The 131,343-nt window shown below is 45.0% G+C and overlaps 3 protein-coding genes across 3 annotated transcripts; 1 reads left to right on the top strand and 2 right to left on the bottom strand.

The window, feature by feature from the left end:
• Positions 1–15,927: 15,927 nt before the first annotated feature.
• Positions 15,928–62,184, top strand: LAMB3 (laminin subunit beta 3). The gene is made up of 22 exons (XM_065403780.1): positions 15,928–15,976; positions 16,831–16,985; positions 35,564–35,678; positions 37,002–37,075; positions 37,759–37,950; positions 39,279–39,342; positions 39,858–40,051; positions 41,273–41,393; positions 42,392–42,580; positions 42,698–42,853; positions 44,114–44,310; positions 47,031–47,142; positions 47,534–47,906; positions 48,613–48,773; positions 50,486–50,694; positions 52,609–52,812; positions 53,673–53,817; positions 56,474–56,681; positions 58,496–58,637; positions 59,123–59,299; positions 60,284–60,437; positions 62,051–62,184. Exons 1-22 carry the CDS (start codon positions 15,928–15,930, stop codon positions 62,182–62,184), a joined length of 3,525 nt encoding a protein of 1,174 aa, XP_065259852.1.
• A 2,715-nt stretch (positions 62,185–64,899) lies between these two features.
• On the bottom strand, positions 64,900–87,409 carry CAMK1G (calcium/calmodulin dependent protein kinase IG). Its single transcript, XM_065403273.1, has 11 exons — positions 87,318–87,409; positions 74,773–74,901; positions 73,227–73,301; positions 71,467–71,605; positions 70,011–70,134; positions 68,602–68,677; positions 67,984–68,096; positions 67,371–67,449; positions 66,886–66,973; positions 65,556–65,971; positions 64,900–64,990 (listed from the first exon to the last, which is right to left on the bottom strand). Exons 1-11 carry the CDS (start codon positions 87,407–87,409, stop codon positions 64,900–64,902), a joined length of 1,422 nt encoding a protein of 473 aa, XP_065259345.1.
• A 23,353-nt stretch (positions 87,410–110,762) lies between these two features.
• On the bottom strand, positions 110,763–111,716 carry LOC135877017 (olfactory receptor class A-like protein 1). The gene has a single exon (XM_065402342.1). It carries the CDS (start codon positions 111,714–111,716, stop codon positions 110,763–110,765), a length of 954 nt encoding a protein of 317 aa, XP_065258414.1.
• Between the last annotated feature and the right edge of the window lie 19,627 nt (positions 111,717–131,343).

The raw sequence follows: 131,343 nt of genomic DNA, 5'->3' as shown, positions 1-131,343 counted from the left end.
TTCGGGCGGTCGGCAGGGGAGGAGTGGGCTGGTTGATGTGTTTGCTTTATGGCGGGCGAGGGTGCAGGGGTGATCGTGCCTAGGGCTGGGGCAGCGGCAGACTCATAAACCCCCTTCGGGGGAAGGATGTGTGAAATGCACAAGGTTTGGAATCTGCCCAGATCTCTCCTAAACTGCGGCAAAAAGCACTGTAATGTCCCTCCCTGCTCTTGGGGAAAGTCAGCAACAGTGTGGCTTTAAAGGGGGAATATTGCCCTTGGAAGGTAACCTAGTGTTTCAGAAAAGTGTAATTTACAGCAGTGGTTCTCAAACTTTTGTACTGGTGACCCCTTTCACATAGCAAGCCTCTGAGGGTGACCCACCTTATAAATTAAAAACACTTTTTTATATATTTAACACCATTATAAATGCTGGAGGCAAAGTGGGGTTTGGGGTGGAGGCTGACAGCTCCCAGCCCCCCATGTAAGAACCTCAGGACCCCCTGAGCGGTCCCAAACCCAGTTTGAGAACCCCTGATTTATAGTATGTACGTAGGAGCTTGGGGAATGCATTGATCTCTCTCTCTTTGGTACCTTATAGTTGAAATTGCACAGCCCAGGGATACAGCGAAACATGAGCAGGAAAAGAGGCAGCAAAAAACTAGCAGCTGAATACTGATCATGTTGAATGACTAAATGGATTGTCTCAGTTACAACATGGGCTAAATGCTGCATATCACAAAATATTCCGTCAACCTTCTCAGAGTGGATTAACCACACAGAATCCCAATGGAAAACACCCTTCTGTCCAAGTAGGAAGCATCTCCACTACAGCCGCTGTAGTCGGTGTAGTGTAGACATACCCTCCCTCTCTCTGCTGCATTCCACCCACCCCACTTGCTGAATGTGATTTCTTGCCTTCAGTTCTCCTATCCTGAAACCAAAAGAAAGCCAGCTGCATGCAATCTTTTCTATTGAAACGAGTGTGAAAGTAAAGTACAGTATGTTATGTTCATGGGAAGCATGACACAGTCTGTAGCACTATGACATTTCCTCTGCTGCCTGCTCCGTAAGAGCATTGCATCATCAGCGTAAAGCAGACTACATCCCCCACTGGGCCAGTGAATGCTGAGCAGTGTGCAGAACAATTCCTTGTCTGAAAGAGCCTTACGCAGCTGGATGGACTGCTGGTCTGAATACCTGCTCAAGCCAAGAGCAGGCAGCGGGAGCTATGCCTGCTGAGCCCTCAGAACTGCTTGGGAAATTTGGGCAGAATTCTCCTCTCAGATCCAGAGTGTAGTGTTGAATGTGGATACAGGTAGTCTGTTCTCGCTCCCCATGTGTGGATCTGCCAGGGAGAACAGCATATCAGAGTCAAGATTGACTGTGTGGAGCTAAGAGGGAAATTTTGTCCGGTTGATTATAGTGGAAAGAGAAGTGAAGTTCCATTAAGAAAATAGCGTAATGTACTGCTGGGTCAAAGAGATTGTTCTAGCAGAGCCACTGGGTGGGGGCGTGGGTGTGGATCCCACTTTGTAAACTGTGACTCTGTGTGTGCCCAGACGCAATGGTACAGTACAGGGCCAGACCCTGTTAAAGTTGTTCTGAACTACTCTGGTTGTACGAAGCAGCCAAAAAGGCAGTGTTAGCCAGTTGGGGGGCTCCTCCTTCCCTCCTCAGACCTTCCGGTATAGGGCTGGAGGGAGCATGGTCTTGGGGCTGCAGGCAGCCAGTGCAACTTGGAGTAGCCGTGAGGATCCTTGGGACAACACTGTGGGACAAAGTGATTGGGGGGGAAGAGCATAAAGGTGGCTTGTCCCCCTACCTACACCCCTGACCTGCATGAGGCACTAAATAGCCAGTCTCAAGGATCTGGGTCATGGTGTAAATATACAGCGGTTAACATGTGCAGATAAGTCCTTGTTACTGAAATCTGGGACTTTATTTCTGGCCCAGAGTTTCATTCAGTATGTGAGCGAGGGCTAGTCAGTGAGTCACTCACACGCTTTCCCCACACATCCTGCACGTAGCAGAAGCACTATAGTTTCTTCACCATTGTAACACTCTCCTCCCCCTTCCAAGGACTGCTGGTGCTGCTTGCTGGGAACAGGTTACGGTCAGTCAGGGAAAGGACCCTTGAAAGATGATATTGAAACTGCTCTGTTATTTTATGCACAGATTCCCCAAGTGCATTTGAAACTGAATTGCTGGATTTTTTGCAAAGGTTGCTAAAGAACCAGCTGGTTCTCTTTGGTCTCTTTGGTTGCTCTTTTTACATTCTTTACCTTTTCCTCCAACTTGGCAACAAATTTTACAGCTGGTCACTATATTTAAGGCATTTTTTTCCTCCTTCAGTACATTGAAAAGTGAGCATTACAGAGAAAAATGCTGAGGAGACAGCAAATAGAGAAAGTTCAGGGGCATTGTAATTATTACCAGATTGTTTGTTAACTGCTGTACAGCCACTGTCTGACAGGACAGGACTGTACTGGCTCCTTAAGGAATAAAGTCTGATCTGAAAGGGAGAGCTGGTCATAGCTTTTTGTATGAGTTCCTTGAGGAAATGCCTGTGCCTTTTTGGGGTTGTACAGAGCCTAGCACATTGTAGGTGTAACAAGAAACTAATCAACTGTATTGGCAAGCCCAAGAGTTCAAAAACTATGGGCTGGTCTTCACTACCCGCCCGGATCGGCGGTAGAAAATCGATCTCTCGGGGATCGATTTATCGCGTCTCGTCGGGACGCGATAATCGATCCCCGAATCGACGCACGTACTCCACCAGCCCAGGTAGGAGTAAGTGCCGTCGACGGGGGAGCCGCGGCGGTCGATTTGCCGCCGTCCTCACAGCGGGGTAAGTCGGATCAGATACGTCGAATTTAGCTACGCTATTCGCGTAGCTGAATTTGCGTATCTGAAATCGACCCCCCCCCCCATAGTGTAGATGTAGCCTAAGAGTCAGGCTCCCCGAAACCATGAGATTTAAAAAAAAAAAAAATTTCCCCCCTTGCCTTCTGATTTTTGAGCATTTAGGGTTTGTTCTTCAGCTTTTCTCTGCAGCCACTTTAGTTTTTAAAAAGAAAGCTGAGAATGAGATTTTCACATAAAGCTTCAGCCCCTGGAGTCACACAGTTAAGAAAAATAAATGAATATCATGAGATTCGTGATCAAATCCTGTGAGTTGGCAACAATCCCACAGTGCATCACTCCCAGAAATTGCATCTATTTAACAAAATAGTTTTTTACATCACATTAGTTAAGTCAATGCAACCTCACTGTGTGGATATGTTTAAATTGGATTAAGAGTGGCTACTGTTAATTATCTTAATGTTAAATTAAACTAATTTTAGCCACTCTTAATTTTATTTGAGTGTCCAACCAAAGGCATTTATACAGGTTTAACTGAGGCCTTCTCAGCACAGGAAAGTTGCACCAGTTCAACTTGAATCAGTTTGCAAACCCCTGTGTGGTTGCTCTTATTTTGGCTTAAGTGGGTTATTTTTCTTTAAATGAAACCTGTTACCAATCAGCTTAAACTGGTGCAAACCTCTGTGTGGACACTCTTATTTCAGTTTAAGAGCCGCTTCTTTTGGTTTATCTTAACTGTATTTGGTTTAAATTCACACCTTAGGTTATGCCAGTGCCACTTTCCTGGATGGACAAGCCCTAAATCAGTTCAGGGCATCGCTACACTACAGCTGCTACAGTACTCTGGTAGCGTAGCTGTGCTGTCATAATGCTGTAGTGTAGAGGCTTCCTACATCAATGCAAGGTGTTTTTCCATAGCTGTAGTTCATGAGTTAATCCACCTCTCCGAGAGGCAGTAGCTAGGTCAATGGAAGAATTCTTACATCAACCTAGCCATGTCTACACCAAGGGTTAGGTCAACCTAGCTACAGTGCTCAAGACGCAACATTTTTCTCAGCCCTGAGCAATGTTTCTTAGGCTGATCTAATTTCTAAGTGTAGACCAGACCTTTAGAAACCAGTTAGTTAAATTGGTGCAGTTTTGGTGTGCAGACTGGGCTTGAGAAGGAGTGTCATGCAGAGGGTTAATGTCTACGATTAATGTTAATGCCTGAAGATTAAAGCTGCTGTGGGCATGAAATTTAACAGGGTGTTAATTTGGTGGCAGGAAGAACATCAAAAGGAGTGAACAGCAAGGGGAATTGGGAAGATGATTATTATGGACATAAAGAACGAGGAGTACTTGTGGCACCTTAGAGACTCGCAAATTTATTTGAGCATAAGCTTTCGTGGGCTACATCCCACTTCATCAGATGCATAGAATGGAACATATAGTATCATATGCATCTGATGAAGTGGGCTGTTGCCCACAAAAGCTTATGCTCAAATAAATTTGTTAGTCTCTAAGGTGCCACAAATACTCCTCGTTCTTTTTGCGGATACAGACTAACACGGCTGCTACTCTGAAACCCGTCATTATGGACATAGGCACAGTGTGAATTCTGAGCTCTGTGACATAGGAGGATGGACTGATCTCCTCTCTTCTGTAAAGATTTGGGAATTGCTGAGCAGCCAGTCTGAAGGGAAAGATTTGTCAAACCAAGTCTGTAGAACTCTGGATGAGAGAAAATAAGTATAATGGAAAAGGGGGGAAATCCTAGTGCTAAGAAACCAAGCTGCAAAACATAACAAGCAAAGAACAACACAGTTAACTCTCTTTACAGGATGCCTTAATACCCTGCTGCAAATGGAGTTAAATAAATAGGAATCATGTGCTTTTTAGTTAAATTTTTTTAGAGCTAGCAATATCTGGGGGCCAGACACACTGATATAACTGTTACAGAGAATATGGATAAATCCGTCTTAACTAAAGTGCAAGATGCATAATTAGCTAAAGGGTTTTCAAGGAAAATAAGGCTGAGAGATAGCGATAGTTCCCTAGGAAAAAGAATCCATGTACATTGGCCCCGGGAAAACAATTAATCTGAAACTAAATAAATGCAACCTGGGCCAGACTGTCTAATCCTGTTAGCTACGGGCAAGGAATGTGGGGGGTTGGAAGTTAGCTAAAATGTTGAGGATTTGTCTTAGTGGGATTGCACGTAGCAAATGTGATGACAAGCAAGTGGTGTTTTTCCATTAGACATGATCAAGTCTAGAGCAGCAACAACAACAACAAAAAACTGGTGTGCTTAAGGCACAACAAAATCCAGCCTTGTGTCCCAGAGCTGCATAGACTCTACAGGGCCAGCAGGAAAAAACACGTCTTGGTCAGAAGAGTGAGCAGCTGCATCTCAAAGTTGTGTTGAATAAGAAGGGAAACATTTTACAATTTCAGACTACCCACTCTTTTAAAAAATGTCAGACCTTTATTGTCCACAGGACAGGACAGCGCATAGTTCTATGCAAATAAGACTATTTTCTTATTTGGTCATGTGCACCTCAACTTTGTGATTTGTGTACAGGATGGGAGTGCATAATAGCTAATCAGCTGATGGCATTAGTCATTTGCTATTAAGATTTCAGTTTTCATTTCAGTCAAATAAATATTGCAATTACGAGGCTGTAGTAAGTGACAGGAAAGGATTTGTCACGTGCAGGTATTGTAGATTAACGTAGCTTGAGAGCAGAGCCAAGGAAGCTAGAGCAAACCTCCTCATTTCCTTTCCCTTTATCTAAGTTTTGATAAAGAACACAGGCACCATAGCATCAATATCTAGGCATTTGTGCATCTGTATACAGCACACTCCATCGGAACATCTCAAAACCTTCCCAAACAGTGATGAATGAAAGCTCACCACCCCTGATTATCCCCATTTTACAAATGTGGAAACTGAGGCTCAGAGAGGTGAAGTGACTTACCCAATGAGGGGTAACAGAAGCAGAGAGGGGAAGTGACTTGACTAAAGCTACACACCAAGTAAGTGGCAGAGCTAGGAACAGAAGCTTCAAGGTATGGCTGCACTGTGAGAAAAGATCCAGGGCACAGCTGTGATTGGCCTGGGTCAGCTGACTTGGGCTTATGGGGCTCAGGCTGCTTGGCTATAAAATTGCAATGTAGACGTTCAGACTCAGGGTTCTGAAACCCCCCGAGGGGGAGCATCTCAGAGCCTGGGCTCGAGCCTGAGCCTGAACAGGTACACACTGATATTGTATAGCCCCCGCAACCCGAGCCCACGTCAGCTGCCCCCGGCTCAGATTCAGGGCTGCAGGATTTTTTTAATCACAGAGTCCCAGTCTAGTGCCCTACCCCATCTCTACCTCTACATCCTCCTTATGAGTGCTCGCTTCAACCCTTCAGACCAGTTTGGATCACCTAAGCGTGCAATTTGCTCTCTCCCTTCTCTTGCCAAAGTTGGACCTATCACCCTGTCACTCCGTCCCAGAGAGGAAAATGCCGGAGCCCTTATCGGCGACCTTTGCGATCAAAGACCCGTGTGGCGAGGAAAGTGTCCTTGTGTTATCTTTATTGCTGCAGTAAAGCCCACAGGTGCATTGTGTCGCTCATGCCTGCAGACACATCAGCAGGGATGGAGCACCAGGAACATAGGTCTGGCTGCTGATCTGTTGTTTCATTAATGATCCTGAGTCGTAAAGTTATATTGACCATCAAGGCTTGTGCTGAGCTCCTTGCGCTGATCTTTAGTGACCCTTTATGTTTGTAAACATTCCACAGCTTGTAGTATAGCCCTAGCGATGTTGCTTTGGTATCATTAGTGGTCCAGCCGTCAGCACTGGTAAAGGGACATGAACAAGTACGTAGGATGCAGAGGCGTAGCGAGCGCCCTCCGTACCCTCCAACTGGAGGGGGCCCCGCAAGGAAGGGGGCCCCTAAAAGTGGCAAAATAAATACCGCATTCCAGTTTCTGCATTGTAAGGGGCCCCGCCCGGACATATGTTCGGAGGGGGCCACCGTTCGGAGGGGGCACGTTCTTTGTTGCTACGGCCCTGGTAGGATGTCATGTGCTTGTCTACGCCTGTAGTCACACCATATTGCACTGTGATCCTATCAGGGCTCTCAGGCTAGCACTGTGTCAGGCCTTGGATGGGAAACTCTGAGTGCTGCAGGAAGTGAAGGTGTTGGCCCCTCTGTGCAGTAGCAGATGTTGGAGTGAACTGTCAGACGGCCACGCCCTCAGTTTCTGCTCTGTTTAAGCACTGGCTTAATTAAAAGTGTGATGTTGCATCGATTTAGTTAAACAGGTGCAACTTTGCGCTGAAGGCTCTTACATCCGTGAAAGCTAACTTAACACAAGCCAGGTTTAAACTCATGGAAGCTTGTCCGCACACAAAGATGCACCTTTTAACTAAATCAGGGTTTCTCAAACTTTTGTACTGGTGACCCCTTTCACATAGCAAGCCACTGAGTGCGACCCCCCCCTTATAAATTAAAAACATATTTAACACTATTATAAATGTTGAAGGCAAAGTGGGGTTTGGGATGGAGGCTGACAGCTCGCGACCCCCCCATGTAATAACCTCACGACCCCCTTAGGGGTCCCGACCCCCAGTTTGAGAACCCCTGAACTAAATCGATACAGCCTCCCACCTTGAGTTAAACTGGTACAGCTTTATCAACAAGACCAGAAAGAGACAAATCGGGTTGGCATGTGTGTATTGGAAATCCAGCCCTGCTTATTTAACAGTTGGAGGGAAATTCTCAACTGCGATTCAGTGAAATGCTGTTTTTGCACAAGTATCTTGCATCTCATTTTCAAGAGAAGCCCAGCCCAGTCAGACATAGGGAAATGCCCACTTTCTGCCAGATAGCGAAATTTCCCCAAATATTGCACAGCACTATTTTCATCCTTGTCTTGCTAAAGCAGAAGGGCCTATTGCCACATCTCCCAGTTCCACATGTCCCATATACGGGCAAGGGTCAGCTGCATTTGGACTTTGTCTCTAATAAACACGTGTTCAGGTAGGTAAATGATTTGATGGCTCCCCGCTTGGAGTAGAAGTTACATAATAAAGGCAATAGGGTCTGGAAAATGTAGTTGCTGGGACTGGTAGGGAAGCCAGGTAGCAGGCTAAGGCACGTGGTCTGTGGTTCTGAGAGTGGCAACGGGTGCAAAAAGAATGAAGCAAATCACCTTTTGCATAGATGGGATCAGAAGCGTTGCACAGACAAGGCCCAGATTTCCAAAGTGGCTGCCTGAATTGCATGTGTAAAACCCACATTTGTGTGTACAAATCAGCATTTAGAAGTGGAAAATGGGTAATTGTCAACCATACTGCTGTTCGCAATTGCAATTTCAGTTGGGCTCCTGGGCTGTTTGGCAGGCAGAACTCGTCTCTGGTTCCCCTCATTTGTTCTCTGTAACCCTCCCATGAAGTGCTGTGTTGGGCCAGCCGTTCCTTGTGGATGGGGAAAATCAGGATGTGGTTCTCAAGGGATGTTCATTAATGCCACTCCTGAGTTATTCAGTAGTGGAACTTTTGCCTCTTGCCTTCCTCAAAGACTGATCCTCAAACTGCAGTGGATCAAAAAATACCACTTTAGTTTTCTCAGAAAACTTAGGAAAAATCAACAAACAAACCGAAAACAAACAGAAAACCTTAAAGTCTATGAGTCTATGAGTATGAGTCTATGAGAAATTCAGAGAAGCTTTAAAAGAATTACATATGTACAATAAAAAAAGGAAACAAGCAAAACTAAAAATGTTAAGTTTTTGAGAAAACCTGAAAATGTTTATCAGCAATTTTAACTGAAGAATCAATCAAGAAACTGATTTTGTCAAGAAATTGAAAAATTTCAAAGTGAAAATTATCTGTGAAAATTTTCATTTTGGTCAAACAGCAATTTTTTGTCAAAGACAAAAATATTTCAACAGAAAAATTGCAACCAGCTCTACTCCATGCCCTTATCCATCAAATCTGACTGGCGGTATACATGTTATGCTGCTACTGGACTGCGACGAAACATTTTGAACATAGATTATAAACTATTGACTATATACACCAGCTGTTTGGGAAAGAGGGAGAAAACTCACCTTTTTTCCTACAAAAAGTCTTTTCCCATTTTTTGTTTTAAATTTAAAAATTTGAAAAAGTCCACCCAGCTTTATTATACACACTACAAACTAACTTGAATTTTTATTGAAAGTAACACATATTACAGACACATTTTAATTTGTTCCTTTAGCTACATGCTAGACAAAGTGTAGTGAATAGTATTTTGCTGACTGCCTAGTTAATTTAAAATTGTCTATTAATGTTAGAGAAGGTATCAGGAAGCTTGAAAGGGTATGAAAATGGGAAAAAAATGGGTCCAAAAAGTTACCTAAACATTTGAAATTGCTTTTAGGGGAAGGTTTGGGTGTGGACTGGGCCAGAACTGGTTTAATCTGCGTCCCAAGTTGAGCTGGTTAAAAAGGATATTTCATGAAAAATTTAAAAAGAAATGGAAATGTTTCATTTTGTTTAATTCTTTTTAAAAGGTTGAAAAATCTTAGTTTTTTGAAAATTGTAAAAAGTGGGGTTTTGATTTTAGATTTAACTAAATATTCTTTTGATTTTAGAACTTAAACTTCAATGGAAATTTTTCCAGTAGCTCTAGTCCCCAGCTTGTTTTCTCTCTAGGGAGGTCTAGCTATTGTAATTTACCTGCATTGCAAAATAGTCCATTCCCAGCCATTTGGGCAATTCAGTTGCATGGATCAGTTGACTAATATCTAGTAATCTGATTTCCCCTTGACCAGTTAGTCAAATGGTGGTTCCTTCTGAGCCATTGCTAACTGGGAGGGGTGGATCATTTCAGAGCTTGTCTGCCCAAAGCAATAAATAAACAGGCCTGATATGCTTCCTGTTTGAGGCTATTTATCAATATGACTCACACTGCATTCAGATCCTAAGCAAAGGCATTGGCCTACATAACCAGGTGCGGCACAGCTCTCTGGAATGAACTCCTGGATAACGGAAAAGAGACTAAAATTAGAGCAGGTCAAACATTTTCTGCCAAATCTTTTGTTTCAACGGAAAATCGATTTTTTTTTTTACATGGATATTTTCACAGAAACCATCAATTTTTGTTGAGATTTATTGGGTTTTCATTAGAAAACCAGGATAATCTGGCACTGAAAACCCAAGAAATGCTAAAGAAAATTTGACAAAAAATGAAAATTTTGGTTTTCATCAAAATTTTTTGCAGGGGAAAAAAAAATAGTTTCCTGACCAGCTCTATTTAAAATGAGAAGAAGAAACAGAGGGAAGTGGATTGGATGGGGAGGGAACATTTTTCATGTTAGCACCTCAGCTTTGATACCAGTATCTTAGGCTAGGTCTACACTACCCGCCTGAATCGGCGGGTAGAAATCGATCTCTTGGGGATTGACTTATCGCGTCTCGTCAGGACGCGACAATCGATCCCCGAATCGACGCGCTTACTCCACCAGCGGAGGTGGGAGTAAGCGCCGTCGACTGGGAGCCGCGGCAGTCGATTTTGCCGCCGTCCTCACAACAGGGTAAGTCGGATCTGATACGTCGAATTCAGCTACGCTATTCGCGTAGCTGAATTTGCGTATCTTAAATCGACCCCCCCCTGTAGTGTAGATGTAGCCTGAAACTGCCATGTCACAGCATCTCCCACCCCTGCTGCCAGGGATTCTAACTTTGCCAATAAACATCCAGCTCTAGATTTAATCACAGAATTTGGGCTTGTGGCACTTACATCTGTTTCCTTTCACCTGGGCTGGGCAGGACGCAGTGATATCGTGTGGCCAGTACGCAATGTACTGCAGAGAGTGTTAATTGAAGAAGAGCTTTGTCTGTGTCTCTTAGAAGTGTGAGTGATCCTTCCACCCCTCGCTCCATCAGTTGTCTCTGTTGGGAGGTTAGTTCCTAGCAGGGCCGTAGCAACAAAGAACGTGGCCCCCTCCGAACGGTGGCCCCCTCCGAACATATGTCCAGGCGGGGCCCCTTACAATGCAGAAACTGGAATGCGGTATTTATTTTGCCACTTTTAGGGGCCCCCTTCCTTGCGGGGCCCCCTCCAGTCGGAGGGTACGGAGGGCGCTCGCTACGCCTCTGGTTCCTAGCCAACGGGCTGTGGAGCATTTATGTTCAAGCCACTTTGGCCCTTTCCACATTGCAGTTGAACCCAAACTAGCAGCGTCTTTATTGGTTGTTGCTAGTGTAGCATGGATGGAGTCTTTTAAAATCTATGTCCCATTGGCAGCAACGTGAACATGGATGCTCTGTCTGTACCCAGCTGCTGCTCAGTGGGCAGCCTCTCAAGATGGAGAACTCTTCCAGTTCCAAAGTGCTGCCTCTGAGGTGGAATATGGAAGCTGTCTGGCTTCTCGCAGCAACACTACCCCACAGATTAGGGCAGGAAGTGGAGACTCTCCGATCCAAATGAAACTTCACTGGGAGTTTAGGGAGGCAAAATTGAAGTCCTAGGTCAATCCAGCTAGGACAACAAGCTTATGGGAAAAGTGCCATAAGATCGTTAGTGGCCATGAGTACTTAGTGCCTTGGTGTTGCACCCCACAGAGGGCACTGTCAGCAGCCTAGCACCACCCTGGGGCACCGTGTCTGTGCTGATTAAGAGGACAGAGCACTAGCTGTTGAATCACCAAAACCACTTCCTGACGCGACTCATTTTTTTTATTGAAGGTCAGTTATCTGGGGGTTGACTGGGCCCAACCCTCCTTAGCTTGCAGGAGCTGAAGGGACCTTAGCATGTGGGAATGCAGCTGTAGACAATTAAAAAAAAACATTTAAAACTTGTCCGGCATTGTGTCCCTCCAATCCCCTCCTATGTCCATGGATGCTCCCTCTTAATAAATAAATAAATAAATAAATAAAAATTGCACGACTGTGCTGCAATTCTATCTGTTTTAGGTACTTATATGGTCCCCCAGTCTTTAATATATTTTATTCCCTGCTATTTAATATTACAGTATTTGCAGTGTTGTGGGAGGAGGGTTGGCCCCTGGATATGAGAAAGACAAGGCAGGTGAGGTAGTATCTTTATATAGGACCAACTCTGTTGGTGAGAGAGCCAAGATTTCGAGCTACAATGCTTGTCTCTTTCACCAACAGCGGCTAGTCCAAAAAAGGGTATTACATCACCCACCTTATCTCACTAGTATTTAGCAGGCAGGCCTGTTATTCCCCTTTTACAGACGAGGGCACAGAGAGTAAGCGACTTCTTCCACATCGCTCACGTCTGCGGTAGAGCGAGGAGTTGAACTCTGTTCTCCTGACTCCCAGGTTGGATCTCTCATCCCTGGACCAGCCTACACCAGAAGCCCTAGTTCTGTTACAGTGGCTGTTGTTATTCTACCTTCCTGAAATCAGGCGATTCCTCACGTTTGCTCCTGCTTCAGCCAGCAGAGCCTGACTAACCAGGTGCTTGTTTACGTCCTGTCTGTGCTCTCCTGGGGCAGAAGGTGGAGAGTGGAATAAACCATTTTGGATAGACTTTGAGCTGCTTTGTGGGTCTGTCTACGTTTCTCTGCTCCACCCCGTCTGTGCCACAGAATTGCAACACTCTGCCTTTTATGGTAGGCTGGGATTCCGCATCCCCTTATCAGGCTGTGAATCACCATGGTATGTGGCATCTAATGCTCAGGATCCCCGGATGTAATGGGGAGAGCACGCAGGACACTTGGATCCTTTTCGAGCAGTGCTGTCCAAGCTGTCTAGTGTGCTGCCACCGAGGTGACCAATTTAGCTTTTGAAGGGGCCGTTAGAGGCAATCCCTAGGAAAATGAGTACAAGACTTAGATTGCAAGCTCCTTGAGGCAGCGACTGTCTTTTTGTTCTGTGTTTGTACCGTGCTTAGCACAATGGGATTCGGGTGCTATGATAACAAAAATAATAATAACTTCTGTCGTGATTCACATGGGGTATTAAGGCCCGGATCCAGCTCCCACCAAAACAGATCAGAACAGGCCCTAAGTACTTCACATCAGTGGTGCTCAGACATTTGTAGTTCCCTGGCGTCTCAAATGTTAATGAATTTATTTTCAGAACCTCTCTGTGATAGACTATTAGCCCCATTCCACAGATGGGAAACTGAGGCAAAAGAAGATTCAGTGACTTGCCCCAGGTCACGCGGGCAGTGTGTGGCAGAGGTAGGCGTTGAACCCACCTCTCTCAAGTACAGTGCCTTGACCACTAGAGCACCCTTTGATATATGGGCTAGGCATTCAGAATGGGGGGCATTGCATTTTGTCCCAGGCACAGGCAGCCGGATGGTCTCTTGCCTGCAGCAGGATTGGCTCTGTCATATGCAGGGGTTGTCCGGGGCAGCGACAGGTTTGGGGTCAGATCGGATCCAGACTTCCTCAAGGTTTGCAGCGTTCAGCTCTAGGGTTTGGACCCATCTCTGATTTCTAAGCCTCTCTTTGGTCTGTTAGTCAGTGTTGGTCCTGAAGGATACGGTACAGCTTTTATTTAGGTACCAATGCTCTGAAGTCCCATTTTAGCTTGGTTGTGGGGGCATTTATCACCAGAGATACAGGGACCCAGTTGGTACTTTGCGTTGTCAGGTCACTGTTATCATCTGGGGCCTGCTGAAAGGTGTTATATGAGTGCAAAGTGTTGTTATTACCATGGGTGGATTTGCTTGGGAGGGTTTGGATCTGGAGTTTGGGGTTTGGTCCCACAGCTAGGCTGCTCCACATGCAGTGTCCACAAAGCCACCAGTGTTCAGACGCTGAGTTTACATCTGTGAGGGGATGTTTAGTCGCTTGGTTTCGACATGCTGTGAGCTGCTGGCTGATGCTATGCTGGATTAAGATTCCAGAGTGAAAAATGTGATATTACACCATTATTAATCGGCCTATGAACAGCCCATCCAATGCAGGCACGCCCAGGCTGCTGCCTGCCAACACAGCGTACTTGGCACACCTAAATCTCTGAGCTAAGGTTTCAGATGTGGTAGCCTTAGGGGACAGATTATTTTTGAACCTTCATTGTTCTCTCTACATTAAGGGCCAGCTCCTCTGCCTGAGCAAATTGGCATATCCCCAGCGAAGCCAATGGAGCTATTCCAGCACACACCAGCTGAGGATCTAAGAGTCAAAATAATTTTTTAACAGCCAGTGTTCTGGTGCAACAGCTTTAACAGCAGGAGACCAGATATTTATTGGGGTGGTTGTTTCAGTGAGGTTAAGGGCCTCATCTGGGTGCCATTGATATTCATGGGGCTTGGATCTCACCCTAAAAGGAAGGAGTGAGAACAGAGAATTGCATGGCTTTGGGGGATTGGCAAACGAACACACAGCTTTCTGCCTCTCTGCATCTGCTCAAATGCAGCACGCAGAGGCAGTGCCTGAAAGCCACTACTCTCCAAGCAGCAGGCTAGCCTCTTGTGTGCAATGAGTTGGTGGGTCTCAATCCAACTCCGAGTGACTTAGTATTTGCGTAACACTGGGCAGTTTTATCAGAGCAGCTCAGAACTAAATGAGGCCTTCAGTGCTATCATGTAAATGAGATCAGAATTGGATCCAAAACAGGGAAGGATGTGGTTGAGGGACTTGACTGGGTTTTGGGAGATCTGGGTTTTAATCCTGGCGCATTAGATGCTGCGCTCCTTTGGAAATCTGGCCACTTATTTAGGTGGCTAAATGGGAACTGAGCTCCTTTGAAAACATGGCCCTTAATTTCTCTGTGCCTCAACTCCTCATCTGTAAAATGGGGCTGATAACGATGATGATCCCCAAACTCTTGTCAGGATATGTGCCCTTCAGGTAAACATCCGAGCTGCTCAGAATCAGTCTGGATTATAATGATCTACATGAACATTAGCTGTGAAACTGTCTCACTGTCCTCAGATGTTCCTAAAGCTGAAGTGTATATTCATAGATCTGAGTCCACTTGCTGGCTAATTGTAGGTTTTTTCACGTGCATTACAGTGCAGAAGGACCTTCTGTCTCAGGCTGTCTGGGGAGTGTGTAATGAGTTACACAGTAAATGGGTGTGTACGTCTGAAGAGTCCTGAATCACCTCCCTTTATCATTGCCGCACCCTCGCCACAGGAACTTCCTTCCTCAGGTGAGGCTGCATTTAAAAGCAGAGAGTGAAAGGAGACAGCCCATCAGGACTCAGGTGAGAATTCATATCAGCTGCTCAATAACAGGGGAAGAGGAAAGAAAAGTCTAGCCCCTGAGCCAGGTATGTACAGCACTGCCCAGGAGACAGGGACAAGCAGTGAGCCCTGCCAGTGCTGTGTGTTGCACAGGGAAAATGGCAGCACAGGGAGGGATTTCTTGTCGAGATCGGAGGGCTGGCAGGCGTTTCCTGCAGGCAGCGAGAACATTGATATGATTAAGTTACACAAATGGAAAGTGTTTGTATAGTGCATGTACTTTGCTGTACTTTTTAAACTTTGCAAAACCTGTAAAAGACTTTGAACCTGAGCTGGAATAAAGCCTGAAAAAGAAGGGATAAAGGGTGGGACTGCAAACATAACTACACTGTAGGCAGGTGAAGAAGTGGCCTGGCTGGAGTATATTCATTTGTTAAAATGTGTCTACTTGCTGTGTATTTGGGCCCTGATTTTCAGAGGTGTTGTGCACAAACAACTCTCATTATAGTCCCTGAGACTGTGGGTTCTTGGCACCTCTGAAAAAGCAGGCTGTTAGGCATGAAAGCAGAATCCTAGCAGAGTAAATTGTTCTGTTTATACCTATTGGTCACTTTAGAGAATAAAATAAAGATGCAAAGATACAGCCAGTTACTTCATCGAAGAGCTTTTTATCATTCATGAGCAGGTATTTATACTAAAAGGTTAAAAACAAAAGTAGGGGCCTGTCCATTTGTTTTAAAGGTTAAATATACACTCTGGACAATCCAAAGCGCTGATTCTCCTCTCTCACTTGCGCTTGTTGAACTCTGTTGAAGTCAAGGAAGTTATCTTGTCGTAAAACGGGAAGGGAGGGTGATAAAAGGATGGTGATTTGTGCTTTAGCTTGTTGTTTTCTGAACCGTTTCATTCATGCTGCAAATTCTGTCTCAGGTGAGTCCTCAGAGGCATGGAATCTCCCCCCCGGCCCACTGTATGGACATGCTTCATTCTCCTGGGTAAGCTTTACCATCCTATCTGTGCCTCTAAAGGGGCCTTGAGGAGACCCCATGTAATATCTGCCCTTGTTTAGTAGTGGTTTTGCTGTGCTTTACTGAAAGTGGCCAGGATATTTGGGTGGGGGATGAGCCACATTGCCCTTAGCTCCTGTAAAAACTGTTGTTCAGTCAAGTTGGTTGTAAACGCTGCCTACATTTCCCGCAGAGTTAATTAGTACATCGGGTGATCCATGGGGTCCTCTGTGAGAAATGATTTTAGTCTTTCACAAGCAGCTAGAACAGCTAGAATCTGAGATTCACGAGATGCTTCTAGGTTATGAACTATGTATTTGCTGTTATTACTTGCATTGCCTTAGCACCTAGGAGCTCTGGTCATGGCCCCAGAACCCCAGGGTGCAAGGTGCTGTGCAAACACAGAACGAAAAGACGGTCCTGTCCCAAAGAGTTAGCGATAACAGGTGGATACAGCTCAAGCACAAGGAAACAACGAGACTCCATTGGTCAGCATGACAGGCAGTGGTCTCAGCACACCAGCCGCCTAACCGACATCACGTTTTTTGGAGACATCTTGGCAGAGGAGAGCTCTAAGGAGGGATTGTTACTAAGGCCCACTTATTTAAAACCCATTTTCCTTATGTGCAACTCAGGAAGAAAATGAGTTTGCTTTTCACCACTTGTGCTGAGTGTTTTCATCTTGCCTTTACACTCAGCTTGGGCTCATGTAGTTCACCCATTCATTCCTCTCCCTTACCTCAGAGGATGCCAATTAGCCAGGTTAGTTACTGCCACCAGCAATGGTGATTTTGTGGCGTAGCATAGAACATTATTAAAGGCTTGTTCTTGTATTGTTTTAGCATTGCCACTGCTCTTGGATGCACAGGGCTCCTGTTCCCACGGGGCCTGCTACCCACCTGCGGGAGACCTGCTGATAGGACGAATCCATCACTTAAAAGCCTCGTCGACATGTGGCCTTGTGAAGCCCGAGACCTACTGCACATCATATGAGGAAGTACGTTCAACTCAGATATCTCTGCCTTCACAGACATCACCTAGGGAAGCTAATTATACTCCTGTTTTCCCCCCTCTGAGCGATGCTGCTTTTTGTCTGGCTTAGATACTTACATGGTACCTGAGCATCTCAGAATCTTTAACGTATTTATCCTCCCAGGCAGGGCAGTGCTAATATCCCTGTTTTACAGCTGGGAAGCTGAGGCACGGGGAGACTGTGAATTGCCCAAAGTCACACAGGGAGTCTGGCAGAACTGAGAGTTGAGCACAGGTTTCCCAAGTCCAAGGCCACTGTTCTAATCCTGCCTCTAGGTGATTGCCATTGGAAAGTTCTGAGCAGCTGACAGGTGCCGGGAAAGAGGGTTTTTCATAACAGGGTGAAGCACAGTTCAGCTGGCACCAAGAGGCATCCTGAACTAGACAGTATTTTATTTCATGGGCACGTTAAAAATGGTACAGAGAGGCCAGTTCCCCAACCATCCGGACAAACGCTGGGATAATAAACCCAGAATAACTCTAGCTGCTAACTGTAGCTGACAGCACAGGATGTGACATTTCCCCAGTATAAGTCAGAGCTGAGTCAGACCTTTCAACCATTTAAGTCTGATCTACACACAGTCTCTGTACTGGTATAACTTCAGTTTGGAGTGTGTTGTTTTTACTGATATGTTCTGTACACCCCTAGGATAGATGTAGCTATCCCGGTGAAAGGGTGTCTTATATGTATATATCTTACTCCCCTTCCTGTATGGTAACTATACCAGGATAAGTACTTTTATATGGGTATAACTGTGTCCAAAATAGGGGCGTTGTGCCGAGTTGGCTATGCAGTATATTTGTAGCGGTACAGCTTGTGTATGTAGACAAGGCCTGGTACGGCGGGTTGGATTTGGTATAAGGTACATTTGAACTTCTGGATTTGTTAGAACCCAAAAGCTCAAAGTGAAATTCAAAGTAGAAATTGTCCTAAGAAGCAACATTTTCAGCTTGAAACTATGGAAAACCATTGAGTTTCCTTGGGGTTTCACATGGAACTGAATCAGCTCAGACTTACTCAAAGATTGTCAGCTCTCTATCCTAGGTCATCTCAAAGATATCTCCCTAGGCTCAGCTGAAACTCAACCATGATGGGCCAAAGAACTTCACTAACCTAGCCTAAGTTTGGTTTTTAAATCTCCCAAACCAAGTGAGTTACTGGTTTCTTTGTGGGGTTAATTTCCTTAGCATGGCCATTTCCTAGATCCTTGTAGTGATTTCTAATCTCAATAACTGCCACCAATGGAAGCGCAGATAGGAACAGGTTTAGTGCTGGAGTGGAAGTTGGGGTCCGTGAAAGAAGGTGTGGCTCATAAAGGAGGGATGCTTGGGAGGTAATGATGGACCTTTATTGGCCAGTATTTTGCACAGTAATTTTACAGCTCCGCTGAGTCAGATTTATACTGGAAAATGACAGGAAACGCATGGGTGTTACTTGTTAGCAACCATGTTCGTGTGTGCAAAGATCTACACACTTCTGTAGCTGTTTGAAATTATCCAACTACTTGCCATAGTTTGGACATCATAGAACCTGGATCTGAACGCCTCTTGTCTATAATCTAGCCTAATCTCTGACCTGAACACTTGTATCCGGTGCAGTATCAAAAACTTTAGACAGATCTTTTTGCTGGGCTGATGGGTTTTTTGTGTGTGTCCTGATACCTTTACACCGAATTGCTTTGCTGCTGTGAATGAAGCAGACTTCTTTACTTAAAAAACCTGACTGTCTGTCACCTTGACTCTTGGACAATACAAATAGTGCATTTTTTTTTCTGGTTTTGTCCTAGACAGGGTTTATTTTTCCCAATTCCCATTAATACACAGTGGCTGCATTGTGCACCAGTCCGGGTTATTTACTATAAATGTCATATTCTCAGCTGTGCCATTGCTGACTGCAGGCTGGTTCCACAATATTAGGGTGAAGCCCCATACAAGCCTCCTACCCCTGTGCTCTTCTCATGGCATTTGGGGGCCCAGAGGGAACAGGAAGTATCTAAAATCTTATGTGAGATCTGACAGACCCGGAAAGTCCAGAATGAGCATCTAAGCTATGGATGCTCATGTGACCAAACCCAACCTCTATTTGACAGATGCAGGTGGGTGTCTGAGGCTCATCCTGCGTGGAGGCTCTGAGGGCCAGATAGCTGGGCAGACAGTCCCAACATGAGGCACTTGTAAAAGGGACGTTTTATTTGGGGAGGAATGGGGCAGCAGTTAGCTGTGGGCATTTCTGCCTGGACTGTATCTCTGACAATGATGTTACTGTGGAAGAGACAGCATGGGCTCATGGTGCATCTCCTCGTGTAACTGAGGCCACTGAATTAAAGTAAGCAGGGATGGGTGAGGCCTTGGGGATTCAAGGTTTTGCAAAGATTGCAGATTTTATTGTCATGAGATTTAATCCCCTGGTTTTAATAAATGAGGGGGAAATGTTCAAAAGCACAAATGAGAGTTAGGTGCCCAACTCTCATTGGATGTCAATGGCACCTAACTGCCTTTATGCCTTTGAAACCTCCCCCTGAATAAATAGTGTGTTCTTTTAGCTAAAGAAAAGCCTGTCCTTTCCTCTAGGGAATAAGGAACTTCCGAAAGCTAAGCTAATTGGGCCCAAATTGGTGATCTGCATATGGTAGATATAATGGGCTTAATCTCTCACTTAAACCAGCGTAACAACATTGACTTACCTAGGGACGTGGTACATTTTCCATTGCCTGCAGTTTTTAAGCCTTTTTGAAAGATATGCTGTAGTTCAAACAGCAGTTATGGTCTTGATGCAGAGATTATTGGGTGAGATTCTCTTCAGACTAGATAATCCTAGTGGCCATCTATGAATCTATTATTTGAATCCCTATGTTCCCTCATCCCACCTGGTTTAAAAGAGAGCAGAATCAGGCCCGCTGTACAATAATAATAATCCGAACAATACAGTTCTCTGCTGTCTGTAACTGCAGCTCAAACTGAGCCAGTCCTAGGGCCCTATTCTGTGAAGCCCTGATTGGCCTCAGCTCCTGTGGAAATATAGAGATGGCCAGGACGCACCCAGCCCCACGCAGGATCAAGCCCTTGATTTGGGATAACCGAGATGGAGGTAGTTTAGAGGAGAGTCTATCTGTTTTGTGTCTGTGATTCTGTTTCCCTGGCATCTGCACATGCTTGATCCTTTCCCTTACTGAACGGATAGGCTCATTGTCACCTAAAATACACTCCTGCTCCTCTTTCCCAACTGCAGTGACCAATGAGTGTTATGAATTATTCAGCTTTTGCTAGAAGGACCACTCCCCATGCACTCCTCATTCCCTAATCTTTCCCCTCTTGAAATGCCTCGAGTCAGAGCATCCTGAGCTAAGATGAATCTATGCAGTGAATTCCCCCCTAGTACAAAAGCTTGTTTTATTTATTCCCATTTTATTCCCTTGCACGCTCTTTAGACAACTGTGCTACGTGGCTTGTTCCGTGCCAAATACCGGCAGATTTAGAGTCCATTTTGCAACCTCAGCAGTGGTCATGTAATGAGGGGTTACTCTCATTCTGTCTCCCGTGTTGCTCCCTCCCCTTCGCCGGCCTTCTGGCCGGTGTGTACTGTCTGATTTTGGTGCCAGTGTGAATTGTCCCAAAGTGCGCTCTTTTGCAATCCCAGTTGGTCTCTTGATGCTGGCGTCATCCCAAGCCCCTGGTCCATGGTCTGCTTCCAGTGCTCTGAGTGTGATTCCCTCTAACCTTTATACTTCATACCCACTGGCTGCTAGTTAGGGCCTGAAACTCAGGCATAGAGCAAAGACCAGGAGGGATGATGCCATATATAGCAAAGAAGGGTGAGAGAGGAGGGAAATCTGACAAAACAAAGAGTTTGTTGGAAAAATACTTAGAATTTGGGAGAGTTTAGTCAGCAGAGGAAGTAAAAGCGAGAGAGAATGAATTAAAACAAATCATTGTTAAGGGAAGGTTGGTGCTGCTGAAAGGAGACCAGGGCGTGATGCAGTAGCCATTGATGTCAGCGGGAAGAATCCTATTGACTTCCTTGGAATTTGGATTAGGCCCCTATATCGTTTGTTTATTTAAATATCCAGCATAGTATTTCACGGGGGGAAAGGGTGTGTTCTTGACGCGTGTTAGCTAACATGTGGTAACTAATATGAGGTAAACTCCTGGTGAAGACAGCAGTTCGTATTTTAACTTGTGTCAGCAAATCGTGGTAAAGACTAAGGGAGAGCCGAGGATTTGCCTCGAGCTGCCAACGTGTCCAAACTACAAGTTGCCTTGTCTTCACTAGGAAAAAAGGTGTGTTCTTACCGTATGTCCGCTAAAACAAAGTAAAATCCTAGTGGAGATAAGAGGTCTCTCTCTAACACCCTCTCCCCCCTCCCAACCCCACTTAGATGCCTCCCCCCTCACCTGGGACACCACTTCTATGAGTGATGCAGAGAGGGCAATGTCCATGGTACATTCATTCCTTGGCCTGCGTGCACAGAGCCAGTTCCGATTCAAACACCTGGTGGGAATTGTGGCCCCATTGAAATCCATGGGAGTTTTGTCATTGATTACAATAGGGCCCGGATTTCACCCCTATTGATGAGGGCCCTCATCCAGCCATGTGACTAAACACATGAATAGTCCCATTGACCTCAACAGGCTTAAGAACATAAGAACATCCATACTGGGTCAGACCCAAGGTCCATCTAGCCCAGTATCCTGTCTGCCGACAGTGGCCAGTGCCAGGTGCCCCAGAGGGAATGAACAGAACAGGTAATCATCAAGTGATCCATCACCTGTCACCCATTCCCAGCTTCTGGCAAACAGAGGCTAGGGACACCATCCCTGCCCATCCTGGCGAATAGCCATTGATGGACCTATCCTCCTTGAACTTACCTAGTTCTTTTTTGAACCCTCTTATAGTCTTGGCCTTCACAGCATCCTCTGGCAAAGAGTTCCACAGATTGACTCTGCATTGTCACGGGGTGGTCCCCTGAGGGGCCTTTCTAGCCTTGGCAACTCACCACAACAAAGCCAGGTCTCCTTCCCCACCACTGTATTTTATTGTATTCTTACTACAGGTGTGTGGGTGTTTGTGTGGGGGGGCTGCTGGGTTCTCTATGTATGTTTACAGTCCCTAGCCAGCTTCCCCACTTGCTTTTGGGAAAGGGAACAGAACTGGCAGCATCTAGCCTGCCTGGCCTCCTTCAGCCTTTGATCAGGCTCCTTTCTCTGCTCTCAGCACCTCCTTCCTGTTTGCTTATATAGTCCTAGCTGCTGGGGATGCTTCCATGTAATTAGCCCCGAGTAGTATCTGCACTCAGCTAATTGGCCGTCTGCCGACTGCCTGTTGTTCAGTCGACGCCTGGTTCATGTAATTGGGGGGGGGTGGGGTGGATTTGAGTGACGGGGGCTCAGTTAGCCCCTGAGTCGGCACCCTGTTACAAGGCTTTAGATCCTTTCCCAGAGTCACGTATTCCTGTGAAGACTGGCTGAGCAAAAATGGCTAGCTTGGCTCAACAGCATGGGTTGATGATATATTTGCCCTATGTCTGCTGTGTCTTCAGTTCTCTCCCTTTCTGGTCACAGAACCTACATACCGTATGAAGTCCAAAATCTCAATTCCCCTCCCACGTCCCCCTACCCTCCCCCCCCCCAAACCCTTTATTTATATTTGTTATTTGTATTTGGTGGCAGCAAGAGGCTCAGTCAAATCAGGGCCCCATAGTGAGAGAGAGTCCTTGCCCCAAAGAGCTTGCTGTCTAAATAAACAGGACAGGCAAAGTGTCACATAAAGGAAGTAGCACCTGAGACACAGAGAGATTGTGATGTGTCTCAGGTCTGTGGTAACACAGTGAGTCAATGGCAGAGGTAGACGTTGAACTCAGACCTTTCTGACGCCCTTTCTGAGTTATAACACAAATAGCAGGTAGGTACCTAATTCACAGTGATTTTTAATGGGAGTTAGGTGCCTAGCTAGTTTTTTGTTTTTGTCTTTGAAAATCTCCCCCTTAATCATGAGATCACCTGTTCTTGAGAGCCTGGGGCAATGCTGTGGGCACCTTGCTGCTTCCTTTGATATGAAAGCAGAGGCAAAGATGGTGGGGCACTGAGCTAGCGGTGCTCCTCTTGGAATCTTTGGAACTTTCCTGCATGGCTACAGAGTATGTTAGACATAAAAGCATAGCCTGGGTTTAGAAATAGCTGTGAGTTTGCTGTTCGCTCTGTGTTCGTTGGTTACTGAAGCACTCCAAGTTCCTTGCACATCATTGCAAAAATCTTTTGAAATGTACACAAAGTCTGATAGAAACAAATTACGCTTCCACATCTGTGAGGTGCTGCTCGGGGTCTCAGCTTTGCATGGTGAGGCAGTTAATCTGTGAGGATTACAGGTGACCCTGCCACCCTAACTTTCTCAAGAGGTTTATCATATGAAAGACCTTGAATATTAAAACCTTGTTTGCATAAGGTCAAGGATAGTTCCTTCATTATCTTGCTGGGCAGTCAATGCATAACAGCCACGAAGAGTGAGAAGACATCTTTATCGTACTGAGATACGGAGTGATAACAGGACTGTGTAACATGGGCATGGCAGGTGAGGAGGTGTGAAGTGATAGATACACCTAATCCCCAAAATGCAGGGCCAGGGGACTGTAATACAGGGGAGAATCCTTGAATGACAAATGAGAGCTATACATTGGCAATCTGGTGAGGTGCTGCTGCACCTCGTCCATCAGTCTTTGGTTTATTCATAGAACCCATCATGTTAGTATCTAAGCACTGAAACATGTTGGCTACTGCCAAATAGACAGAAGAATATCAGTAAAAGGGAATGTACCAATGATTCCCAAACTGGTCATCTTGTTGTTACCATCTGATGGCTGCTCAAGTATGCAGGCTATCTGAATTGAGTGTAGATCTCAGTACAATTTCTGTATCACAGAAACCCCAATTGGCCAAGGACTGAATGGAATGTAGAAAGTACACTCCTCTGTCTCACCCCACCAGCTCACTTCCCAGAGGCCACCAAACAGCCATCTGATGGTACGATAGTCCTTGGACAACTTAGAACCAGCAACCTCATGGGGAAAGACTCAGCATCCCTTTCCCAGTCCCATGAGTCACCAAGCTTCTTTTCATTTGTGACCCAAAGCAGGATTAAACTCAGCTTTTCTCTGGGGAAAGGCTAGTTCTAAGGCATTGCTTTGTAATGCCTTGGACATAGAAGGTGTCTATATCCATAACTGAATTCTTATTTCTGTCCTTCTGACGGTAGAAGCCTAGCATTGTGGGATTGGTTTGCCAGAAAACATTGATATGGGAATTGCAGTGGCTAACCTTTTCTTATTCTTCCACTGATTCACACTGTCTTTGCTTCAGTCCTACAAAGATACATCTCAACCTGTATGGGTCACACAATGGGAAAACCCATTCCTATTGGTTTTCCCTGTTCTCTGTTTATGCCAACTTTAGCTGAGCTGAGCTGCAGAAACGCTAACCATTACATATGCTTCTAGACAGCACAGCACCCTGCTTTATGAACAAATTACAGCAGAGTACCATACATCAGCTTAACACCCTAACAACAGGCTTTTTTGTGTGTGGATAAACAGCACCGTATGGTTCCTCCAGATTGTTGTACTAGCAGATTGTAAATCATGTCTTGCTGAGGGGACTGAACTGACTCTAAGCAAGCAAAACAGGCAGGGCCGGTGCAACCCATTAGGCGACCTAGGCGGTCGCCTAGGGCACTAACATTTGGGGGGCGGCGACCACGGTGGCCGGCTCTTCGGCCGCCCCGGTTGTCGGCGGTATTTCGGGGGCGGGACCTTCTGCCGCCTCTGTCGGGGGCGGCATTTCAGGGGCGGGACCTTCCGCCGCCAAGGGCGGCGAAAAAGCTGGCGGCACTCCTGAAAACAGGTGCCCACACGTTTGCTTTTCAGAAAGGCTAATGAACTGAGTGTCGCCTAACTAGACCCAGGCACTTCTATGAGATAGCTACCTATGAGATACCTGTCCAGCAGGTGCCCCTAGCAGCTTGCAGGGTATTTTATCTTTGATTCCAGTCATGCAATGTCTACCTGCTGACCTCCAACAGAGAGCAGGAAAGGGGTCAATAATATCTAGCTACTCTTTATAATCAAAGATGTGAGCCTCTAATGTTTATCATAGTTAGTGTAACTGTAGGAGCTAATCTCATTCTGATGAATAGTTACCTGTTTATTGAAACTTTTGCCTTGTTAGCATCCAGTGGCAGAGTATTCCACAGGTTAATGTTTCATGAACAGATATCTCCTTCTGCCTGTTTTAAATGTGCTTCCCTTTTAAATGGAAATGATGCCCTTGGTTAGTTTTGATACCTGCTTGAAGGGAAACCTCATGTGTGTTCTTACTTGATTTTTGTTTATTTAATCCACTCCCCTTTCATCCTTGAAACCAATGGAAGGAATCATTCCTGGGGTAAAGTGTTATTCCCCAGGAAGAAGGGTATCAGGTCTGGCCTGAGGTGGTTAGAAATGTATGCACCACATGTCTGTTCTTGCTGAGAACAGACTTCATGCTGTCCCCAGATACCCTATGGGTGTTTGCCACTAGGGATGTTTCTTGATTAGAAATGGTTATGATAAACCTCCACTGTGGAGCTGTGTGTTTACTGTGAGAAAGCAGGAAGGAAGTCATGCTAAAATATATAGAGATGATTAAGCTCCCAGGAGGAATATATAACCCATATCCTGAAAAGATTGTGCTCTTGTCCTTGAGTGACATCTGGTTAAACTGCCAAACTCTCAATATGACAATGAATCAGACCCCAAATGAAATAGGCTCAGAGCAGCGTAACACTTGTCACAGCAGCGGGAGCCATGGTCTCATTGGAATATTTATTCGGGGAAAGGCACAGTGTAGTACCTTTAGACAACACCGAGACAAGGGTGGGTCCACTGGGAACAAGCAAAGCCGATTCCTTGATTTAAGTGGTACCTTGTACCTTGTCCAGCAGTGGAATCAGCTTATCCACAAACTATGTGGAGCACAAGAAGCAATAGTGCATGTTTCCTGCACTATTCCAGAAAGCGTGCCTCAGCTGCGAGGCTGATGGAGAAAGAGTAGGAATCAGAGGGGAGTTTAGTGTCTACAGCCCATTCAGTCCCTGGCCTCTGCTTTGATTGCCAGCAAAGAAGAAGAGCTCTGTGTAAGCTCAAAAGCTTGTCTCTCTCACCAACAGAAGTTGGTCCCATAAAAGATAAATTACCGGTCCCACCTTGCCAACAAAGAATCAATCACAAGCCACCTAACAGACTTCACTCAGGTTTCCAGACAGCAATGATTTTTGGCCAGTACTAGCTTCAGAAGACAAATTACTTAGCTCAACTCAGTTGTTCCGTATGCAATAACAAAACTGTTTTCTCTTGTTCAGGTTACTAGGGAAATTCCGTAAGTAGTGAGAGTGAATGTTGCTTGGTTTCGGGTGTCATTACAGACCCCAGAGTTTGTCAGGTTTGCTGGAAAGCTTGCCAAAACCTCAGCAAATGTAAGCCTAATTTGTAATGAGCCTGGGCAGAATTATGGCTTCAGATGGAATCATGGGGCAGGTAGGTGTTTTTGCAAGGGATTGACTAAAAGCGCAGCCTGGTATCCAGTTGCCCCAAACTTTGGGGTTTGGATAAAACAGGTCCCAGATCTGATTTGCCCTGGGTTTTGATGTCACTTTGCCTATTTACAGATAGGGCAAAGCTGAAATCCTTTATACATTCATAGAATCATAGAAGATTAGGGTTGGAAGAGACCTCAGAAGGTCATCTAATCCAACCCCCTGCTCAAAGCAGGACCAACACCAACTAAATCATCCCAGCCAGGGCTTTGTCAAGCTGGGCCTTAAAAACCTCTAAGGATGGAGATTCCACCACCTTCCTAGGTAACCCATTCCAGTGCTTCACCACCATCCTAGTGAAATAGTGTTTCCTAATATCCAACCTAGACCTCCCCCACTGCAACTTGAGACCATTGCTCCTTGTTCTGTCATCTGTGTTCTCCATCCTCTTTGGAACCCCCCTTCAGGTAGTTGAAGGCTGCTATCAAATCCCTCCTCACTCTTCTCTTCTGCAGACTAAATAAGCCCAGTTCCCTCAGCTTCTCCTCATAAGTCATGTGCCCCAGTCCCCTAATCATTTTTGTTGTCCTCCGCTGTACTTTCTGCAATTTGTTGACATCCTTTCTGTAGTCGGGGGCCCAAAACTGGACACAATACTCCAGATCTGGCCTCACCAGTGCTGAATAGAGGGGAATAATCACTTCCCTTGATCTGCTGGCAATGCTCCTACTAATGCAGCCCAATATGCCGTTAGCCTTCTTGGCAACAAGGGCATGCTGTTGACTCATATCCAGCTTCTCGTCCACTGTAATCCCCAGGTCTTTTCTGCAGAACTGCTGCTTAGCCAGTCGGTCCCCAGCCTGTAGCAGTGCATGGGATTCTTCCGTCCTAAATGCAGGACTCTGCACTTGTCCATGTTGAACCTCATCAGATTTCTTTTGGCCCAATCCTCCAATTTGTCTAGGTCACTCTGGACCCTATCCCTCCCCTCCAGCGTATCTACCTCTCCCCCCAGCTTAGTCTCATTTGCAAACTTGCTGAGGTTGCAATCCATCCCATCCTACAGATCATTAATGAAGATGTTGAACAAAATCGGCCCCAGGACAGATCCGTGGGGTACTCCGCTTGATACTGGCTGCCAACTAGACATGGAGCCATTGATCACTACCTGTTGAGACCAATGATCTAGCCAGCTTTCTATCCACCTTATCCATTCACCCAATCCATACTTTTTTAACTTGCTGGCAAGAATACTGTGCGAGACCGTATCAAAAGCTTTACTAAAGTCAAGATATATCATGTCCACTGCTTTCCCCATATCAATTGAGCCAGTTATCTTGTCATAGAAGGCGATCAAGTTGGTCAGGCATTCCACTTCCCCCATCCCTTTTCAGACTTTGGGGCTAGATAAAATCAAACTGGGATCTAAATCAGCCGTGGTTTTGCCAAACCTGACCCTGTCCTCCTTGCCTTACCTCTGGTTCTGACTTGAAATGATGTGAAATGTAATGATTTGGGTTGCTTTTCACGTTCAGCTGCCTACCTGAATCCTGGGAGCTGGAACACGGACAGCATATCGGCCAATATTTCTTTAGTGCTTTTTGTTGAAAAGCTTAGGGCGTCTATGGTTTGATGGGGTGCTTTACGGGCGTAATGAGACTATCCAGCCTGGCATAACTTATCCATATATTTGTTGTTAATGGGGAATTAAAATACATGGACATAATATAATATATTACGTAACCCAGCTTTATTGGCAGCCCTTGTCCTGACATGACTTATTCTGGCTACTCCTACTGTTCCTGACAGGCCTATATGTTTAAAAAAAAAATCCCTGCAGTCTTTCAGCTTCTCCCCAGATAAAGCTCAGACCTGCAATAACTGTTCCCATAATAGACCTCATGAAAGGCCCCAAGAGGGGAAGCTGTATTTTGGCAGCCAAACTGACATTGATGCCTCTAGAAGCTGAGTCAAAAACGTGACCATAAAGTCAAGAGGAGTCATGGGTCTCCATACTATGGCCAGAGGGGGCTGGCGGGGGAGGAAGTTTTCCCTTTTTGCTGAGAGATCAGTCATTCTAGTTTAGATTGGTTTCTGCACCAGGAAGTTCTATTTTTAGGGGCTGTAAGCCAGTATTACATTGGCAGCTAGAGCTATTTAAAATATTTCTGGTCGGTCTGTCAGCTTAAAATTCTCTAAGTGGCCTGATAACCTCTCCCCACCCCTACCCCGCAGCGCGAGGATAAGCAGCAGCTGGTTTACAAAGTCACCGGAGAATGAGACCAAAGTGGAGGTGAGCGAGGATTGCAACAGCTTAGTTTTGCCTTTGTATGAAAGAGTTACTGCTTTGGACACTCTCACAAAGCACAAAAGCATGTAAATACTTACACTCACTTAGAACATGTGCAAACCAGCCACACACACACAATCTCTGATACCCCCACACAAACTCTATGTCCTCACTTGAGTGCATACAATCTATCTACAGGTATCTAATCTCCAATCTAATGTCAGGGGCAAATTTTCCCTCGGTCTCCTTTTGTGAGCATAACTTGTGCCTGCATCTGTATGCTCCCAATTCAGTTGCTGTCGTGAATCTGAGAACCTGGTTAGAGGTGCAACTTCTCATGTTCAAACCCTCAATTCAACTTGTGCCTGCATCCACAAGCCCGGTTATGTCCCAACACCGCTTTGTGCCTAAGGTCTCATCTGTGAAATATGATATTATTATTCGCCTACCTGAAATTGCTTTTTGGGGAGGTTAAATGAATTAATGTTTATAAAGGGGTTTGCATTTCTATAACACTCTTTAGCCCAGGATCGCAAGGGATTATTACTGTTATATAGTCTAGAACCTACTTGTTATATTACAGTAGCACATAGTGGTTGTAACTAAGATCGGGGCCCCCAATGTTAGAGACTGTACATGCACAAAGCAGAAGACAGTTTCTGTCACAAAGAGCTTGCAATCTGAGTAGACAGAACAGAAAGTTAGGAAGGTGAAGTGACTTGTCCAAGATCACATGGCAGGTCACTGGCAGAGCTTGGAACAGAATCTTTATCTCCTTCTTCCAGTCTAATTCCCTATCCACTAAGGCTACATCTACACTACAGGGGGGGGTCGATTTAAGATACGCAAATTCAGCTACGCGAATAGCGTAGCTGAATTCGACGTATGGCAGCCGACTTACCCCGCTGTGAGGACGGCGGCAAAATCGACCTCCGCGGCTTCCCGTCGACGGCTCTTACTCCCACCTTCGCTGGTGGAGTAAGAGCGTCGATTCGGGGATCGATTGTCGCGTCCTGACGGGACGCGATAAATCGATCCCCGAGAGGTCGATTTCTACCCGCCGATTCAGGCGGGTAGTGTAGACCAGGCCACCACATAGCATGGGAAATGCACCCTAAATGAATCTATACTGAAAGCCATGACAGTGCAGTGAAAGAGAAGTAGACAGAAAAAGGAGGATTTTTCTGGGTAAACCTCCTTTTAATCAACAGTTCTATTGTGATATCCGGTAATTCCCTCTGTCCTGGGGAACTTTGAGACACATAGTTTCTGCTTTCAGCCCAAGTCTCTATAATGGCAAAATGCTCTTGTGCAATGCAAAAGTTACCCAATTTGTCCCGAGCCAGCGAAATGTGGTTTCGCTTCCAAAGTTAATTTTAGCTTTCCAAAAAAATAGGTTTGTTTTTTTTAAAAATGCGAGTGAGATTTCAACACTCCAGGCTGCTGCTTCATGTAACGATTATTTCAGTCTCCAAGTGCGGACGTGTTCAGTCTGGCTGGGAGGCACGGGGCACTCAGCCAAAGTGGCTTGACGTTGCTTTCGGCCAATGCCAGCCTCCGCTGGGATTGCAGCAGGCAGACCTTTCACACAGTAACAGAGTTATGTTAAGCAAAAACAGGTGGGATTTAAAGAGCTCCAGGTCACTGAAGCACCAAGGGAAGGGGGGAGCCTTTGCCAGTAAATTGAAACAGAAGCTTTGCTTAGGAAACAGCTTCTCAGTGATTCCTGAGCTGAGCTTCAATGGTTTCAGTCTGACCCAGACATTTTTACCATGGCTTTATGTGGAGCTGTGTTTTAAAAAACAATTAAAGCTTGATTGCCAAAACCTAGCATTGTGTTTTAGCTGCTAGTGCCGAAGTCTGTGTGACACGGTCTTAACAAAGCTGAGTGCATAATTCCTAATGAATAATTTATCTGATGAATTTACCCTTCCTTTCCCCTCGGACTCTCTGTGGTCGCATCAGAAATTTTCTCACGTTGAGAACTTTTCTCATGTTGAATCTTGATTGGAAATTGTTCACTAATTTTTGCAGATAATCCCTGGTCTGTAGCTTCTTGGTGAGCAGTACATTCTGAGTAATCAGAATCTGAAATCTGAATTCTTTTATTGGACACATGGTATTTCTCTGTTCCCTGACTGGGTGAGCGTAACTCTTACTACCAGGGAACTCTCATGATTATGCATTTTAAGGTTGCTTTATTCTTATTAATCATGTTTATTAGGGTAGTGCCTGAGGACCAACCAAGACTGTCCTGTACAAAAACAGAGTAGTACAGTCCCTGCTCCAAAGAGCATCTAATCCACATAGACCAGACAGGGGAAGGGGTATAACACCAAGTATTGCAAACAATGTGATGGTGGCAAATGGCGTGTCCAGTTCCACAACCTCTTTTGGGGTGGGTTTAACTAGGAGGAGATTGTCTAACTGGAAAGAAAAGTGAAGGGAGAGGGGATGCCAGAGGGAAGGCGGGTAAAGAGCGCAGGGGAGAAGAGGGTCAAGTATGGAGAGAGCTAAGGGGAAAAGATTGTGAGGGAGATGGAGGGCGAGGGTTGGAGCAAACAGCCAATCGGTATCGGGCAGACACACTTCTCCGAAGGTCCTTGCTTTGGCTGCTTCTGCAGCTGCTCCGACTGGCTGGAGTTTCTGGCTGGTTCCACTGTGCAGTTTTCCCCCCAAGGTGTGGGGTAGGAGGGCAACAGCTGGGTCCTCGTTTACCCAGAGCATGGGGCAGCTCTCTGGTACAAGGGGTGCTGGGGACAAGGATTTCTCTGGTTGAGCACCCTTTTACTCCCTCCTTCCAGGGAAGCAGTCCTGCTTTTGCTGTTTCTGCAGCTGCTCTGAATACATGCACCATTCTGTGTTGTTTTACAATATTAGTTTAAAATTGGCTGTTTCTACAAATATTCCTGCAAGTAACCTCCTGTGCTAGGATATTTGCAGAAAGTGAACAGAAAGGATGCAAACACAGCTGAAGTGAATCCATTTAAAAATAGGAATGAATATTCACAGAACCACCATTTGCAATATCCACGTAGCTCTCTTATCTTAGTGGAACCCAGATCTACCTGCAACTCACCTGGTTTTGGACTTTATTACAAATTAAAATCAAGCCACAGACTATATTCAGATCTGGTGTAAGTGGCTGCAGCTCTATTAACCTGGAGTTTCATTGTCTTCAGCAGAGTTGTGTCAGGCCTTAATCTGACCTCAGGTTTGTGAAACTTTCAAGCAAATCTGGGCCCAGTGTTGAATAAATCTAGGGCTGATTTATGGTTTTCCATTCAAAACCATGCTCGGCTTCATGTGTTTCCTGATAAACCCAGGCAACGAATGACAGATTTGGGTAAGGATTTTCCTTTGAGTTTTCGGCTTTGTTTATACCCCAAACTGAGGGATAAGTCACATCCCTCTATGGGATAGGGAGGAGAGGAAGGAAGGTCCAGTAGTTACGACACTAGCCTGGAACTTGCTCTTCCACAGACCCCATCGCTTAGTCTCTCTGGGCCTTGTTCCCCACCGGTAAAATGGAGATAATAGCATTGACCTACCATGTGAGGATCTATATGCAAAGATTCCAGGATTGTCAGTCGGTCTGTGTGTCACTCTGAAGCCTAGAATGTTTATTGAGTCAGTGTGAAGCAATGGACCCGCTACAAGCATGGCTGAGAGCTCTCTAATGGAAGTCTCATTTTGCCTGCTCCCCTATCAGCTGTAATACCTGCCAGCCATCGTCCCCTCCCCGCCGCCAGGCCTCTCCATGATGCCCTTTCTACATCAGACCTCGTACCTCTGTTAATCCAGGCATTTATACCATGCGTATTACCACAGTGTCTGAGCCCCATTCTGTCAACCATGTTAAGATCTATCTCAGCTGGGATATCCACCTACAACTGTATTACCCCCTCTGTAAAGTATTTCCTCCTGTGCAAACCAATTTTCCCCATCAGCCCTGCTGCTGCTCTGTCAAACCTTGTTATCCTATTTCCTGACCCTATCACTCCCCTCCATCAAATTCTACTGCATGGATTTCCATATACATACAGCCAAGCCTAAGCGTGCTTCACCCAAAAGGCTTTCCAAAAGTAACGGCGTTAGCTTTGCCCGATCGCTCTTTCCCTGCATATTTGTGGGCCCCCTTAAGTCCCTGTTTCTCCCCATCTCTAGAAACCAGCCTGTAATGGATCCTTTGTACATACCCCACATTGCCTGACTGCTGTGTCAGTTTGCTTCTTGAATTACACTCTCAAGGGATGAACTTTGGTCCGCTTGACTTTCCACCCAGTAACCTTTCACCCACTAAGCTGTTTGCACTCTGCTCCGCTGACAGGGAGAGGGAGCAGAAGAGGCTGGGCTAAGATGTAGCGTTTTAGATAAAGGCCTTTCTGTTCACCCAAATAAACAGCCCCACTGGATTGTGTGGAAAAGGCTCACTGACACTGAGAACTTGTGTCTAGGGCTGGTAGAATTTCTTCAACAACAAGTTTTGTAGTCAAAAAATGGGGTTTTGTTGCAAACAAGTTTTTTGCACCAAAAAAAAAAAAAAAAAAAGGTTTTGGCTAAAATATCTGGGATTTTGTCAAACCCCAAAAATTGGTTTTCAGTTACCAAAAAATCCCCACATTTTTTATGGGGGAGAAATACATAGTTTCCTGACCAGCCTGAGTGATATATATTCATCACCAACATCATGACACCATCTAAACACCCTCTGTACAGACACTCAGGCTAAGATTTGTGTTTGCATTTGCCACACACCAGAACCCAGAGGTGTTAAGTTGAGTCTTAAATGCACTGTCTCCTGGGTATAAAACGTCAAAATAAACACACTGCACCCCCCCTTCCCCACATGCTTCAAATCTGTCAAAACAAATTCAAATCATGCCAGTCACAAGGGGGCCCAGGGGTGCTGTGTAGACAACACGGCACCATGCAGAATAGTATTCTGGAGTTTGTATGAGCCAAAGCTCCAGAGAGGGTTGCCAGTTTTGGTTGGATGTATTCTGGGAGATTTCATCACATGACATAATCTTTAATTAAAGATTAATCTTTAATTCCTGGAGACTCCAGGACAATCCTGGAGGCTTGGCAGCCCGAGCTCCAGAGCTTGCAGGACCAAACAGATCTGCTACATCTGCTCACCCGCCACGTGCTTCGTTTCAGCGTTCCATTCGGCAACATCCCCCTCCACCACCCAGGCGGGTTGGTGGTTCATGTAACATGGGAAGCAGAGAGCAGGAGTATGATTAGTTGCTTTAGAGTGACCAGATGTCCTGATTTTATAGGGACAGTCTTGATATTTGGGGCCTTGTCTTATATAGGCGCCTATTACACTTGCTCTGTGGTCACCCTGAGTTCCTTACTGAGAATTCTGCTTTACACACATCTCTCAGCCCATCCAGTGCAGCCGTCAGCTATGGGCAAGGCCCAAAGGCATCTATCACTGTGGAAGATAACAGACCAGCTTTGCAGTCTTTTCTCTGCACTGAAGAGCTCGTAGCTAAACAGGGACATACTGGGCTTCATTTCCTGGTGCGGTGCAGCTGCATTGCTTGTGTAGTTGGGCCCTAAATCCAGCTGAACCACTCCAGGGAAGATTGCCTCTGTCTAAGTGGTGATTCTCTGGTGAGACAGAGCTGCTGTAGGGATTCTTATGCTACTCTCCCGCCAGGATGCAGGTGCGGCTGGAGGAAAGGAGTGGCTGGGACAGCCCAGTGCCATGCTGATGATTGGTGGCATTTTGTGTAAGTCAGAGTGGCCTTTAGGCTCAGTGCAGGGGGAACAGCCCCCAAGGTCAGGGGAAAGCCAGGTGAGCTTTAACCATCAGCCTCTCCAGGTACAAATTCCATAAAAAAGCTGGCACGCCATGAGGCAGGCTTGACTAAGTATAACTCGGGCTACTCGGGTTATAAACTCTTTGGGGCGGGGATTGTCGTGCATGTGTCTGTCGGTTTGTGTGTGTGTTGGTATAATGGCCAGAACTATGGGGCCCTGGTTCCTGATTGGGGGTCTCCAGGCCCAACCACCATACAAATAAATAACTGGAAAAACTGAGTCCCTTCCTCCCTCCTGACCTCATGGGATTTACAGTCTCATTTCTGGGCTGAATTCTTGGACGCATCGCCAGAGCAATCCTCCAACACCTTTCGGAGATGGCTGACAACTGCCAGCTTTTACAGAAGCCATTGCATCAACATGCTGCACAGTTGCTCCGGAAATCAGGCCCAAGATGGGCTCCCAACAACAACAAACACACCCCAAATTAGCAGCTGCTTTTGAAAACTTTGGCCCAAATCTCACAGGTTGTTTATTGAGTGTGTGGAAAGCTGCCTTCTTGAGTGTGGCCATTTATCTGAATCTTATGCACCACTTTTCAATCTTGGGTGGTTTGTTTGAGTCTCAATGCAATAGTCTCATGGTGCAATGCTGGAAAACCCTGTTTTCCCTTAATGGTTTAGTGGTGGCCGGCAATCTGAGCAAAGAGATGGTACTTATTCACTTATGTTCTCTTAGTCCCAATGTAATAGAACATATGGGTTTATCTCGTGTCCTCCTGCCAGTGAGGTTATAGAAATAGCCCAGAGTGTTGCAAAATCTAGAGATTTTGCAACAGAATTTCGTTCCCACTTGCTACAGAGTCTGCAGGGCCTTGCCCATAGTCAGGATCTGATGTTTGCCTCCATTTTCCTTTCAGTGGAGGATGAAATGCTGCCGATGCGACTCCCGAGTGCCTCATACTCACAACAGTCACCGGGTGGAGAACGTACTTTCCCCCAAAGGACACATGCGCTGGTGGCAGTCCCAGAATGGTAGGTACCGGATTCTCTTCCAAGCTGCTAGGATCCATCCCAGAAGCTGCAGCTGCCTTTCATGGACACCTTATGCAGGGCCGGTGCAAGGAAGTTTCGCGCCCTAGGCGAAACTTCCACCTTGCCCCCTCCCCCCCAGCCCTGCGGCAGCTCCCCCCCCCGCCCTTAGGCGCCCTCCCCATGGCAGCTCCCCCCCCCGGGGAGCCGTGCGGCAGCTCCCCACCCCAGCTCACCTCTGCTCCGCCTCCTCCCCGAGCACGCCGCCCCCGCTCTAATTCTCCTCCCCTCTCAGGCTTGCGGCGCCAAACAGTTGATTGGCGCCGCAAGCCTGGGAGGCGGGAGAAGTGGAGCGGCGACCGCGTGCTCGGGGAGGGGGCGTAGGAACGCTGTAAAAAAAAATTGGGGGCACCGCTTTTTGGCGCCCCCAAATTTCGGCGCCCTAGGCAACCGCCTAGTTTACCTAAATGGTAGCACCGGCCCTGACCTTATGGGTGTGATCACTGATATCCTGGGGAGATATAGCTAGCATTGTTTGCTTTATAAATTACAGGCAGCTTAGTAGCATAATTACGAGTCTTCATTACTGATGCCTTAAAAGCTTTCAGGGAAGAAACCCTGGCACATGGTCTGCTAGGACCATATCTATAGCTCTCTATACAACTGGTAGGAAAGTGGGGTTGGGAAACCAGCTTCAAGTCCCTGCTCCCTGCACTGGGCTATTGTCTGTTCTGGTGGGTCTCTGTGGCTCTCCACTCCTCTGAAATTCCATCCTGCACCTGAGAAATCTTCCCAAGAAAATGTTAATCCAAACTGATACATTTTTACAAAAAGTTTCTGTTTTGACAAATTGGCATCTTCTGATTAAAAAAAAAAAATTTAATCAGAAAATCCCAGACCAGCTCTAATCACAACAGTGAAACTCCTCACACTCACCTTTGGTATGAAGAATCCCAGGGAAATCCATGGATTTTTGTTGATTTACACCAGTCGAGGATCTGGCTCCAGGAAGGTCAGCTCTGGTTGTGGATTTGGACCTGAACATTCCCAAAGTGGTGGTTTGGCTCTAGGCTCCAGTAGGACCCCATCGCTGATCCAAACCGAACGAGAGCCATTTAGAAAGCACCAGCTTTTCACCAGAAGGACGCCAGTGGATTTCCAAGAGGCCCCAGTGGCTAATAATGATGGAAATGACAGGGTGAGGGTTGTGGATTCCGCAAACAGGGTTTTGGTTTGAGCAGGTTACAATGACCTGGCTTTGATGGGTGAAGGTTTTGTTTTTCTGAGGTCTGCAGCTCTGAAAACTGCCCTTTTGTGTCTCCTCAGACGTGAACCAGGTCTCCTTGCAGCTGGATCTCGACAAAAAGTTCCAGCTCAGCAGCATCATGCTGGACTTCAGGGTACGTGAGCAGCTTGCACTTTAGTTAGTGGGTTATAAACGGTGCTGGGAGGGGCCCATGGGCCCTTGCAAGCAGAGGAGAATGTAAACCCACAGCCCCCTCCAGGCTCCAGATGAGACAAACAGGCAAACAAATGTCTCCGCCTGGGCACGAAGGCACCAATATATATTCTGCTCCTTCCAGAGCTTGGTTTATTATTGCTTTAAAAAGTGTGTTTGGAAATGGAGTGTGAAAAAACACAGATGTGCACACATGCCCACCCCCCCCTTCCTTCCACTGTATTGTTAAGATTGGTTTCTTGATTCATCCAGAAATAATTGGCTGTTTTCTAGAGGTGACTCAGTGATCTGCAGCCTGTGCATCCCTATTGGTTCCTGACCAGGTCAGCCAACCAGCCAGGAGGGAGGCCATGAGCACAGGGAGAGGGGTTGAGTTGGAGCAGGCTTCAGGGGAGGCTCTGGCTAGTGGCAGAGGATAGAGAGGGAGCTGGCCCACGTGGCGAAGGCTTTGTAGAAGGAAGTAGGGCTGTGAGGGGGTGAGTTCTGTTGTGGGGAGGGAAGGGGAGATGCATGGAGAATCGGGGCGCCTCATGTGGGAGAGGGGACTGAGGAATTAAAAATGGGCTTCTTGCTCTGTGTGTGCTCAGCACTTCTGTGATCTCATCCCCACCCTCCCTCCTCCAGGCACCTCTGCCTGCAGGGATGCTGATCGAGCGCTCCATCGACTTTGGCGAGACCTGGACCATCTATCAGTACCTGGCCTCTGACTGCGCCGCCGCGTTTCCACGGATCCCCCTAGGTTCCCCCCAGAGCTGGCAGGATGTGCGCTGTCAGGAACTGCGGACCCACCAGGGGCACCCTCTGCACGGGGGGAAGGTACGATGTCTGTGATACTCGTTGCCTTAGGTCCACATGGAGGGCCAGGTTAGCAACCTGCCAGGACCCAGAAGGCCATAAAATAGAGCAGACTGCAGCCACGCTCATCCTGAATATGCAGGAGCTTCCCATGAAAACTAGTGCTCCCAGCATGTGATGCTCTGTCTTGGTCCAAGCAACAAACCTTTGGGAGCACCGCTTACTGGGAAGTGTAGATTCTCTGGGCTGCACCTTCATATTCAACATAAGTACAGCATGGACTGATTATGGAAACCTCTGGTTGCTTATGGCCCATGGACTGGAGTTGGCCACCCTGGCATTTCATAGATTCACAGGTCAGAAAGAGCCAACATGATCAGCTCGTCAGAGCGCCAGAATAGCACCGGCCATGGAATTTCGCCCAGTAATTCCTGCAGTGGAAGGAGTTGTTCTTCCCCATTGGGTTAAGTGGAAAGCCGGGAGATCTGAAAAGGAGAGGAGAAGCTAGGGAGGGACACAATGCCCACTGCAGGCTGTTGAATGAAGTGCAGCTCTGTGATTAACGAACCAAAGAGCTCACCTCCACTCTCTATATCTTCTTCAGATGTTAATAAAACACGGGAATGTTGTTGCCCTATTCACATGCTCTGGGGGTCTAGCCAAGTGGTTGTTCAACTTTCTTATTGTACAGACACAGAGCAAACTCAGAGCTGTGTGATCATCTATTGTTCCAACACCTAGCTTCCCCATTTTTACCTTCTCAACTCCCCAGTAGCCCTCTCTCCTTCCCAGTAGCATTCTCTGCCCATAGTCTATAGTTTGACTCTGGCATCACCCAGATGCAGCGTGAAGAGAACCTTCTGCTGATGTTCTGCAGGGTGATGAGACTGGCTAGGGAGTGTCCTGCGGGAAGATTCATGCTCCCCAAGCATAAAGGCTCCTACTGAATTGTGGGCAGCTGGGCATTTTGGTGGAATTGTTGCTGATTCCTCAGCAATGTTAACCTGCCCTTCAGCATGGTACTCAGGAACTGCTACTCTCCAGAAGAGTATCAGAGGGGGAGCCGTGTTAGCTTGGATCTGTAAAAAGCGACAAAGAGTCCTGTGGCACCTTATAGACTAACAGACGTATTGGAGTGTCTGATGAAGTGGGTATTCACCCACAAAAGTTTATGCTCCAATACGTCTGTTAGTCTATAAGGTGCCACAGGACTCTTTGTCGCTTTCTCCAGAAGAGGCAGCTCCAGAGCAGGCATTTCATTGTTTAGATGGTTGGGAGGTGAAAAGAAAGACCCATATTTTTTTTCCCTTTAACTATCTTAAATGTTGCTTCTGTGTTGTTCTCCTCAGGTCAAATTCAACCCCCTTGACCTGGCCTCCGGCATCGCCACATCTCGCAGCCAAAGCATCAGTAGTATGCACATTTCCTCATTTATACCTGTGGGAGGGGGGTTTCCCAGGGTTGCTTGCGCATCTTCCAGCTACAGATTTGCAAAGGAGAAGATTGTAGGCACTAAGCACCAGGTGGAGGATGCTGGTCCCTGGAGATGAGTCAGCCTTTGTAAAGCTGTGCATGACATGGCGCTGCGAGGGGCTTTGTTTCCGAAGCAGCTTTTAATGCTAGTAGTAGGTGCTGTGCTGGCACCTCTATACAATGAACCCACAGAGCAGGGACAGCCCACACTTTCTCTCCCTCCCCCGCAATATCCCACAGATATGCTGCAGACCGGCCATAGAGAGAGACGTACATCCCATGGGTAGGCGAATACTTCAGTCTTCTCTGCTCCTTGATCTCTGTCCTGATGGTGCCAACAAAGGGGCCCAGCTAATGCCAGTTGTGCCATGACTGGTTCTCTCTGCCTCCTGCTTCCCTGCCTGCCTGTGACTTCATCGCTACTTCCTCCTCATTTGTCCTCTTCTCCCATACAGACCTGGGAGAGTTCACCAACCTGAGAGTTAACTTCACCCAGCTACCTCGCCTCCCACAGCAGGGCTACCGCTCACCCAGCGCCTTCTATGCTGTGACCGAAATGCAAGTTCAGGGAAGCTGCTTCTGCCATGGACACGCAGACCGCTGTACTTCCTCCAGGGCCCCGTCCAGAGACCCCAGTGCCATGATGCAGGTGAGAGCACAAGGGAAAACCAGGAGACAAGTGCTTTGCTGTGTCAATTCTCAGTACCATCCCCGAGTTCTAGTTTTAACACCAGGCTTCTGCCCCAGTCCTTGCCTCCACTGGGACTAGGAACGGTCAGTGCTGCTTCAGCAGCACGATCAGCCCTTAGGAGGGAGGGAGCGCTGCACATTGCTTAACGCAGGCCCCATGCCAATTGAGGGACAGTGCTGATCCATGTTGCCTGAGCTAGGAGGATGGGGGGAATGATACAGGATCCAAGGAAAACAGAGCTTTTTTGCTTGCTCAGTGCAAAGCACACTGTGTGTAATGTTTTAATGCCCAAAGAGGAAGGCGGAAATGTCTACGAAGTGGTGCTTGTTGATTGCACGGATTCTTACTCGGGGCAAATCTATGCTACAAAATTAAGTGGACCTAAGTTACGTTGATTTACAGCCACCACAGTAATTAAACTGCTTTTGCATGTCCACACTACGCTCCTTGCATCGGCGATGCGCGTCCTCACCAGGAGCGCTCGCACCGATTTCACTGGCATTGTGGGGCATTGTGGGATGGCTTCTGAAAGGCAAGTTGATGTAAATAATGCAGTGTCTACACTGACACTGCATTGACCTGACTACGTCAACCTAAGTGCTCCGCCTCTCGCAGAGGTGGAGATAAGTCGGGGTAGTGGGCGAGTTACATCAGCGGGAGCAACATTTTAGTGTAGACACTTACAGAATGAGGTTGACGTAAGCTGCCTTACATCGACCTACCTCTGTAATGTAGACCAGGGCTCAGGCTGCACATCACAGCGGTGAAGTGAGGGTGTAACTGCACCTTTTGCCACTGCAAGCCTTCACTTTCCCTGGCTCCAGGAGACCCAAAAGCTCCTAGCTGACTTTATTTCATACCTAAATGACGTTCACCAATACAGGCTTCTGCCTGCTGGCGTATGTACTAGTCACCTGCCATTAGATACCTTGCGTAGTTGCTGGGAATTCATGTTAAGAGCATCAGGCCGTATCTACACGTATTTCCTAGAAGCCGCTTGTCCCCATGCTGCTCTGGTCCTCACAGACTGACAGGAAAAAGAGGTGAGTCTAACTGGGGAATGAGCAGTGGGACTAGAAGGAGTAGCTACTGCTAGAGGTGTGTGTGTGTCACTGTGTGTGTCACAGTGAGCTAACAGATTGGCAGCAAATAGGGTGTGAAGTTTTGTCTCTGTTCCAGGTTCACGGACACTGTGTGTGTCAGCACAACACCGCCGGCCCACACTGCGATCGCTGCGCAGCTTTCTACAATGAGCAGCCTTGGAGACCCGCAGAAGACCGCAACCCCAATGAATGCCAGAGTATGTCTGTCCACCGTCCAGCCATTCTTTTCCTCTCTTACCCTCGCCAAACCCGTCAGACCAGTTGAAATCTGTCTGATGTAACTCTGGGGCTGTGGCTGGACAATGAATTTAATTCCCTTTATATTTTATTATTTCCCATCACCATCTAAAAATGGGTGGCTCTCACCAGTAGACCTGACCCAGAGTGAATGGCTTTTTCTCCCCCAGGCTGTCTATGCTCAGCTTGGAAAAGCATTGCCAAGTTCTTGTGGGTAGAACTAACTTGGACACTGAGAATTTTCTGAATAATAATTCTGCAATAATTAGAGTGGGGCAAAAATCTGAATCCATTCATCTGAACAACTTGGGGGTTTAGAATAATAATAGACCTTGATCCAAACCATCCCAATATGGCTTTTGCAAAACCAGTCCCAGAAATATCTGCTCCTGTTATTTATTTTATATTATGCTATATTAGGATTGCTGTGGTGCATAGAGGACTCAATCAGGATCAGGGTCCTATCATGCTGGACAGCCCTCCCCTAGACTTAGTCCCTGCCCCAAGGAACTTAGCCTCAGCAACAGCCTCCCTCAAAGGGTACGTCTACACTTACCTCCGGGTCCGACGGCAGGCAATCGATGTTCTGGGATCGATCCCGGAAGTGCTCGCCGTCGACGCCGGTACTCCAGCTCGGCGAGAGGAGTACGCGGCATCGACGGGGGAGCCTGCCTGCAGCGTCTGGACCCGCGGTAAGTTCGGACTAAGGTACTTCGAATTCAGCTACGTTATTAACGTAGCTGAATTTGCGTACCTTAGTCCGAAGTGGGGGGGTAGTGTGGACCAGGCCAAAGACACAACCTGGCAGTGCCCACTTCCAAATGCTACGATATAGTTAAGAGCTATTGTGAATGTGATGCACGAGGATCGAGTGCCATCTAGTGCTGAGCTGGAAGAACTCCAGCCGCTGGTGGTTTCTGAATGATCAGCGTTTAAACGGGATGTTCTCACTTTCTAGGGTGCAATTGCAACGGTCACTCGGAGACGTGCCATTTTGACCCAGCTGTGTACCAAGCCAGCGGTGGCGTGAGTGGAGGTGTGTGCGACGACTGTCAGCACAACACAGTGGGGAGGAACTGTGAACGCTGCAAGGCCTACTTTTTCCGGAACCAGCGACAAGATGTCACCCATCCAGAAGCCTGTCTGCGTAAGTGGCATTCCCTGGGTGCTGGCCATCTCCTTGGGAGACCTGCCCCTTCCACTCCCAGCGACTTCTCTGTGGTCTCCTTGTTGCTGTTGTTTATGTAAGGTGTGTGTTTTTCAGCTTGCGAGTGTGACCCGGACGGCACGGTGCCTGGGTCCAGCTGTGACCCTCTGAACGGACGCTGCGTTTGCAAGGAGAACGTGCAAGGGGACCGCTGCCATCTCTGCAAGCCCGGATTCACCCAGCTCACCAATGCCAACCCCCTGGGATGCCACAGTGAGTGAGCACAGAAACTACTGCCACTTTCTGGAAGATGCTTTAGTCAGACACATGTTACTGGGCTGAATATAGGGGCAACAGGGAATTCTCTGGCCTGGGTTATGCAGGAGGACAGACTATGTGATCAAAGGGTCCTTTCTGGCCTTGAAACGAATGAATCTAGGAAAGCAGATGCACACATTGGCTTTAGGAGAAGGTGGGTTTTTAAGGTGGTGGGGGAACATACTTGTCTGGGTAAATTCAGAATCACTCTGAGCTTTCTGTCAGTGCTTGAACCTGGAGCGGAGGCCTCTTCATGGTGCGTCCCGGCTGCCTGGTTCCAGGGGCACAAGAGAAAGGTGGCTCCAACCCAGCCCTTTTACGTGGCTTCCCAGAGAGCTTTGAATGGGATCTGCTTCCAGGCCAGCCTCGGTGTGGGGCTTGCAGAACAAAACCCCGGCCAGCGAAGGTTTTCGAAACCCAGCCCTGCAGTGGCTGTGTCCTGGTCTTGAGGAAGAGAACTGGTTTTCAGCTTGGCAACAAGCAGGGCCCTCTGGGACCTGATGAGAAAACCTGTTCTGCTGAGCATCGCCGGCTGGTGGTTCGGAGCGTGGGGGGTGTCATGCACTCACACCCTTGGGTGCTCATTTGAACAGAGCCAGGACCTCCAGATCTACATTCGCCCAGGGCTAGTCATGTGCATCTCACACTGGATTCTGCAAATGCCTCAGAAGCTGCTCAAGACAGTGCAGTGCTGGGGTGAGGCGGCATCTGTGCTACAGCAGGTGGCAGTGTGGGCTCAGGTTCAGTCATTGGCATGGGGAACAAGATCAGCAAAAGGCTGGATGGAATTATCTCCATCATGCACTAGATAGGGCTGAGGAGGGGAGAACAGAGACCCCAGGGTCATAGAGACTTTGGAGTCATAACCTCAATGTCATAGTGCATTGTCTGACTGGACACTACTGTATTAAACCAGATAAGTAGCACTGATGTCACCAGGCTCTGGCACGGGGAGGTGGTATAGAAGCTGCTTCCTTTTGTCTCTGAATATTGGGGGAAAGGCCTGCAGAGACCTTGTCCCTGTGCTGCCATCCTGTGGACCCCTGAACTAACCCCCCTCTTGCACCCTTCCTGCATGCTCATTGCCCCTTTAAAGCAGACATCCCTTCAGGAATCTGGCCCCCCCCAAGCAGCCTGACTATCCCCCCGGCCTTGGAGTGGTCATCGCCCGGTTCTAATGACAGCACTGGCTGAACAAGCCTCCTTGCCTTTCAGAATGTGCCTGCAACATCCTGGGGACACGCCAGGACGCACCCTGCGACGACGAAACAGGGAGGTGCTTCTGCCTGCCCAACGTGGTGGGAGCCAATTGCGATCAGTGCTCTGCCAATCACTGGAAGATCGCCAGCGGCCAAGGCTGTCAGCCGTGCAACTGCGACCCTCGCAACGCCTTCAGCCCCCAGTGTAACCAGGTACGGACCCCAGATTTCAGCCTAGGGAGCTAGCTTGGCAGCAGTAGCGTGGGAATCCTGGGCGTGGACAGGCATTGTGCTACCGGGTCATTGTATCGCATGTCACGCTGCCGGGGAGCACTTTGCCCTCCATCTGCCCCTTCGGTAGCTGCTAAAGCCCCGTGTCAGACTGCATCTAGACCAGTAGTGACCATGGCTGTGTAACAGCACTATTAGCTTGGTGCCGTGGGTGGGATGATGGGTCAGGATACTAGGTTAGCACTTGAAAAACCTGGGTTCAGTTCTCTGATGTGCCACCGATATCCTTTGTGTCCTTGGGCAAGTCACTTAGTCTCTCTGTGCTGCGGTTCTCCATAAGGATTACAGCCCTCATCGAGGTGTTGTGAGGATGAATACATTAACAGTTGTGAGGCACTCCAATATTGCAGTAATGGGGACCATATAAATTCCACAGATAGACAAGTGGGGGGCAATAGTATTAATTAGAACTGGCTGAAATTTTATGAATTTCAAAATGTTGATGAACTTTCTATGGAAAAAAAAATTAGGAAAAAAATTCAGCACATCTTTTTGCAGTTTCCTCTCTTTCCCCACGGTTTTTCAGTCAATTCTAAAAATAATCCTGTTAATGCTGCTGGCACTGCTCTTGGCTTGAATGGATCTTTCTGAGAAGGGAACTGGGCTGGCTGGTTTATTAGAACAGCTGAGGATGTCACAAGCAGCAGCACAAGCCAGGGCCCCTGCTGTGTGCCGTGGTGACATGGTATTGTGCCACCAAGTGATCACAGAGTTGAGACCGCTTATTAGATGGTCTCATCTTGCTGCTTTTCTATGGAACCTGCCTCTCCCCTTAAGGAAAGGGCTGCATCACATGTCCCTAAAGCACCTGGCAATTGTCTGTAGTCCATCATGCCCTTCATACAGTGCAGAAAGACAAACCAGTAATTACAAAGGCAAGGCTAAGCCATTTTAAAGGTCTGCTATTTAGCAAAGAAATCCTAATAGGAGCTCTTAAGATGTGGGAGAAGGAGAAGGGGGACTAATTATCCTAATTAATCAGTGAGAGGAGAACAAGGAAAATTCAGGTTATGTATTAGGAAAAATATGCCAGTTCTAACAATTGGAGATGGATCCTAAAATCGAACAACTGGGGCCAAGCTTTGTGAGGATTCAGAATTCGAACCCAGATCCAGTTTTTGTGGTTGATTCCTCTATCCTACATAAAACGAAAACCTGAGGTCTGAACATCTCGAACATGGGGCTGTTTGAAATCTGGAATCAACGTTATTTGTTTATTATTTGTGTTGTAGACATACCTAGGGGCTAGCTCAGACTGGTGTCTCGTTGCGCTAGGAGCTGCACAGACATGTAATAAGACATAGTCCCTGCCTGGAAGAGCTTACAGTCAAAACAGAGGATACTGACAAAGGGATGATTATTATCCCCATTTTACAGATGGGGAACTGAGGCACAGGGAGGCTAAGTGACTTGTGCAGGGGTCACAGCAAGTCTGTGGCAGAGCAGGGATTTGAGCCCAAGTCTCGAGTCACAATCCAATCTCAGCCCCAGGTTGTATTTTTGCATTATAGCCGTCCTGAGAATTGGGTGTCAGTTGATTCTTTTCCCCTGTAAAGGAAAGAGGGTCTTCCTCACCAAGGACTGTATATTGGAGTTTTCCTTTGGGATGGCTCATTGCAGACTGAGCTTAGCACTTGTATGGGGCAGGATAAGGGGCAGCATGATCCTGCAAAATCATCTGCTTTTAAAGCAGAGCAGGCAGGTATTTTGCCCTTAATTATAGTCCCTTTGTTGGGAGAGTGGAACAGGCAATGAATTCAGTAACAGACATTGGCTGCAGAGGACTGCCAGCTGATACAAGCATTGGAAAGGGGCCTTGTTGAGTTGGGCATGCACGGTGGAGACTGAGGGGAATGAAATTCAGTGTTCATGCATTCCCCTGGGCACTGCAGGGGTCTGAGGTTCTGAGGGTGATTCAGAGACTGAGTGGGCCCCTAGAATGGTTCAAGCTGCGGTCACCAGTCAGAGCAGTGTGGGGACAGGTGTCTAAGGACTCACATCTCCCTCCTTAAAGTCAGCTGATGATCTCTCCCCAATCTCCACCCCCCCCACATACTGTCAATGTGAGATATGGTAATATCCCTGCATTTGCATTGTCTACAGTCTGTAAGATCAGCATCTTCCGATGGCAGAAACATCAAATCCTGTGCTACATTCTTTGTTTCTCGCCCTTGGCCTAGTAAAGATTCTGAGCCGATGAGTCAGAGCAGAAGGGCTTGGATAATGGAGAGAGAGCTCTTTGGTCTCCATGGTGCAGGAGACGCAGAGGGGAGGAGAACTCTCATCACAGCTAGCATGGGACTCGGGCCAACGTTTTCAAACATTGGGGATGTGGGTTGTCAAAAGCGCTCGAGCCAACAGGGGCTGCAAGGATTCAGGCCTCTTAAGGTGTCTCTGAGCTGGGAGCATGATTCCCAACCCCAGGAGACATACTCCCACTAGCTTGATGAGACTTTCTCCCCCAGGAAAGCATGGGATTGCCATTGCCGGGGACTCTGTACACTAGTCCTGCTACCAAGGGGACATTGCTAACAGGGGATGTGATTTGCTGGTTCAAGAACAAGCGAGGGAGGGCTTTCCCCCGTCTCCCTACAGACATTCTTCAAAGCTGTTTCCCCATTGATGTGCCTCTCTTGGTGCAGTTCACAGGGCAGTGTCAGTGCCGGGAAGGCTTCGCGGGGCGTACCTGCTCTGCTGCCCAGCTGCGGGTTTGTCCAGATGGGTCCTACGGTGACGTCAGGACAGGATGCAGAGGTCTGTACAATCGGTTTTTATCACTGTTTTTCAGCACCAGGGAATTGTTGTTTCTAAAAATATCTCCTGGCCCTTGTCCTGCCACTTCAAAACCTCGCTGCTTTAGGTAGACGAGACCATTCCCCTTTGGAACAGCCCCCCTGTGTCTCTCTGTTCCTCTTCCCATCCCTCCGTGTGCCTAGTACTGCCTCCTACTGGGTCCTTTCCTGCCACCCTCCGTGCAAGAGCCTTCCCCTCTGCATCCTGGATAAGGTGCGAGATGTTGGGGCTCACCACTCTAATTCCTTTCCACAGAGGGTCCATGCAGGGGAAGCGGGATTCAATGGGGATCTGATTTAGCAGCACTGCTTTGCCTGTCACAGGCTTTCACCTCCCCCTCTCCACCCAACAGAGTGTGACTGCAATTTCCAGGGCACGGAGGGGATGGGATGTGACAAGACCACAGGCAGCTGTCTCTGCCGCCCTGGCTTTACCGGGCCTCGCTGCGACCAGTGCCAGCGGGGTTACTGCAGCAACTACCCCCACTGTGAGACGTGCCACCCCTGCTTCCAGACCTACGATAGCGACATTCGCCGGTTCGGCCTGCGCCAAGCCAGCCTGAGAAACTCCACCTCACGACTGCAGCTGGGTACGGGGGGTGCTGGCTTCAGCACCCGCATCTTGGAAGCGGAAGGCAATGTTCAACAGATCCAGGGGATCCTCGGCAACCCACTAGTGACAGAGCAGGGCCTGGGTCAGGTGTCCAGCATGCTCACAGCAATCAGGTAAAGGACTCCTCCTCACTTGTACAGATGATCCATTCCCAGTGCCAAGAACCCCATACCGGCCTCTAGCACTTGAACCAAAGGAAGAACTCCCTGGGCTGGCTGCAGTAGTAGGCTCTTATCCTGTGTGGACCTAATACTAGAGAGGGGCTCAACATACTGACTTAGCACGCTACACATTTAATCACACTAATATTTTTGCCTGTTCTTCAGTTTAAAATAGGTCTGCTTGGCTCAGTGATCGCACAATGTGGAGGTCCTGCCATATGTGCTCATCCTGCCAACCTATCTGTCCTAATCCACAGACGGGGTAGAACCGACTGTGAGCCCCTCACTGCCATTGTTTGCACAGGTCGTCCTAGTGAAGTTATCGCCCCAGATGATTAGACAGACAGATAAGGCAGAGAGGCAGTGCTGGCCTTGGATTGAGGATGCATTCCTGGCTCTGCCACCAATCTCCTCTGTGATCGGGAGAAATCCCTTCCCCTGCCTAAGCTTCTGTTTCCCCTAACACCTTTTGTCCGGTATCTATTCGGATGCTAAAGTTTTGGGGTAGGAACTCTCAGCTCTCTCTTGCTATGTGTGTTCCATGTCTAGCACAATGGGGCCCTGATCTCAGCTGGGCTCTCTACACGTAATACATGTGAGACAGACAGACGGTGCTCTCTAATATGGTTCATTTTATTTTCTCCTTTCTCAATTTCAGACAGCAGGTCCAGGGCATAAATCCCAACCTACCCTTTGTGATTGACACCTTCTCTCTAGCCAATGATCTCGAAGCCCTGGACAAAAGCCTGCTTTTCATTAACGGGCAGTACCAGATTAAGAAGACCCAGTTTGAAGACAGCCGCCGCACAGACCTTTCAGGTAGGCAGTTTTGGCTCAATGCAGTTGTACTCGACCATCCGTGGTGACTGCAATTCTGGCTAATTTTCCACCAGTCGGATGGGTGAGGAGCATCTCTGTGTCAATGGGCAATTTAGGATCAGCAAATAGTTATGCAGGTTAGAGGTGCTCTTTCCACCAAACATCTAAGCTTTCATCAGCAATTTTGCACCTACAGCTGGTAGAATTTGTCTCCAAAGCTTAGGCATCAGAAGGTCAGCCACAGGCAGTGTTGCTACTAGTATCCCAGCAGTCCAGCTGATTTCCCTCCCAGACATCACAAACTTTCTTCTGGATGTTACAGAAGCACCTCTCCTCCTAAAACACAGCCTGAGTTTAATTAAAAAAGGGAAATAAAAGCCCCTTGGAGAATCTGTCACCAGGACTAGAAGGGAGCTGAACGAATTAAGCTTTTGCACAGATGGAAGAGGTGATGGGGTAGAAGAGAGAGCCAAATGGTTGTCAGACACTGTTGGGAAGAGCTAATTAAGCCTTGTGATGATGATATTGGTGGATTGCCTTCACATCCCTGCTATAGCTAGTTCCCTAAAGGTTTCTTATTGTTTTCTGCTTTCCCTCATTGACTCATTGCACATTGTACTTCTGTTCGGCTTTGCTGGCAAAGCCCTGATCTGAAGCGCTGGAGAACGACCTCTGAGGCTTATGGTAGATTCCGTCTTTCTTCTGTGCAGTTCCATCTGCTTCTCTCTGATTGCTCCCATTGAGGGCTGGGTGTGCATGTCTGTTGAGCAGTAGAGAGGAAGCAGGACTCCCTTGCCGTGATTCCAAAGGGGTCCTCCATTCAGCAAGCCAGCTGGGCGGATTGGTGGGGTCGGATGGAGAACCTGAGAATCTTAGTAGCTTCAGCAGGAAACCACAAAAGCCTGGCGGTTTGTAGTGAGCTTCCTGGCGGTTTGTAGTGAGATTCCCTTTGAGATGTTGGGTTCAGCTGAAAACTAGAATCCCACCCAGAATCCTCTGCATTTTTCAACCCAAGGTTTTACCAGCGGTTTGTTTTACTTTAAAGTGAGTTCACTCTTTCATTGCCCTGTAGGGGTCACTCCTCTCCTTCCATCTGTGGGTCCACACCCTTGGTCCCCCTATGGCCACTTTCAACTGCTCCACTCCAGCAAAGGAGAATAACCACAGAGGGGTACGAAGTTCCTGCAGCCACGCCTGTGCCACCCCCTCCTCTGGCTCCCAGTGGAGGGTTTCTGGCTAGGGGAACGTGAGAATGGCCAGGGAATCACGTGATCCCATGCTATCAGGACAGTCCCTCTTAGATGGATGTGAGATAGAGCAGCCCCCCCATGGACTACTCCAGGCCCTGTCGGTCTCCAGGATTGGCGTGGGAAAGCCATAGACGTGCCATAAAGCCGCTGCTCCTGGGCTGCACTGAGGGTGGCTGGAATGCAGCCCAGGATCGGGACCTGTCTGTATTTTGTTCTGGTTTTGTTTACAACCATTAGCTCAAAGACAGACTTAGACACACAAGGGAGGCTGCAGTTCACAGTGAAGCAATCAATGAAAGGACCGTTAATCGCTATCCTTGTGACTAACCACTCGCGCAGCTTCCTCCCCCTTCCCCACCACACATTCTCCAGCAGGCTAAAATCAATCCCATGGTTTAGGTTGCACTGCTGCATGGATGAGTCATGAAGCCATTCACGTTGCACATGGTTTTATTCCTGCAGGAGCCTTCAAGACTGTCAGCTCTGCCTACCAGAGCTCCACCAACGCCAGCTACCGCATAACGGGCACTTCCAGCCTTCTGACTCGATCCAGGGAGAACCGGAGAACGACTGAGGGGCTGGAAAGCAGCTTTACAGACCACACCTCCAGGCTGGAGGCCCTCCAGGCCGAGATGGCCTCCTCCCCCAACTTGACGCCAACTATAAATAAGGTGAAGCAGACATGGATCCTGTCGCAGGCTGAAATGAGGTGGTCAAAGCATCTCTGACGAAGTATACGTCTACCTGCGGCCAGAGGTGTGACGGCAGCACATGGGTACAAACAGGGCTGGGTTTGATCTCGTTAGCTTGAGCACCTATCACACAGGCTGTTCAAGCCCACCCAGGACCCTAGGTATATATGTAAGTGGCTAGTCGTGATGCCACAACTTAGGCCTGGTCCACACTACCCCCCCACTTCGGACTAAGGTACGCAAATTCAGCTAAGTTAATAACGTAGCTGAATTCAAAGTACCTTAGTCCGAACTTACCGCGGGTCCAGACGCTGCAGGCAGGCTCCCCCGTCGATGCCGCGTACTCCTCTCGCCGAGCTGGAGTACCGGCGTCGACGGCGAGCACTTCCGGGATCGATTTATCGAGTCTAGACAAGACGCGATAAATCGATCCCAGAACATCGATTGCCTGCCGCCGGACCCGGAGGTAAGTGTAGACGTACCCCAAGTTGCTGTTGGTATTTGAGCTAGCTAGATCAAAGCTAGCTTGAGCCCGTCTACACGTGCTGTGCTCGCACCTCTGCTTGCAGTGCAGGCCTATGTTTTGTCTAAGAGACACTCTCATTTTTAAGACCCGGCTGCAGTGCACAGAGGGTAGAGGTCCCAGCCTGCACTACTCCACCTTGGCCCAAGCAGCCTAGCATGGTATGCTGGGATCTCTAGCATCCACAGGATGCATCACTGCTCTGTTTTATGTACCGAAGGGGTGTGGTCCTGGGGCTCTTGGCAGGTGCTATTCAGCTGAGCCAAGCTTGAGCATTGCTTCTCTGGTAACAGCAGATACCAAGGCACTGGATGGTCTCCCCACCAGTGAAACTTTTCCTCAGCGGTTCTCACTGCATTATGTCTCCAAGAGCTGTCTGATTTCTGGTCAAGGTCTCCTTTTCTTTTTCCTACCTACGCTGCTCTGCTATTGCCATGGAGACACATTTCAGCGTCTCCTGATGTATGTTGCTGTGGAGACCATCACCCATTCATCTCGCTGCTTTTCACAGCATCAGAGCCACCCCCAGGTGAAATATCCCTGCCTGTGACAGGAAGGGGGTAAATGCCAGTCCCTGCACCAGTTCTGAACCCTCCCAGGCTGCTCCTCTTGGCCTCCTCACTGAATAGACCCCAGTGATAATGTTAGAAGGCGACGTGCAATCCCAAACCTTTGCCATTCATGCAGAAGTACCGCTTAGGACTTCTCAGCCTATAACCATCTATACAAGCAAACCCTGTGGGTTGCAGGGTATTCGTGGGCATCACATATAACTTGGAGACCAGGCGTGCCCTGGCCCTTTGAAGCGTATTAGCTTATTTCTAGACACCCTTGTGTGTTGTATGGAGCTTCTTCTGTTGCCCACAGATCTGATAACTGGAGCACAGAAATCTATACCATTTTTTCCTTGCCACTGACAGCTGCCAAATAGTGAGTGCATACCTGCCTCCAAAAATATCTACTCCATCTACTGTATCCAGGTATGCTCACCCTGAGTTACATACAGCTATCTGTGCATACCCTCCACTGCTCTGTATAAACTCTTCCCCACAGAATGTGTTTGCTCTGTATTGCAAGACATACCTTTCACTACGCTCCATGAACTGTTCTTGTGTGCATCTTCTGTTACACTCCTGCACTACGCTCATATGTAGCCACGCCTGCATGCACTTTCCTCTAAGCCCATGCTGAATGCTACACCAGAAATAGTCCTAAAAGAATTGTGCACCCGTGGATATGCAAATACACCTGTTCTCTTGTGTCTGTGTTGGAAAGTTCATCTCCGCTATGGTCTTTGTGCCATTGATGGTGAAGTAGCACCAATACCATCAGAGCTTTCTCACCAGCATGCAGCTTCTCTCTGTGTTTAGATTTGCAGTGGTGTCAGATCCAAGGCCTGTACCCCTGGGCACTGTGATGGGGAGCTGTGTCTGCAGGACAGCACAATGGAGTGTGGAACAGGCCTCAGCTGCAGAGGGATCATTCCGCTGTCATGGGGCGCAATCAGAACTGCTGAGAAGAGCACCAGAGAGCTCCATGGCTTAAACACTCAGCTCCAGCAGACCATGCAGATGGTAGGTACAGGGAATGAGGAGCTCAGGGGTGTCTGCTTCCACAGGTAACGGCAAGGAGGGGCTGATTAGCGTACACACTGTGCGTTCACCTGCTCCCATGGTACATTGCAATGGAGGTGTCACCTTCATTAAGCAGAGAGGGGGATGGCCGGCATATTTACCCTGGCAGGGCTAGGGAGAGCTCAAATAACTCACCTCAAACTTCACCTAAACCTGAATTTCCTGGGTGGCTTGGAAATGTCAGTAGAACTTCTTTAAAAAAAAATGGTCGTTTTTGTGCTTGACTCGCATGTCCTGGCTCCCTCTGAGAGTGGAAGCCAAAGGTCTGAAATACCCAGGGAACAGCTCTTCTCCAGGTGTTTCCAGCACTCGGGGAAGGTCACCAGGGAGCTTGTTCTCACTGCATTTCCAGGGCAGCAATGCTAGATGGAGTGGGGGTTTGGAAAGCTTAAACTTTTCAAGCCTTTTGATGCTGCTCTGATGCTACAGTTTCTCTGCACAATCATTCGTTAGGACCCAGCATATACACGTTAGCCATGTTAGTCCCTTCCTACAGACTGTCATTTGAGTATCTCAGAGCACTTTGCACATGCTAAGGGCAGAATTTTCCAAGGAGACTAGTGACTTAGAAGCCCAAGTCCCATTGAAAGTCTGTTTTGAAAATCCTATCTTAAATCTTTGTCCCTCAAGCCTCTCCTCCCATCTGTTGACAATGGAGCAACCGAGGCACAGAGCGGTGAAGTGACTTGCCCAAGGTCACCCAGGGAGTTGGTTGCAGAGCCTGGACAGGGCTGGTGAGCGTTCTAGGCTGTCTTGTGTCAAGCAGAAACTGACTTTACCGGGGGCACTGTTGTTGGCAGATCGGGGCAGCAGAAACAGCTGCAAACCAAATCCAAAGCAATGCACAACGTCTCGGGGACCAAGTGAGTGTAACCAGGACCCAGATAGAAGGAGACGTCCGACGCATCCAGCAATTCATCCAGCAAGTCCGCAACTTCCTGTCAGGTAAATCTAACCGTCTCCATGCATGCGAGGGCAGGACACTGAGGGGAAAGCTCTAAGGGACTCTTTAACTAAGCCCACAGCATGCCCATGCGTGTCCCTTTGTGGATGGAAAACCTTAGCCACAAGAAAAAGGAGGGGTGAGAACAGGTCATGGAATCACTCCCCCAACCTGACTTACACCTATTCACCTGGACAAGGGCTTGTTGGCTGGTTACACTGGATGTGCCAGTTCTGTGTACAGTTAAAGAAGCCATTGAAGATCTGGCCTTGTGCTCTCTGCGTAGTCTTTAAATCTCATGAGAGGATTTCTTGGTTGCATTGAGAAATGGAATCCTGGCAAAAGAGTTACATAATCACTGGGCCATTGGGATCCCCACCAGCTCTAGCTCCCTAGATGTGTTTTCTGAAGAGCAGGGGAAATAAAATAACCACAGCAGTGTGAAACCCAGGGGTTTGTCTCCCGGTACAAATATTTGCTTTGGTTTTGATCCATGTACGTTGAACGCCTCCAAGGTTTGCTTTGTATTTAGAGCTCAAATGAAGCCCAAAACTCAGTTAAAATGGCTCAGTTTCACCTAATTCGTGTTGCAAGGAAACAATAAATTGGCCTCAGATTTACTGGAAAAAAGGCCCAGGAGCTTTCAAAAGGTTTGCAAATATTTGAGTTGCAGTCCGAGTTTCAATGAGACCTGAGAACAAGCAAGTTCTGATTGGTGTTGGGCCTTTTTGTGAACAGTTCTCTTAGTTCTAATAATATCTTGCAATTCCCAATATCATCCTTGCATCAGTTCACACTGCACTGTCTAGGGAACCAGATGTGGTTAATATTCTTACTCTAACACTGTTAAACTGATACAACCATTTTTAAAGGGAGTGCTGCTTTTGCTTTGCCTAAGAGTGTAAATGTCACTAATGCACCTTGAGCCCCGGACAGCAGACTTGCATTCAAAAATGGACTAACTTTGATATAAGTTGAATGTAGTCAGCTCTGGTATTTGACTATATCTAGATAGGTTTGAGCCTTCAGCACCTGAAACTTAAATTAGTTCTCCCCTGGGGAGTAGAAGTACAGTTTGACCATGACCAACATCTTCAGAGTCAAGCTTTGATTGTACCATTCACACAGAACTAGATTAACTACTGGTGGTGTAACCCTGGTGACCTCCACAGAGTTACACCAGGGACAGATTTAGCCCATTGCCTTAATGGCCTTCAAATGCCATCTGTGAAGTTACCATAAGTGGCTGTAGGGAGGGCAGAAATTGCTAGACCTCGGCCTTCTGTACTGTAGAACTTAATGAGAAATCTGGCCATGCTTCCTGCAGCTGTTCAGGAATCACTCTCCTTTTCCAAATTGGAAAAAAACAGTTAAAAACAAATCAACTAAATTTAGCAGAGGTGAAAAGTGCTGGATTGGCAGCCCCGGGGCACCAAGAACTCCATCTGCAGAGTAGGTACAGTACAGCGGCAGCAGGGAGACACTTCCTCACATGCCTTCCACTACCATTGTACCGCTATCCTAGCATCTGAGAGCAGAGTACGTTCTCCTTCGCCTCGATGCTGAGACAGCCTTTGAGGACCCTCAATTAGCATCAGTTATGATGGTGGCTTTTGCTCAGCACTCAGACCTACACCAGCTTTCCAGCAGCACTTGCTGACCTGAAATAAACTCAAGCAAATCTTCTATGGTGCAGATTATTAACCAGGCGAAAGAAGTTATTGTGCCCAACAACCAGTGAGATGACCTATAATTTATAAGCGGATTTTAATAACGGATCAACCTCATGAGTATTATCTGAATAAGAAAATCAGGTCATTCAGCACTGTCTGGTATTACAGAGATTACCAAGCCCCAGCTAATCACTAACCTAACGTCCTTTGGGATGTGCACATCTCTTCTCTCTCAGATCTGTTACCTCCAGTGGTGATCTAGGAGAAGGCTTGTCCTGGAATACATGTGCTACTCAGTCTGTTGCTAGTGTCAGACTGTGCTCCACATTTAGCCTCACAGCTTTCTTTGTCAAATCAAAGGTATTGTCATAGTACTCTGGCTGGAAGCTTGGCTGAAGTGTTTGGCAGTGTCCTCAGTTAAATCTCAACCAGTTCTTATTTTATTCCAGGCAATGGGTCAAGTTTATGCCTAGTGTTAGCTGGTGCAGCGACCTACACTGACTTGTGCAAAGCCGAATCTGGCCCATTGTCTCTCTGCTCAACTGATCGGACTCCCCTGAGCTCAGAGGGTTCAGTTGTCAAAGAATCACCTCCTGGATTTTCTCACACAGTTGAAACCCTGCCTGCGTGGTAGGAACCACAAAGACTGACTTACAGCTGGGACACACAGAACATCTTATCTGCGTAGCGAGTGGCTCTGGCAGAAGTACTGCTTAGGGTCCCTTAGGAGGGACTGTAAAATGGGGGATACACTAATGGACTAAGTTAGCGGTAATCTGGCCGCCTGTTGGCAGACACACACAACTCCTTGAATGAGGAGGTAGCGGGAGCTAGGAATTCATAACCCCTGAACCTGGTGTTTACAGTCGCCTGCTGCATTGCCTACCCCCTGGAATTCTGGCTCCCCGTACTGTGCTCCCAGACCTGCCCGCACTCTATTCTTGCAGCTCTTCCTGACTTTTTTTTTGGTTTGTAAACTCTCTAGACCCAGCCACTGACCCTGCTACCATCCAGGAGGTCAGCGACTACGTGCTCTCACTCCGCCTCCCAACTGACACTGCTGCAGTCCTGAGGAAAATGACTGAGATCCGAAACCTGGCTGCTAAGCTGCAGTGTCCTGAGAGCATCCTCACACAAACTGCTGGTGATATCGCTAAGGCCAAGAGGCTTCAGCAAGAGGCTGAACAGGCAAGGTAAGCTGGGCTTTAAGCTAATGGGATGAGAGTCTATGGGCCTGACCCAGAGTCCATGGAAATGGATGGAAGTGGCCCTATATTTGCATTCCTCAAGTCCCTCCAGAAGAGAGAGACTCCCATTTCAATCCTGCTGCTGCTCACTGTCCACGTGGCCTTCCAGCAACTCCCACTCTCAGGGCAGGTCTTCACTACGGGGGGGGGGTTGATTTAAGATACGCAAATTCAGCTACGCGAATAGCGTAGCTGAATTCGACGTATCAGAGCCGACTTACCCTGCTGTGAGGACGGCGGCAAAATCGACCTCTGCGGCTCCCCGTCGACGGCGCTTACTCCCACCTCTGCTGGTGGAGTAAGAGCGTCAATTCGGAGATCGATTGTCGCGTCCCGACGAGACGCGATAATTCGATCCCCGAGAGATCGATTTCTACCCGCCGATTCAGGCGGGTAGTGTAGACCTAGCCTCAGATTCACCTTCTTTGTGCCTGAGTCACGTTACACAGCATGGTTGGGATAATGCTGCCAGAATTACCGGAACCAAATTTCACCTGACTGCTGGCCAGATCCTTAGCTAGTGTAAATCTAGGGGGGAGGGATAGCTCAGTGGTTTGAGCATTGGCCTGCTAAACCCAGGGTTGTGAGTTCAATCCTTGAGGGGGCCACTTAGGGATCTGGGGCAAAAATCAGTACTTGGTCCTGCTAGTGAAGGCAGGGGGCTGGACTTGATGACCTCTCAAGGTCCCTTCCAGTTCTAGGAGATAGGATATCTCCATTAATTTATTTATTTATTTAATTTAAATCTGCATTGACTTCAGGGGAGCTGTGCTGATTCATATCAGCTGAGATTCTAGCCCCATAGCTTGTGTGTCTGTACAGTATCTAGAGAAATGGGACTCCAGTCTTGACTGGTGCCTCTAGCTGATATCGCAATGTATATAATAAATCCTGCCGCTAATAACAATAGTCTGACATCCCTTCATTATAGATACTGGGGTGGGGAGATCTTTCCCTGACCAATGGGAACCTTTTTTGCTTCTTTTGAGCTCCTATCATGAGAGATGATAGAGCTGAACAGGGATTTCCAGGGACTCAGTAATAGGATCTCCATTATAATCGCACAGTTACTAAGGGAGAGGACAAGAGCATTAAATGGCATATTTACTATCCTGATGGAAGTGGGGAGGCTTGTCCCTTTACAACCACCACCAGAGCGCCCTTGTAGAGCTGCAATGGGTTTATTTTATGACAACTCCGTCGTAGGAATATTCTGGAGAGAAGGTTAATGGGATAAGAGTGTAAACCCATTGAGAGCATCTGACCCCAGCTGAGCACGATGAGTTAGGGGAGTCTGGCTTTGCGTGCAGACATTCCAGGGGAAAGTAAAAAGTCTCACTTCAAACTGGCAGCCGGTGTAATGGACGTAAAACTTTAAGCAACTAATTGGGCACTTTCTTCCCCCTTAAATAATTCATCTTTCCTCACTTTACCAATTATTAGAAGCAGTTGTGCTTCTAAAGGAGGCTTTGGTTTCTTTTCCCATCCTGCCTCCTCGTCCTAGTGGTAGGAAGTACAGCACTGCTTCTCTTCTTAGAAGGCAGCATGGTCAAGTGGTTAAAGCACAGTGGCTTTAGGATTTCTGGCTTCTATTACAAGCTTTTCACATCGTCTCTTTGCAAGATGTTCCACTTGTCCAGCTTATTTCCCCTCTGCCATTTTGTAACTTTTGAGCCCCAAAGCGGTATCTCATACTGTGTTGTCATAATTACAATGATACATTTTTGATTTAATCATGCTTCCCTATTGCATTTTCCCAGGAACCGAGCAAACGCAGTAGAGGGCAACGTGGAAGAAGTGGTGGAGAATTTGAGACAAGCAAACGCAGTGCTCCAGGAAGCCCAGGATGCTATCAGTGGCTCCAGCTATTCCCTTCAGCTTATCCAACTCCGCATTGATGAGGTGAGTGATGTACGCTGCGTTCCTGGCATTGTAACGCTGTGTGGCCTGCACGCTGCTCCTTTGAAACTCTCCTGGAACTCCCTGCAAAGTGCCTTGCCACGGTGGGTAGGTTACTAATCACATCCTTGACCCCCGCCCATTTTCATCCTACCCTGCTGATGCAATGATGCCCCACCATGTAGCAAAGAGGCTGGATCCTAGCAAAATTGGCTTGCTGTAAAAGTCTGACTGTTTTTGTGTTCTCCTTGTGCCCTACCCCATCTGTCTGCTTGTCCACTTGTCGCTCTGTGAGATAGGAACTGTCTTTGTTCTGTCGAGCTGAACAGAGCCTATCATGGTGGGACCCTGGCTGGGGGCTGTACTCACTTCTGAGTCTGTATTACAGACCAATAATAAATCATAAGCGTGCCTGTGAGGATGATATATCATTAATGATGTTCTGGGAGGAGCTTTTCTTTTAAATACCAAACACCTTTGGCTTTTAGATCCAGGCTGTCCTTGGTCCAATGGAGAAGAATATGAGAGACATTACGGATCAGCTGGACAGCTTCACGGAGAGAATCCGCCAATTGCGGCACAAGGCGGAGCAGAATCGGTTGCAGGCCACAGATGCTCAGCAGAGAGCAAAAGAAGCCAGTGAAGAAGCAAGGAGCGCTCAGCAGGTACGGAGGAGGTCTCGTAGGACCCTAGGAATGACTCTGCCCATAATCCTTCACTAGCTTCTTATTCTCATGCAGGAGCAAAGCCACATAAATGCAGAACATATTTGACTGGTGCAGGAAAAGTGAATTACTCTGTTTTTAGGAACATAGGAATTGTCAGACTGGTTCAGACCTAAGCTCCATCTAGTCTACTTATCTCAGCTCTGCCCATGGCCGGCACCCAATGACTTAGAGGAAGGTGTAAGAACCCTGCAGTAGCAGAAGTAGGATAATCTGTCCCCCCATTAGGTCTCATCCTGGTCTAACAATTAGTTTGATTTAAGCCCAGAAGCACGAGGTTGAATATCCTTGCCAAAAATTGTTAGCATTAACGATTGTAACTCTGCATATTCTTGTGATCCATAGACATGTCCAATCCCTTTTTGAATCTAGCTAATTTTGTGGCCTCAATGACTTCCCAAGGCAATGAGTCCCACAATTTCATTACACATGTGAGAAAGAATTTCCTTTCATCAGTTTTGACTGTCCCTTTCTTCTTGTGTTATGAAACAGGGAGAACAGAAGTTCCTGATCTCTCTCTCTCCTCTAAACTATTCATTATTTGATATGCTATTATCTTGTCCCTCTTCTTCATCTCCTTTCTATAGTGAACAATGCCAAGCTTTTCAACCTCTCTTTACATGAGAGATTTCCAGGCCCTCGATTATTCTTATTGCTCTTCTTTGAACACCTATTTCCGCAACATTCTTTTTGAGATGGGGTGGCCAGTACTCTACACGTTAATCCAGATGATGCTGAATTATTGGTTTCTATAAAGGCATTGGAAACCAGTATGTAAATTTATTAGGGTCTTTAATATCTCTATAGTAGTAATAATGGCCATTTATAACACACAGCTCCAATACAGTGTCTAGAGGTCATTCATTACTTGGACCTCATTTATTTGCTTGAATTCACCTGCACTACTCATTCACTTTCCTACAGGGATTTGAACAGGTAAAACAAAAATATGCTGAGCTGAAGAGGCGGATGGGACAGAATTCAAATCTGGGAGCGCAGGGCAGCAGGATCCAAAGTATCGACATGGAGGCAAAAGCGCTCTTTGAAGAAACCTGGGCTATGATGCTCAGGATGGAAAGTAAGTAAATTTGTGCAGGCAATCAGAGCATGATTCCAAGTGGAGAAGAGGGGCTGCTGGCTCTCACTGGTGAGGGAATGGAACCAGAAGAGGAACAGAAGACTGAGAGGGAGTGGTGCTGAATTAGATGGCTGAAGCCCTGTCTATATTAGGTTCCTCATCCCCCTCCCTCTACGTTGATCCAAAGCCCTAGTGTAGGTGTAATCCACTGGTGTAAGAAGGGGCTTGTAAACCAGCTGGGTGAATAACCCCTATGCAAACTCTGTGAGGCCAGGAATGTAATATAATTATGTGAGTACAAATTCCCCTAATCTAGCCAAGCCCTGAATGAGTGATTCTGCTTGTAGATACAAGAAACATCCTCCTAAGTAAAGACCTTGGAGGACAAATGTGTTAGCCACAGAAACCCAGACAACTGGTTAAACTTAGCTCTGAATACAAAGGATTCTGCTTTGTGGTTTTCATGACAAAGGGATTGATTAATGTGCCCACCATTTGTCACATCACTGAACCTCACAGCATTTTGCTCAGCTCCCATTGCTGCTTCTGTTGCTCCTAGATAATTTTGCAGTGCAACATTATGGGGTTGAGTAATAGAAATCTCATGCCATGTTCATCCCTGGCCTCACCAGGATGAATTTGGGCCCTGCTGTGTAATTTCAGTATCTTTCCCCTCCATGCCAGCGGTGTGGGCATTTTGTGAGAGGCATGCATGGGGAACTGAGGTTGAGACTCCACCAAATCCCTTGTGGCCCATGCAGGGATCGGAACTTGCATCTGGAGAGCAAAAGCCAATGTACCAACTCCACTGTGCCACTCAGCCCCCTATGGACTAGCTTCAATAACCTGCTTCTCTATTTCACCTCTTGTATGCTGATGCGCCATGCACTCATTTCCATTTCCAGCGCTCATGTCTAAGGGCCTCATTCAGTATGCTTTGGGTGCCAGCCACGGGGCAGATTAAGTGCCCTGGCCATAAGCTCGAGCCTTTCAAGCTGGTGGAGAATGGCACTGAGCCCAAGTAGTTATCAGGCCAGAGCTTTGGCACCGCTTTCAGTGATAAAGCAGTGGCTCTAGTGAACATCATTTATCAAAGGTGCCTCTCCGTGTCAGGGATTTGATTGGATGCGGCTGCTTATTGTTGGTACCAGGCACTTAATGCTGCTTGTAGATTGCTGAACTCAGCAAGGAGTCTTGATGTTGCTAAATAGGCCTGTGTGCAATTTCCCTTCCAGAACATGAGGTGCATACAATATGGGCTTGTTTCTGCCCAGCCACTGATGTCAGCAATGGAATTTCCATTGACTTCAATGGTCACTATCTGGAGTAGCTTTATTGGAGGGGTGGGGGGCAGGCTTTATTGGAAAGAAACATTGACTGATGTTATGTGGTGCCCTGGACAGTGGAGGAGTGGCTTTATGATGCACTTATTGATTGGGTTTGGGCATGTCCTAGGCAGGGCTAGCATGGTTGGCTGTTCTGTTGGATTCTAATAGTGCTCTCCTGACTTATGGTGAGAGGGTGTAGATTTTCAGAAGGGAGATGAAGGCCTGAGGGCATAATATAATTTTCCTGGACTATCTTCCCCTAACTCCAACTGCCTCTCTCCTTAGCTATAGAAACGGAAATTCAGAAAAGCAACAATGCATTAATCGTCAAGTCAGCCAGCCTCGCAGGCCTGGAGGAGCAGGTGGAAAAGATCAACAGTCATATCCATGAACGAATCGCATACTACACCAGTTGCTAATCAATGAGCCGCTGGGGCGCCATCTCGCCACGTAATTGCATTGTCTGCCTTCTGTTCAAACACTGACTGGGGGACTTAGTCCCATCTCCTGGCTCGTAGAAGTTTCTTGTTCTCAAGATCTTTGTCTTTGCTAAATAGACCTACTGTACCTTTAGAAAATAGCTAGCATGGAGCCAAAAAGAACAAGCTCCCCTAGTAGAGTGACCAGACAGCAAACAGACATCAAATATGAAAAATTTGGACGGGGCGGGAGGGGAGCAAATAGAGCCTATATAAGAAAAAGACCCAAAAATTGGGACTGTCCCTATAAAGTTGGGACATCTGGTCACCCTAGCCCTTAGAGAGAATGAATGTTATGTGGCCTTGCTAAAGCCATGCTGAGTGGCTCTAGGAAAGGGGGAAGATGGATCTAATGTCAGTAACTAATAAAGCCTTTTGGAAGGAGTTATTTCTGCATGAGGTTTGCCAACTTGACAGGGGATGTTTATTCATTTTAGCACCTGGATTTCACCTTTTGAATGAAAACCTCAACTCTGGCCTTTTTTAAAAAAATAACCTTTTCTGGTATATTGCATTTAGTTCTTCAAAGAAAGTCATAAGAGGGGCAGGATGAAGGCCACAGCTAAATATAAGACCATTCCCAGGAGTGGTTAACTGAGGTAAACACTAAGAGCCCTATTTACACAAATGTAAGAGCAGTGGTGCTCTAAAGTAGCGTTAAATACCACCCAGATTGACTTTGTCAGCACCTGCTTATTTTCAAACAATACTTTGCAGACAGAAGAGTGTAGGGAACAACTCTGCGCTGGCAGTGGGAATTTGTCTTGGGAGATTTAAGAGAGCACTTCCACCTCTAACCAATAGTCACTTTACAAAATAAAAGTCAGCTTTATTAAGCACGGTGTTTATTACACAATTACAGACTTGGAAACAGGGACTTCAGACCTCACTTTGATTATCATCAGGCATGTGGAGGATGGTAGCAGACTCTCTCCTTTCACAGCTTAAAAGGAAAACTGCACACCCAAGACAGGCCATTGTTACTGGACGACTTCTTACATCTGAGCTCCAGCCTGTTGAAGTCTTAACAGAGGTATAGACTGTAAAAACTGCTGGGATGCCTGTGACTAAATAAACACGATATGGCTTTGCTTTAAAAGAATTATACTGTGCAGTACATTTGTTACACATTGAACAACTACACAATATATATTAAGAACCAAGATACAGCCTTGTGCAATGATGTATGTGTCATATACATGGAAGGTGCTAGCAGAAGCCTTGTGCCCATACACCTCCCTTCTCTAAAGCAACTGCTCCATGTTCTAGTGAGCCAGATACTCTTCAAGGTTGTTGCTCTGAAGGATTACTTAAGAGTAAAAAGTGTGCAGCTCTCCAACAAATGGCCACTGTCCTTTGAGAAAATGGCTCTCCATCTGCTTCTGCCAGGATTCAGTCTCCTCTCCTCTTGCTTGTGCTATTGCTGTCTGGCTGTGAAGCGCAGAAATGAGTAAATCAGCCCTTCTGGAACAGGAGAGAGTTCAAAGTCACTATTGGAATTGTTTCAGTGGACAGTTCCTCCAGCACACATTGCTTTAACAAACAGCACCAGGGCCATCTTGGTTTCGTTAATCTGTAGTTTATAAAGGATTAATACATTGAAATAGACTCCAACAGGTTGATAACCTTCTACTGATGTGCATAAAGCCACTTATAACACATATGCTCATGTCTGTCATCTATTAACCCTTTATATAAAAATTGGAACCATAATATAAAGCAAGACTGACTTCTCACCATCTACTTGGGAGGAGAACTGAGCTAACATTCTTACCTTTGTTTGGGGAATATTTTCCTTCATGCAATGTCTAATGGTAATACGTCTTAGCGCTTACTTACAGTAGTGCAAATGTCTGCTTAACTAATCCATAATTCATCTCATCTGCAGTCCTGAAAGCCACTTCCGCACTCACACAGACATTCCTAAAGCCTCTGGTACATGATCTCTTTTAATCAAGAGCAGAGCTTTGGGTAGCAGTGCAGGCTTCCCTATGCTGCAGGGTCACTGTGCCTCAGACCTGACTTGGGTGGATCCCAGCTAAGGGTGGGAAAGTAGTTCAGGTTCCATGGCCCAATCAGTCCTGGATGTCTGCTGAGAATGCCAAAGGAGCCAGTTAGTGCTGACCGTGCTAGTGGTTTGTGTGATGTGGACACTTGCCTCCTCTGTGCTGGACTGACTCCTTCAAATCACATTTTATACAGGCTACCACAGAGCAGTCATGTGGCCACAGCTTACGGTCACTACTGACATTAGCCATAGGCTACTTATCCCATGTCACAGACCTGGCCACTGTGTAGTTGCTCTGATTTAATAACTCCCAATTGTGTATAGTTCAGAATGGCAGGCCTATGTGCTACCTCTCTTCTACAGAATAGAACCTAGAGGGGCCCTATTCGCATGCAACAGGATGCGAGCAACTCCCATGGAAACCAATCTGGCCCCTGGATTCACAGAATTGGTCTAAACAGAAGTTGAAAGATGCTTCAATTTGTCAGACTCTTGCTGCCACGACATCCATCAGCTATGATTACAAACTTATTCCACCCAGAAAACTCTATAATCCAGACTTTTTGCTTCATTTTATAGCAATAATCATATTGATCTTGGTGCACTTACCGTTAAAGATGTGTTGGCTCAAATGGATGACTTGCCAATCACATGACCAAACAAACACCAGTTTGCCCAGTGCCACGGTATGAATTGTTATTGGTTTTCATGGGTACGATAACCTCTGATTTGAAGTGACTGGTTTTGGGGGAGAGGGGTGAAAAGAGAAAAATGCAAAAAAAGTGAAGAGCAAAATCTAGGTACATTCTTCCATTGAGCAGAAATAACTACTTTTTTAAATATAAACAGTGGGCCAGCTACTCAGATGGTATAGCTATGATTAATGCCAGCTGAAGAGCAGGACCAGTATTTTTAGCAACTGCAAAAAAAATAAAAATTAAAAAAAAAAATCATAGGCCCTTCCAAATTATGGAAAGGCACCAGATTGAGGATGCTGGGGAGTGAAGTCCTCTGGTACATCAGTACATTGCAAGCTCTGCCATGTCACCTGGCCAATGTGTCTCAACCTGATGCCCCAGACTCCCCTCCAAGGGAGTGGGAGGGGGTTTGGCTGGCCACACCTATACAGCACTGCAAATTTCCATCTGTCCTTTTCCCCTTCCCTCTTTCCCACCTACACCTGGTGCTTGGAACTGAATGCATCCACCAGGTTTCCACAAAGCCCAGTGCCACTTGGTTGCAGGGACTGTGCTGTGAAGATAAACCTGGGTCAGTATTTAGAATGGACAAGGTGGCTACATACTGGTTTTTGGCAGCTTTTTTAAGTAGCGCTGACTCCGAACAGAAGATGGTCTTCACCTTCTCATGCCCCTCAGAGGCTGAACTGCAGCCGCAAGAAGTTAGAGTTGGAGGGCTCTGATTGTCCGGCAGGATCAAGCACTTGTCGACTGGGAGTGACCCATTAACCAAGTGATCTAGTGACTTGCTCTGTGTCATCTGGGTGTTTTGGTCAAGCTGGCTGGGAGGAATTTGACATGCTAACATGGGGATTAGCATCTTCTTGTCTTGAGTGGGTGCCTCTTGGCTGGTGACCATAGGGCTGTTGAGTCTGGATACTTCTGACACTTGTATGACAGGGAGGCTCGTGTCAGCCTGTGCATGGCAGTTCATGTGGAGTTTCTTCATGTGGCGCACAACAGCTGCAGCATTGAAGGCTTGCTGAGCAAGAGGAGACATAAAACAACCATGACGATCTCCCAAGCTGCAAAGCTACCTGGATGCTGCAGTGTCAATGGAGGATATCTCCTGAATAGTGATTTACTGCAGTTGCATTCCCCGGTGCCATGCTGCTCTGATGGGCCAAGTTCAACCCTGGCATAAGCAAAGGCAGGGGAGAATTTCACCCACCCCCTTTTTGATAAGTCAGCTGTGGAATTTACTGTTGCTTACAGACTGGTCAGAGCTGCAAGATTTAGCTCAAAACTGAACCCTATCATAGATTATCAGAGTTGGAAGGGACATCAGGAGGTCATCTAGTCCAACCCCCTGCTCAAAGCAGGACCAATTCCCAACTAAATCATCCCAGCCAGGGCTTTGTCAAGCCTGACCTTAAAAACCTCTAAGGAAGGAGATTCCACCACCTCCCTAGGGAACCCATTCCAGTGCTTCACTTCACTTTTTTGAACAAAGTAACTAAGAACTTTGGAAGAGGCTGTTCTTGCAGCATTGCCAACCTCACTGCAACCAGGAAGCAGTGCCAATCTCGCACGATTAGCTGACAGGAAGGACAGGTGTGTGGGTAAGACAAGAAACCTGGGTTCAATTCCCACAGGCAAGTCAGTTGCTTGGTGCCTCAGATCCCCATGTGTAATATGGGACTGTAATCCTTCCTCTTCCCACCCTTTGTGTGGGGGGTTGTGTTTGCATTAAGTTCAGCACAATTTCAGTTGAGACCTCTTGGTCCTACCATAATATAAATAATGATCATGTAAGATGTCCAAACTGATTTCTGGGGAAGGGGTCCAATTTGTGGGTGCTTATTCATGGTATTGAAGGTGTGCTCATGGCTAGATGGCAGCAACTGGCATTTGCGCTGGAAATGGTTCTAGAGCTCCCAATGGCAAACAACCTACCCTCCATTTGCTCTTTGCAAAGTTTTTCTGGATCTGAGCACTGACAGATGGGTATATGTCCCGGTGAAGGGCTGTATTTCCATCAATCCTGCAGATGGGGAGAGAAGAAACAGGCTTGTAGGCAGATGGCATTTGAGAGGCATTCCATATTCTGGAGGCAGCTAACTGCTTTGTACATTCAATCAAGAGTAATTAAACCCAAAGGCAAAACAGCAACAAAACATAATACAAACACACACACTTCAGAGTTGAGAAAATATCAGTGGGATTGTTTCCCCTCCATCTTAAAGGTGAACTGTGCACAAATAACCACTTTCCTCACAAAAAAGGACAGACAGAACATTCCAAGTCAGATTGCAAAGAAAATACTAGAGAATAGTAACACAACACCATTCTGTAGGCTACAGATAGCCCTCTAGTACTAAAATGCTGAGACTGGCAATGTTAGGTGCACATGCACACGGTAGGAGACCTGTTCCTCTCACCAAGGGTGCCTCAGGGCTCTCTCACAGGTGAACCTCTCATTTGGATCCTTCTCCAGTAAGTGAGAGATGAAATCCTTGGCTGTTTGTGAGAAACAGAGATAGAATCATGTTTTAGCACGTACAGGAAGTAGTCCTAAAGCTGACACAACAAATGCTGGCAGATAAAACGTGCTGCTTAAGTGTTACGTGTTCCATGTCTAAACCCACAGTATCGTAACACCGTCCCAAAGGTAAAATGGACACGTGCTCCATGGAGAGAACATGGCCCCTTAAGCAATGTAACTGAAGATGGGTCAAGTTTTATTACTAAAATGTAGCGATTGTCAGAGTGGATCAGACCTGTGGCCTACCCACTGCAGTATCCCATCTCTGACTCTGGCCAGTACCAAATGCTTCAGAGGAAGGTGCATGGAAACCCTTAACTGTGGCCAGGAAGCAAAGAGAATAACTTGCTGTGGAAAATGTGAGGATGTGATTCACTTAACTCCCCTTCACTTGCACTCCCTTGTAGATTTCAGCCCATCCAGGATCAGGAGAGTTCTGGATTGCAGATGTTGTATGCCTGAGAGGGGACAGGGTGCTAATAAAGTGCTTCCCAGTGGGTGAGATTTACCTGACTCAGAGATATCATCCCAAAATGGAGACTCAAACTCATAGTAGCCTTCTTTAATCTTTTCAAACAGTTTGGATTCTGTCTCTTCGTAGAAGGGAGGGTATCCACAGAGCCTGGAGCAGAACAGGAAGAAGTGGATTAGCTCCTCTCTCCACGCACACAAGCCTTTTTTAACTCTACCAGGATCAGCTGGTGTGTATCCCAGGGATAAGTGAAGAATAGAGGACGATGCTGTATGTATCCTCACCATACAGCACGGTTTGGGTGAAACAATTCAGAAAAAGGTTAAAAGCTTCGGTGCAGCAATGTCAGGACAAAGCCACAGCTGGTGTGCAGCTAATGGGATGCAGCTGAACCTAGAAACAGAGGGGATGCTGAGTGATAGTTATGGTACTGAAGGAATAGTGCACGGGGTGGGCTCTATAGTGAATTGGACTGCAGTCTTTATTACACGGAGTTTCACTGCCTTTCACCTTGGGAACAAATGGGGGCTCCTAAGCTGGTGGCATGTCACACTCATTTTGCACAAGCATATGTGGGGGTCACACAAGGGGCCACACCACTGAAGAATCCTGAGCGTGTGTCAAAAAAGCAAGGGTGCTGTTGGCTTGTACTCACAAGATATAGGTAATGACTCCTATAGACCAGCAATCTACAGCTTTGCTATATGGCTTCTGTGCTAGGACCTCTGGAGCTACAGGAAATCAAAAGCAAGTCAAAGTTATAGGCAATATAAACCATTTCAGGACAGTGAATGATTTGACATAAAAAAAATGGCTTCTCATAGACCTGGTTTGTGAGGCTTTCATACTGGAGAGGGAGTTAGTGTCTGTTGTGTGTACAAACAGTTCTGTGCATTTGCCACCCACCAAATCCCAAGCAGCAGCAAGGCGACTGACTCAGATTTTAGGACCAGAAAGAACATGATGATAATCTAGTCTGACCTGCATAACAAAGGCCAGAGAACCTCACTCAGTAGTGTGTGCATCAAGCCTATAACCTCTGGTTGAGCTATAGGCCTCTTCTTTTTAGAAAAGCATTGAGTGTTGATTTATAGACTTGAAGTGATCGAGAATCCACCATGTAAACTCTCAATGGTTATTACCCTCACTGTTAAAAATTTTTTAAACCTTACAGTCTGAATTTGTCTAGCTTCAGCTTCCAACCTTTGGATCTCAGTTCCTGTGTGTTTCAAAGAGCCAGGTTCTCTGTTTTACCTTTTATACCTGGTTGTTCTTACAGAACTTTATAGCCTCAAAATGCTGTCTGGACATTAATTAGTTCTAGCATCCCTTGTGATATATGGGTCATTATACTAATTTGTTTTTATTGTGATTTTCAATTTATGGACTGGGGTCCAGAGCCTAGGATGGGCTCCCTACTGTTACACTTTAGACATATGAAATAAATACATTTTACAGATGGGCAACATACAAAGGAAGAACAACAGGGAGTCTGGTGGCACCTTAAAGACTAACAGATTTATTTGGGCATAAGCTTTTGTGGGTAAAAACCTCAGTTCTTCGGATGCAACAAAGGAAGGCTGATTGACTTGCACAGGGCCAGAGTGCAATTTGGAGATGGGTTAGAACGCTGGAATGCTGGAGATCTCAAGCCATTAGATCAAGCTGTCTCAGACACGTTCTGCTAACCAGACAAGGGAATGTCCCAAAAAATTACTACTTACAGGCCAAATCCTGAAATTTTTACTCAAGCAAAACTTCCATTGATTTCAATTTTTAAATTATAAAATGAATTCTTGAATAACTTCAAGATTAGGATGAAATTTTTAAAAAAAAGTTTATTTTGCACCCCTTCTTTTCTCTTTTAAGCCTTCTGAGATTTTGCCATCCTTAAAAAACATGTCCCTAATCTGATTCTTCTGTAGCCTACACAGTGTATTTATTATTAGCATGTTACTAATATGCATAAGCATGTTATTTCGTGGCTTTCTTCCCGAAAGTGCTTTATGTGAGCCTGTGTCATGTAGGTCATCAGTGAGAGTCCATCCTTTCCCCCTTGCTCACCAACATATCCTGGAGTCCCACAAGCGGTGGACATGATGCCATTCTGCTCCATTTTAGACAAGCCGAAGTCTGTGATCATGATTTTGGAGTTTTCTTCAGGAGTCAGATAAAGCAGGTTTTCAGGCTGTCGGTAAGAAATGGTCAGAATTTAAATGCTGCACCGACAAAGAGGGACAACTACAATCGACAAATGATAGGTTCATTTGTGCTTCTGTTCATGCACAAATAAAAATAATGGTGGCTAGGGATATAATGGTGACTCTCTAAAACTACATCAGTAAAATGATGAATACATTCCTAGGCTCTCCCCACCATGCCTGTTGTCTGCTCTACCAACTAGTTTCCTCTTATATTGGTTTTGTTTTCGGTAGGAAGGATGCTCTAGTGGGTAGGGCACTGGGCTGGGACTTGAGACCCAAGTTAATTTCCTAGCTCTGACTGCCACACAGCCTGTGAGTGACCCTGGGCAAGTCATTTCATCTACCCTGTGCTTCACTTCCCTTTCTGTAAGGGTGGGTAATACCTCCCTATTGCACAGGGCTGTTGAAGATAAAAACCCATCAGTGAGAGCAAGGCATTCAGATACTGCAGAGATGAGCATCAGATAAGCACCCTTCTAGAACCTAGACTGTCAACTCCCTGGGGCCTGGGCTGTCTTGCACTACATGTGTGGGGCCCCTGGACCCTACCGTAGTACAGATAGTTTTACTTCAATATTGACACTCAGTCCAAAGGAGTTCTGTATTTTGCTGCTGATGCTGCAGCCTTATTTGGGGACAAACCGATAACCTTGACTTCTGATATCATGAGCTGAAGTGACATTGTCTAAAGAATCCAGGCCAGAATAGGCCCATGTCTGTATTCTCACCAGCAATGACTCCAGCAATGACTTGCCCTGTTACGTACCCAATGCTTGTATATGTAGTTCCTATTGCTGGCGCCAGGGGACACTGGTATAAACAATGGATTATGCCACTGACCTCTCTTTAGAGTTAATTGGTTTGTAAACAGTTCACTTGCCATTTCAAGGAGCTCTTTGACTACTAGGCCAGCAGAATGAACAGTAGGATGACTCAGACTAAAATCTCTAGAAAGTTACTGCACAGAATACAGAGTGAGGTTCCAATTCCAGGCAGTGGCTCTGTGGAATTCAGGAGTCAGGTTAACACTCACTGAGCACAACTTGATGGATAAGTGTGTTTGGTGCAACCTGCTACTGTTACCACCAAATGGAGTGGCCCCTGCACCTTACATAGGAGCCTTGTGTGCTTTTGGTGATGAAAGTCCAAGGGGATGATCTATTGGGTGGTGATAGTGATATTAGCATGATTTTAAAAAGCTGGTGAGCATTAGTAGAATTTCACTGTGTGCTTTAGTGAACCCTGCAGTGCTGCATTGCAGACATTGTTAACATCACAGGGCAATGCTGTTTCCAAAAAGCACAGGGTCTACATACCTTTAAATCTCGGTGAACTATTCCATTCTCATGGAGATATTTCACTGCTGCCAGGACCTGTCGGATCACTACACTTGCATCTTTCTCAGTATAAACTCCTCGTTCCAAAATTCGGTCAAATAACTCCCCGCCAGACACCCTGAAGGGAAGATTGTACACACCATCAGCTAAAGAGTATGGATATTAAAAACTAATAAAAGGCAAGAGCAGGAAATTTTACTTGATCTTTATCTAGCTCACACTCACGATGGTATCTAGGCTTTCCTTGCTCAAGTGCCAAGGGATGCATAAACACTGGTTCAGCAGGGGTTAATCCTACTCTGTGGGCCAAGGAGGCCACGCCCCCTCAGCTCTGCTGGGCATGCTCCAGCTGGAACACGGATATAAAAGGGAGCAACTCAGCTCAGGCGGGACTGACCGCCAAAGGGAAGGGACATGCGCTGCAGGTTCTTGTAGAGGGACTGCCAGCAGCACTTCAGGTCATGGAGACCAGCTAGATGGTGATGACCCATGGCCCCCAGACATCTGACACCACAGGGAGGAGAGGCCTTGGGAATCCCAAGACAAGCCATGGAGGAACGGGTAGCAAGTGACTCAGGGAAACTTAAAGGGGAATCAGTCATAAAACCGGGGCTTAGCTCGGAGTGTTCTGGCAGGATCCCTGCCAAACTGGTGGCGGGCAACCCCGCCACTGCCAGGGCCCTGGGTTGGGACCTGGTGGAGTGAGGAGGGCCCAGGTCTTCCTACCCTGGCTGCCACCCACCCTGAGGCAGCGGCCCACCCCTCCAACCAATCTGGCTAGTAGGCCACACAGCCCTGACAAAGAGGGCAGCTATATGGACTCTGGCCATTAGGCCACACAGTCCAGTGTAGGAGGACCACCTTGACAATGCCCAAACATTAGGCCATACTGCTTCAAGACTAGGAGTGGTCATTTAAACTCAGCTGCGGGGCCATAACGCTCCTTCACCCTTCCCCCAAAGGGTGACAGGGTGTACCAGCCCCATGACATGTACATAGCAAAGTTTGGGGTAGCCCTGAAACCTATTGCCTTGATGCAGCCAATTTGGCTCTTCAATCTGAGACAAGCATTTGAAATGCTCCATAAATAATTCACTAGTATAATTCCCATGGAGCCAATAAGTACAACTGGAAAATTTCTTAAACCCAAATTGCCTTGGGTTATGATGCTGCTACCTGGTTGTCTGAACCCCCAGGGGCTTGGAGGGGTTTCCCTTCTGACTTTCAGCTTCGTGTGTTGAGCTGTCTCCAGCCTCCATCACATGACCTGATTTATTGAGAGTTAATCTGAGTAAAACAATCCTAGTTAGAGGAATCCACACTTAATCCATCCATCACAGCAGGGACACCTTCAACTGTTCCTTACAGCTAGCTGCTTTCTTTACTGCTGACACGTTTGCCCATTTTCCCTTTCACAGGCCCAATACATAGCATAGCTTTAATTAGAAACTTGCCCATTCCTATCCGGCTAAACGGTGAGGAGTTAGATCCTGATCTGAGTTTAGAAATATACTAATATAAAAGAAGGCCCATGCACAATGAAGAAATGTCTAGGGTAGTTGCATCTTAAACCCTGTTGTTCACAGTTCATTGATGAAGAATATGTCAGAGTGGATATTTTTGTGCATTTGACTTTCAGATTTGAGTGCCTGAATCCTGCATTGGGATGCTGAAATGGACACTCAGCAGCCAGGAAAATTTTATGGTTGTTTCTATGAAGCATAGAAAGAGGTACTTACAGCTGCATGACCAGATAAAAGTGGGTTGCACTTTCGTAAATGTCTTCCAGAGTCACAATGTTTTCATGCTTTATTCTGCAACCAGCAAAGACGAACAGAGGTTACAAACTTATTTGATGAGAATAATCATAGTAGTGTAGGACTGGAAGGGACCTTGATAGGTCATCTAGTCCAGTTCCCTGCACTGAAGGCAGGATTATGTAATAACTAGACCATTCTTGACATGTGTTTGTCTAACCTGTCCTTAAAAACCTCCAATGACAGATTTCACAACCTCCCTAGGCAGTGCTTAACTACCCTGACAGGAAGTTTTTCCTAATGTCCAATCTAAACCTCCTTTGCTGCAATTTAAGCCCATTGCTTCTTGCCCTATCTTTAGAGATTAACGAAAACAATATTTCACCCTCCTCCTTGTAACAACCTTTTATGTACTTAAAAGGTTATGATGCATTGTCAAGCTGAAAGTCATGCACCTAATTTTCCTCTTGTTTCACACCAGTTTTTCTCTGGGCAAAATTCCACTCACTTCCAAAAGAGTGACTCCTGATCTATGCAGGAGTGAGAGAGGAGAATCGGGGCTTGTCTGCATGAACGTTAATTTGTGGCAAGTGGAGGTGTGAATTGACCCTGCACCAGCCTGCTGAAGACTGACTGTCCACGTGGGCCTGGCTGACATGCATTCGCTCCTTTGGGTATGTCTACACTACAGGATTAATCCGAATTTATATAATTCGAATTTAGGAAACCGATTTTATAAATTCGAATGTATTCGGCCACACTAGGCACCATTAAGTCGGTGGTGTGCGTCCAAGCTACCGTAGTAGCATCGATTTCCAGAGCGTTGCATTGTGGGTAGCCAATAACATTGAATTGCCAATTACTTCGAATTGCGGCCACACTAACCTTAATTCGGATTAACAATACCGATTTTGACGCTACTCCTCTCGTCGAGGAGGAGTACAGAAATCGAATTAAAGGGCTCTTTAATTCGAATTAAATGGCTTCGTTGTGTGGACGGGTCAAGCGTTAATTCGAATTAAAGCAGCTAAATCCGAATTAAAGTCGTAGTGTAGACCAGGCCTTTGTGGCTGATGCTTTCCTGCCCTGCAGTGTGTTGCCATTTACACCAGTGCAAAGTGGGTGTTAAACACTGTCAAAGGAAAATGGTAGCATTTTGCAGTCCTTTGGTGAGCGAAGGACAAGTCTCTATTGTTATTTTTAGACAGTGTTGAAAATTTAATTTTCCTGTCACTCTTTATGCTGTTTGGTTTTAGTCGGTTTCTTTTTCTGGTTCTCCTGCAAAACTGTTGGGCTTGGCAAGGGGCATATGTAAATAAACTTTACAAATATCCCTCTTTTCTGATAATTTAAATAAATACCAAACATTGATCTTCCTTTCATCTCATTCTTCCACCTTTAATGAGATGCAAATTTGTGCAGCAGCGGCAAATGGCCCTTACACTTAGGGCGATCGATGGTTTTGGTTCTAAAGGTGCAGGTCATGGAAAAATAGTTTGCTCTGCTTCACATTCAAAATTATACTCACTTCTTCAGCACTGCGATTTCATTCTCCAGGCTGCTGTCCTGGATGACAGGGGACTTTTTGATGCACTTTAGAGCAAAGAGCTTCCCAGTGGTCCTTTGCTTCACTAGGAAAACTTCTGAAAAAGCACCTCTACGGAAAAAACACAGATGAAGGACAAAGGTGTTTCAATAGATGGCAAAGTTGTAAGCTGGAAGCAAATACATGTGGAGAAGGAGCTGAAGTAAAAAGCAGGCAAGTAATCGAATAGTGATTAAAGCTTCCACTATAAGTGGATGGCATTTATAATTAGCTGCCACATATATAGGATACCATTATTGTGATGTATATATGGCTTCAAAATTCTATTGATTTCATGTTGCCATTTGGAAATGTACAATTTAAGACTGTGCAAGGGGTCAGCAATATTTGGGAGACAAGAACCTGAGATGTATTAAAAACAAAGAAAATATTTGATTGAACCTTGTTAACCAAGCCTGTAGAGTTTCACTTCAACTTATAGTACTCAATATATTTATTATGATGTATGTAAAATGATCAGTACCTGCAGACACCTAACAAAGAATCTTTTCTGAAAGATGTGCCTAATTTAGATAAGTTAAAGCTGAAAAATACAGATCTGGAAGTGAATGTCTGGCAGCCCAAATCTAGGGTGTGTTCTGATTCAGGATCATGGTTTGACGCAATCAGGGCCGGTGCTACCATTTAGGCAAACTAGGCGGTTGCCTAGGGCACCAAGATTTGGGGGCGCCAAAAAGCGGTGCCCCCAATTTTTTTTTTTACAGTGTTCATACACCCCCTTCCCGAGCGCACGGTCGCTGCTCCACTTCTCCCGCCTCCCAGGCTTGCGGCGCCAATCAGCTGTTTGGCGCCGCAAGCCTGGGAGGGGAGGAGAATTAGAGCCGGGGTGGCGTGCTCGGGGAGGAGGCGGAGCAGAGGTGAGCTGGGGTGGGGAGCTGCCGCACGGCCTAGGGCGCGAAACTTCCTTGCACCGGCCCTGGACCCAATGTATAGAGAACCCACTTCAGTTCCAGAGTATGAAGGTCCCCAGTGTAGGGTCATTCTTTGAAAAGAAAGTAGTGAGTAGAGAAAGGGCAGAATACACAGAACATCTAGCATGGAACCTTCCTGACAGATGGATAAAAGGAAGAGAGATTGGATACAGAATCACAGTAGCAACAGTCAGGAGAACACCACACCAGTAAAGACAATCCAATAGCTCCTTATGTACATGCCAGCCCATGAGACAACTCCTGTGGTGTCAGATTTAGAGTCCATCTCAGGAAAGGCAGGTGCTATATACCACTTGACAGCACAGGCATTCAGTGATCAGTATCTGAACAGGAGGAAGGAGATAGATCCGAGGGCATGGCATTTTACTGCCTCTCAGCCTTTGCACCGAAATCTGTTGGGACCCACGCTCAGGATTTCCCCATGCTAAATGCTAATGCAATCCCAGCTAGGAGAATGTATTGGCACCTCTCTAATGAGGCACAGAGCCAAAGACCTGTCCACTCATTACCATTAAAGATCCCACGGCACTTTTTTGGGGCCAGGGCAGGGGTATTCATGGAATCCCAGCCAAATTCTAACATGAGTGATTTATTATCTTTTGCCTCCTCAGCATCCCTCTGCTGTTTCAATGAAGGCAGATATTCATTTCCCCACCCCTGTGTCAGTGACATTTCAGAGCTGAACTGAATAGCTGTGTCCTGCCCCAGAGGTGGCTGCATGTCAGTTAGGTGAGAGCTTTACTTTGCCTATAGATTGAAAAACAGTTTGGGTGCTTTGTGCATTAATCCAAGTTCTGCCAATCAAATGTGAAATATCTGGATAAACCCAGTTCACTGCATAACATTTCCTTTTGGCATCGGATGGCTTTGGCCCTGGCTTCTCGCACAACCAGATTACAACTGTATGCTCTGAATTAAAATGCAATGGATGAGTGTCCAACGCATCCCGCATAGCAGAGTTCAACTCATTACAACGAAGGGTGAATATTTATAACATTGCCAAAGCCTACAATCTTGTTAAAGGTTTTTGCTTAGGCAGCTAAAACGTGTCAGGTGATGGTGCCACTGAACCAAGCTCGTCTCAAATAATCCTCATCACCTGCACGGCAGATTAACGGATGGCGTTGACACAGAATTGCCAGTAGAGCTGTGAGCATTTAAGGGAGCTAGAGAAGAAAACGTAAGAGAAAAATGGTTTGAGAGGCAGCGAGATCCAATGGGGATCCAGTGGCACTCAGGAGACCTGGGGTCTGTTCCCAGCTCTTTGACCATGAGCAAGTCTCTTCCTCTGTCTTTCTTGTGTATTTGGACTGTAAATTCTTCAGGGCAGGGAGTGTCTTACCATGTGTCCATATAGCACCCAGCACAATGGGGCCAGGTTCTCAGCTGGGACCTATAGATGCTACGGTAATGAAAATAACTAGCAAGAACAGAAAACGTGCCACTCTCATATCCCACTCAATAAAGCGCCCAGCATGTTGTGCAGATAGCTTGGCTAAGCACAGAGTGGTACCCATCTGGTACACAGCTGGTTGATTTTGTATTCAGTTGCTAGCCAGCGGCAGCGACTCATGCACAAAAAGAAGAGCAAGATGAAAGCAGCTCATGGCATGACTCGCCTGCAGTAGGGAGAAAGATTCCCTGAGCCACGCGACTCAGGGTCCTGCCCATGTATCTTAGCCCCTGACATGTCCTTTTTGCCCTTCCCCACAGATGGGCGACTGTGCTGGCTTAGCCTGGAGAGGTGCAGATCATATCAGAGTCAGCATTGGGGGAGAGCCAACTGAATTGGAGTAGAACCAGCCTATGACTATTTGAAACAGAGTGAATCCTGAGATGTTCTGAGGTTCAAACATTTTTTTGGGGGAAAAAACTTCCTTCCATTTCATGGTCTCTCCTGCACTGTGGGTCCAGCAGGCTATGGAGGCAGAAGGCACAAATAGTGCAAGGGCCTGATTCTCAAATCAGACCATCTCCGATTTAAGCTACCTTGGTGCTCCCTGTATTCTGGAGCTGTGCAAGGGGCCCTTTATCTGGCCCTGGAGCAGGGATGGTCCAAGAGAATTTCCAGTCACTCTGGAAGCAGAAATCAGGGAAAAGTTTACGAAGCAGCAAGACTAGGGAGTTAAAAGTTAAGGATACAACCTTTGTAGAGTTTCACACTGAATCAACTGAGGATTAACTGGCACTAAGGTGTGAGCGTCTTACACTGAAGAGAGTCCTCTCATCTCTTAGTGAGCTGTTGGGGGAAGGGGACGTTTTCTCTCGATATCATAACCATCACAGTACTGTTCTCAGTTTGCGCTCCTTGGACATCCAGAAGGGAGCAGTCTGGGGCAGAAAACTCCCCAAAGCCACATGCCCAATCCAGACTGACATCAAACAGAAGGTTTCCAAGGGGAACACAGTTCACCCTCAAGACCAAATTCAGCATTGATTCCAGCAGGCGAGAGCCCATTGACTTCAATTGGTCCTGTGCCCAGGCTCAGTTTGGTCCCCCCCCCCATCTCTTTCTGCAACTCTATAGAACAAATCACTATTGCGCAACCTTGTCTTGCCCTCATCTCCCTGTGTTCCTGATTCCCAATCTTTAATTCATTGAACACCCTCATAGATATAAGGCCAGATTTTCAAATGCTCAGCCCCTGGAATGGGAGCCCCATTTTTCCAAGAGAACTCCACTTCCATTTACAGGCACCTAACTAAGGACCAGATTTTCCAGAGTTCTCAGCACCCAGCATCTCCCATTGGGACACTTTTAGGCTCAGTATCCACCATGCTCTCTTCTATTTCATACTCATCTTCATACAAGCATAGACAAACTGGTCCCTCATACTCACATCTGTCCATCCTGCCTGTCCCCCTCCCCTTAGCAGGAGTGTCACATTGAGAATGAAATCCTGACAAACTGGATTTGCAATGACATTTTTTCTGTGAATAATTTTAAATAAGTGATCACAAAACAGGTGGGTTTTTTGGGACCCATGCTGCCTGATAGGACAATCTCCCTGGGAAAGCCACTTAAATGGCTTAAGCTACTTCTTTGGTTTTCTATTGCACTTGGAATCCTTGGAACTTCCTAGGATACTGCTGCCTCCATTTATTTCAGTTTTTTTACCGATATCTCCATTTATTTTACTCAACTCTCTTCAGTGCTAATTAATGCTGCCCTACTGAAACACCCACTGCATTTGGCACAAATCCTCATTTCTAATACCATCTTGGTTTGTAATGCAATGGTAGGAAATGAACAACCTACAGATCAGATGCTAGAGCATCTGTTCCACATTTCATTCCTAAACAAATAATTACACCCCCATATTAAAAAATTATGGATCAACAAATTGGCTAGAAGGGAACAAAGCTTTCCTTGAGCCTCACTCCCCTCTAGGACAATGCTGCTGGATAATTTAACTCAGTGGCTCTCAACCTTTCCAGATGACTGTATCCCATTCAGGAGTCCGATTTGTCTTGCATACCCCCAAGTTTCACCTCACTTAAACTACCTGCTTACAAAAAAAATCAGACAAAAATACAGAAGTGTCACAGCATATTACTGAAAAATTGCTGATTTCCTCATTTGCCATATAATTATAAAACAAATCAATTGGAATACAAATATTGTACTTATATTTCAGTGTATAAAGTAGTATAAACAAGTCAGTTTATATGAAATTTTAGTTTGTACTGACTTCGCTAGTGCTTTTTATGCAGCCTGTTGTAAAACTAGGCAAATCTAGAGGAGTTGATGCACCCTCTTGTCACAGGGCCAGTACACCCCATCACCCAGGGGGTGGGGCAAGGACATGGTAGCCCGACAGTTAAGTCAATATGGCTGCGTTCAGCCTCAGGGCTGCATGGCCAAGAGGCCGCAGGGGTCCCCTCAGCATCAGGGAAGCACAGCCCAGTGGCTGCCCCCCAAGGGGGGAAGCCATGTAGGGGGGTCCAGGCCCTCCTTAATCCACTGGATCCCAGCCCAAGGCCCTGGTAGTAGCAACAGGGTTCACCACAAAGCCACCAGAGAAGCCACCCACAACACACCAACTGCTACAGGGACACTGGCTAGTCCCTCCCTGGGCTGCTTCCTACCATGACTCCTGTAGTTGAAGTCAGGGTGTCTTCAGAGTCTCAGGGCACCTCGGGTGGCAACTGCAATTTCCGTAGGGCATCCACAGGTGCCTGGGTGCCCACCTGGGCCTCAGCATCTCCTGCTTGCTCAGTCCAGGTTCCTGGCTGCTCCTCAGCTGGAGCCAGCAAAGTGCATCCTTCCTCCTCAGCAGTCATCCCAGACTGGGCTGGGCTGCTTCTTTTTATACTGCAGCAGCAGTTGGCACATGCCCAGCAGGGTCGGGGCGGCGGGGCTTCTGCTGCTAAGAGTGCTGCCTTAACCCCTTCCACTCCAGTGCTGAGCCAGTACACCCCTGGAAGACCTTTGCATACCCACACGTACTCCTGGCTGAGAACCACTGAATTAACTAATTTCTGGGGCTGACCATGGCAAAGTACAGTTCACAGCATCAGCTTAACTCTGGAGACAATGCTGAATTTCATGGAAGCTCAACTGCAGGTTCCTAGGTCACAGGAAAGCTTCATCTTATAGAATTCCCTGCTCTGAAAAGCAGCTCAATTCACACTCCACTGCCTTAAAGTTTTACCAGCTTTGTACACACATGAGAACTAGTCAAGCTGTTAACTTCCAAAGATGTAACATTCAGCACGGAACAGGTCAGTGGTAAAGTAGATGGAATATGGTGGGGAGAGGAGAGAAAAAAGCAAATTTTCAAGCAACTAAAATAAAAATTAGAATCCTACATATTTGAGGTCTGCTTGGAAGCCTGTATTGTGAATGGAAAATGCATCTAAGTGCTTCTGAGCTCTGGGAAATTTTCATTTAAAATCCTAATTCAATAAAACTCTTCCCATGTTATTACTGTATTATAGCATCGAAGGGTTCCAGTCAAGGAATTAGGGCTGTATTGCACTGGGCTGTCTTTTAAAGAAGTGCTTTTATGGTGCCTGTGTCGCAGAGAATGTACAAACCAGGTTACGACAGGCGGACCAGGTTACGACAGGCGGACCAGGTTACAACAGGCGGACAAGACAACCTAATGTGACAGGAAGGATAAGGGAAGAGGTAAAACAGCATCTTTTCTGCTCACTGAGTATTAATCATGAGCACTGGCCATATCAATTCTTAGTAGAACTAGAGGTTGGATCTGAGCTTTTCCCATTAATCAGCGGGGCAGGGGGAGGGCTCAGATCCAGGTTGTTGTTTAGAATCAGGGACAGTCACGTTTGGATCTGGACCTGTTGCTGGGGCCAGGTTCCGTTGTCAGTTCCAGGGGATTTTCAAGGGAACCAAGCCCTCAGATTTTAAACCATTACAGTGCGAATGATAAACGACACTTATTTATTTTAGTATTTCCAGAGAGCAACCTGAGGGACCTTAATGAAGTGCTTTGCATTCAATGCAGCCCTTCTCATTCCTCCTAACATTGCCCTGGAGTAACATGGTGGTGTCTGCAGACTGGAACATAAACCAAGTGAATATTCTCTGTGTCTGGGTCATTATCCTCATTAAGCATGTGGTAAAACTGAGCAGTGGGCTTCCTTATTCTCTCTGTGTCCCGCCTGGGCCGTTGGCAGGCTGTCTATGGCTACAGACATGTCATTTCGCCGCCTCTCCTGATCCCCTCCCCCCTTAACTCCCCCCAGTGTATGATTCCAGAAGATTTGATTGTTCAGGGTAGCAGCAGATGGATGGTTAAGGCAGAGTTGCTGCTCTTCATCCAAATGCAGGAGTGGAATTATTTGTTATGGGACTTGCTACTTCTGTTTATACTGCACAGTGCAATGCAGCCAGAGTCTGGGGACCTGAGCTACATATTTGCTGTTTACGTTCTGCCAGGGTCCTCCCCCCTCTTCACCCAGGGCATTGAAAGAGCGGAGTGATCAGAGGGGGAAGAATATGTGGGGAATCCTGTAATATTGCAATGCAGGGTTGAGCTGGGGAACTGGGGAGCATGCTCCCTGCAGAGATACACTATAGGAATGAGCTGGAAAGCAGAGGACAGGTGAAAAACAGGAATCGAGTAATGCAGCTGCAGAGTTCTGAGCCCAGAAAGGAGACAGGAAAATAGGGGAGCACCCAAGACTAATTTAGGATATTCTAGAAATCTCCAGAGAGTCTGTTTTCCTGATACTTTCAGATACCCAAAAGGGAATGAGGGCACTGTATATAGAAGCTAGTGCAGACAGGACCAAATTGCTTTTAGTATCATTTCCAAAGCCCTGGGTGAGCCTCTGAGTGTGTAAGGCATCTCATCTGTGGCTGGCTGAGAATGTGGATGTCAGCGTGAGCAAACTTAAGTGGCAGATTTGTAAATTTAAGAGAAAGTGACTAAGCAGTTATGTCATTACAGCTGCTTGTCTCCCAAACAACCCATTACTCACAGAGCCAGTCCAGCTTTGGAGGGATAATGGGGGAGCGAGGCAACATCCTGATTGGACTGGAGGTAGGGGAAGAGACACTTACGGTGCGATGCTGGAGTCTCAGACATTGAGAGAGAATTAAATAGGATGCAGCATGTGAAGGAGAAATCTTTTGCTCACTCAGTCTTGTAATCACAATCAAGCAACTGATGCGGAAGCCAAGCAGGTTCAGGGGCTCTTGGGAAACAGAGTGCTTTTGTTTGTCAACTAGAATGAAAGAATTATAAGGGGGCGGTTAGGAAAAGAGATCCCATTTCCTCAGTGTAATTCAGCAGCTTGTAGTGGCCTTTCTGAAGTGTGAGCACGATGAAACAATTTTCATCGAAGTGACTTAAGTTTCCATGCACCTCACTGGGTATTTAACCAATTCCTTATGGAGGTGTGCAAGTGGTGTCACCCCCATTTTAAAGATGCAGGAACCAGGGCACAGAGATCACGCGAAGAGTCAGAAGCAGAATCAAGAAAGGAACCCAGGTTTTCTGATTCCTGCTCCCGAACAATGGGCCATTCTGCTTCTCCAAATGTAAAACCCATGCTGAAGAGCAGTGTAGACTCTAACCACATTCCTGGCTGGGGCTCTAGGACAGAGGTTCTCAACCTTTCCTGACTACTGTCCCCCTTTCAGGAGTCGGATTTGTCTTGCATACCCCAAATTTCACCTCACTTAAAAAATGACTTGCTTACAAAATCAGACATAAAAATACACAAGTGTCACAGCACACTTACTGACAAATGGCTTACTGTCTCATTTTTACCATAGAATTATCAAATAAATCAATTGGAATATAAATATTTGTAACACTGGGCCAGAGAGGTTTAAGCAACTAGCAGGCTAACCGATCCAAATTCAACCTTTAAGGACATAATAGAAAAGTATGTGAATGGTATTTAGGGCCATTCCTTATAAATAGCTAACAAAGCCAGGTTAGATAAACTAGAACGTTGAAATGCCAATATGTATTGTTAGAGAATTGGAAGAAGATAGTGATTGTATTGGTCTGTGTTTACTTATATCTTGTTAGATGTTAACCATGTAACCAAACAGCTCCTGTCTGTTACTATATTCTATTGATTCAGAGCTCAAAAGCTAATATTAACATTTAGATGAACCTTTGGCGTGATAATATCATTGTCTATATTTCTCTTTGAAGTTTGTAGTAAACTGTCTATGAACTGTGTAATGGATAATAACTTGATGCTAATGAATGCAACTAATTACCTGTGTATACATAGGAAATAGGAGGTTTTACTTCAAAGCCACAATGCTTCACCAAAGGAATAACTGCTATCAAGAGGCTATCGACAGCCTGCCAGAGATCTATAAAAGAACTCTAGGGCTCCAATCCTGTATCTCAGACCTGCTTAGGCTTCGTCAGGGGAAGTTTGAGTCACAAGACTGAGGTCTCCAGCTCCAGTTTGGATCACCCTGATATTGGACACTGGCTGCCTACTTGGACTGTAAACTATGGCACTGATTCTGAAAGAACTTTTTGCAACTCAGCAGCTCACCATCTCTACTATGAAACTGACCTAAGAACTTGGTTAAAAGATCATTATACATACGGATATGAACAAATACTCTCTCTTTTCTGTTTGAATAAACCTTAGTTTAGTTAATAAGAATTGGCTGTAAGCGTGTATTTGGGTAAGATCTGAAATTTTCATTGACCTGGTGCTGTGTCCAATCACTTGGGATTGTTAGAACTTTATATATGATTTGACTTGGCTGACTGGGTGGGATCCGAAGGCTGGCTTGTTTTCAGGGAACTGTATTTCTGGCTTCTGGGTGACCAGTAAGGTATTGTGGAAGCTGTTTTGTTGCTGGATTGGTGAATTTAATTATTAGAGATAGCCACCAGTTTTGGGGACGTCTGCCCCATTCTTTGCAGGTTGCTCTGATTAAGCAATCTGAGTGTGCCCCCCCAGGATCCTGGTTACATTCTTGTACTTATATTTCAGTGTGATACCCGAGCCTGTTTTTCACTTGTGAGCCTTGTCTGAAGCCCAAGACCCGCTGCCGGGGGCTGAAGCATGTAACAGCTTTGCGTGGCTACCTGTGGCACGGGGTCCCAGGCAATTGCCCTCTTGCCACCCCTACTACTTGCAGCCCTGCACTTGCAATCCCCCTAAACCTGTCCCATGACCCGCCCTGGGGACTGCCCCCCCCAGGTTGAGCAACACGGATCTAGATGAGTTGAGTACCCCCTGGAAGACCTCTGAGTACCCCCAGGGGTACATATACCCTTGGCTGAGAACCACTGACCCAAACTATGGGAGAGTTTGGTTCAATCCCCCTTCTTTTTGCTGAGAAGGGATTTAAGCAGCATTCTCCTACATCACAAGTGAATATCCTAAGTGCTGGACTTTGTGGTAGGGCTCCTTTAATCTTTCCTGTTGAAGTTGTTCCACTTTAATTAACTATTAATTGAGCCAAAGCAAGCCCTATACCTGGGAGATGGGATTTCCCCATTCAAACCCCTTCTAAAGGTGCAGAGGGAGGAAATCCAAGGATCTCCCACTTCCTAAGCAAGCACCCAACCGCTGGACTATAGAGTGATCCTAGCCCTTCACCTGCCCCAATTCATAGTTAAGTAAAGAGGAACAGCACCAACAGGCAAGACTGAGGGAGCTCCCTGTTCAAATGAAACACCTTTGCTGCTACAGCAGGGATTTCAACCAAGCAGGCCAACATCCCAGGTAAGTGCTGTGACCACTACACCACAGAGAGCTTCTTAGGCTTAAGTCTTGCTTTGGCCCAATTAACAGATAATTAAAGTGGAACAGCATCAACAAGAAAGCTTCATGGTTGTCAGTTCAGATTGCTTCGCATACAGCCCAGGGAAGAATTGAATCAAGGTCTCTAACCCTTGCAGGGTGTTTACCCTGCCCACTATGCTACCAAGATGAGTTGATGTGCTCCCTGGAAGACCTCTGAGTACCCCCAAGGGTAGACATACCCCCTGCTTGAGAACCACTACTCTAGGATATCATCACCACCACCACTCTATTCATAGTCCAAGGAAATTGGCAAAACCCTTTGGAGACGACAGACACATCTAAACTGCCTCCTTACATTTGCAAAGCAAGGCAATGCCAGGAGTAGACCCCAGCAGTCTTGTCTCCCATTCCCTTGCTCTAACTATTGGATAACAATCCCATCTCAAGACCAGGAACAGACCCCAAGTGTCCTGACTCCCAGCCTCCTGTTTTCAGCATTAGAAAACACTACCTCTCTCTAGCAGACTGAGAGTTGTGAATGAAGCATGCACTCTCGTGTAAATCTAGAGGAAAGGTCCAGAACGAACAACACAGCTATCACAGCAGGCTTCAAACCCTTCAATGGCTGATACAATGCCAAGATTCTGCAGTTCACAGGTTATTATAGCACATTGGCCTTAAAGGGGCACAGGCATACAAAACAGAAGTGTGCAGAGAGAAGATGTCACCCAGCACCACATAGGAATGCGCAGGCAGGATTTTGTACAGATAAATTCCTAGTGCTAGCTGAGGCTAGAGTGACCAGACAGCAAGTGTGAAAAATCGGGACGGGGTGGGGGGTAATAGGAGCCTATATAAGAAAAAGACCCAAAAATCGGGACTGTCCCTATAAAATCAGGACATCTGGTCACCCCAGCATGCCTCCAGGCAGCTTCCATATTACCTTTCACTCAAACGGAGCAGAGAGCTGGGAAGTGACACTGCATTTGAGGCAGCTTTGGAGGCACATTCCTGAGCAGGCCTGCTCCAAGGAGATATAGACCACACGTTGCCTAAACCCAGGTGTCTTGTATACACTGGGGTTTGCACCAGTGCTAGAGCAATGGGGATTGTTTTCAGAGGAAAGCTTCGTGCAGATACCGCCATTCAGTAACTGGCTTGGGCACCTGCTTTTTTTCTTACATGCAATTGGAAATGGGATTGCTCTTTGCAATGCAAGTATTGACTGTAGCTATACTGAACTATGAGTACTCTAATCTGTGCACATCAAGTACAGTCTGCATCCTGAAATCCATGTGCCAGGCAGAAACACAGCGGATCTGAGTATGTTTAGCTAAGAAAGGCATCAGTTTTCTTACTGCAGATTAGGACCAAGGTTTCAACATGGTTCTAAGCAAGGCTCCACATTTACATGAGCAAACTGGATTGACATCTTACTCCTCTGTTTTGCATGTGTAAATGTGGTGGAAGTTGCAAACGTAAAGGCTGCCTTTCAGAATTTGATCCTTATGGACAAGAAGGTGCTGGCAGCAAGAGAACTGTGTGTGTGAGCCGGTGTGTAGGCAGGAAGTCTCACACACGCACACACAACAAAAACGATAGCAATATAATCAAATAACTATACATAAAGATTCTTGCACTGCACATCTCCAGCACCTTTCATCAAAGTAGTTCAAAGCATTTTACAAACATAAATTAATGAAAATAGCATGAAACGCTTTGGGGTTGTACAACTGCCAGTGATTTTTTGCCCTATTACCAAATGCTCTCACCCAGGATCAAGAGGGCATAACCTCCCTTCATCTCCCAGGAAAACAGGCAGAGAGATTAAGGGACTCATTCTACACCAGAGAGGTCATTCCTGTCAAGGCTGGGATTAGAATTCAGGACTTCCTGACTCTCAGACCTGTCCTCAATTTTGGATGTCTCTCATGCGGCCCTATGACTACACTGTGGTCATAAGACTATAGCTGGCAGATATAGAAATTAATGGGAGATGGAGAGACAGTGAAGCCTTGGAAAGGGAGAAGGAATCTCTTTGAGATGCAGTTGAGAGGCAGGGGTACAAAAGGCGTAAATACATTTCAAACGTTTGGAGGAAATTGCCACACCCATCCTAGTGTCACGTAAAGATGTTATTTCCCAAAGATTGTCCGAACCTTCCATTACTAAATAAACAGTTTTATTCTTCACTTTATTTAAAGTGCATCTCTTTCTTGCTTAAGTAACATGTGCTTTACTCCTTCTACCACCCGTTCTAGCTAGTAAAACCCTTGCTTCCAATTTGGAGGAGGCCAGAGATTAGCCATGATGCTCGGTACTCACGATCCTAGTGCCTCCATGAAGATAAATGTTTTTCGGATGTTGTTGGTCGGTTTCTTCCAGGAACGGGTGTCATCCACTTCCTTGCGGCCCATTTTCTCCAGAGCTGAAGCGGGGAATTCTGCCAGAAAGAGGGGAAGAGCACTGGTTGAGAGGTCAGGTATTCACAGTAGCAAGAGCAGGAGCTAGTGGTGTGTAAAACTTAAACCTCTGCATAGTATCCTGCAAAGTACCCATTTGCTTGGATTCTCTTTTCGAGTACTTGTGGCACCTTAGAGACTAACAAATTTATTTATTTATTGTTAATCTCTAAGGTGCCACAAGGACTCCTCGTTCTTTTTGCTGATACAGACTAACACGGCTACCCCTCTGAAACCTCTCTTTTAGAGATTTTTGAACATTTCCTTTTGGTTCTGTCAAAGCCAAGATGCAAGGAAGTCAATTTTGCATCCACAAAATAAACTGTTGGTGCAAATCATGTGACTACCAGGTAGAATGATGAAATGATTTTACCCACAATTGCCAGTACAAAAATGCAAGTACAAATTGTACCCCTTTAAAAGGAAAATTGTTTTTCTGAGAATTTGACACAAAATAATCACTCTCCTCGAAAATTACCAGTGCACTCCACTCACAGCCATTAACAAGATGAGACCTCAAGTTCTATTGGATCTTACATATCAAATTGCATCAGATTCCAAATGTGCATTTCAGTTAATATTTGACATCTTGGCTAAGAATTTAGCACTCATGTGGTGGGACTTGTCATTTGGAGATATTCATTTAATGACAAATGTGAGAGATTGGCAATTACAAATGTTTATATTTTGCTGAATATATAATGGCTAAAGCTGTGATTATGCTACTGGGTGGCTGCTAATGCTAACCTAATAAAGCACCCTTGATATAATGGATTAAAGTTAGATGCAGCTGAAGATGCAGGCAGGTTATATTAGAGCTGCTTAATTGCTTGAATATTAAAATAGGTTAAAGAGCTGGTGTTGACTCAAAGGAAATTTACTAAAGATTTTGCTGAGCTAGCTAGTATGCGCTGTATCACTTTTCTTTTGTTTTTTTTATTACTAGGGATATTTGCATGGAAACTGGATTGTTACTTAGGAATCTCCACCTTTCCTTACTGCTTATTCCTTATGTGGAGTCACCAGCTTGTGACAGCACAATGGTGGCTGTAGAGAGAATTGTGATGTCACAAACAGAGGTGGGGTTTTGGTTTTGGTCTTAATTTTGCTTCTGATGGAAGATGTCAGGTTGACAGTGCAGTAGGCTGGTAGCCTGGTACTTATCCACGACCCAGGCACAGCATAGACAGCCCTGTCACAGAGCTCAGTCTATTCCCATTCCACACAACCAGCACAGCAAACAAGCTCTCCTTAAATGTAACATCTACTCCTCGCTGGCTCTCTTTGTTTTCTTTCCATGCTCCTTGGTGAATCAGCAGCTGCCTTAGGAATCACCACACAGAGGACTTCCATTCCATTGTTTCCAGCTCCATCTCAACTCATGAGAACAGTCACATGGGATCTCTTCATTATGGTGGCGGCCTGCACATTTGCGTGCAAAGTGCAAGGCCTGGGAATGTGAACACATGAGTTTAGAGGACAATTACTGTAAATTTAGTGCAGTGATTCTCAACCTATTTACCACTGTGGGCTGCTTATGCAGCTCTCTGTGTTACGTGGGCCGCATCCACAGAATATGTATACTACCTGTATGGCCCTGAGGATGTCACATGGACCACAGCTGTGTGCTGATTGGGCCGCAAGCAGCCCATGGGCCGCGAGTTGAGAACCACAGGTTTAGAGGGACGACAGAGCTGCAGCACCTCATCTTGCTTCTACTCATCTTATTTAATGAACAGCAAGAGGGATCCAACTCGTTACAGGGAAAGTTAGTTAGGTCTCTATGATGATACCCTCTCCTCTTCTGTTGTTACTCTCAGGGGCGGCTCTAGCTTTTTTGCCGCCCCAAGCACGGCAGGCAGGCTGCCTTGGGTGGCATGCCTGCGGGAAGTCCCCGGTCCCGCGGATTCGGTGGCTTGCCTGCGGGAGGTCCACCGGTCCCACGGCTTTGGTGTACCCGCCGACGAATTGCCGCCGAATCCGCAGGACCGGCGGACCTCCCACAGGCAAGCCGCTGAAGGCAGCCTGCCTGCCAACTTCGCAGGGATCGGCAGGGCGCCCCCCGCATCTTGCCGCCCCAGGCACGCGCTTGGAGCGCTGGTGCCTGGAGCCGCTGCTGGTTACTCTGCAGTGTGTGAGGAAGGCAGTGTTCTCTAATAGTCAGACCACAGACTTAGGAGTCAGCAGCTCTTGGGTTCTAATCCCAGTTCTACCACTGACTTGCAGGATGGCTGTCGAGCAGTCACTTATACCATCACTTTTACACTTAGGTACCTGGATTTAGGCAAGTTAGCAAAGACTTCAGTGGGAGGTGTGGGCACTCAGCACATTGGAAAATCTGGCCACTTATTTAGGTGGCACCCTGAAAATTTGGCCTGAGCCCATGCCACTCTTCTCTGTCTTGATTTCCCCAGCTCACAGGACTGGGACTCAGGAAACCTAGTTCCTATCAGCCACTTGCTGGGCAAGTCACTTCTCCCTGTGCCTCTGTCTTGCCTCCCACCCTTTGTCTGCCCTTGTCTATTTAGACAGTAAGATCTTCAGGGCAGAGATTTTGTATAGCACTGCCATAATACAAATAAATAATACCACTACTTACTGGAGCTTACTGACGTGCTATGAGAATTAGTTAATGTTTGTGAAAGGTCTGGAAGGTGTGAAGTGCAGTATAAACTCTACCATGAGTAGAGTTTGCAGAAAAGGACCTGGGGATTACAGGGGACAAGAAGCTGGATATTAGTCAACAGTGTGCCCTTGTTGCCAAGAAGGCCAACGGCATATTGGGCTGTATTAGTAGGAGCATTGCCAGCAGATCAAAGGAAGTGATTATTTCCCTCTATTCGGCACTGGTGAGACCACACCTGGAGTATTGCATCCAGTTTTGGTCCCCACACTACAGAAGGGATGTGGACAAATTGGAGAGAGTCTAGCGGAGGGCAACGAAAATTATTAGGGGGCTGGGGCACATGACTAACGAGGAGAGGCTGAGGGAACTGGGGTTACTTAGGCTGCAGAAGAGAAGAGTGAGGGGGGATTTGATAGCAGCCTTCAGCTACCTCAAGGGGAGGGAGGGGTTCCAAAGAGGATGGAGCTCGGCTGTTCTCAGTGGTGGCAGATGACAGAACAAGGAGCAATGGTCTCAAGTTGCAGTGGGGGAGGTCTAGGTTGGATATTAGGAAACACTATTTCACTAGGAGGGTGGTGAAGCACTGGAATGGGTTCCCTAGGGAGGTGGTGGAATCTCCATCCTCAGAGGTTTTTAAGGCCCGGCTTGACAAAGCCCTGGCTGGGATGATTTAGTGGGTGTTGGTCCTGCTTTGAGCAGCGGAGTGGACTAGATGACCTCCTGAGGTCTCTTCCAACCCTGATATTCTATGATTCTATGAGTATTCTTAATAAGATCAAATCTAACAGTCCAGAGAGGGAAATATATTAGAAAATGATCAATGAGGCTCTCAGCTGAATTGAGAAGAGAACTTTGGAACCAACATTGACCTTGGATACTGGAGGAGACTCCCCCATGCCAAGCGTACTAAGGAAATGCATTGAACATTCTCCGTTTAGCAGAATCAGATTGCATGCTGAAAGCACTGCCTTTAAGACACTCCATTTCTCACTACTCACGATCAATCACATCGTTCCATAAAAGACTCTAAGACATGGCTGAATCTTTGGGAGACAAAATGGAGTCTTTTGTTAAAGAAAAAATAAGTGTTCAGAAGAGACAGAGAGCACCAAAGCAAAAAAGAAGCTGGAAAATAATGTCTCATGACAGTTAGCTTAGATTTTTGATTCCCGCCAAGCTGATTTTGTTACCTTAATTAACAGAGCTACAATGATTTTCAGATCCCTAACATGAGATTTCAAAGGTTAATTCAACTTTGTTGAAAGAGAAATTGACTCAGCTGCAAAAGAGTGACAGCTTCAGTCTATATACTCTTTAAAGGCCAAATCAGACTTCGTTTTTATCCAGTTTATAGATTCTGATGTGCACATGACAGTTCAATGCAAGTCCTGTGGACAGCAGCCCTATTTTGCGGTTTATTTAATTAGTGCTGATGAAGCGTTCTCAGCAGCGTGGAGCAATTAGTGCAAACCATTGTCTGCATATATTTGTTTGAATTCGTAAGCAGGTTTTCATTCAAGACCGTTCTTTCAACACTTTCACCTTTGCTCTCTGAAAAACCACTCGCAGAAATGGATTTTAAGCATGAATGCTTAAGGACTGACTGAAAGTGAGTTTCATATGATGTATCCAAATGTAAAAGTTGCAAAGCTTGAATAAATCTAAATGATGAAGATCATTGCTTTGTATCCGGGAGGGGGGGTGGAAATTGGTCAAAATAATGATTGATTATGAATTATTGGCCCAATTCTAGCACTTAGATTAGCCACCAGCAGCACCTTACCCTCCCGATATGCCTCCTCTCTTCCCCAAAGGGACGCACCCCAATCCCATCCAATCATTGTGCTCCACAGGTGCCACTTGGTTCCAGCTATAATGGTGATTTATGTGACGTCATCACCTGTCCACGAGGAAATGGACTAACAGCCATTAATTCCTTTTCTCATCGGCCACTGCACAGCTGTCATCAGAGCAGCAAAGGAGTTGTAGGTACCACTGGAACAGAACTACGCATGCCCCCATTACAGGCGAGGAATGACATACTGACCAGCCAGTGTGTGGAAAGCTCCCAGCTGGGCATTCCCATGACATGGACAACTCACATGGGCCCCAGCAGGAAGCTAAGCTCCTGAGAGATGGTTGGGCTAGGCCATGAAACGGCACATCTGAGAAGCAGCGGGGAAGCCGCTGGCCAGCAGTTCAGGCTTGCTTGTATTCAGCTTGTGAAAAAAATGGGAGACAGTATCCAAACGTGAGTGAGGCAGTGAGCTGTGCAAGAGAAAGGGAGCCCCTTCCCTGGGACATTTGGGACCCAGCTGTGTGCAACACTGAAGAACAAATGAGACAGTCCCCAAGCCAGAAACAAAGGAGATCCAACATGTGACGTTCAAAAGATCACTTGGGCTCAGTGTGATCCCCGGCTGAGTACTCATCTGAAACCTACCAGGCAATTGCAGAATTACGACGCGTGAAACCACCTCTGAGCTCATACCCTGCCCCCTCTCCAGCACTCCCTGCTAACAGATCAAGTCAATATCTGTGTGCACAATGTACTCTCTCTATTGCTTACGCCCATTAGAATACTAGTTTTGTGTTGCCTGATGTTTGCTCATTCAGAATAGATTTTTGCTGGGGGGGAGGGTTATACTTAATTCTATTTGCAACAGGTTTTTTTAATGGATACTGTTTTTAGATAAGGAATCATGTGTTTGTATATTCCTTTATCATTCATCTGATCATATGATTAGCTTCCCCTTCTACCCCCTCTATTTTATGGGGGCAGTTACTTTTTGCCTGTCTGTGCCTGGGGAGAGGCAGGATGATCTTGTGCTTTAGGGATGGGTTGGGACAGGGACTCAGGAGATCCAGGTTCCATTTCATGCTTTGCCACAGGCCACCTTGTGTGACTGAGCCAGTCACTTCCCATCCCAGTTCTCCTACCTGCCCCAGAGTGGGGAGCAGTGGCATAGGAGGCATTACTGTGAGGTAAATACACTGAATGTTTATGGGGTGCCAAGATATGGGGGCTGGGTAAGTACTTGACAAAGAGCCCATCTGCCTCGTCTCATGGCAGAACATAGAGACTTTCAAAAGCCTTCCTCCCCCGGCCAGACATTTACTAAAGAACTAGTCTCACAAGGATATTGCACACAACACAGAAGCCTTGCAAAAATCCCTGGACGACTCCGACCTGCGGCTGGCGATTTATGCAATTCACCCATCTTCACTCTTACCTTGTCCTCCACCCTTCCCTCACTGGTCTGTTTATGCACCTCTTGCAATTTGCCCTAATCCTAGAAAGTGGTGTGGCGTGGGACAGAGACTGTCTTTGTTTTACTTAGTTCATTCAGTGCTTAGTGCAAACCCTGACCTTGCCTGAGACCACTACCACAATACAAATAAATACTTACTAATTCTACTCACTTGTTTGTGTTAATTTTATTTTTCCATGGAGAAGTAAAATATCATGGTAAAAATTGGGCAAGAAGATATGTGTTATATCTATATACTTAACATACACTTATATTCCTTCTGTCAATCTCTTCTTGACACTCTATTAGTATGTGTATTATCCTTTTGTTTCCTGTGTATCTTCCATTCGCATCAATGGAAAACACACAGGGAAAGAAAGAACAGGAGCAGAATAGACTCAATACGTGCTTGGAAAATACATTCTTATAGAATCCTAGATGTCAGAGTGAGAAAAGACTTATGTTCATCTTTTCCATACCCCTTTGGCAATGCAAGAACAATAGGCTTTCTTTTTATTTTCAGTATATTGAGTTTGCATAATAAAATGGAAATACTCATTAAGTAGTTACTGCTTGTAAAGGCTTTTGAAGTGCTAAGTATTATTTTAATGTTTTTAGCCACCACACAACAATGAATTAATTAACCATGCAGGACTGTATAATATCGATCCCTTCTGCTACTCCAGGCTGACAAGTGTCTGTGTTGTAAATGACAAGTAATTTCAATTGTCATGCCTAACCTTTTTGCTCTTTCAGAGACTAGAGCAATAACCGGGACTGCTGCTTTGTACAGTCTGATCCAGGGAATGACGCATCACTGCTTAGAATTTAATGTGTTGTTATGATCTTGCTTAAATATTTCCCTGAGAAATTGGTTCAGCTTTCGTATCACACAGCAGCAGATCCATCTGCAGACATTCTTCTTCTGAATTTCCTTAGCAAAACTGCCGTAACACTTGATTCATAATCTTGTGACAACAATGCATGAGGGGGGGGGGGGGGGAAAGAGGTGCATGAAGAGGTGGTTTTATCTTTAGAACAAAAAGTACATACAAAAGGGGATGGGGTGGGCATACAGGGTCAAAAGGATTTCCTTTGTAAAATGCAACAAAATAAGTGTTCTGCATGTAAATGAATGAACAGACACTGACAGTGTTAGACACGTTTAGGGGACAGCATAATGAGGAAGTGAACAGCAGAGAGACCCAGCTGATGTGCATTAAAACCAAACCTACATTAAACATCTTATATTCATCCAACTATGCTACTGATACCAAAGCAGTGGATTAATTTGGAGTCAGGGATGAACTTCTGCTGAATCACATTTTCCAGGTAAACATATTAGATTAGTTTAAATAGTTTAAAAGTAAAACTGTACCACCCATATTATATGAGGTCACATGTGTAACATATGAGAGCTGAGAAATATTAGATTAACCACCTCTGCAAAGCTGTACTCCACTCCTTTGTTATAATAAAAGTGATCTTAAAACAGAAAATACTGTACAGAACCTAAAGTCCTGTGCACAGAACAGGCAAGGAAGGCAAATGGTTATTAAGAAAATATGTTTCGCTTACCCAAATGATCACAGATGAAGCAGCTACTGTTCTGACTCCTGTTCTACTCCTACAGGTCTGCGGGGATTAGAGACTGGTCTGGTGCTAGCAATAAACTGAGATTAAAGGGGAGGAATGCAGGAGATTTCTTTCATGAGATGGTAACCAGGCAGCACTTAAAGGGGAGTAAATTGACTATCGGGATATGCCTGTCTGTGGGTGTGCACCTCTGCCTCTCTCTCTCTCTCTCTCCTCCCCCCGCCCCCCCGCCTCTGGCAATAACAGTAATACCTGGCACCTTTCATCTGAGGATCCCAAAGCACTTTACAGACAAGGCTTACCCCACCTGTGAGCTAGGGATTGGTTTTGATAACAGCAACAATGCCCTTTCTCAAGGAAAGCACTTCCTATCAAAACATTTTTGCGTCGAATGCAAAGTAATTTGATTTTCTCAAATACTCGGCTTCTCAGTATACAAAATTGTCAGACTTTCTTTTGCATTACATTGGAAATGTTCAGAGAGAGGCAGTGGGACCTAGTGGACAGAACACTGCACTGGGATTCAGGGGACCTCTGTTCTGTTGCTGGCTCTGCCACTGATCTGCTGGGTGAATTTGGACAAGCCTCTCTGCACCTCAGTTTCCCCATCTGTAAAACTGGGCTAGTGATGCTGACCTCCTTTATAGCGCACTGAGGTCTCTGGCCGTAAGTGCTATCAGAAGAGCTAGGTATTATTATTATTGTCAGGGACTCTGGGCTCCTTGAAACCAGCCAATGTTTTTTGTCTAGTTTTCAACAGTACTGTGTGTTTAGCTTCCATATAGTAAAAAATAGGAAATAATAGCTGCTGTTTGAGTGTTTTAAGATAGTTTAGAATATTTTGGGATGGCTATAAAAATAGTATTGGCTGAAGTGCCAGCTAAGTTATCCCCTCATATAAGATAATGGGCTTGCATGAACAAACAGGGTATGAATCAGTGCAGAATTTGATCCGATATCAGGAATAAAGCAATACTTAGTCAATACAGGATAATCACATTATTTTCCTTGCTTTACTATTAATTGTTTAATTCAAAGATGAACCGGGAGACCTCAGTTTAGTATTCTGCATTTCACCTGCAATGACTATTGGTATTCCAGTAGCATCTGTATGCCCTACACAGAATCAAGGATCCATTGTGCTGTGTGCTGCACAAACACATATTAAGTTACAGACCCTGCCCTAAAAAGTTTAACAATCTTCCCTTTACTTGATCATGCACTCTCCTGTCTGTTGCTTTTCCTGCCCCCACAACATGAGTGTCACACTTGTTTTGCACATGCGCAAAAACACACACACACTGAATGCTAGTGCAAGTTATACTATCCTGCCTCCATTTACACCACCATTTGCTCTGCCACTCAGGCTGGGAGGAAAAACAGAGGCCCAGACAGATTTGCCCAGGGTCATGTGGCAGGTCAGTGGGCAGAGCTGGAAATAGAATCCAAGTCCCCTGGTTCCCAATCCCAATCCATGCGAAGACTAGCCCACACTTCTTCCAGCGTCAGAAGAGGTCAGTTCCGTTCACTGTGTCATACACAGAATACTGAGGGCCAATTCTTCAATGAGACCATGAATTCTATTCCTCTGGAAGCACATTTCAACTTTTTTCCCCACACTACAGAGCAAATATTTCATTGGCAGAAATTTTAATGTTAAAAAAATATGCTGTATTTATAAGAAAACGTCCTTCCTAGCTCCTAGCTTTGGACTATATAAATGCCAGAGGATTCTCATTGGGCAGGACTCTGTCTCAGGAATTTGCATTCCAATCTAAAACAAATGGCACTTCAGCCTATAACTTTGCCTCACAGTGATAATAAAGAAAGATGGATTTCATAACAGAAATCTCCAGCCTGCCAGGGCACAGAGGCTGTCTACATTATCCCCCTAAATGTGTAAGTATATGCTGCCCTCTAGTGGCAGATATTGGCCATGTTCCGATCAGATACATCAGTTAAAAGCCAAGCACCAGACCTCTCAGTTGGTTTAAATTGGCCTAGATTAATTTATTCCATGAACAGCTGGCCCAAATGTACACTCCTTGTTCATGCAAAACTCCCGTTGAAACAAAAGAACTGCCAATTTTCATATTCTGTTCCTATCCTTCATCTTAGTTTTAAGGGAAAAGATCAATTGTATTTTTTCATCATTATTAATGGTCATTTATCTCTGTTGCCTTCACTGCTCAGTTCTTCACCATAATTCCCATTCTGGTCTTATTATAAATCTGTTCATGCATTTAGTAGTTTAAAATTCATTTCTGTAAAGAAAAATAACAAAGCAGAGCTTACCTAGAATGTCAATAGCAGCAAAGGAATTATAGTTTTCTAGTTAAGACACTGGATTGGGATTCAAGCAATGTGGATTCATTTCCCATCTTTGCTACAGACTTCCTGTGTGTCCTTGGGCAAGTCACTTATGTCTGGGCCTCAGTTTCCCACCTGTAAAATACTTCCTTTTTCTTGTTTATTTAGATCACAAGTTCTTTGAGGCAGGGACTGTCTCTTATTAGGTGTATCTACAGTGCCTTGTACAATGGGATACAAGTCTTGGCTGGGGCCTCAAAGAGCTACTAGCATATAAACAATTAATAATAAGCTTGCAGTGTACATCAGATTTGCACGAAAGAGGAGCATAGTCTAGCATAGGGGCAAGTGTTCAGGGTTCAGTTTATGTCTGCGCCCTGGAAACATTGCAGTCAGTTAATCTGGGCACCTCATTTTAATTGTACTGCATTTATCCTGCACAGATGGATAAAAAAATACATTCTGCATGACACTGCTCAATGCTTTAGCCCTAGTCCCATATCGGCCAACAAAATGCCCCATTCAGGAAACAGTCTTGTAAGGCAAGACCCTGATTAAGTAGGGGACAACCTGGGCAAAAGGGAATGCTTAACCATAGCCAAACTTGAATAAGACACTCAGATATCACAGTGATGAGCACCATACAAAATGCCTGAAGGAAGCTGGTGGGGCAACTCAGAAGAAACTGGACAAACCATCAAGGTCTTTTATTAGGAGCAACTCTTTATAACCGTAATTCAAAGCAAGCTACCATACACCACAGGAAACATCCTTCCCCAGTTTGGGTTTCAGCTCCCCTCCTCTCCATGGCTTGGAGGAGCAGTTTCCCCTCTTTTTTCACTGGGGTGATAAGAGTTCCTCCTCTTGATTGAATCTATAACCACTCCCCTTGCTTGCTGGGGAATTGGTATTGATTCTACCCTGTCACAGACTGATGGCTGGAGCGCCTTGTGCCTGGGCATTAAGGCAGCCAGCATTTGGTTAATTTCATGACAATTAAATGTGAGTAATTTTTTTTTTTAAGTTTACTGCTCAGAATGACCTGATTGCCTTGTGAACATGGTTTAAAAGTAAGCAACGTGAAAAAAATAATCAAAACTTCCCGCACTGCGATATTTGGCTTTTGTGTGGTATTTACTGTATTCAGAATGGGAAACAATGCAAAGACCAGAATAGCAGCTTTAGAAGGAGTATGAATATACTGAGGGAATGTTAGAAACAGCCATCGAAGAAAGTTGATCAAGCAAAGAAACAAGCAGAATGGCTCTATTTAGACTCGGTAGACAAGAGCCATTGAGTTTTCCTGCACCAGCTGTATTCAGAGTTTGGCCTTCAGAGAAGTATTGAGAACAACATCAATAATCCAGTGGAGACAAGAGGAATAAAAGTTTCCCCATGTGCTTTATTGTGAAATAAATTTATCAAGATGGTGCCTCTTAACCCTGCACCTTAGAATTCTGGGAAAATAGGCTATTCAATTCAGGGCCGCTCACTGCGTGGTAAATGGATTTGAATAAAACTAGCAGTTGTTAAAAGAAAAGCCAGTGCTTCTGCAGAGGCATAATTTAGAACATAAAAGCAGCCATACTGGGCCAGACCAGTGGTCCATCTACTCTAGTATCATGTCTTCTGACAGTGGCCAATGCCAGATGCTTCAGAGCGGATGAACAAAACAGGGCAATTTATCAAGTGATCCATCCCCTGTCATCTAGTCCCAGTTTCTGGCAGTCTGAAGTTTAGGAATACCCAGAGCATGGAATTGCATTCCTGACCATCTTGGCTAACAGCCATTGATGGACCTATCGTACATGAACTTGTCTAATTCTTTTTTGAACCCTGTTATGCTTTCAGCCTTTGCAACATGCCCTGGCAATGAGTTCCACAGGTTGACTGTGCGTTGTGTGAAGAAGTGCTTCCTTATGTTTGTTTTAAACCTGCTGCCTGTTCATTTCATTGGGTGACCCCCTAGTTCTTGTGTTATGTGAAGGAGTAAATAACACTTCCCAATTCACTTTCTGCACACCATTCACGATGTTATAGACCTCTATCATATCCCCCCTTGCTCTAAGATGAACAGTCACAATCTTTTTAACCTCTCATCGTATGGAAGCTGTTCCAGACTCCTAGTCATTTTTGTTGCCCTTCTCTGTACTTTTCCCAATTCTAATATATCTATTTTGAAATGAGGTGATCAGAACTGCACGCAGTATTCAAAGTGTGATTGTACCATGGATTTATATAGAGGCATTATGATATTTTCTGACTAATAGTATCTGACATTCTATTCGCTTTTTTGACTGCCACTGACATTGAGCAGATGTTTTCAGAGAACTTTTCACAATGACTTCAAGGTCTCTTTCTTGAGGAGTAACAGCTAATTTAGACTTCATCATTTTGTATGTATAGTTGGGATTATGTTTTCTAGTGTGCATCACTTTACACTTATCAACATTGAATTTCATCTGCCCTTTTGTTGCCCAGTCACCCAGTTCTGTGAGATCCCTTTGTAACTCTTCGGAGACAGCTTTGGACTAAACTATCTTGAATGATTTTGTATCATCTGCAAACGTTGCCACCTCACTTTTTCCAGATCGTTTATGAAATTAGAGCAGTCTGATTGGAGAAGGGTTGTATCCTTCAGCATATTCCTCAACGAACATCAGGAAGAACAATAAACCATTATGGATGGGTAAGAACATATAGGGGAGATTGAGAAGGGAAGCAGTCTGGTTATGCTCTCAGATCCCGATCCTGAGAAGGGTCAGCTCCAATGCCCTGCAGTCAGAAGCTGCTCCTAATAGTCAGCACTTATTGGACTACGTCAATTTACACCTGCTGAGGATTTCCCTACACTTCAGCTAAGAACAGGGGGCAGCCCCTGCAAAGACAACAGAGCTGTGCTGATTTACACCCGATGAGGATCTGCCAGGAAACATTTCTGTGGATTGTGAGAGGAGGAAAGAAAACAGAGAAACACCATCTAAATGTTGCCAGGGAAACAAGCAACAGGGCAGCAAGATTTTTTGTCTTAGGGTGCAAAAGAAAAGAATTGAAATGAAGCTAGACTTCTCCAGAGCACAATCTCAGCACCATGACCCTTAGTTGCTTTAACACAAGCTAAACTCAGTTTCCAGGGTTCAGGAAAATAAGTGATTCAGGCCAACACCTCAGCAGTTGCTAAGCACCTGCATCTACCATTGAAGCCAGTGAGACGTTCAGGAGGTTGGCATCTCCTAGGAATTGACCCAGTAATTATAATGCTTTGCACTTCCACAGTCCACAGTTAATGGATCTCAGAGTGCTTTACTATCACCAGTTCATTGACCCCGATGACATATCATTTATTTCTACTACACTATTATTTCTGTGGCATCACGGGAACCACAAAGAGCAAACATATCAGGGGAGAACACAAGAAGTTCACCACAAACTCAGTTTTATACATGCTAATTTATAGTGGGCTCAGAAGTTGTGTGCACACGTGGAATCACAACTACTGCATGCTCAAATGAAGAGTTAGACACAGGTGGTAATTTCACATGCACTGTGACCACAGCTGCAAGCCCAAATTATGATATTTGTGCTGCAAATGAGACACACAATTGTGAGCACAGTTTTATGGATGCATTTGCATGCCTAAACTTCTGCATATCAGGTCCAGACCCTAATAGAAAATCTGCACTATTCCTCATTTCAAGTGATAAACTGTTAATTTAAGTGCCCAAATGCAGAATTTGTGTGTCATATTGAATCCCCAAGTTGGAACACTGAATCCCCATCAACAGGGCACTCCAGTAATGAGACTGCAGGAAACAAGGTTTTATAGATTGCGGTGAGAATCATCCATCAACCACATTTAAAGCGTTGTAATTTTGCAACAAAAGAGACACTACTCCAAAACTGTGTTTTCTTACAGCTGACTGATTTTCTAATCATCAGAATACAGAATTGTTTTTAATTAGTCTGATAATTAGGCCAAAGCCCCTCACAGCTTTGGTTATTATCAATATGTATGATGAATGCAGTAATTTGCTAGTGAGGAACCTCAATGGAATTCTTATTTTGTTGTTGATGTCAGTTTCTCCTGGAAGCCAATCTGAATTTGAATTAGCAAAATGTGTAATTGGATGGCAGCATCAGTTAGCAAGAAATATCACCACTGATAAAGCAACTGCTCTGTTTATCAAGAGGATTTCTACTAGGAACAGTCAAAGGCATATGGAAAACAACTAGAACCCCCTCCCCCTAACCCGCACTGGTGAGTCTTTGCCAGAACTTGAATGAAGAACAAATTCCTACAGGAACTAAGGTCCATCCCAACCTCCGCACCCCCTGCTCCCAGTGCCAAGTACATGTCTTTGACCTGTGTTCTCTTATATAAACACAGAGTAGTGTGGACATTAAAAAAAAATCAAACCCTACACTGCTCATACAGTCCTCCCCACCCTGGGAGAGGCTGAAAGAACTCACCACACATGACAGGTGTTAGTCACGTTGTTCACTGCACAACTGGAAGATACTCAGATACCACACTGAGGAGAAGAACCTATAGAGACTAGAATCAACCCCTAAAACTTTGAGGTTCACAAGAATCTAGATAAACATCTAATTTTCTCTAATTTCAGCCCCTCTGTACTTTTTACACTTGTGGGTTGTGGATGGAAGTAGAAATATTGAAGGAAACACACAACCCTCTGCCCCACTGTACACAACTTGTGTGGCTTTATGTGTAATAGGAAAAAACATTTCTTACCGCACCCCAGGATCTATACAACACTCTGAAATCTGGAGAAATTCAGGTCTGGGTCTGAATACCATAGCTGGGTCCCATCTTTAAGGACAATGCTTTAGGCTCAGGCAGACAGTATGTACACATGATCTCAAGCAAGCAGCAGGAGATATGGAGGTATTACAGGCACAGTCCAAGAGTCTCCATGTTCTGTAAAGAGCAATGAAGCCCAGCATGACATGCAGGATGAAGATGTGATTTGGAAAGAAGACTGTGTACAGTTACAGGCAGCTGAGGATTCCTGTTCCAATCACAGGTCCCTGGCGCTAATAACAGGACTCAGGGAATCTTGCATATTAGGGGAAAATATTGTCATCTCAATCATCATTCTGAAATTGGGCACTGGTATAAATTACTTTCCTGGCCCTATAGGCCCCACTCCCCCAAGCAATTTTTATTCCTGTACTCCCAGCATGATGGCAGCTTACCCTAAACAATCTCTGTGTTCTGTTGTGTCTGTGTGTGTGTGGGTGGGTGCTTTCCTTAATTAAAATGGCTGGTGAAAGTTGCTGGTTTGATAGCCTTGAAGACTACAGTCCTTTGTTTATTCACAGCACCAGGTCCAATCCCTGCACACGCTGACCCTTGCCAGCACCTGCAAACTTGACCCAGAGGGGTATGTGCAGAGCTGAGTCTAAGGGTTTATCTACATGACGGAGTTACATGGATGCAAGCAGCCACACTCATGTGACTTACCCTGACTTCAACATGGGTAAGTCACTTCAGTGCAGCACATTACACTGGGTATTACACATTGCACATCCGTGTAGCAATACGGCTGCAAAAATCTCTAATGTCGAAAAATTCTAAGTCATTGCAGTATGCAGAGACCAGTAGAAACAGCAGCCAGGGTACAAGACAGCAGGTCACAGGAGTTTCTGGGGGATTGTTGACCTGGAGCTAAAGGAGGGTATTTTAAAGCAGGAAAACTGTAGGTTGGCAATTTGGAATGCTGGATGTGCCATGGGATATTTAGAAGCCACCAGAAACCAGGACCAGAGTTTTACATTTCAGCTGAGAAACGTTTACTGTTAGGAGGAAGACCAACAAAATTATAGTAAAGCATGTTTAGCAAAGAATGTCGCTATACAGTCAGTGATCAGATGGTGCTGTGATAAAATTGCCAATGACAGACATAGAGTGAACATCCAGCCAGACTGTCTCAAGGACCTAGCTAGATATCAATCTCCTGGGACATGCTCCATCTGCAAGGAGGCTACATCGCTTTGGGATTTGCCCTAACGATGCTGCTGCTGCAGCTGATAAACAGCACCCCCAACAACAAGAGAATGGCCTCGACCTGCTAAGATGAAGGCACCTTGAATCAGATAAAGAGTGTGGACAGACAGTGCCCTTAACATTAGGCTGGGGGGTTGCTTTGGTGCTAACTCAGACAGAAGAATCACCAACGTTGTTGCCAACCCTGATTTTATCATGAGTGATACAATATTTGGAATCGCGCTGAGTGAGCATCTCCACTTTCATAGAAACAGAGGACATTTCTAGCCCTTCTGCTTGCAGCAAAGAGCTTGAATATGTGGCCACCCAAATGCTTAAAAAACAGAAGGGAAATAAAAAGAACCCACAAATTTATTCTTTTTAAAAAGCTCAGCACTTTTGGGAGCCTGACTCTGAAACAAGTAATAACTCTTCCTGCAGTACTCTACTGTATCTACACATCTGACTACCAACCAGCACATCCTGCCGGGCTGGTGAGAGTTGGTGGGATCAAGGCATAGGTCATTATCATTATTTAGCTGTAATATTACAGAAAATCCCAGCATGGTGCCAGCAGAGAGCAGTGTAGTACAACCAATGAAAGGATCATTTTGATTAAGGCAAAACATTTTTTTTTTTAAATATGGACCTTTAAAAGCAGCACATATGGGATTTCTAAGGAGTTGGCAGAGGGATTTAAATGTTTGGATCAATTCCTCTGAGCTAAATTTAATTTAATTATGTGCTCCTTGCAGAATAAAATTTTGTAAGTGTTTTTTATTTTCCTTAGTGGTTGGCTTTTTCTAATAGTGAAACTTACATAGCAATTATACATATCTCCTTATTCTCAGAGATCAACAAAATAGTTTGTAATAACTAGGAATGTGTCCAGTTACTAGCCATGCTTTAGAGGGACTAAAAGCTTTATTTATATACATAGAAGCATCTATACACTACATTATGTGATCAGATCCTCAGCTGGTGTGTATCCACACTGATTTTCTCAAGCTTAATATCTGTCCCTGTAATTCTCAAGGTGCTGTTAAGCAGTTAATCCTTCCCCCAGAACTAAGAGGCAGGGTGGTAGGTATTACTGTACCCATTTTACACATGGGGAAATTGAAGTAAAGAGTTGCAAATGCAAAATGTTAGGGTCAGGTTGAGTTGCTGTTCAAATTCAAGGCCCAAAATATGTATCTGTCAGCAATAACAACAATGCACAAGAGCTTAAAAGAAGAGAAGAATCCATATATGGAAAACTGCAGGAGGAATTGAGAGGCAGAATGTAACATCCAGAGGTAGATGTCAGCTAAGGCACATTGGATATTGCCATGACAGTTGTGAAAAGTGCTTTGAGATCATGTATTTGTTACGGGTGGTAAAAGCCCTTAGATGTTACACAGCTTCTGAAAGACCACACTTCCCATTGAAGCAAAGGGCCCCCTAAGCAGTATGGAGACCGTAATACTTCATTGGGGTCCATCCTGCTGATGGAGTCATCTACACCCATCTCCTGTTGCAGCAGAGTTTTCCCTTTAAAGTCAGACATGCATCAGAGGGGGATATTGATAAAGACACCGTGTGCCTCTGAGAACTGTATTTGGATGTATTGTAAGCAGCAGGATTATCTACTTCAGTGCCCAGTGGATCCACATACGGAATCTTCTGGGAAATCTGATCCCTGCAAGGTTCAATCACATTTGCAAATCCTTTGCAGAGTGTGAAATACAGCAGAGTCCCCCCAGGAGCCCACAGCTAATTGTGAGTGATAATGTAAAAGTCAAATATATACTCATGATGTTTATGAATTAATTACTATTGCTAGAAAATTGCTAGTGCTCCAGGATCAAGGGGAAGCAAAGGAGGGAACTGTTCCTCCCAGAGGCAACTCTGGAGTCTGCTATATCTATATCTGCTATAACACAGGAACAAATCTACACAGACACACCCCTAGAGCCCTGACCAGAGGTATTCTATCTGCTACCCAAGATCCATAAACCTGGAAACCCTGGACGCCCCATCATCTCAGGCATTGGCACTCTTATAGCAGGATTATCTGGCTTTTTGGACTCTCTCCTCACACCCTATGCTACGAGCATTCCTAGCTATCTTCGAGACACCACCGACTTCCTGAGGAAACTACAATGCATTGGTGATCTTCCTGAAAACACCATCCTGGCCACCATGGATGTAGAAACTCTTTACACCAATATTCCACATGAGAATGGACTACAAGCTGTCAGGAACAGTATCCCTGATGACGCCATGGCGCAGCTGGTGGCTGAACTTTGTGACTTTGTCCTCACCCACAACCATTTCAGATTTGGGGACAACTTATACCTTCAAGTCTTCGGCACTGTTATGGGTACCCGCATGGCCCCACAGTATGCCAACATTTTTATGGCTGACTTAGAACAACGCTTCCTCAGCTTTCGTCCCCTAGCGCCCCTCCTCTACTTGCGCTACATTGATGACATTTTCATCATATGGACCCACGGGAAGGAGGCCCTTGAAGAATTCCACCTGGATTTCAACAACTTCCACCCCACCATCAACCTCAGTCTGGACCAATCCACACAAGAGATCCACTTCCTGGACACTACAGTGGAAAATAAGTGATGGTAACATACCAGAAACCTATACCAGAAACCAACTGACTGCTATACTTACCTACATGCCTCCAGCTTCCATACAGGACACATCACACGATCCATTGTCTACAGCCAAGCCCTAAGATACAACTGCATTTGCTCCAATCCCTCAGACAGAGACAAACACCTACAAGATCTTTATCAAGCCTTCTTAAAACTACAATACCCACCTGGGGAAGTGAGGAAACAGATTGACAGAGCGAGACAGGTACCCAGAAGTCATCTACTACTACAGGACAGGCCCAACAAGGAAAATAACAGAACACCACTGGCCATCACATACAGCCCCCAGCTAAAACCTCTCCAGCACATCATCAATGATCTACAACCTATCCTGGAAAATGATCCCTCACTCTCACAGACCTCGGGAGGCAGGCCAGACCTCGCTTACAGACAGCCCTCCAACCTGAAGCAAATACTCACCAGCTACTACACACCACACCACAGAAACACTAACCCAGAAACCAATACCTGTAACAAACCCCGTTGCCTACTCTGTCCCCATATCTACTCTAGCGACACCATCAGAGGACCCAACCACATCAGCCACACCATCAGGGGCTCATTCACCTGCACATCTACTAATGTGATATATGCCATCATGTGCCAGCAATGCCCCTCTGCCATGTACTTTGGCCAAACTGGACAGTCTCTATGTAAAAGAATAAATGGACACAAATTGGACATCAGGAATGGCAACATACAAAAGCCAGTAGAAGAACACTTCAATCTCCCTGGACATTCCATAACAGATTTAAAAGTAGCCATCCTGCAACAAAAAAACTTCAAAAACAGACTTCAAAGAGAAACTGCAGAGCTACAATTCATTTGCAAATGTAACACCATTAATTTGGGCTTGAATAGGGACTGGGAGTGGCTGGCTCATTACAAAAGCAATTTCCCCTCTCTTGGTATTGACACCTCCTCAACAATTATTGGGAGTGGACCACATCCACCCTGATTGAATTGGCCCCATCAACACTGTTTCTCCACTCGTAAGGCAACACCCTTCTCTTCATGTGTCAGTATATTTATGCCTGCATCTGTAATTTTCACTCCATGCATCTGAAGAAGTGGGTTTTTTACCCATGAAAGCTTATGCCCAAATACATCTGTTAATCTTTAAGGTGCCACTGGACTCCTCGTTGTTTTTGGAGATACAGACTAACACAGCTACCCCTCTGATACTTGGAGTCACACTGCCTTCCAGGCTGCCCCTGGAACAGCACGGCTCATGTTCCATTCAGTGCTCAGGGCTATGCCTAAAGCACAATTTAGTCTTAGTAGAGAGACAAGGTGGGTGAGGTAATATCTTTTATTGGACCAACTTCTGTTGGTGAGACAGACAAGCTTTTGAGCATACACTGAGCTCTTCTTCAGGTCTGAGAAAAGTCCTGAGTGTCACAGCTAAATACAAGGTGGAACAGATTGTTTAGCATAAGCAGTTATTTAAGTCATGTTGTAAGAGACCATTCAAGGTGAAGTGGCCTGTTTACATCTCTGCAATTGTAGGACAGAAAAGGGAGGGTTAATGGGTTACAGATTATTGTAATAAGCCATAAATCCAATGTCATTATTAAGACCATGATTTTTAGTGTTTAACAAAGTTATGAATTTAAGCTCTCAGACTCATCTTTTGAAACTGTTGTGCATGTTTCCTTTGAGGATGAGGACTGATAAGTCAGCCATAGAGTGATCATTATGTGAAAAGTTTTTGCCCATGGGTGGAGATGGTGCTTTTGTCTTTTATTAATTTCCAGTGTGAGTTCATTAGAGAGCATAGTGGTTGTCTGGTTTCACCTGCGTTGTCATTATTGGGTCATTTAGTGCACTGGATGAGGTACACCACATGTTGGATCTTGAAAGGCGTGTTGGCGGGGGGGGGGGGTGGATATTGATCACCATAGCAGTGGAGATGTGGCTACAGGTTTTGCATCTGTTGTTCTGGTAGGGTCTGGCGCCTCTTTGAGTAGGTGGGTCCTGGTCTATGGGGAGTTTGCTTCTGGAGTTGAGCTTGGTGAGGCTGGGGTGTAGTTTGAAGGCCAGAAAAGGGGGTTCAGGAGAGATTTCTTTCAGGCTATTGACCCCATCAAATACGAGAAAAGCAAGGACAATACTCTTGGCAGTCACTGTGATCAATGCTATTTTGCCCATAACACTTCTCACTAGTTCTCTCTCACCTCAGTCTGCTATCCTCCAGTTCTCTGATGGGGTTGTGACTGGATTCAGCTAGGGCCCACCAAAAAAAGTGAGTTGGATGAACCTTCAGTGAAGATCCTTCTACACTGCAAAATGTACTGTTCATTTTACATGCCTCAGATACCGATGAGTTCAAACGAGGATTGTTCCAGTGAGATGCATGTGGGGGAAAGGAAGGCAATTTTCACCACAACAGACTATCCTTCCAATTTCTAAAACCCAAAGCAACTTCAGTGAGGCCCATAACAATCTATTAGTATCTGATTTTTAATGATATATTAAGAAAATAGTCTAATTATATTTCTTATTCTTTCATAACTCCCTGACCTACACATTCAACTCAGTTCCCTTCTGGAATTGTTCCCAAGTGAACCATTAATCTTTTCTAATGAACTTTATCAATTCCAGGTCTTTGAATATTTATACACTTGGCAGACAAGGAGCAGAAGATGTATTGTGTCTCTCTGATTTAATAGTCGGTCTTGCTTAGCTGTCTATGCTTAAAAAGCCCCCTTATTAGTAAGTGAGATACCAGACCTAGTGAAATGCAGTCAGAATGGGAGGCACTGAGAAATAGTTTAAATTCTAGATCCAGCCATCACACTGTAGATATTTCTACAGGTTTATGAATATGCCATAGACAGAAAATTTCTCGAAGTGTCAATGTTTATTTTCTAAAGTTTGATCCAACTCCTACAAATTATTTTCTAGCCATATAAATAAAACCTACCCGGAATAATCTTCTGACAGATTTTGGAATGCAAGATTCATACAATAAACTTTTTTCATATAAGTGGCACTTATACATAAGGTATTTTATGATGGCCTTTCCCTAGGGGACTTTAGATTTCACCTTTAAAATATAGGACATGCAATTAAGGCTCTGTTCTTGCTGTAGAACAATAGTATGTGAGCAGATGCTCCTAGAGAATATGCCTTAGATTAGGGGCAATGGTGTTTATTCTTGGCCATAACCCTAACAGAATGGTGTAGGAGGTACTGCACCGCAAGGTGGCAAGAAACTCCATTTTTCAAAGTTTAAATTAGCACCTTCATTTGAGCAATGAGCATGATCAGGACAAGTATAGAGAGACACTATTAGCAGCCTTCAAATATTGCCCTATGAAATTAATGAGGGAGGTTAGTAATAACCACGGTGGCACTGAGATGCAAGGCAATTAGTCACAGCTACTCAGAGAAGAATTGTGTAGATGTGTGTGTGTGTGTCTATCATCAGGAAGGTGAGAGGAGCTCAAATCTTTTGCGTTGAATGTAAGTGGTATTGGGTAACAGAAGAACAGACAAGGGGGTTGTTTATTAAATTTTAATAGAACAGAATCTTTCCCCCTGATGGAAATTCAAATAATTTTACGTGATGTCTGACTTGATCCACAAGTGAAATGATCTTCAGTGTCAAGCATGGACAGCATTGTTAACAACTACATCAGCTTGAAAAAATTCTTGTCTTAGTCATTCAAGCAAATGGAAAACAGTGGCATTTTTCAGAGAGAGTTGTCATTTGATTTTTATTTTTCAGAATGATTTTTATAACATTTAAACTAGCACAAACTTCCTGCACAAATTTGAAATAACTTTGAAACATACTATGTTAACAAGCTACTGGAGCAATCCCTTACAGCTCAGTGTTAGGTGATGAAATTGCATTATTAATAGTGTCTCAGCTTAAAGTTGATTGGTTAACTAGTTCACTTGCGTTCTGCAGCCTATTGGTTAACATGCTGTAAAAGTTGCTGGGGAATTTTTCACACATTTTAAATAGGCATATGTCATAGTTAGGTCACAGTTTTGACATGCAGCCTGCCAAAGACTGATTTGCATTGTGTTGAGAATCCACATATCCACCTGTACTCAATGAGAGCTGCAGATACTCAGCACTTCTGAAACCAAGGCCACAGAACCCTGGGATAAAACCTAGTTTTTACGTTCTGAACATGAGATTTGTGTTGTAGACATTAAATATTGCAATGCTGTATATGTTCAAAGTCTACCACTGGTTTTGGCTCTGATGTGGCTTTCATCTTTTGTTTGATAGACATCAAAATGCATAAGTGACATATATTGAATTTAAATATGCCTATTAAGCTTGTGACACCGTCTCCAGGGTTTAGACATGTAATATGAAGGTAAAATGCACATTTACAGAGCATCAAGGAACAATCTAATAAGTCTGGAAGTTACTTTACAACAAAGTTATTGCCATGCATCACTTTCCAATTTGACTATTTCAGAAAATGTACCCCAGTTTTCAGGTATATTTACTGAAACGTTGTTAATTATTTAGATGGGAGGAAACTAATTTCTTTCTCTACTCACACTGGAAGTCTATGGCTAAAGTGGGAATCAAACAGGTTTCCTGAGTCATGCTTTAATCACAAGACCATCCTTCCTCTCTTGTTACTGCCTGGGTGTACAGTCAAATACAGATTTTTGTACCCTGTGTTTTCACACTGTCTCATGGAGAATTTACTTTTGTTGTTTTTTGTTTTGTTGTTCTGAGATACTTTATGAATTGGTGTGTGTGTGTGTGTGTGTGTGTGTGTGTGTGTGTGTGTGTGTGTGTGTGTGTTGAAACAATAATAATTGCAATATTAAAAACAAAGCTGAATAAGCCTTAAGCCTGAAAGTTGCTACCTGGCCCATTTGTTTCTTATTGGATATACTTTGAGATGCTGTTTGCACCTGGTAACTGTCTCCTCTTGGTTGCACATTTCAAAGCTGTCTGTACCTTCTTGTTGGTCAGGATAATCAGCAGTGGGCTGATGGCCGAGTAGCAGGAATCAAGGAACATCCGGGCATCAATGAGGCTCAGTGAGACAGGATACATACAGAGGGTAGAGATCCAGAAGAGGCTGTCCAGCCCAAAACAGAGAAGGTACATGATTAACAGGGCCACCACGGCTTTGGCTGCCTGGATCTCCGCGTGCTTTGTGTGCAGCCCCAACAGATGTTTTGCCTGCTTCCCGTGCTGATAAAACATGGAGAGAAGGTAGCAGCTGGAAAGAGTCATGACTCCCAGGAAGAACAAGTCCCGAATGACAGACACCGCCCCGTTTCCTAAGTACAAAAGGTGGTTGGGGAACACCATGTAGCAGAAGTTGTACACCACTGTGTGGCTTTTGATGATGGAGGAGTTTGCAGCAGCCTGGGAGGAGGAATAAGCCAGGTGGGTACTGCACACAAAAAGGTTGAAGCACCACATGGAAATCATAACTGAGGAGAGATTTTTCAGCAGGTTCTCTCTCAAGCGCAACCATTTGCAAGGAGATGGGACAATGAGGATACACTGGAAACAGCCCAGCAGGGAGGTGATGCAGATGGTCATGGCTCTGCCCACACAGTAAATATGGAGGGTAATTTTGCAGACCAGGTCATTGTACGTGTTCTGAAGCCTAAAGGTTTTGAGGGTGACGGGGATCCCCTGGGTCAGGATAACCAGGAGGTTGGAGAGTGCGAGGTTGCTCAGTATAATTTCAGAGGGCGTGACTTTTCCATGGCACATTAACATGTGGGTGAAGGCATAGAGGATGACTAGGTTCCCTGGGATCCCCACCATGTCCAATAAAATTAAGCCAACCATGTCAAAGATGAACCAGGCTCCCATAACTGATCCTGCAAATGGATGAGGGTAACTGGATCTGTATAAAGAACAGGAGTACTTGTGGCACCTTAGAGACTAACAAATTTATTTGTTAGTATATTCTGTATATTCTGCAAAGCAAAGACATTGTGCATTAGAAATGGTATGTACATTAGAAACCGGGGACTTTCAAGTCATATAATGTACTTGCAAAGTGTGTGTCTTTAATGCCCTCTAACATTTGGTCCAATATAAGAAAACAACCTACTAATGCTACCAGTTAGTGAAGTTACTCCTTTAGCTCAGCTTTTAAAAGCTTGCGTTGTGGTACTGAAGGTTCTGGATTCAAACCCGGATTCAGATCGTCAGAGGTGTCATTACATACAGAGAGTTAGGACAGATTTTGACCTTCTTAAAGATCCTCATCAAATAATGGGCTCAGGTATCACTAGCCATGTCCAAGTTGTGAGGGAAAGAGCACCAAGGACCATCCTGCAAAAGCAAACATACAAAGCTCAGTCACAAGCTTGTGCTCCATGTGCTACTTTGATGGCTGTTCAACAGCCTATGTGAAAAGGGTTGGTGGTCTGAGGCTTTTTCTTAGTGAACAAGTGTTAGAATTAATTTTTGCGGGTCACAATACCAACTGGCAAAATTAATGAATGCTATCTATATGTAGGTCTTTACAGAGTGCCAATCAGTACAATGCTTATGCACTGAATTAGTTTATTTAATTATCAATAATAAGTAGCATTTATATAGCACTTTACAAGCTAAATTCACATAACACCCCCAAAAAGAGGCAGGTAAATATTATTGTCCTTATTTTACATATGGGGAACTGAAGCAGAGGGCTGAAATGACTTGTCCATAGCTATAAAGTGAGCCTGGGATAGAGGCAGGGAAACCTTCCAACTCCTACACCTTCGCTCATTCCTCCAGACCATGCTGAAACATCCTGACAGGAATTTCTGCACAAAGGAGTGTTTTCATTCAAGCCGATAGCAAGTTCGTTTGCACAGCTGCCAAAGATTTTGCATCCATGTAAGCCCTCTCTCCATAACGAAACATTTTCAGAAGTGGGTGATCAATTAGATTCTGTAAGATCTGAAAACTTGTAAGACACTGTCTGAAATTGATTGTATTTATGGATTAAGATGTAGTGTCTGATGAGTAAGGTAAAAAGTTCCAGAGCAGATATGAGAAGAATGCACTCTCTGTAAAATCATCACAATGAAAGCCTGCTTTCTGGTCACAGTTTCACTGAGACATAAAAACTGTAATCAGAAAAAAAAATCCCCAGATTGTTCCAATACTCCCAGTCCAGTTTCAGCATGAAATGCGCTATTTTAATACATCTGCCTGTGTGCCTATCTCCAGCAACGTCAATTTAGAAAAGGTTAATTCCGGAGATGGAGCAACTACAGCAGAGATAGCACACAAGCCGCTGAGGGTGTTCAGATCCCCAGGGGCAATAGGTTTTGTAACAGTGATTTTCAATTAATTCAACAGATTGCAAAAAAGTAAAAACCAGAACTTGCAAAAAAATGGCATTTGAAAAATACTTCAAAAGTTTGCATATACACACCTCTTGTGTGTTTGGGTCATTGGCCATTTAGAAGCAGGTACCTTGCAGCACACAGATGAGTGTACCGAACATCTCATAAAAACCATACGCCGGGGTGGTGTTCTTTATGTCCAGGAATACTTCTAATGATTCTTGTTTCTCAATAAAGATATATTTAGGACCTTCTTATTTGGAGACTCCCACTACATTAACAAAAAGTAATATTTTATAATTACAAGAGGGCAGGGGGAGCTGTAGCCAGATGACTGGGTCCAGTTATTGATATTTAATCTTTGGCATTGCTTTACCTACACAACCCAGGTTCCTTTCCATCAAAGTGCACTATACAAATTATTGGTAAAGAAAATAATGAGACAAAGCAGTTATTTTACCATTATTAGAAAGATAAATACACATCTCTTAATTGCTGGATGTGTTTTTGAACTTCCAAGAAGTGCAGACCTGGTTTGCCTCTCTTTGGTGAAAGGCGTTATTACCCTCCCACAAGAAAGTGGATATATATATATTTTTCTTATCTTAGGTCTGCTTTTAAAGGCCCAGTCAAAAAGTGCTTGAATTTCCTCACCTTGTGTTAAAGTCAGTGAGAACTGAGAGTACTTACCACCCAAGCATGACCAGGCCCTAATTTTTATAAGAATAAGCCAATAAAATATTTCCTATATAAAAACATTATTCAAAATGGTCAATGCCCTTTAAACTAAAATAGACTACTAAGGGGAAATAGATACTGAAAACAAAGCCGGGGCAACAGTTACCAGTCAAACACCATGTTCAATGAAAAAGGCAATATTTAAAATTATTCTACAATACCTGCGTCTCCAGGAAATGATTCAAGACTTTTTGTTGCAATCTTGTCCCTTCCTTCTCATGAGTTCCAGCAGTGAGACTGAAGCTGGCACCAGACAGATTTCTCTTTATACTTCCCCCCCCGCTACTGGGGTGTAATTCAGCTGGGAGTTGACGTGCTTGAGATTAATCCCATATGTTCTACTAGACATCCATGGGCTGTGGGATGCCCAGCATAGCTACTTTTAATTCCATGCCTTTGTGCTCTTGCTTATACAGATCACAATTCTGTGCACCAACATAGACTGGCGTGGTGAGAATCAGAGGCATGGACATTTCAAGTTTTCCCCCTCATGTACTGAGTGAAACCATAGAACGTAGCCCAGAACAGGGAGCAGGGCCGGCTCTACCATTTTTGCCGCCCCAAGAGGAGGGGAAAAAAAAAAAAAAAGCACAGCTGCCCGGACTGTGCCGCCCCAAGAATGGAGGGAATGCCGCCCCTTAGCATGTGCCGTCCCAGGCACATGCTTCCTCCGCTGGTGCCTGGAGCCGGCCCTGACAGGGAGGAGACTGAATGACACCATGTAGTCCAGCAGGAACACAAAAAGGAGATTCTGCAAGACATCATGGGCATGGAAATCTTGTTTAAATTGCTAATAGATGTTAATCAAAGGACTAGCAGGAGAAGTGGTGTCAGAATTAGAAGGGACAGCACCTAAAAAAACAAAATCTTCCTGTAATCCTTTCAACAGGTGGCTTTTGATGTTACACAAAAATAATTCAAACCAGCCTGAGACTTAGTCCAGACTCTTAGGTTCCACTTTAGGTATAAAAACAGATTATGCTTTGGAAGAATTAATAGGAAAATTAGGCATTACTTTAATGCTTAATCATAGCTGTTCATACCTATAGTGTCTCAGCATTAATGCATTGTGTTGTCTTATGGGAGATCCATGTTTAAATTTTCTGATGTGGCCTTTGGATTCCTAGGTGAGAAGGTGCTGTGGCACAAAGACTTTATTCTTCAGTGTGTGGACTCAAAATGGTGAAAGCGAGGAGAAAATTACTTTATCTGAACTGGTTTGTCCATTGTCCTCCAATTCATACCATATGGAAGCATTTTTCCTTCCTGAGGACACCTCTGTGTATATGTGGGATGCAACTGTGAATTTCTGTTGGGATAAGCAGCTCTTTCCAGGTCCCTGTTTGTACAATGAAAGTAACAGTAAATGATTAACTCTATTAGCAAAAGGACTCTGCAACAGATTTTGCATGTTCTCCTTAACCTTGGTCAATTAGATTCTGTGGACTAAGTGGCAATCATTAATTTTAAAAAATGCTTAGGGATTATGTAATTAGCTCCTAATAAACATACTGCTAATTAAGCTGTTCAATGCTACATTTACTCTAGAGCTTAATTAGGTCTCTAAATAAATCTAGACAGAGTCTCTTCTGATGCAACTCTGTTTTCACAGAGAGGCCCATCTTCCTGGAGCATGCCCTTACACGTAAGAGAGACACTTGTCTGTAAAGAACAGTAAAAGCTTGCACAGTTGTTTGTCTGGTTTTTGCAAAATACCTTTGTAATATGAATCAGTGCATTTAAGATTCACTGAAGCTTGATGAAAGTCTCCAAGCTGTTCAGTGATAATATTTCATTTGGAATTATTCAAAATGATCCTTGCTGGAGAAATTCTAAATTCATTCAAGTGTTCAAACGCTTGTGCAATATGCCAAAATAGTTTTCAGTGTGTGTGTCTGCATCCATCAGAAATCCATACCACAGTCTGCCCTGAAACACTAGGGATACTGAATATGGGAAAGTTGGTTTTTCTCTAGTACCTTTAAAGCTCCAGGCATCTCAAAGTGCTTTATAAAGTAGGGTGTGGCATAGAGAATATGTTGCTAATCAGGTCGTGTTGTTCTCTACGGTCACAGGGAATGTCAGTTAGGTCTCAGGATTTTTGAGTATTTTAAAAAGAAGTGCCATAAGGAACCATTAACTTTCACCTGGTCAGTGACCCAACAGAGACAGGAAGGGGTGAGCATTATACAGGTTAGTGCCAATTTTGAATTAAAAAAATATTTTTAAGCTTGTCAATGATCACTCCATCTTCTCTTAGCCTTTGGCTTTCCATTTATACCAACGAATGTGTCCCCTCTGATAGTTGCATGTCCAAAGATAACTATTAGAGCTGATCAAAACTTTTTCCCTCCCCCAGTTTGGTCAACCTTTTTGCAGTAAAAATGTTGTTGCCTCTCAGTTTCTTACAAAATACATTTTTTGCAGGATATTTTATTTTTTTTAAAAACCCAGAACACTCAAGATTTCCTATGGATGGGAATTTGTAGTTGTCAACCATCTCTCGTATGGATCTTCTCTGAGGCTAGTCGATGGGAGACAGGACCACACCTTTGTGCTGAGGAGAGCCATGTTATGGGGGGATAACTTGACAAGACAAGACGGAGGCCTGAGGGTCAGTATGGCCTCTCAGTGCCTCACTGCATTGGTATATATAGGTTTATGGGTCTGCTCCTACCTCTGGGCCTGGTCCTTTATCTCAAATGGGAAAGGCTCATGATATTACATCTGGAGGCCCCACCTATGGGCCTAACCAGGGATGTCATTAAAAATGGCACTGGCATGATACAAATACCTGCCACATGGAGCTTACAGTACTCAGATGGTGCCCTGCACCCTGAACACAGCTGGTTTGGGTTTGTGCCTAGACTGTTCCAACTCAAGCGACACCTGGCAGCAGATTTAGTTTACATTCTGCAGCTGCAACGTGGGTGAAACGTATTTGGCCAGCAGTCCAAGACATCCTCCCATTCCACTCCTGGGTTGATAAGCTGCTCACGTCCCCAACCACTGCATTACTCCTGTGAAAGTAACTTATTTCCCAAGTTGGTAATTCATGCTCAAAGTGAATGCTAATAGGAGGTAGCAGCCAATTAGGAACCTAAAAGGGCCTTTCATTAGCTTTAGAGAAATTAAGTACTAATTATGGAGGTTTAAGTAGATGCCTTCTCCAGGGGCTAATTATGGCTCCATAATAAAGCAGAACTTGATGTTGTGCATCTGGGGAGGGAGAAGCTCATGAAATCTGAATGTTGTCTGCACTAGGGTAAGAAGTGAAAAATGAGGAGCTTAAAAAATTAGTTCTTTAACTTTCTTCATGGAAGCTCCCCCACTGCCGTGGAGAGCAGCAGAGCTGGGGAAGCATCTCAGTGGCCAGGAAGATGCAAATGATGTCAACCCACAGGCAAGGACAATTCAGGTCAGTCAATGCCGTATTCCTAACAGAGGCTCACGTGAACTACTTGAAAGAATGGCTCTTGGCAGCACTCTCACTAGCTGTCTATGAAAGTCCAAGCAGGAGGGCCAGAGAGAGGAACTGTTGCATGAGCTCCATAAAGCCAGCAAGGGGCAGAAGCCAAAACATCTGGGGGTAGATTGTACCTTTAGGCACAACCCTGAGCAAATGGTGGTCTATGAGTTGCACCATCCCAGCAGTAGCCGGAGAAGGCACTGTGCCACTAATGCTGCTCTGAGGTACACTTCCCTCCACCACTCTCTTCCTGCTCTTGGAGAGGAGGTTGAGTGTTGGGGTTAAGATGCCACAGCCTTTGAAAGGATGCAGCTTACTGTCTTCACCCCTCATACCTGGCCAGTGAGTGCTGGGCACAGGATCTATCCCACCTCTCGCTCCCTGCCCCTCTACTGACAGTCAGGAGTATCTAGAGGGTAAGGGGCTGTGCTTTGTACCAGACTCTGACCTAAGCTCCAGGTAAAAGCTAACATTCTAAAGAGGAGATGAATTTACTTTTGGGTCGAGGGGGAAAACAAACTATTGCTGGTTTCTCAGCAGTCACTACTGGGAACACAGAGTAATTTCTATGTGTTTTCATTGTCTGACCAGAGCTCAATTATCCTTGATCATTGAGGTGGTGAATAATAGACATGTTGACTCATCCCATCATTGTCCTCAGGTACACATGGGCCAGGATATACATTGTTTCCTATGTGTAACAGCATTGTTTGTCAGCCCCAGTGAAGCCTAAGCCTAAAATTTGTCACAGCATGAGTACAACCCAGAAGGTGGCAATGCAATGATTAAATGCATTAAGCCTATGGTATTTTCTAAATAGGATAGATCATGGGAGTGAATTCTACAGTCATGAACATGCTGTTTTATCTTCACTCCAGTACATGTGAAAGTGTATCCATGGGATTCTACTCTGAACTGCTGACCTCATTCTTAATAGAACCTTTTTGTCAGTGGCCGTGATTATAAACAGGAATAAGAGCATATCAGGAACCAAACAAACAAACCCTCATCTGCAGCTGGTCTATCTGAGGCATAGAGGGGATCCATCCATGTCACGTTGTCAACATGCAAACAAAAACACTCACACGCAGCAGCAGGAGACAGAGACCAGGCTTCTTCAGTTTCTGCTGGATTCTCCATGCTTCATTCAGAGGTTCTGAAGGCTCCTGCCTGTTGCCTGCAGTGAAACTGAATGGGGACAGTAAGGAAAACAAAGTGCTATTTGTGGACATCTTCCGAGGCCATTTTAAGCCTCAGGTGATGCTCTGTCCAAAACAAGTAACTTTTTCTGAATGCATTCTCCATTATCAGCTCACGCAACAAGGAATCCTTTCGACGCAGGATTAAAATTAAAGTCTGAAAACTTATGTAAAAATTTAGACCAGTGTCTATTTCAGTTTCCAATCCATGATTGAGGTCAACTGCCATTATGCTCACTTTGCACATATTCATTAAATATACCTGCATACCGTACACAAACATAGCAAGCCTTTTTATCATTACGTGTCTCCCTTCTTTCTCACTGACAATCACTTGCCATTGCCTTCTTGATAAAATGTAAAGTCAAATATGGCACATATTAAATATTATATTACTTGTCAACCTCACTTACCAAAACCTCCAGGTTTGCTAGGATGTGTCTTCTGGAGAGTTATCCAGACTATATAAAATATAACACTGTATCAAGTGTAATCCGTTAATAATATACATGGATGGATTGGAGCACCGTCAGGAAGTACTGGCAGTGTAGGATGATATGATGGATAAACCTGGACTCCTAAAAATTAGAGATGGAAAAGATCTAAAAGGGTCTTTTTAGCCATCTCCATGTTATGGGCAAGGGTCAAAGCTGTGCAGGTTTCTTGAAACAAAGATGCATGATTTAGAAAACTTTTACTCATAGACTACATAATAGGTCTGAAGTGGCTAATTTGAGGCCGGTATCCATCTACAAAAGAACAGTGTATAAACTCAGTGTCAATTGAAAGGATTTAATCCCTCACTTTTGGAAAATTAGGGATTTTAAACAGCTCAGGAGTCTGGAATAAGTGATCATCTGAGACTGAGAATTTATATGGGCTTCCCCCTCTAGGAATGGGAACACATTACAAACCTAACACTGTAATACAGAGCACATTCAGCAATACACAAGAGCCTACAATTGTAATACATTTATATGAAAGAGTCACCTGTCAACTTGCATTCATTCAAACCACCACTAACAATTATATGGATTAGTGCCCAATTAGCAAAAGGAAGATGTATCAAAGTGGTGTAAGGGGAATCTGTAGACATTTTGCTAAATGTAGCATGTAGATCAGCACCTGTGAAGAGCCTGCATATGCCTTTGAAGACAGAAATTACCTCACAGCCATATTTCAAATGTCACCAAGTCTATTTATTTCTTCTCCTTCCCCACGGGAGAGTGAACCTCCGACCCATTATTTTAAATTGACCTCTGCCCTTATCACATTGACACCAGCAAGATGATACCGCTCAACACCGTGGTTACAATACTGGCATTCATACACAGTACTGGTTTTTGCAATTTATTGAAATGTCAGAAACGTAATTAGGATTTGAGTTATATTCCTGACTCTGCTATTGAATGGAACATTGGGAGAGTCACTTCTCTCTGATTTGTTTAAGAAAAGGGATAACACATAGCTGATGCAAAACTTAATGACAGTTGTGAATTATATTGTGATCTTATACACGACTGGATGCTCTGTCAGCAGGAGGATTTGGTATCTGCCTCTCAGGATATTTTCTTTTTTTCTTTGCTGATTCAGAACAAAACATTTATCCTGCTGGACGCTGCATGTTCCACTGACAAAAGTTTTAAATAATAATAAAAACCCTTAAAAACAAAAATAAAGCAAACTCCCCCCACCCCCACCATTTCATTGTTTCCTTAGGGTGATAGGTTTGTCTCTCTTCATGAAGTTTTAGATAGAATTCACTGTTCTGTCTACAACATCTCACTTTAGAACTTCAGAAAACACAAAAACGTGTAGGTAACGTTAGTGGTGGCTGTATGCGACAGATGACTTAGTCTTTAGAGCCCTGGCCCAGATCACGTGGCTGGAGCCAGGAAATGAGTTTTCAGACCCCAACTCACTATTTCCCTGCATCTGTAGCCCAATGGAAAGTGGAGGCAGAGTGGATTTAAAATGGTACCATTCAGATTTGGTAGCATGTTGAACTGGTGTAAATGACATGACAAGGTGCAAGGCAGTCACGAACCAGGCCCCCTCAATTTCTTATTAGCACTGTATGTCAGATCCTTGTTACACAGGGCATCTTAAATTTCAAGGACTTCCCTGAAAACAAATATCCCTGTAACATTATCAGCTCCAAATAAGACAACATATAATGGGACCAATAAGAATAAACAACTGATACAATTGATAGCACAACAGAAACAGAACAGGCTATGCCTGATCCTATGCAAATCCTTTTTTACCTTTCTGCCAAAATATGTTCAAGAAAAAAAAAATGTACAGCTGTTTTCCAGTAGTTATGTTGAACTGTGGCCACAGAGTCTCCCACTGGGAGCAGCAGGGTGTTGATTAAGAAATGAAGCAGGAATTACATTGGAGTCCATTAGTACTTTTACATGATGGCTCCAGATAGGTCGCGGCACCGAATTCACTCAAGGGCTGTGCTGTTGCATATTGATTTTGCAAGCTAAATCATGATGATTGGAATTAGGGTTCGACAATGTGTTGATCGTATGGCTGTACCCACAGCATTTACTCTGAAGGATACATGGTTTGGGCTGCAGACTGTAGTGGCCTCTGTCAACATGCAGAATTTTCATTATTGTCATGGCTAATCTAACAATGATTATACTTGTTACTCTTCTTTATGCTCCTAGCAAGTCTGTTATAATGTTCTGGCTGCTAACAAATGGACAGGCTTTGGTTCGCAAGAGTAACGTGACCGAAAGGAATTATTCTTGTCCTCCCCTCAATCTCTTATCCCAGAGGGAGATATTAATAGGAGAGACATTCAGATACAAGATTAAAAATGCGAACCATCATCAAGAGAAGGAGGATTGTCTGATGGCTAAGGTATTGGGCTCTGATGCAGAAGAAAGAGATTCTGTTCCCTGCTCTGCAAGACATTTATTCTGAGATTTCAAAACTTGGATGCTGATAATACTTCTGTAGTGCACAGGAGTGTTGGGAGGATGATTGCAGTTGCGGGATACTTACATATTTCTGAGCTGCAATGGTGGGAAATTTAAAAAAACAAAAAACAAAAACCAAGGTCAAGTGTAGGCAAAACTGTAGGTAAAAGCAAAGAGTAGCAAAAGGAAAATTCTCTCTGACTGAGCTAAATTGGACGAACCCCCGACAATAGAATATAAACTGAGTCAGAGAACCAAAGATAAAAATACCGACCCAAATCTGTATTTGGCTAACAATGCATTCTATTCCCTGGACAAAGCTATAGGCTGTTGAGAAGTAAATAACTTTAGTCTTGGTTCAAGTCTAAACAAACACAGTTTGCACATCTTTTCCTATGATTTTTCTCAGATTCATTCAATAGGTATAGGATTAATTAATTCTTAAAACAGATGTCCTCAAAGCTTGTGAATTGGCCCTGAATCCAATTGCAAGCTATATCTATCTATCACAACCAGTCAGTGTGATGATTTCTTAGCAGTTTGGCATACCCATGACCTTCCTACCAGTGAGATTGCTTGGTCTGGTGCTCCCCCACATGGATGCATGAGAAATTTCAACCCAGTTGTAATTCTGAAAGGAGTTTATTTTGAGAACTATAAAAGATTAGAGCCTAATCCACACATCCCTTTGAATATGGAGTTTACACAGAAGAATATTTCAGCCCAGAGACTAGTTCTGTCAGCTTCTTCTACAATTCAGCAGGAAAATTACAAATCAGCAGTCTGACCTCCAGTATAATACAGACCACAGAATGTCCCCAACATATATTCTATTTCAAAAGGAATTATCTTTTAAAAAAAAACCCATCCAACATTGATTTAAAAATTGCCAGTGATGGAGAATCCACCACGACCCTTGATAAATTGTTCCAGTGGTTAATTACCATCTCCGTTAAAAATCTACACCTTATTCCTATGTTGCAATTATAACTATTTTTACATTTATATGTAGTCTTGGAAGGATTAGATTTTTTAATTGGTAAATGCTGGTAAACATAATTTCACAACAAACAGATATTTCCATTGATAGTTACTGAAATTTACAGACAGGCAAAGTAAGAAAAATGCTGTTTATGAACGTATTATACTTGGTTTAAGAATATTAACTTGGTATATTTTGACATGCAGTGGTGACAATTTATGTTTTAATGGTTATAAAGCTTTAATTTTTTGAATCTCAACATCTACTCTCATTAAATAATTGCACTACCCCCTCTATTGTCTGATCCCACCTCATAATTTCCGGCAACTCTGAACATTTAAATAGATAAAAATCAGAAAAAAGTTTAAACATAACCATCGATATTATCCATCTAAATTATAAAAATTTAATAACAATTTAATTCTTCCAAGCCAATTTATATGGCATCCTACATTCCAAGGGAGCTTAAAGTACCTTTAAGCACCACATATGCCAACATGGCAGAAGCACCTTGCTTGCTACTGAAATGCAGCCACCTCTGGGGCAGGTCACAGCAGCTGCTTAAGAATGCACAGCAACACTGCGATAGAGTTTAGGAAAGGAAGTGATGAATAACATAATAAGTTAAACTGTACAAGGAATTTAAAAGGAGGTAGAAAATATTTAGCCACCTTGGAATTTTGGCAGGACCCAGGGGTTAAAACCATTAACACTTGTGAGATCAGGGAAAGGTCTTTGTTTTTTAGCTTTTTTGTTTAGTGATCACAAGTAAACAAGTTCTCTGTTTTATATCAGCTCTGGAAGACTTCTATCATTCAGTGTAAGTAGACAAAACCCGCCAATAGGTGGTGAGACAACTCACCTGATGAGTTAGTTAGTTTGTTTTTTCAGTGGCTTGCTGAAAACTAGAAGATACATGACAAAACATTTCATAAGCAACTACAGAGTCCATAAGTCAGCATGTGCGATTGCGAATGAAACCCAGTTCTGCCTGTAATTACAAACTGCACATTAATACCCTGGACTTGAAGCTCTGGGAACATTATCGTTGCATCTAGTTGACCATCAGCACTTTATTTGGCTCCCAGATGAGCCAAGAACATAGACATATAGGAATATTTTCCAAGGTAGCATCACACAATATTCATTGCTCAGTTTTGGGGCTCAGATAATTCTTTGTCTGCATAGTTATTAGAGCAGGGGTGGGCAAACTTTTTGGCCCGAGGGCCACATCTGGGTGGGGAAATTGCATGCAGGGCCATGAATGTACGGTTGGGCAAGGGGTTGGGGTGCAGGAAGGGGCTCAGGGCAAGGGGTTGGGGCAAAGGAGTGGTATGGGGTGTACAAGGGGGCTCAGGGCAGGGGGTTGTGGTGCGGGCTCTGGCCCGGCACCACTTACCTGGAGCAGAGGGCTCCATGCGCTGCCCTCGCCTGTGGGTACCTCCCCCAAAGCTCCCATTGGCTGCGGTTCCCCGTTCCCGGCCAATGGGAGCTGTGGGGGTGGAGCCTGCAGACGAGGGTGGCGCACAGAGCCCTCTGCCCTTCCCCAGGGGCTGCAGGGACGTGGTGCCGACTGCTTCTGGGAGCAGCGCAGGCCATAGTTTGCCCACCCCTGTATTAGAGAGACAAGGTGGGTGAGGTTATATCTTTTATTGGACTAACTTCTGTTGGTCACCAACCTTGTCTCTGTAATATCTCTAATATCTAATACTGTATCCTGGGACCAATATGGTGACATCAATACTGCATACATCCATAGTTATTGATAGATGTAAGGAATAATTAAGAATCTCTCTTCTCTAACGATTTGGGGATTGTTATATTGCACTTGCTGGCAGTTAATACATCTGCTAGAGCTTAAGGAGTACATCACAGTGTTTAAATTATCTTTTCAAAATACTGTTTAAATGGAATGTTGTTATCCTTAGGAGCAGTGAGTCAGCTTTAGACAAACTATACAGTTACTTATAGCATCCTTAAATCAACACCTCTTACTTTCCTGCAGTAAGCTTCCTTCCTATAAAATTTGACAACATACAAGACAGATAATAACTGTACACGTTAAGGTGACCTGACATTCCCTTAAATTACATTGTGTAAGTGGATAATGGAGACTGACATCTTAAATATTTCTTTCCCTTTGAAAACGCAGGCTTTGTAAGCAGCTTAGAAAATATGGATAGAATAACTGAATGTGGGCAGGAGAAATTATAAAAGCAGGTGCTGAATGTCACTGGGATTTCTATATGCAGGGAAGCAAAACATCAGAACTTAATGTTGTTGGCTAAAGAATATAAACCACAATGCACAAGAGCATTGCAGTACAATGAAAAGAGAGTTAATTTAAATGATGGATTTCAGCTGTTATTTATAATAGTTAAAGGAGGTAAGTTGCTTTTCATTGTGGCTAAAGATGCTGCAACAGACAAGAGCCACTTAGGAATTTAATGGTGGTATCTGTGTTGCCTGTGAACTCACAGCAACACTGAGGACAGAGTGCAGATTGTCTTGCTTTTCTAACAGCACAGGATCCTGCCACTTGAGCTCAAGGGAGAATCTCCATTAGCTTTCAGCAGTATAAAGCTTCTGACACACAGCTGATCAGTTAGAGGACAATAGTACTCCACTAGCCAATACATTACATCTATATAGATGCAGTTTCTTAAGTTCTTGCAGTTTCAGGATCGTGTGGCGTTCACAAGAGTTCAGTTCCATTTTCACATCAGTGTAACAAATCCATGGACTATCTAGAACTTTTCCATGGTCACTTTGCTACACAAACCCTGGGCAAATGGGGCTGCAGATTGGCAGCAAATTCTCTCCTGCTGCTGCTAAAAGCACAGACCCCTTCGTCCTGTGCTTAAGGAGAATCCCTATGACACACAGCTGAACAGTTCTGAATCTAGAGGGCAGTAGCAGAGGACACAAAGCTCACAAACTATATGCAATAGGAGCAAGAGCAATGCTTTTGGAATCTGGAACACACTCAGTTTACCAATCAGGTGTACAAAGGCGGCTTGAGGTTTAGTTCTAAAACTAGGCAGACGCTCCCACTGATGAAGTGGGCATGGAGATATTTCAGAACCAGTTTTCCACTCCCCAGTATCCTCAGGTTTACTAGAATTTTCTTTTGGCAAGGCTGGTAGTAAGTGCACTACGCCACCTTTAATTTAATTTACAAGTATGAAAATAAAAACAAGAGTTAGGGCGGTTCACGGAAGTTCATAAATCTATCCTCCTTCCTGTGACTTTTCACGATCAAGCCCTGAGTTACAACAAGGCCTGCTAATGGCATTGCCAAGTGCTATAACTTCTGAGTAGCCGAGATTTATACGGATAGGTTTCCTAAGAGGGCCACCTCTTTCCTCATAAAAAGCTGCACATCAGCTTTGAGATGCTAGCCAAGAGACCACCTGCCTTATTCTGATTTATTATTTGAGTCATCTGTTGCCATTGAATTCCACCCAGAATAAAATCTGTTTATTATTTATATTGCAAAAGTATAGGGATCGCTTTCAAGTGTCCATCCTGAGAAGGTTGGCATTGGGGAAGGGAGGCAATATATGCGGAGCCTCCTTATCAAGGTACAAGATACAAAAGAGAGGGACCGTCTGTGATGCCACCTTAGAGGGAGAAAATTCAGAAGCTGATGCATTATTTAAGGCCAAGAAGTTGCTTAGGATTCTGATCTTTGTGGATGGAATAATAAAAAGCCAGGGATGTACCAGATTTACAGCAAATCACTGCTAGTATTCTCAATATAAAGAGTTCTCAGAAAGTAGTGAAAAATTTAGTATATATTTTTTTGGTAATATTAAAGTCAGTTTCTATGTTTTGAGTTCCACAAGTTGCAACAGGTTCATACTACTCACACAACTAAAAGCAAAACGAGGCCGAAACCACCATCTCTTACTCGGATTTGTTCTAAAATCATGCAGAAGTACAAATTTTGCCCAAGTCTGATCCAAACCATAACATGACTTAGGTTCAAACAACCTGGAGCCAAATTTAATTGAAAAGTTCATGAACCTTGGCAAACAGGACCAGAGTGTTTGTGCAAGTGAGTCGCTTGTGGTTTTAATGTGAACATTTTGCACCGCGCCAATCCATTTATTTATTTATTTTTATGACTCAAGCCTCTCCTTTTGGGGTATATTGTAAAAATAGACCTTGATAGAGACTCAGAGATTATTGTAACTGGAGATAGGCATGGGATTCAGGGCTTTATAAAGCAGAAGAATCTGGTTGGGTCTGTTGGGTAAAGGTAGTATAGAATGGAAAAGGAAGGCCTCTGAAGGGTTAACTTGATATGAGCTAATGAATTTTAGAGAGGATACTTCATGTAACATAGTTACATTTTATTTCAATAAACAATCATGAATAGTGAAGAACAGAATGACAAACACAACATACTGGAGAGAGACTGACATTTCAGATTCTACCTTTACTTGTGAGTTTCTCATTTCATATTACTTGTCTATCCTTGTTATATATTTAAAAAAAAATCCACAACCCACAAAGCAAAAAACCCACAGCCAGTATAATAATCCAAACAAACAACATTCAGACATATTTCACATTGACAAGGAAGATGGCAGGCTACCTACTGGGTGAGCAAATGAGGATCAACTCCTACAGATGTACCTTTAGAGACTTCCGCAAATGAACTTTCCACATATCTCACTAGGCTGAAATCTCTTTCCCGATCACATTATTAGTTTATCCTCTGGCTCTAACGCTTCCTATTTATTTTTTTCTAATAAAATAAATTTACGTTTTATTGAGTTGAGTTTTAGAACATCTTTCATCACCTCTGCTTAAATTATTTACCGGATATTCTTCCTCATCATCTGCAGTGAGTTGTAGAATTTTAGATTCTAATAAATAAAGAGTTCATTATTTATTACATATAATTTGCCCATTCTTCATAAAGCTGAGATTGGATAAGGCATTAGTCATACTTAACATACAAACTTGGGCAGATGCATCATTTATGCAGAAGAATATTTTCTCCTACCACTATGATTAGTTAACCTTGCTAGAAGTAGTGTACATCAGATTATAAAATCCGTTGATATGAAAGATGGTTTTTAATATGTTCTTGTTAAGGGAATGACACATGAAATGGCATATCACTAATCAAAGTGCTCTAATGGGATGGAGTTCAGGCTGTCTAGGGTGTCAAAGTGAATAGACTTGTGGTATGCTTTGTGGTTATTGCTGTATTATAATGTTATACCAAATGACAGCTTGTGCTGTGATCAGTGTTCGGGCCGGATACAAAAACCCATTTGCAGTGGATGGAAAGATTCTCTTTAATTTCAGTGAGGTTTGGCTCAGACCTTAAGCTCTTAAATAAATTAAGCAGGATCAGACTAGGTCAATACTTGAATCAAAGACCTTTAAAGGAGTGTTTAAATGCAAAAGGAAGTGCTCTGTGTACACTAGATGGTATTCTTTCCTCTGATTCAGTACTAGATCTATAACCTTGCAAGGTGTTAAGGAGCACTATGTTTCCGAAAACAACATCCTTCAGGTGACACATCATCCTTGAAAGATTTATTGATACTGTATATTAGTTGGAGTTTGGCCAGGGCATTGACTCAGGTGATTATCTTCTGCCTACCAAAACTGTCTTCTCCAGTTATGGATAAGTGTACACAGCAAAGACAAACCTGTGGCTGGCCCATGCCAGCTGACTTGGGCTTGCGGGGCTCAGGCTGTGGGGCTGCTTCAATGCGATGTAGACTTCCAAGCTCAGGCTGCAGCCTGAGCTTTGGGATCCTCCCACTTCAGAGGGTCCTACAGCTCGGGCTCCAGCCCAAGCCTGGAAGTCTACACCACAGTTAAATAGCCCCACAGCCCAAGCCCAACAAGCCTGCATTAGCTGGCCCAGGCCGGCTACGGGTATTTAGTTGCTGTGTAGGCATATCCTGTGTGGGAAAGGGGACTATTCTTCACTTCCTGTCCCAAACGAATGTGTAATGTTGTTGTGCTGTGCTAAATAGTTGCTGGATTTCACTTGAGAAGTGGCTGCATATCAGTGCATTAATCGCCACCATTATCAGGCTAGCACCTTTTAGCTGGCCCTAAATTAATTACTCTTCTGTTTAGTTTTGTTATTTCAGATGCAACTTCAGCAGAGACATCTGGCAGGTGCCAGCGGGTTATTTTTGCCTGAAATCTAGTGAAACTCTAACCAGATTCTTCACATTGCTCACTACTTATTCCCCATATAAATCGAACCTCCACGGGTACTGTATATTTTCTGGAGCAATCTTTTACGTTAGACTCCATTAAAATTTTGTTGAGTTACTAAATATGTACTCCCTGGGCAAACAGTTTGCCTTAGAACTGCTACTACGGTCAGAAAAGAAAGAATAAAGGGTGGAGGTTCTCACTTTGCCATGGGAATATGATTGATACGTGGCACCAGCTATGGCCCCTGATATAGTCCCTCTGCCTATATAACCAGCTAGTCTGGCTTGCAAGTCATTCAGATCAGACTCTCACTAGTATTTAACATTCAAGTAACACCAAGTTTATCTGCTGTAGCTCATTTGTAAATTATTAATGTTTCAAGCTTCAATATTTGTTCTTTGCCTTCCCACACCATGAAAAAGGTGTGGGAAGGCAAAGTCTTTTTATGTCACGTGGTGGAAAAGACCAAAAATAAATAAATAAATAAAAAAATCAGACCCCTTTTCCCATGCCCCAGAATTTGTAGGATATCCATTTCTAGGTGTTTGTTATTGACCTTTCATTCCTTCTCCTGAATGTTCCTTTCCCAGCAACAGATGAGATGCCAATTTATTTTTAGCATTTTGCTTGTTTTGACTGAGCCCTAAAGCAAGTGTCCTGCATTTAAGCTCTGTGACTACCGTGGAGGCTAAGAAGTTAGGCTCAGAGCTCTCTGCACAAGCCTCTTCATGAGTGAGTGAGTAAATAAGTAAGTGTGTGTTGGGCAGTGAGAGAGTAACAATAAATATCCTTGGCAAAGTGCAATTGAGGAAGACTACTCCTGGTCCTTAGCAGTAGTTGTATCATACTGCTGCTATTCTGCACTTCTATAGCACCTCCCTCTAGGAATCTGAAATGTTAACTGACATCCCTGTGAATTAGTTATTATCCTGTTTTACAGGAGGGAAAACAACAACAAAGAGGGGAAGTGACTTGACTGATATCACAAAGTGACTCACTGAGGAAGCCTGAAGGCCTGACTTCTGGTACAGAAGTCTAACTGCTAGGCAACACTCCTTCCCACTAACAAGTGGAAAATGACAGCTCGTGGGAACTAGAAAAGCATGCATTCTCTGTGCATAAATGGAATGTTGTGGTAAAGTTTCCTCAAGTCACAAGTTCCCTACAGCTTGTGGGTATTCAGACCCAGGCTTTGTGTTCAGACTAACGTCAAGGTAAAATAAAATTCTTCCTGAACTAAACAAGAACCTTGAGTTGCTCTTGTTAATTTGAACAGGACACCCAGAAATGATTTTGGGTAACAAGTCAGTCTGCCATCATGGTAGTGTCCTAAGACTCAGTTTTTAGTTGGGAAAGCAGTTTGCACATGGTGACAGTTCTTTAGTCTGAAACACTGACCCCCTGTGGAGCTTCCACAAGTCAGCTGTCAAACACATGCTTGTGCAAATGGAAAATAAAGTTCAATTAACTTTCATTTTAAATTCTCACTCATCTCTTCACTTCCTGCTTTGCCCTCTCAGATTCTGGTTTGTTTGTATGGGGACGATACACATGCTTGTAGCTATTTAGACACTCGGCTAGGCCTACCCTAACAAACCTGTATTTTCCCCTTGCTCCTTCCTGATTAAAAACGTTGCTTTCATGATTAGCGCCCTTTTGAAACCCAGCTGTGAATCTGTCTGAGCTCTCACTTATTATGACTGAGCTATCCAGCTTCATTCAGGTTTTGGCTTTAACGCAAAGGTACCAAATAGGAAACATTAATTTGCATCACATTTAGAACACCCCACTCACTGTGCATGGTCCTATTAAATATTTGGAAAGTGTTTGTTCTTGTTAAGATATTAAGACATGAAAATAGAAGAAATATTCTCTTCTGCTTTATACCATCCATGGAAGGCCTAGGGCCAGGCAGGGCTGTGCTAAGAGTCTACATTTTACAAACACTTCACATGAAACAAAAAACCTTTCCCAGTATTTGGTATTATATTTCTAACATATCTGGCTTACAATAACTAAGACTAAAGCAGCAAAAACAGGTCAAACTCTTTACTATACACGATCATGAGTACTAAACAGGAAAGCTTTCCCCAGAAAGAAAAGTGTGCACATGAATTCCTTCTTAATTAGCAGGAGTCTTTTTATTCTTCCCTAAAGTGACTCAGCAGGGATCACCTGTGCTGATCAGCTACAAGCCTGCACTGCCACTTTCACCTATTCGAAACAGGATATCTTTTAGCCATTCCACCTCAAAGTATCCAGTAAAGTTCTATCCACCTTTTATTTTTTATTCAGTTTTGAGCATGACTGTATTCCATTTTAACAATAAAGGGAACAAAACCTCTGGGTTAGGGGGATTGGCTAGTACCCGAGGCTAGAGTCATAAGGGGGTTTTAGTGTAACTTTTCTACTTTACATAAATACTTAAATAGTAACTGGGCCAGAGAATGTGTGAGATTGACCTTATAGCTTGGTGGTTAGGTAGGGTGACCGGACAGCAAGTGTGAAAAATTGGGACACCTTTTGTTTGTAGCGGCGGGGAAGAGTATAGTTGCATATACAGTATAAGACAAAGTCCCTAGTATTGGGACCTTCCCAATAATATTGAGATGTTTGGTCACCCTATG

Source organism: Emys orbicularis, chromosome 4 (assembly GCF_028017835.1).
Source record: "Emys orbicularis isolate rEmyOrb1 chromosome 4, rEmyOrb1.hap1, whole genome shotgun sequence".
NCBI classification, from domain to species: domain Eukaryota; kingdom Metazoa; phylum Chordata; order Testudines; family Emydidae; genus Emys; species Emys orbicularis.
The sequence above is the reverse complement of the archived record's forward strand: the minus strand, read 5'-3'. Positions and strand labels throughout refer to the sequence as shown.

Bases quoted from the DNA above. Each gene is read 5' to 3' on its own strand.
- LOC135877017 (XM_065402342.1), bottom strand. From the start codon at position 111,716: ATGGGAGCCTGGTTCATCTTTGACATGGTTGGCTTAATTTTATTGGAC.
- LAMB3 (XM_065403780.1), top strand. From the start codon at position 15,928: ATGGAATCTCCCCCCCGGCCCACTGTATGGACATGCTTCATTCTCCTG. The intron at 42,854-44,113 runs GTGAGTGAGCAC...CTTGCCTTTCAG, and splicing joins CAACCCCCTGGGATGCCACA to AATGTGCCTGCAACATCCTG. The intron at 50,695-52,608 runs GTGAAGCAGACA...CTCTGTGTTTAG, and splicing joins TGACGCCAACTATAAATAAG to ATTTGCAGTGGTGTCAGATC.
- CAMK1G (XM_065403273.1), bottom strand. From the start codon at position 87,409: ATGGGCCGCAAGGAAGTGGATGACACCCGTTCCTGGAAGAAACCGACC. The intron at 67,450-67,983 runs GTAAATCTCACC...TCTCACAAACAG, and splicing joins GGATGATATCTCTGAGTCAG to CCAAGGATTTCATCTCTCAC. The intron at 65,972-66,885 runs GTAGGTTGTTTG...CCTCTTGCTCAG, and splicing joins TTGCAAAGAGCAAATGGAGG to CAAGCCTTCAATGCTGCAGC.